This window comes from Epinephelus lanceolatus, chromosome 13, assembly GCF_041903045.1.
Source record: "Epinephelus lanceolatus isolate andai-2023 chromosome 13, ASM4190304v1, whole genome shotgun sequence".
NCBI classification, from domain to species: domain Eukaryota; kingdom Metazoa; phylum Chordata; class Actinopteri; order Perciformes; family Serranidae; genus Epinephelus; species Epinephelus lanceolatus.
In genome coordinates, this window is record NC_135746.1 from 31,007,199 (window position 1) to 31,151,377 (window position 144,179).

General features: G+C 40.1%; 7 protein-coding genes, 1 long non-coding RNA gene and 1 other non-coding gene across 16 annotated transcripts; 1 reads left to right on the plus strand and 8 right to left on the minus strand.

The window, feature by feature from the left end:
* Window positions 1-3,780: 3,780 nt before the first annotated feature.
* Window positions 3,781-39,342, minus strand: vash2 (vasohibin 2). The gene is made up of 9 exons (XM_033648554.2): window positions 38,583-39,342; window positions 37,245-37,720; window positions 27,854-27,942; window positions 27,549-27,605; window positions 26,683-26,757; window positions 22,060-22,297; window positions 21,827-21,970; window positions 17,415-17,533; window positions 3,781-10,586 (listed from the first exon to the last, which is right to left on the minus strand). The coding sequence occupies exons 2-9, from the start codon at window positions 37,563-37,565 to the stop codon at window positions 10,517-10,519; spliced, it is 1,113 nt and encodes a 370-aa protein (XP_033504445.1). The 5' UTR covers window positions 37,566-37,720; window positions 38,583-39,342; the 3' UTR covers window positions 3,781-10,516.
* trnat-ugu (transfer RNA threonine (anticodon UGU)) lies at window positions 25,485-25,557 on the plus strand. Its single transcript has one exon. It is a non-coding gene; the product is annotated as a tRNA-Thr (tRNA).
* Window positions 39,343-41,859: 2,517 nt separating the features above from the next.
* LOC144466552 (uncharacterized) lies at window positions 41,860-44,061 on the minus strand. Of its 2 annotated transcripts, XR_013493166.1 has the most exons (3): window positions 43,034-44,061; window positions 42,610-42,938; window positions 41,860-42,520 (listed from the first exon to the last, which is right to left on the minus strand). It is a non-coding gene; the product is annotated as an uncharacterized LOC144466552 (long non-coding RNA). The 2 variants fall into 2 exon arrangements; XR_013493165.1 differs by having other exon boundaries at window positions 41,860-42,938.
* Window positions 44,062-44,448: 387 nt separating this feature from the next.
* Window positions 44,449-80,221, minus strand: LOC144466547 (uncharacterized). 5 transcript variants are annotated; one of them, XM_078174003.1, is made up of 9 exons: window positions 79,931-80,217; window positions 51,802-52,143; window positions 51,390-51,659; window positions 51,205-51,249; window positions 50,274-50,369; window positions 50,153-50,181; window positions 49,784-49,840; window positions 49,531-49,599; window positions 44,449-47,416 (listed from the first exon to the last, which is right to left on the minus strand). In XM_078174003.1, exons 1-9 carry the CDS (start codon window positions 79,989-79,991, stop codon window positions 47,270-47,272), a joined length of 1,116 nt encoding a protein of 371 aa, XP_078030129.1. In that variant the 5' UTR covers window positions 79,992-80,217; the 3' UTR covers window positions 44,449-47,269. The 5 variants fall into 5 exon arrangements, with proteins under 5 accessions (XP_078030129.1, XP_078030130.1, XP_078030127.1 ...); XM_078174004.1 differs by lacking the exon at window positions 79,931-80,217 and adding an exon at window positions 52,396-52,998 and having other exon boundaries at window positions 51,802-52,140; XM_078174001.1 differs by lacking the exons at window positions 51,205-51,249; window positions 51,390-51,659; window positions 51,802-52,143 and adding exons at window positions 77,129-77,176; window positions 77,316-77,585; window positions 77,728-78,069 and having other exon boundaries at window positions 44,450-47,416; window positions 79,931-80,212.
* Window positions 80,222-83,519: 3,298 nt separating this feature from the next.
* LOC144466554 (uncharacterized) lies at window positions 83,520-88,578 on the minus strand. The gene is made up of 6 exons (XM_078174021.1): window positions 88,396-88,578; window positions 87,820-88,155; window positions 87,240-87,287; window positions 85,944-86,030; window positions 85,813-85,841; window positions 83,520-85,663 (listed from the first exon to the last, which is right to left on the minus strand). The coding sequence occupies exons 2-6, from the start codon at window positions 87,899-87,901 to the stop codon at window positions 85,586-85,588; spliced, it is 324 nt and encodes a 107-aa protein (XP_078030147.1). The 5' UTR covers window positions 87,902-88,155; window positions 88,396-88,578; the 3' UTR covers window positions 83,520-85,585.
* Window positions 88,579-93,774: 5,196 nt separating this feature from the next.
* Window positions 93,775-99,496, minus strand: LOC117271273 (uncharacterized). 2 transcript variants are annotated; one of them, XM_078174022.1, is made up of 9 exons: window positions 99,390-99,496; window positions 98,835-99,152; window positions 97,677-97,952; window positions 97,417-97,515; window positions 97,144-97,230; window positions 97,022-97,050; window positions 96,583-96,639; window positions 96,281-96,346; window positions 93,775-95,507 (listed from the first exon to the last, which is right to left on the minus strand). In XM_078174022.1, the coding sequence occupies exons 1-9, from the start codon at window positions 99,448-99,450 to the stop codon at window positions 95,379-95,381; spliced, it is 1,122 nt and encodes a 373-aa protein (XP_078030148.1). In that variant the 5' UTR covers window positions 99,451-99,496; the 3' UTR covers window positions 93,775-95,378. The 2 variants fall into 2 exon arrangements, with proteins under 2 accessions (XP_078030148.1, XP_078030149.1); XM_078174023.1 differs by having other exon boundaries at window positions 98,835-99,149; window positions 99,390-99,495.
* A 1,161-nt stretch (window positions 99,497-100,657) lies between these two features.
* On the minus strand, window positions 100,658-105,425 carry LOC117271171 (uncharacterized). Of its 2 annotated transcripts, none has more exons than XM_078174025.1 (6): window positions 105,291-105,425; window positions 103,180-103,491; window positions 102,784-103,053; window positions 101,185-101,280; window positions 101,064-101,089; window positions 100,658-100,901 (listed from the first exon to the last, which is right to left on the minus strand). In XM_078174025.1, the coding sequence occupies exons 1-6, from the start codon at window positions 105,349-105,351 to the stop codon at window positions 100,812-100,814; spliced, it is 855 nt and encodes a 284-aa protein (XP_078030151.1). In that variant the 5' UTR covers window positions 105,352-105,425; the 3' UTR covers window positions 100,658-100,811. The 2 variants fall into 2 exon arrangements, with proteins under 2 accessions (XP_078030151.1, XP_078030150.1); XM_078174024.1 differs by having other exon boundaries at window positions 102,772-103,053.
* An 11,378-nt stretch (window positions 105,426-116,803) lies between these two features.
* LOC144466596 (uncharacterized) lies at window positions 116,804-129,579 on the minus strand. The gene is made up of 13 exons (XM_078174144.1): window positions 129,478-129,579; window positions 129,023-129,334; window positions 128,602-128,880; window positions 128,310-128,453; window positions 128,043-128,129; window positions 127,899-127,927; window positions 125,534-125,602; window positions 125,039-125,174; window positions 118,682-118,957; window positions 118,360-118,518; window positions 118,124-118,204; window positions 117,995-118,023; window positions 116,804-117,301 (listed from the first exon to the last, which is right to left on the minus strand). Exons 1-13 carry the CDS (start codon window positions 129,539-129,541, stop codon window positions 117,227-117,229), a joined length of 1,740 nt encoding a protein of 579 aa, XP_078030270.1. The 5' UTR covers window positions 129,542-129,579; the 3' UTR covers window positions 116,804-117,226.
* LOC144466555 (uncharacterized) lies at window positions 118,967-119,631 on the minus strand. The gene is made up of 2 exons (XM_078174026.1): window positions 119,555-119,631; window positions 118,967-119,411 (listed from the first exon to the last, which is right to left on the minus strand). The coding sequence occupies exons 1-2, from the start codon at window positions 119,616-119,618 to the stop codon at window positions 119,041-119,043; spliced, it is 435 nt and encodes a 144-aa protein (XP_078030152.1). The 5' UTR covers window positions 119,619-119,631; the 3' UTR covers window positions 118,967-119,040.
* Window positions 129,580-144,179: the final 14,600 nt, after the last annotated feature.

Below are 144,179 nucleotides of genomic sequence, written 5' to 3' on the forward strand. Positions count from 1 at the left end.
TTTGGTGAAATAGGTACTGATAAGTACTGAGCACATGAGTGAACAGTGGAGCAGTTTCTGTGGATGCTTGGCTGTTTTTTGTGCTGTGAAATCTTGTCACCATTAGAACCCACTCCAACCCCTCCTCACATGTTTTACAAATATCAAATTGCAATAAGATAAGCCCAAATTATTTTTCTTTGTCAGTATTACCCTGTACATGCCTCAGGTGTAGGAACTGAGTTGCAGCTCAGTGTGGGATTTTACCTGTCAACTGACACAACAAAGCTATGGAAACACATTTAAGACTGTGGAAAAAATATCCTGTAAGTATTTAAAAATAATGAAAAACTTTCTCTAAATAAAAAATGAAAAAATTAGATAAATAATGAAAAACTTTCTCAACAATGACAAAACTTTCAACATAGCAATTTTGTATCTCAAAATAGTGACTTGCTTACCTAAAAATAATGAAAAACTTTCTCTAAATAACAATTTTATCTCAAAAAATATTGACTTTATCTAAAAGTAATGGAAAACTTTTCTCAACATAACAATTTTAACTCAAAATAATGACTTCCTTATCCAAATAAAATGAAAAAACTTTTCAAAATAATGATTCTATCTCAAAATAATGACTTAGTATCTCATCTAAAATGAAAAACAGATATATTTCTAACTAAATGAGCACCTGTTATTTCATACCTTTTTAAATTATGTGATCTACCAGACTATTTAACCTCCAATTTAGACACCATTAATATGTTAGTTTATAGTTAATAGTTAAATAATACTTTCTGACTGTTTTGTTTGTTTGTTTGTTTGTTTGTTTGTTTGTTTCTGTGTGCTCTTTCTTACCCATTGTGTGTGGGTAACGGACATTAAAAAGATATTTACACATGGGCTGAATCTGTGAACATAATGACTGCACTGTGAGACTGCACTGAATTTCTTTAAAATAAAAATAAGTAAAATAAAATAAACAAAAAGACTTAGTATCTTAAAATAACACTTTCCTTGCCTAGAAATAATGGAAAACTTTCTCAACATAATGATTTTATCTCGAAATAATAATAACTCGGTATCTCAAAGTAATGATACACAATAGCCTACTGAGTACTTCAGGCAGATTTCTCATTAGCCATCACACTGGCAGAAATGTGCTTCCATACAAATCCACAATGTTAGATGTAAAGCAGTGTAATGCATCATTATATACACCACGTAACTGTGTTTTTGTTTTCTCTGTAACTTTGTTGTTTGAGAAGAGAGGAGGATTGTGGTGAGGTGAAAGCTTGTTTCTGCTGCCATCTAGTGGTTTAACTTCATTACTGGCCGCAGTGGTGTACAGGTGTCTCCAGGACACTGTGACATCACTGTTGGGTGTGGTGACAGGTGCAACAGACCACTCCCCTGACCAGTGGAATGATGTCATCCTGTAATTCTTCTGTGGTTTTGAAACCGAGGTGTTTTTAGCTTTTACTGCTGAAGGAAGGAGGACTGAGAGCAGGTTAAAACTGCAGTGGTCAGGGTCTGCAGCACAGCATGAGGTGGAAAATTAGTTTTTGTGTTTATCAACCCCCGCAGACAAGATTTGTAATGAATTATAATTTTGACAGTTTAAAGAACGAATCACATCAAATGAGAGACTGAATTATTGTTCTGTTTTTAAATGTGTTTTGAAAAGCTCCGGTGGCCTCTTGCGCTGTCTCACCTTGACAGCTCGGTCAACAGCTTGATCCTCACACACAGCAGAGAGGGAGGCGGAAATCATCTGTACACACACACACACACACACAGCGAGGTGAGCCTCCCCTGCCTTTCAATCCCTAAACTGCTGCATAGATGAGAAATGAAGGATTATTTCCGTAAATCTGCTGCCTCCATGTGCTTGTCTCAAACACACACACACACACACACACACACACATCTGCAGTGGGGCGTAAGCAGATTACTTTATCAGAAGCCAGGCTGTTGTGTGATGTGAGTGTACACAGGACTGTCATCTGAAAAGGAATAACATCATTCACATCGTAGTGTCACTGCAGCTTCCACGTGTTTCTCTAACACACTGCCTATGCATCGTTTCTTTAACTGTTTCTAGTGGTGGAAAGTAACTAAGTACATTTACTCCAGTACTGTACTTATGCACAGTTTTGAGACACTTGTACTTGAGTATTTCCATTTTATGCCACTCTGCTGCATTTTTGAGGCAGATATTGTACTTCTTACTCCACTACATTTATTTTAAAGCTTCAGTTACTTTGCAGATTAGATTAATTATACAAAATATAAATCAGTTATTATTACATAGACATATTATCTTAATGATATATATTATTAATAAGCTACTCAGCAGTATATAAAGTAACAGCTCCATCTAAAACAGCTGCAACATTAATACATAGTACATATTAATGCATCAGTAATTCTACATTATTCTGACATGGGCCATTCTGCATGAGAACTTTAACTTAATGTGCTTTATGAGTAAATTTTGATGCTGATATTTTTGTACTTTTAATTGAGTAAGATTTTGAATGCAGGACTTTTACTTCTAACATTATATTTTGTTTATTTAACTGTTATTTAACCAGGAAGTGCCAATGAGATTGGAAATCCCTTTTACAAGAGAGACCAGGCCAAGGTAGCAGCCAGTCAAAACACATTAAAATGCATCAAACACAACATATGATACAAAAATCATACGTCTTCCACCACTGACTGTTTCTCAGCTGGCAGTCAGACGTGAGTGATTTACATTTTCAGTGTTCACCTGAGTTTTCCCCTCTCATCTTCCTGATCTGCAGTCTGAGCACTGCGTCATGTTGATCCTGAGCTGTTTGCCGCTGACAGTAGAGCCAGGCTTTATGTTGTGTTTGATGTGATGAATTCCCCCCAAATCAGCCCATCAGCTCATGACTCAGTCAGCAGCCAACAAGCTAACCAACCAGACCGCTGAGCTTCATAATACTTAAATCCTTTCAGAAAAAACGTGATGTTTGCATCAGTTATGATGTAATATTACATTAATGTCACACTGTAAAAAGTAAACAAACTCTAGGAGTATTACCACAATATAAAAAGTCTGACTTTGTGTTATTTAGGTTTTTTTTTTTTTTAAAGAAGTCTGACATAATGTCGGCATTTTTTTGTGTTTTTAGATTAAAGTAAACATTAACAGATTTGTGAACTAATTATTTAGTGTACTAAGCACACGATTTTACAGTGTTAAAATAATTTTGGCTGTGCTCTCTGGTGAACCGCTGTCAGGCAAATAGTTAAACAACTTTGTGACCTCTTAGTGACCTTTTTTGTTTAATTTTTTTCTTTATTAGACAAGACAGATCCATGGCCATGGGTTGGAGTCGAGCCTGTGGCCGTTGCAGCAAGGACAGGGCCTTTGCACATGGGACATCTGTTCTACTGGGTGAGCTAGTGGGTGCCCCATCTTTAGTGTTTCTGCACCCAAGTTTCTTGTTGCTTACCAGCTGATATGTACGCCATCACCAATATATTTGTGATAAGCTAAAATCAGCCAGTAATATTGGTCCTGTCCATTTAATGATCAGGCTCTAATGTGCAACTGGCTCATTCAAATTAAGAGCTTGTAATAAGCTATATTATACTAAATAAACTCGCTGAGTAACAAGTAGCTGAATCATCAGATAAATTAAGTCCCAAAATAAAACTGCTCCCACACCAGCAGTTAAAAAAATATCTAATATATTTATACTTCCAACTTTTAACCATTAGTAAATCAATCTTATAAGTCGATGTGAAAAGTAAAAGGACACAGAGTTAAAAACATAGATCATTTATTAAAAGAAGACATGCTGCTACAGTTGTTGATAGAAACAGCTGCTGTCAGACCACTGATACTGTAACAGTAGGAAAGGTACATAATAATATTTACTGAGGGTCACATCTCCTACTATAGAGCTCCACAGGAATACAAAACCACACCACGTCCTCACACAGGGAACCTCAACAGCTCTCTTTAGAAACAATAATAATCATAATAATTATAGTGTGTATGTGTGTGTGGGCTCCTCAGGGCTCTGTGGTGTTTCCACATATTAAAGTCACTCACAGTTGAAGACGCTTAAATACTGTTACAGTGGTTTGATTTACACACACACACACACACACACATCACACTGATTTTTTGCTCGTCTTCTGCCGCCTCAGATTTGAGAGTTCTTCGCAGCACAGAGCAGATCAGTCTGCTTTTAAATGTTGAATGAAATTGTTTCCAGAAACAGGCAAAAAACTGCAACAAAACATTTTCTTTTTTGTCAAGAACTTCAGAGCATGTGTGATCAGGAAAATAAAGAACAGAAGCGGATAGCTGACAGACTCAATAAGTTTTTTTTTTGCACAATGCACATGGGCAACTCCTCCGAAGAACACACCAAAGACACAAAGTCAAAACTTAAGGATAGTCTTATCTGATTAAACCCACACTGCTGAGGCACTGGAAGCTTCACACGGACATTTTTAATGTCTAATAAATATTTATATGTCAAACATCGTCGAGATATGTTGCTCTGAATTTGGTTCGGCTTTTTTTTTGTCAATTCAGCAGACACAGTGCACAAATAGAATTTCTTTATCATATGTAGTGGGGAACTTTGAGATTTAACTGATGAGCAACCTCAGTGTGTAAAGTTTCTATAGAACTCACTCATGTTAAACTCATGAAGTTACACAGGTGGGCTTGCCGCAAGCCACAGCAGAGCCTCAAGAAGTTTCCTCATTAATCGCTGATTTCCAAACACACAGTACATTTTACAGTACAGAAAGATCAGGACCAGGATGGAGTTGAGAAATGTGGTATCAGCACTTTGGAAACAAATCAAAGGCCATAAAAAAAGAACATCGGCTACACTACTGTTCTTTTTTTGTTTTTTAAACAAATGGTCTCATTCAAAATGATAGTGTACAATCAATGAATCAAACCCAAATGTCTTCAAGAAGTCAAACCACAAACAGAATCTTATTAAAAAAAACAAAAACAAAACATTCAATAAAACCGTCAAGCACAAACGTCTCTATTGCAAACGGACATACAAACAGATTTCAGTTGCTACATTGAGTATCACTGTTTGGGGTTGTTGTATTTTGTCGTGACTTGTCGCAGTTCCCGTGTCCCTGCTGAGCAGTCAGGGAGCTTGTCACTGCAGTTGGGTCAAATCCTTACAACTGCAGTGTTGATGTTTGTCTTTAAATCCAAAGTTTCCATTATAATTTGTGCATTGAGATATTTGTGAACTTTAGGTCCTTGGTAACTGTTGAATCTCCGTTTTGTATAGTTCCAGAAACACATGTCAGAAAATCGTCTTTCCTGAAAGATGTACTCCAAGATATGTTGCTTCTTCAGTGTGAAAATGCACCAATTCCCCGTCTTGTTTCGTCCACAACCCCGGTGTGAAACAGGATTTTGAATACTCAAAAAGCAAAAGCAGCGTTGTGCTTCGTCTGTATGCTAACAAACATCGCGCCTTTAGAAAGTTATCAACACTGAAGCTTCAATACAAATATTAACATGGTGAGCTGGTTGCTTTGTGCCAGAGTGTCAGATCTCTGTCTCTGGGCTGTGCTATGGTCCACTGCTGGCCAAACATCAGAAATATGTAAAAATATTCTGCTTTTTTTCTCACAGCACCTTGATTTAGTGGTAATGGCTCAGGCTGGAGCTGCACAGAGGGAAAGCTGTGGGTTCTTGGCGAGTTAGTCTTAATAACCAAGATTTGTTTTTCTGTGCAGATGTTTTAGATTTTTTTTTGTAGATTGAGCCACAAACACCTTCCTCCTCCATTGTTTGAATTGGAAGACTAGGATTTTTGTCATCACCTGCTCTCCATGTGGCGTGTGCATAGCTCGTTGTTGGAACAAAAAGCTAGGATAAAACGTTCAGTTGGCAACAAAACATACTTGTTCTGTGAGCGAGAAGACACTGTGAAACATTCAAAGGAAAGTGATAAAACAATCAAATGACAATATTCACAAACAATCTGTACACAGACTCCTGAAACCCTCCTGCTGATGACTGATGCGACCAAAACACCAAAAGTAAAATGAGGAGTGTTTTCCCCTAAACTTTACAGATATGTAAGATTATCTTTGTTCCATTAGGTGTGAAGTTAAAAGTGCACCCTTTGACATCACTTTAAATCACAAAGTTAACATCCTGTTGGCTTGCTAGCAGCCTTCCTGCCTTTGTTGGCATTCCTTGGCACATAATAGTTAGCATACATGAGATACTAACAAAACAAGCACCCACTTTTAAAAACATTGCTCCACATCACTACCAGTGGCCAAAAACTTTACAGAGTGCCTTTAAAATAAGTTGCTGTTTTTGTTTGTAGCAGCTGGAAGTTAAAGTAAGGAGTTGAGTTACTTTGTTGTAGAAGTTTACAGGTGTTCGATCATTGCTAGCTTTGGTCGTCAAGAAACCTAATGTTGTTGCGTGCAGCCTAATTGAAAAAAGATAATCTCTGAGCTTGATTTTAGGAAACACCATTTTTCTGAGAGTTAATCCTTCAGATGAAAACTATAGAAATCAGCTGGGTTTTTTCAGTCATGCTAAAGGCAGATAGTTGTATTGTCTGTTCGGTTCTATGTAGCAGAAAGAGTTAGCCTTTAATGATTTTTTTTTTTTTTAAATCATGGATTTAATCTTTTGTCTTCACTCAATAGCTGCCCTCAAAATGTCATTGAGCAACGAACTTAACCCCTTAATTCTGTGAACAGAGCTGGTTGTACTCGTCAACACTTTCTCAATAAAAACGGACTTCTATAGTTCTCAGTCTGAAGGCTTAAAACCATACGGTACATTCTGTGGATGTAACAAACATGACTTAATGTAGATGCATTTTGACGTACAAACATATATACTGTATCTGAGTACAGCATGTGTTGAATATGTTTCGATATAAGGTTTCTGTTAACAACTGAATACTGTTTTGTCTCTGGTATGATACGTGATATTCAAACATCATTTCACTGGTTAAAACCAACTATGACATGTGTGACGTGTGATTTCAAGCTTCTTTGATTTCAAGCTTCTCAGCTGTGATCATCGAAGGCCTCAACAGGAAGATCCAAACAATAAAACCCCAATCAAATTCAGACTTGATTGGATTTTTTTTTGGACAATCCTTTTGATACATCACGCATACGAGCGTGAAGCAGTGCATACAGTACTGAACGCTCTCATCAAGGCTCTCATCGGTACAGAAGCTTCTCTGAGCAATAAGACAATTCAGCAAGCTGCTCTGAGAACTTTCATGGTTGCCTGACTCTTATTTGTCCCCTGTGAAGAACTAAAAATATGAGTTTCTGATTGGAAAACTGCTTTAACAAAACATTTTGACTTTCTTTGACATTCTAGGTTGACAAACACAGAGTGGAGCTGCCCTCATGTTGCGGAGCTGGAGCAGTGTCCTTTGACTCAATATCTCAGTTTCTCAGTATTACACCAAAAGTCAAAATGCATTCATCCATGAGATTAAAACATGACAATTTTCATTAATAGGAGCATTTGGTGACCAAAACAATCATCTTAGAGCCCTGTAAAGGTCCTGCCCCCACTGTCCCAACTGCCTGTATTATCTGCTGACAGCGTGCAGAGTATTGTATCCCTCTGTCAGATAAATCTGTCTTGAATGAGGCCTTTGTTAGAGTGTTCACTCGGCCAACATCTGCCTTCACTTCTCTTTTGTCTGAGTGGACAAACTGGCTTCAGCTGAACTTGGACCAGCTAAATTGTTTTATTTTCCAGCTGTTGGTGGAACAGCTGTGAAGGCAGCACCCAGCTGGCCAACAGTACGTTAGTTTACTGTGTGAACACATGGGTTGGCTACAGCAGAGTTTGGTTGACACATCCGAAGCCCCACAGCCTTCTGCTAACCTGTTTTGGAAAAACTAGTGATTTAATTTTTCAGGATATACTTTTTAAGGTACCCTTTTCAAGATCACAGTATTTTAAGAATAATCCACAATGCTCTCATTCATCAATTGTGTTGACCTCTCAATGTGTGGTATGTTTAATGTTAAACTGAACTGTGGTTGATTCTGTATCATTCACATTTCACTCTCAACAACAAGTTGAGTTAAGGCATGAGAAAGAAAAAAGAATAATGAATGTTGTCATAATTAATGTGTTAATTCTTAAGTTGTGGCCAAAAACATGTTTTGCGAGATCACAGTGGCCTTGACCTTTAACCACCAAAATTGAATCAGTTTGGTCTTGTGTCCAAGTGGATGTTTGTGCCAAATTCAAGGAAATTCCTTTTAAGGCTGTCAAGGTCACTGTGAACACAAGGTCACAGTGACCTTGTGTTCACAGTGGCCTTGACCTTTAACCACCAAAACTGAATCAGTTTGGTCTTGTGTCCAAGTGGATGTTTGTGCCAAATTCAAGGAAATTCCTTTTAAGGCTGTCAAGGTCACTGTAAACACAAGGTCACAGTGAACTTGACTTCTGACCACCAAGATCTAATCAGTTTATTTTTTAGTCCAAGTGGACAGTTGTGCCAAATTTGAGGAAATTCCCTCAAGGCCTTCTTGAAATATCACATTTATGAGAATGAAACAGATGCAAGGTTACACTGACTTTGATCTCTGACCATTGAAATCTAATGAGTTCATCTTTGAGTCAACGTGGAAGTTTGTACCAAATCGTAAGTAATTCCCTCAAGGCTTTTCCTGAAATACTGCGATCACGAGAATGGAAACGGACACAAGGTCACACTGACCTTGACCTTTGACTGCCAAAACCTTATCAGCCTTGAGTCCACGTGGACACTTGTGCCAAATTTGAAGAAATTCCCTCCAGGTATTCTTGAGATGCTGCGTTCATAAGAATGGGATGGATGGATGGACAAGCTAGCTTAGCCTACAGCTAAATTTCCATGCAAACAGGTGTTTTTTCCAAACAATTAAGCTATAATAAATAATAGAAATCACCTTGTTGAATAAATAACAATGTGAACGTTGAACGATCGACTCAATCAATAGTTATGTGGACAAAAATGCTGAACCTTCTCTTTTACTATAATATCAGTAAGTGCCTTTCTGTCTACATATTTAGTTTTAGATACTGTGACCATAAACTTCTCGTCCAACACGAGTCTGTATTTGAGTCTTTACATTTTTGTGTTTGAGGAGTTTTACTTGGCTGGAAACAGAGCTGTGGTTATGTATTCAGTTATGTGTCAACAGAGGGCAGAGGAGGAGGGGAATAAGAGAGGGGGTAGGGTGGGGGGCAGGAGGTTTGCCGCAGTGCTCTAATGATCGTTCACTGATGTTCTGCAGTGAATCCTCTCTCTATATAACTCCCTCTCTTCTCACCCCTTTCCATCTCTTCTCTTCTTCTTTCTTTTCCTCTCTATGAACTCCGTGTCTTTGATTTCCCTGCATACCTTATTGAACGTCCTCTCCTTATTCTACACTCGTCCTCTCTGATCAATAGAATCTGCATGTGGAAGTCTACTTAGTCATCTTATTTAAGTTGCTGTTGGTTCAGGGGGTTTTGGAAAGGTCGGATTGAAACTGAAATATTACTTCTGAACATCCCTTCAGTGGTCTTTTTATTAAAGCCAAAGTGCTGCAGTAGTTGAGCAGATGTGAGAATAAAGTGGGATAACAACACCCACACCTGTGAATCTCCTCCTCTAGGCCTGCCATGTTGGAAAACTGACAACAAAATGAAACCCTGTGAAGTCATTGCTGCTCCCATCCTTGACTTAAATTCTCAGTAAGAAATAGTGCCATAGAAGTAGCATCATGATAACTGATAATTTAACACGATAACGTGCCAAAACCCCCAATAAATTTAAATATTTTTAGTCTGTTCTGTGCGAAGAGAAACAGAATATGTTCTTGTGGTGACTCTTCCACCATGGATACCGGTCTCTCTCAACCACTGAAAAATATGTTCACCCATTTGTGCTGATAAATATCTACTCTTTCTTCTCTCTCACTTCCTGTTGTAGCCCTTCTCTAAGACACAAGGTCACTGAGGGGTCACACAACACTTGGCTTTATCTGTTGTCAGGACATGACAGCTCTCAGCCTTTAATTTCTACCTACCAGTTCAATGAAATCTTGTTAATCTAGAAATGCATTGATAGCACTTCTTCTGGGCTTATCCTACATCAGATGGATAGTGCTTCAACTACATGACTGACGTGTATGTGTAAGAGAAAGAGCAGCCACTCTCAGGTGTTAAATGATGAGGCTGTTGTCAAGAATTCATTGCTACTGAACAGTCCACTGTTAGGCATTAAAACCAGAACAACCAGTCACTTTTTGTCCGAGTCTTGGCTTCTGAAATATTCTTCCGCTTCCAGCTCAGAAAAGCTCTTTTAACATGTTTTAGTGTGTTCGTCAACCACCTTGACTGTGTGAAATCGCTCTAGCTGCAGTGACTCCTCTCTTGAAAGCGGTGGCAGGTAGAGGCTCTTCAGGAGGATCAGGGTGGCTGAGAAGGCTGGACGGATTTTGGATGATTGGGAGGTAATGATGGGGATCAGATGCGGATCTGGTAGCCATCATTAAGAGTGCTAAGCTCCGGAGGTTTCCTCTCCACCGAGGCCGGCCTGAAAGATGGATAGAAAGCAAAAAAAAAAGTGGTTAGATCACCGAGTGCATATTAAAAACACAGTGGTGGTATTGTTATTGTAGCAGTCCTCTTTCCTGCTGACATGTCCTCCTCAACGTTACACAGTAAAACTAAATTAGTACAAACCTCAGAACATTTACTTTGAAAAAAATGTCATAGAAGAGTATGTAAAAAAAAAAATGTCACAGTATAGTATGTCAAAAAAAAAAGTCACCGTATAGTATGTCATTTAACGCCATAAAAATGTCATAGGTTAGCATGCCATAAAATATTATAAAAATAATATAACATAGTATGTCATAAAAAATGTCAAAAAATATCATAGTATAGTATGTTAAATAAAGGCCTAAAAATGTCGTGTAGTATGTCAAAAAATGTTATGAAAATGTAACAGTATAGCATGTCATATTAATGTCAAAAATGTCATTGTATAGTGTGATGAAAATGTTATAAAAATGTCAATCATAGTATAGTATGTCCAACATTTTTAGAAAAATGACATAGTATAGTACGTCATAAAATGTCATAGTATAGTATGTCATAAAATGTCATAGTATGGTATGTCATAAAATGACATTAGTATGTCATAAAAATGTCACAGTATAGTATGTCCAACATTTTTATAAAAATGACATAGTATAGTATATCATAAAAATATCATAGTATACTATGTCATAAAAACGTCATAGTAAAATATGTCATAAAAATATCATCATATAGTATGTTATAAAATGTCATTGTAAAATATGTCATAAAAATGTCATAGTATAGTATGCCATACTATACTATGTCACAAAATGTCATAGTATAGTATGTCATAAAAATGTCATACTATACTATGTCATAAAATGTCATAGTATAGTATGTCATAAAAATATCACAGTATAGTATGTCCAACATTTTTATAAAAATGACATAGTATAGTACATCATAAAAAAAACGTAATAGTAAAATATGTCATAAAGATGTCATAGTATAGTATGTCAAAAATTTGTATAAAAATGTCATAGTATAGTATGTTATAAAAATGTCATAGTATAGTATGTCATAAAATGACATAGTATAGTATGTCATAAAATGACATATTATACAACAGTTAGTTCCGGCCCTGCAATCTGATTGGTCGAGAGACAGTAAAACTGTGATGATATTGGAGTACAACATCACGGTTATTTCACTGTGTATGTATCACTCCGCCTCACAGCCGATTGCAATCAACAATCAAATCAAAACTGACGGTTAGTGTCAGTTAGGTCAGCAGTTGCGTTGTAGGCTAATTAATTCATCCACTGTCAAACAGCCAAAAATATGGATTTATTTCCTAAAATAAGTTTTGAATTGAACTATGAATGGTCATCAGAGGAAGATGAGGGAGAGGAGAAGCTGAATCCATCTGAGCACACATCCAGGTTTGTCAGTGTTTCATCAGCGGAGCTCAATGACTTGGAGAAAAGCAACATACTGTCAGATCAGAAGGCAGAGTCGGCTGTGCCTGTGAAGCGACAGTCCACCATGCAGTCACCAGAGACTTATTTCACCAGCTGCACAATTAATGGAAACGTGCAGATAAATGTGTATAAAGAGAAAGTGCCTGGCGCACCATGTCTGCGTTACATAGCAACGGTGACAGCGGAGTCCTGAGGGTACTATTTTTGTTGGCGGAAGACAAATAAAATGCTTAAATTATCTATTTTGTCCTCATTTTTCAACATTTCTTAATCAGCCTTGCTTATTTAACTGTTGAACTGTTGTATAAAAGCTGTGCCTGCGGCCTCATGCCTATGACCGAATCACAGCCATGACAATATCACAGCACAACATCACTCCCTCTCGTGTGATATTGCTTAAGTATAGTATGTCATAAAAATGTCATAGTATAGTATGTCATAAAATGACATAGTATAGTATGTCAAAAATTTGTATAAAAATGTCATAGTATAGTATGTCATAAAAACGTCATAGTAAAATATGTCATAAAAAATATCATATAGTATGTTATAAAATGTCACTGTAAAATATGTCATAAAAATGTCATCGTATAGTATGTCATAAAACGACATAATATAGTATGTCAAAAATTTTATAAAAATTTCATAGTATAGTATGTCATAAAAATGTCATAGTATAGTATGTCATAAAATGACATAGTATAGTATGTCATAAAAAATTGTATAAAAATGTCATAGTATAGTATGTCATAAAATGACAGTATAGTATGTCATAAAAATTTGTATAAAAATGTCATAGTATAGTATGTCATAAAATGACAGTATGGTATGTCATAAAAATTTGTATAAAAATGTCATTGTATAGTATGTCATAAAATTACATAGTATAGTATGTCATAAAAAATTGTATAAAAATGTCATAGTATAGTATGTCATAAAATTACATAGTATAGTATGTCATAAAAATGTCACAGTATAGTATGTCATAAAATGACAGTATAGTATGTCATAAAAATTTATATAAAAATGTCATAGTATAGTATGTCATAAAAATGTCACAGTATAGTATGTCATAAAATGACAGTATAGTATGTCATAAAAATTTGTATAAAAATGTCATAGTATAGTATGTCATAAAATTACATAGTATAGTATGTCAAAAATTTGTATAAAAATGTCATAGTATAGTATGTCATAAAATTACATAGTATAGTATGTCAAAAATTTGTATAAAAATGTCATAGTATAGTATATCATAAAAATGTCACAGTATAGTATGTCATAAAATGACAGTATAGTATGTCATAAAAAATTGTATAAAAATGTCATAGTATAGTATGTCATAAAATTACATAGTATAGTATGTCAAAAATTTGTATAAAAATGTCATGGTATAGTATGTCATAAAAATGTCACAGTATAGTATGTCATAAAATGACAGTATAGTATGTCATAAAAATTTGTATAAAAATGTCATAGTATAGTATGTCATAAAATTACATAGTATAGTATGTCATAAAAAATTGTATAAAAATGTCATAGTATAGTATGTCATAAAAATGTCACAGTATAGTATGTCATAAAATGACAGTATAGTATGTCATAAAAATTTGTATAAAAATGTCATAGTATAGTATGTCATAAAAATTTGTATAAAAATGTCATAGTATAGTATGTCATAAAATTACATAGTATAGTATGTCAAAAATTTGTATAAAAATGTCATAGTATAGTACGTCATAAAATTACATAGTATAGTATGTCAAAAATTTGTATAAAAATGTCATAGTATAGTATGTCATAAAATGTCATAGTATAGTATGTCATAAAATTACATAGTATAGTATGTCAAAAATTTGTATAAAAATGTCATAGTATAGTATGTCATAAAAATGTCACAGTATAGTATGTCATAAAATGACAGTATCGTATGTCATAAAAATTTGTATAAAAATGTCATAGTATAGTATGTCATAAAAATTTGTATAAAAATGTCATAGTATAGTATGTCATAAAATTACATAGTATAGTATGTCCAAAAATTTGTATAAAAATGTCATAGTATAGTATGTCCAAATGTCATAGTATAGTATGTCATAAAATTACACAGTATAGTATGTCAAAAATTTGTATAAAAATGTCATAGTATAGTTTGTCATAAAAATGTCATAGTATGTCAAAAAAAAGTTTAAAAATGTCATAGTATAATATGTCATTAAAATGTCATAGTATAGTATGTCATAAAAAATATTATCATATAGTATGTTATAAAATGTCATTGTAAAATATGCCATAAAAATGTCATTGTATAGTTTGTCATAAAAATGTCATAGTATAGTATGTCATAAAAATGTTTTTCATAGGATAGTGTGTAATAAACACCTATGGGCAATTTAGAATTACCAATTAACCTGTATATCTTTGGATGGAGGGAGAAAGCAGGAGAAGGAGGAGGGTCCCACCCGCCACGATGACACAGGAAGAACATGCAAACTCCACACAGAGGGGGCCTAGCCAGCCGGCAGGTTTGTACCCAGAAGATGACAGTGCTAACCACTGTTCCACCGTGCCACCCCATCATAGTATAGTATATCATAAAAATGTTATAAAAATGTCCTAGTACAGTATGTCATAAACTATGATATGTGCAATTCAACCTGTTGAGAAGTGCTGAATAACACTGTTCACAGTGCAGTGCACATGTAAAGTGGAGAAAGAAAGTGCAGGAAGACATGACGAATGTGGAAAATGAGAAGGAGATTTAGCTCTCTCTCATTCCTCAGTAAGAAATTCTAAAAGCCAGAAAGTCATCAGATTTAACCCTCAGTTCTGTCTTCTTATTGCCCTCTCTTTTCACACCATCTCTTCCTCTCTCTCTTCCCATCCCCTCTTCTCCCTCACTCTTTTCTTTATCCGCTTTCATTTTCTTTAGTGATTTCTGCTTAGAAGGTCGCTTTCAAGTGCTCTCTCTCTCTCTGACACATCAAGAAGTGCTACTTGCTGAAGCCAATCTGTTGAACTGACAGCCTTTTTATTCCTCCTCCGCCTCTCTAAATGGTATTTTGATTTCCTCTTTTCTTCCTGTCCTCCGTCAGGCTTTGTCTCTTATTTTTCGAACCCCTCCACCTTTTCTTCTTTCCAACCTTTCTTCCCCCCTCTTCTCTCCTCCCATCTGTCATATTTTCTTCTCTCCTTTCCTCGTCTTTTCCTTCTCTCCTTCTTGCTGCCTTCTTCTTTTGATCCTGTTCTTGTTCTCTTTGAGTCCACTGTTCCTATTTCTTTCCTTATATGTTTTATTGTCTTTAACCATCTGTGCTCAGAGAGTTCACAGAACTGTACTTTTAAAATCTTTTTAAATGCTGTTTTTAATATATTCCAGGGCATGTTTTGTGTTTTTATCCTTTTTATCAAATGTTATTTCACTTAATTTTAGTTTTGTGTTGTATTTGTTGGTGTACAGCAGGCAGTGCTGGAAACAGCCTGCTGAAATGTCTTACTCATGCTGCTAAATAACCCTGTGCATTTCAAGAGTCCATGCTCTCTGCTGTTTAAAACCAGCAGCAGATTATTGCGCTGTCTCTGCTGGAGTTGTCTGTCTGAAGTGGCAACATGTTGTTAAGTGCTCTGTTGATAACAGTAATAGCCTTTTAAGTACCACATTCAAGTGGTTTAAAGTGGTAATGTGCTATTCTGATGTGTCCTGTTCATTTAAACTGTTTCTCTGCACTCATGAGAAAATTAACTTTTATGAAGATTAAAATAACAATGTATTTGACTGAACCCTGAAGGGAAAAGAAACTAAATGTACGCTAATAAAGAAACTTCTCATTTGACTAAAAAAAAAAAGTTATTTCTCTAGCTTGCATTCCTCTCTTTATCTGCAGCTCCTTGTGATGGGTGATAAGAGAAGTTGGTGCAAAATAATAGCTTTCAGGTGGTTTTACCTCACTGAGCATCATTAAAATATCACGTGTCCCTAGCCACTGACAGAGGATCAAGTTTTAGACATGACAACAGCTACTGTATTGTGCAGACCAGCACGATCAGTTATCGTGTTTTTGAGATTTTCATTACTTTAAAACTGAGGAGGATGGTGGTTAAATGCAGCAAGGAAAAGCCTCCTTTTTGCGTTGGAGTTTTATTAAACACACACATGCACACAAGCAGGCACACACACATACACATCTGAATAATTAGATGGTTAATCCCACTTGAGCTTCTCATAAGAAAGGTCATCGCGGTGCCATGTCAAATGGCGACACACAGCACTGTCACTAATTCTGGTGCAGCGTGCGTGTGTGTGTGTGTGTTGTGTTTGTGGTGACTCTGCAGTAGGCCTGGGCTGCAGCTGTCGTCCAAGTCAGATTGTGTTACATCCTACCACACAGCTGACAGCACACACAAACACAGTCGGCATCCTGCATGTGTGTCACAGTTTCCCTGCCATTGAATTGGAGTGGTGAGTCACCTTGTTTTTAAGAGCTACTAACCCTGAAAGAATTTAATACATATTCGTTTCAATTGAGAGTTTTACAACTGATATGAAAGTAATTATTACATGAGATCACTTCTTTGAAAAAGCTTCAAACCAAGAAAACAATTTGGAAGAATTAGATAAAGAGTAAAACCTACTTAAAGGGATTCACACACTAAAAATCGATGTAGAAAATGCAGTTATCCTTCATAACTGAATAACTGTATTCACGCCGAGTCAAAGACTAGCTCCCAATGATTCAAACAAGATCTTTAGTCATGTTCTCTTGTGTGTATTAAAGCCACAGAGCAAGGTGTCTTTAAATTTTCAGATTTCTCCACGGAGTTTGGTTTTATGTTTTTTTCTGATTCAATACATGGATTTATGTTTTACACGCATCTACATCTACATTTACATCCTGTATCTCAGGAACAAAGAGAGAGGCACTCTGCTGCTGAGGCACACACACACACTAACACACCATGATGACAACGCCAAGTGTCAGCTGAACAGAACAAGGACTTGTCTGCCGGCTAATAATGCTGAGCTGTCAGCAACACTCACACACACTCTCTCACACTCAAGCCACTTCAGATCTAACCTCTCCTTGACCTGAGCAGCAAAGCCATGGGGAGAAAGAAAGGAGGGGAAAGGTAGGAACACACAATGGTTGATAAATACCAGCTGCTACCATTAAAACACTGGTGAACTCACTGGTAAGTTTAGAGACCAGCATTAATTCTTCTCTGTATAAAAATCTAGTGAGCTGCTACTGTAAAAAGTGGTCTGGAAAAGAGCATACACGACCACAGATACACACACATACCCATGTCATCTGCTCAAAGTTTCCTGTCCCAAGGCACAAACATTGGAAAACACTCACGATTTGTCTCTGCGGTGTGTGAAGCGTCGCTGGGGACTGCTCTGCCGTCGCCTTGGTGATAAGGATTTCCCCCGGCTCCGCTCCTTGATTGGTGACTGCGCACTGGATGATTTAAGGATCTAAGAAAATCACACAAAGAACAGTCAATATCACTATGTTGTGACAATTTACACTTCAGTTTGTATTCTAAGTATTTATCTGACTGACACTGATACAGAGCAAAGCCAGCTTTGTATCATAACGATGTGAGTAGCATGTGTAAATGAACTGTTTAACTTCCCTCAATCTTGCCAGTGCCCAGATCTCCCTGCTCATTTGCCAAAATCTGGATTTCCACTGGCTCGTATTGCCTATATCTTGCCTAAAATGTCTTCAGAGACATTTTGGTGCACCACTTAGCTGTAATACAATAGTTTGTGAACAGAAAGAGAACTACATACTGTTTCCTGTATTGTGAAAAACAGAGGCTGAAAACAAAAAAAGAAATCAAACAGTAAAACTAGACAGTGCTGACCAAATATGACCCAGGATTCTGTTAGTATGTTTACTTAGGGAACATATTTTAGCTTCCTGTTTAACTGTAATTTCAGATAATTTGTTGCCAGCTGGCCATCATATTGTTTTTCAGGGGAGCAACTCAGATTACATCACCCACTAACAGGAGCCTCTATTGGTCCGGGGTGGCACAGCGCATTCTGGTAGTTATAGGTTTTCTACTTCTTGACCAAAGCAAATACCACAGCCCTTTCCTTCTGTTTTCTCTGGTCATGTAGCACCAATTTCAAAAGTATTTGCATCTTTCTACTGCATAGACAGCCCAGGTTTGTGAGAAGACCATCTTTCCAGCGTTGAAATACTACTTTAAGTATATACAGTAGGGCTGCCCCCTTCATTGGTCGACTACAAACATGACGTATCATCTGAAACATGGAAGTAGCTACATGCCCATTAGCCACTTAGCACAATCATTACTGCTTTGTCGACAGTGTCATTAACAGACGGCTCGCTCAGTGTGTGACGTGCACTTGTAGATAAAATATAGGCCTATTTAATGAAGGTTCATTAGTACGGTTTTGTATTTCTCTGTAATGTAGCACAGTGTTAACAATGTTACTGATACTATTCTTTCTCACACCTTGAACTCAAACCATTGTGTTCCCCCACCCGAAATATATGACTAAATTATTGAATTAATATCGTAAACATGCCAGCAACTACTCGACTAATGGCCCTAAATGACGACTATTGGTTGACTAGGAAAATTCTTAGTCGGGGGCAGCCCTAATATATAGTCAACAAAATGTCTTATTGTGATAAAATGCCAATCACAAGTCTCATAGCCCAAGGTGTCATCTTCAAATTACTTGTTTTGTCTGCTCAACAGTGCAAAACCCAAATGGATTCAGTTTTAATGATATACAACAGAAAAAGGCAGCAAATCCTCACACTTGTCAGTCAACTCATTGATTAATGGACCAATCATTTCAGTTCGACATGGCTGATTTGAGAGTCTGTGTTAACAAACAGATGGACCAATCTGCCAAAAAAAACACTCATGGGATCATTCACCCAGTGAAAACGCAGGAAACATGCTGCTTTTCTATTTACACCCTGCTACACCCTCACATTTCAACGTACAGAAACTATGCTAGCATGACTCCAACAACCACTGCTGTTACTCAGCTGCAGGGCAGAAAATGCAACCATGACGAATGGGACCCCAGAACAACAATCCCACTATGGACATACATGCTTGTGTGGGTGATTTGTTTTTCTTTTTTAATCTCACTCAATCTTGACAAACTGCTGTGGCAAATGAATCATGGAGAAAACACAATTTAAAGCTACACATAAGGCATTTCATATGTGTGCGTGTGTGTAATAAACAGTAACTTGAAGCTATCATTAAGAACTCAGCAGGTGAGGAAAACTGCAGGATGAACACGGATGGCAAGTTTTCCCGGACAAAGCAAAAGCCAGGAAATGGCTCATATTCCACAGCTGGTCATGTTAGTCATGTGGCTCTGATAGATGAGTCTCAGTGTCTGTGTGTGTGTGTGTGTGTGTGTGTGTGTTTGTTTCCTACCTCACATATCCTACAGCCTTTTTGAGAATCATGCTTTAACATGACTTAAATGTTTCTATTTTTTGAACCATGAAACTTTATATCAAGTCCTTGATGCAGAAGGGTGTGTGTGTTACTGTGAGTTTACACATTTTACATCTTGTGAGGACCATCAGTGACCTACTGTAGTGCATTCCATAGCCTGTAACATAAACCTAATTTTGACCTTAACCCTAAAACAGCCCTTGGAAGAAGAAAGAGGAACAAACTAGATAATCTCACTGTCAAAGTCCAAAACTCAGCTGGGTCCTTATAAAAATAGATGCACATGGGCACACACACACACACACACACACACACCCACACACACACACACACACACACACAAAAAAAAGTCTATACTAAATTCACATTCTCTGGAGTACAACAGAGATTATACTAAAGCCATACGAACCACAACACAGCTGACCAGAGTCTGACTGTGTGTCTGTGTTTTCATGTGCATGTGTGTGTGTGTGACAGCTGCAAACTCGCTGACCTACATATCTCGCTGACATGCAATGCAGTCCATACACCACTATCCAACATCATCATCTCGCATGCAACCACACACATACACCCAGAACCTCAACCATCACCTTTGTGGAATTGCATGTGGTGTGGGAAATATGGAAAAATGTGAAAAGAAAACAAAAAGCCAACCCGTAGAAACTGAAAATAAAAACCCCGGGGTTCGCAAAGCATTTAACCTCAAACAAACCCACTTCTCGGCGTCTCCTCCTCTTCCTCACACACACACACATACTCGCACATTCCTTCCTTCCCCATCATGCCCTAAATAATTCCTGACAGTTTATATTCCATGTTCAGCAAGAGGGAAACTACATCCATCTCTGGTCTCATGGAAAAAAGTAATAAAGGTGTTTCCCCTGTTCAGTTTCAAAAGGAAAAAAAAAAGTCCAGGAGGGTTTTTTTTCTGAGTTTAGCTGCCTGGATCATCAGAACACAAGACAATGTGCTGTTTCAACTTAAAGTCTATGTAAACAGAGGCACTGAGATTAGAAATGACTGCTGACTACATCAGGGTTATAATGTTGGAGATGATATTAAAAAAAAGTAAAAAGTAAACTATAAATGTAACTTTGTGAGAGAAGTGTTGTGGCTGAGCAGCGGCACTGGTTACGGTATCAACTTGTCTCAGCTGAATAAATCAAATCAGATATTTTAATTCAGTTTGGATCTGACTATCAATCAAATACATTACATGTGACCATTAATAGTAACTGTGTACATCAAGATTGTGTGTTTTTATTCACACTGACATTTCACTACTTTTAAAAGGTCATGTTTGCCCCTCCTTGATCTGATTTTGAGAGGCATTTTGCTTTCTTGTATTCCACTATGAAATTACACGTCTGTATTGGATTTTGGCAAATAAACTCCCCATTGGTTGAACCACTAAGAACTGTTTTACTTCTGTCCCACTGCTGGGAGCTGGCCAATGAATCCCAAAAGGTCCATTTTCACCCTGCTGTCTTCAGTTGTTACCATATTTGTTGATTTGTTTTGTGGTTTGAGTGCAGTCTGTATTTTCTTCTGCCTCTGGCTACAGTGAGCCAAGTTTCTTCTCCTGCCTCAGGCTGCACACTTACTCTCAAACAACACTGAGGCTCAAATAGGATACTGTTATTTATCAGGGGAATTTAACTTTTATTTCACTGATATTTTTTGTATCTACCTGGACACTTTTGTCTTGAGTACACATTCATTTCTGAGCCTGGTATATCCATTTCTCTTGTGAGAAATATTATGTAAATGATATAGTTTGATTAACACAGCTGGTTTGTAGGAAACCCATAACCTTAAACTTACTGATAAAACCTTTTTATGAGGTTCTGAACATTAAGCATCATCAAGTGTTTGGTGTTCTTATCTTTATGATGACTTCAGTGAAAAAAATAAAGAGGAAAACACTTAATTGTTGATTGATTTTTTTTCAATTGTAATTGTCAAATTTTAAGTTTTTGGAATAAACTAGAATGAGATATTGAGTTCACAAGAAAGAGACACACATGGTCACAGTGACCTTGGCCTTTAACCTATGACCACCAGAGTATAATCAGTTCATTCATGAGTCCAAGTGGACGTTTGTGCCAAATTTGAATACATTGCCTCAAAGCGTTCTTGGTATATCGCAATCACAAGAATGAGACGGATGGAGGGATGGACAACCCGAAAACATAATGCCTCTGGCCACGCTTTTTGCTGGTGCACAGGCATAAAATCTGTATTAAAATCAAATCAAACCCTAAAGTGTACAGCATGTCTGTGTGCATACAGTATGTACCTTCATCCTCATATCTCGGCCGTGTTTCTCCAGTTCCTTCCTCATCTCCTGGGCTCCCAGTCGTGCAGCGTTCAGCACCAAATGCTTCCACTCAATCGGCTGAAAGACGTGGGGGTCGTGAGGCACATACAGGCCGATCTTCACCTGGGAGAAGCAGGGTTTAAAATCAATTAATGATTCTACCACCCTTCCACCTACATAACACATCTTCATCCCTCCGTCTCTATTCTTACCTTCTTCAGAGTGTGCTGGTATCTTTTGTAGGAGCTCTCAAACTCAGCTACAAGTTCTCCCAGTGTGCGGTGTGTCAGCGGTTTGTCCATCAGGTCCTGCCGGCGGCTCATGCCAAGTGACCCATAGCGGCCGTTGCAGTAGATGCCCAGTACAACATGGTGGAAGCAGTGGCCAGAAAACTGGGTCTTAAAGCTGATGGGGAAACGCTCGAGAGACGTCAGCCCGTTGGTCAGGTAGCTGGTTAACACAGTTAAGAAAGGATCTCAAGGGCATTATTTTGCTTCATGTCGTCTGGAGTTCTATTTTTCGATTTATTAGATGAACTAATCTAGATGCACTCTGACCGCACTGCTGGAGCTGCACATTTGACTACAGACCTGAAATAAAAAACAACATCTGAGTGCAAAACCCAAGAGTTAAAGTGAAAGTGTATTTGTTTTGATTTCTCACAGCAGAGGCAGCACAGCAGCTTGACTCATGTGAAATTAGATTCAGTCTGACTCTCAGAAGGCCAATACTATGAAAATGCCACGGGGTAAACAATAGCTCTGTGACTGCCAAAGTTTGTGCAGCTCCCCTTGTCTGACTAAATGTGACTAGAAAAACAAACTGAGAGACAGATGAGCTATCTGGTACCATCAGAAACCTGAGGAGATGATGACACATGTTCAGGGTATGTGTGTGTGGCTGACCTTGTGACTCACTCACAGGAGATATAGTGCAATATGTGCACCTCTTGACCTTTGACCTTCTCATTCCGAATTCTTACCCATCCATATAGTTTCTACTTCTCTTTCTAATCTTCTTTCCTCTCTGTCCTTTCCTCCTTTTCTACTCTGCTGCTCCTGATGCCTTCAAATCCAACAATCCAGGTTCACACCGATTTCAAAATGTGGAAGACTCAATTATTAGTAAAATATTTAACTGAGCCCAATCTCTGTCTGACATAGCGCAGAACTGATAGGGTAACATTCAACTCAACAGAAAGTTAATAATTCTTCAGTGGTGGAAAAACATGTTTGTAACAACAACATATGAAAACTGAATGAGGTCTATATTTAGTCAGCTCTCATGCTGTGGACTGCACAGCTTCGTAGAGAGCTCAACACTGACAGGGATCCAACTGTAGCAATCTGTGCAAACACAAACACACACACACAAACACACACACACACACACACACACACACACACACACACACACAGATCTGGACAGTATCTTTGTCGGCCAGTGGCCAACCATCTGCTCTGTTCTGTCCACGGAGGCCTGTCATTGGCCAGTGTGCCTGCCCGTCACCTCAGCAGCCTGGATGCCACAGCACTGCTGTGTTTTCATTAAATATTCACTAAGGGCCATCAACACAACTAGACCACTGATCACACACACACATACCAGTGTGTATCAGCATGACTGTGTGCTGTAGGGAAGCTCACAGCATTAAAGCAGAACAGGCCTGGCCTACTGTATGAAGAAACCAGATCTTCACAGTTGGGTGTTCTTAAGCAAGACATTGAATCCCTTCCTGCTGAGCTAATAACAGTTTCTATATTCTGTATGTTGTCTTAAAGACTAAATCTATATATAAAATGCTCGGACAAGAACTTTCTTAAAATATGATTGTCTAAGACAGCAAAAGAGATTAATTATACTTTGAAAGGCTAAAAAAGACATGCATACAAACAAACAAACACACACACGGTTTCATTAACTGCAATGGCGATAAGTCAACTGCAGCTATCATTATACTCTTCTTCATCTTAATAACAGAAGCAAAAAGGCTGTGCATTAACTGTGTAGACACAAAACACACCCTGTTCCTTTCTAATGAATAGTTCATTAAACAAACACACTTCCTGTGATGGAGGACATGTGATGCTGCTAAAAGTACATCTCTCTCTCTCTCTCTCTCTCTCCCTTTTGGTTGTCATAGAGACCACTACGAGAGCTGTCAGTTTTAACACGGCCGATGAGTACAGCATCCTTCTCTCTTTCTAACACTCACCTTATTGCTTTGAAATTAAAGTTATAATAATCCTAGAGTCAGCTCTATCTATGCATCCATCCATCCAATCTCAACCTGACAGCAGACTGGCTTTAATACTCTCTTAGGCTTCAAATACTGTATTTCACTGTGTTATGTCTGGGAGGCAGAGGTAAGTGAGACGCCTTATCTATGGATATAATGCAGAGCTAATCCAGTGGGTTTTTAAATTCACTTTCTCTGTCTCTTTCTCCCTCATGCGTCCTTCCCCCTCTCCTCCTCGAGTTTCTCTCCACATTCCCTTCCTCGCTACATTTCAAAGCAGCGAGATTTAAGATAAGAAAATACAGGAAAAGGCATAAAATCCTCTTTATGTATGGTGCCATTTTACGTAGAACCATGTGCTTGCCTCATCTTCATCACAAGCAAACTCTAGTTCTTTGAGTTTCAGTAGGAGCTCGGGAATTGGTCTTGAAATATGGTATGGTTTGTGGACACTGGAGTCTGGAGCTGTTCTCATGCATTGTATTAGGCCTCAGTTTCAGTTAGGGGAGGTATTAATGCTACAGTGCACAATGATATTTTAAGCGGTACCATAAAGTTCAGTTTGGTACGCTTTTTTTCCGTTTCCACTATGAAAAGTTATGGATGGTTCCAATGGAACTGCTCCATACTGTCCCCATTTTTGGTCACCCCTCTGTTGGGGTACCTAGCACACAGATCTAGGAGTTTTATTTTCAGCAATTACATATGGGTTTAATGTCCAGGTGTCCACATACTTTTGGCCATGTAGTTTGTCTAAAAGTTTTTTGGAAAAGTTCCTGCTCTGATTATTATTCAACTCGAGGCTGCTTTGTGCTCTAGCCTTGTTCTGCAAAACACTGCTCGGTGATGGCTGATCCGATGAGACACAGAGTCAAACACACACACATAGTGAACACACAAACCCACACAAAGAGCTGGTGTGACCCAAGATACACCCTGAATATCCTGGAGAGAATTCAGATCACTGTTAACCAGGAAGGGAAAAAACAGCGGCGGAGGACAAACTGGACCCAGACACAAAGACAAGGAGACAGACAGCTCCAACTGCCACAAGCAACAACAGTTGCTGCTCATCCCTCTTGCTTTTCTATCCTAACTGTCTGTCCCTATCTACTCCTATCCTCTCCTAACACTGTCTCACTTTTTATTATCAGTGACACAGTGTTCTGATATATAATTTATTTAGAACAATCATATCTGACTGCAATTTTTGGACATTTTAAACTTACTCTGGAGCCCAGTGAGGAATGAGCAAACATTAAAGTCACTGATAGAGTCAACAGGTTAGGTCACGTTGATGTCACATTGCCTTAACAATACCTGGTATGTAAACAGGGTGTGTCCCCACCTGTCATTAACATTTCAAATACTGGTCATCTGCCAGCAATGTACAAGTAAGGCCTCATAGCTCAGTGGTTAGAGCACTGGTCTTGTAAACCAGGGGTCGCGAGTTCAATTCTCGCTGGGGCCTGGGTCCTTTTACAGAGGATGACCTCAGCGCCCCCTGAAAGGTGACACTGCACAAACACGCTGTCCCTTGCTGATATAAATGCAACAGTATGACTTTATATAAAGGGCACAAAGCAGCAGAAGAAGATCTCACACCATTAGATTGCCTTGTCTGTTCCTCACCCCGTCCTTTTTCTCACTCCCTCTGGCTCACATGTCCCCTCTTTCCTTCTCCTTTATGTGATTTTTCTGTCGACTTCGTGCTGCTTTCTCTATTTCCCTCCCTCTCTCCTCCTTTCATCTAGAGGCTAAAGCCAGTCTCGATTAAAGTCACTGTCAGCTGCCACCCTGTCAGCCACAGGAGGAAAGCTACCGTGAAACTAGCACATGTGAAACTGGACTATGCATTCGCAGAGACACTGAGAAATCTCTCATGTGTTGACATGCCAAAGTCCTCAGAAATCTGTTACACCAAGCTGTGTACACTACATACCGCATATTAGCTCCTCTACTTCAATGTGGGTGATTATGTCTGGACAGAGTCTTGTATCCTGTTGAAAAGGTGTTGATAATGCACTACAGATCTTTGCCTCTGTCTCCAAAGCTGTTTAGAGCAGTCTTTGGTTGCAGTTGTATTATATGGTTGTATTTTATTCTTCAAACTAAACTACAACCTTTGAATCTGCCCACTCCACTGAGTTGCTATAAGCCATATCAAGACATTATCGCTAATAGCATCCACTGATTTGTTAAATGGGCCTTTGTAGTCAAACCAGAGCTTCAGTACTTGTTCACAAGTGAATAATCAGGCACAGTTTCTAATTTTAAACTGCAGCTGACCACATCATTTAAATGCTGAAGCAGTTGCAGAAATTACAGACTGCTGCTTTAATATTTAAGCCCTGCCGGATGATACTAAGCTTTGTGAATTGTGTGTGTATGTGTATGGTGGTAGGGGGGTTAAACTTTGAAGAGGGCTTGTTGCCAGGCAACACTGTTCAGTAAGAGCTGGAGAGGGTGGCAGTGGTGGGGAGGCATTAGGACATTAGAGCAACGCGTCTCATTGATTTCACCCAGAGATAACAAAATAACCTCCTGGTCCACTGCTTGGTATGTGTGTGTGTGTGTGTCAGGTAGTAAAGGATACATTCCCAGGATGACGGCTTCCAGACATTTGATTGGCAAAGACTCTCTGATCATCTCTCTTGCTGTCTCCATTAACCTGGAGGAGGAGAAGGATGAGGAAGAGGAAGGGGAAGGAAGAGGATGAGTGGTAGGAGGAGGGGGAGCAGAGCACAGGCAAAGGAAAAGGAAAAGAGGAGGAGGAGGAGAGGCAAAAGGGCAGTGAGAAGATGAATAGAAAGAGAAAAAGAAAAACAAGGGATCAGTGGACAACAAAAGGGGGATAAGAGCAAGAGGAGGAAGAGGGTGAAGGCATAGACAAAAGAGAGAAAGGGGGGGGGGGGGATGCAGAGATAGAACTGTTATTTTCACAGTCATTTATATTTTAAAAGTAATGGGAAAACTATAGATACTTTTGTTCGCTTGTACCATTCAGCCAGATTTCTTTCAGTTTTACAAATGTGTGTATGAAAAAGTCAAAGTAAATTGTGCAACAGGTTTTAATGTTAAAACAGAGAGTTTGTTCCCTAGATTCATTCTGCTCCAGCACCTTTAATCAAACTAACTTATCGGCTATCATTAGTTACATCGACTAGACTATTGTGTGCATGCAGAACTGTTCATATCACTGTTCAGATAGTTAGACAATGTCATCAGTGTGTCCACATTATAACCTGATTACTGGAAGTAATCAGGTTAAGCTGAGGACTTGATGAAAGAATTCAAATAGTGACCTCACCTCTTCAATAAGCCAGCCTTACATGAGTGGTTGTTGTTTGTGAGCTGAGCCCATTAATGCAAGTCAAAGAATATAGGCAGTACTAAATTCTTCAAACTCGAGGCACATTTAACTCATAAACTGTAATAAAACTAAGGCTGCAGTTCACTTACCCACACAGTGGACGGCTCTTCTTGATTTCAAAGAATTGGGTTCCTGTGTGGTTGTATCTGATGGAAATGTTAGGGACAGCACAAGCTTTCATTGTTGTTTATCCATTTCTCTACTATTGACTGATATGCACCTGAAGCTGGTGTCACTCTGGTGTCTCAATGAGTTATGTGTGGAAAGATCTAATGCCATGAGACACAGACAGCCTAACTTCACCTGACAGGTGTAGCTCTCATCATGACATCTGTTTTCACGCCGCAAAGTGTGTTGCAATGCAATGTACTGTTGTATTTGTGGTAAAGGATACTGCAGAGCCTTCATGTAGTTCTGGATGGCCACAAGCCAATCTGGAACCGACATGGACGGTTTGAAGGTCGGGACTGAGGGAACGGAATGCTGCAGAGAGAAGGGAGAGAGATTATTGTCTCAAAGCAAAAATCAACATGTGGTAACATTCAGAATCCCAAAACCACCTCCCAGCATCTTTATAAATCTGTCTTCTCAATGTCCCATGACTAATAACAGCACGTACAGCTCAGTCAAGTGGCAACCACTGAGGCTGAAAAAAGCAAATGCCCAAGTGCCAAAAATTGCAGTTCTTTGAATGGCCACTTGAGGCTGGCTCCAAAAGCCAGTCACCCCCATCGACCCCCATGTGAAAATGCTCAATTTTACAACAGAAATTAACATGTTTACAGCCTGGAACAACAAAACATTTTGATCTCTTTTATAACTTTGTCCTTCATGACAACTGTACCAGGGTTGAATTTTCATATAACTCACTATTTACATTTTATTACGGCTTTAAGTTACACATAATTAAGGACATGGCCGCTTTGAGTAACAGGTGGGTGTCGACCATTGAAAAGTAGCTAACATGGCAATAGTGTGTTGGAAACGTAATCATGACGTGACCCCAGATTCAGAGTATAGGTCTAGCCATAGCAGTAGCTGTCAGTGCATCAAAGTTAATTTTATCATTTTGGTTGCCCGAAAAAGTCTTGTTCAGCATTTAATTTTACTTATAGACCCTCTATACCAGATATGCAGCTTTTCTAGGAATTGCATTTTCTTTTGATAGTCAGAATTCTATTTTTTGGCTAGAAAAAATTAGCATTGGCATTATCACAGTTAACAATAGCTGTAAATGCACCGTGCTAACCAAGCTAGCAGCTTGTGTTCAGGTTAGCCCCAACCTCTCGTCCAAATATGCTCACTTCTGGTTCCACAAATCTGTGATGGTGACAGCCAAAATTCTACACTCAAGGCTTTAAAATAGGAGTCAACAAACCATGGGTGGTGTCAAGGTGGATACCTCTATTCTTTTATACAGTCTATGAGCTTGACACTTGTTCCAACACTGCTGGGAAAAAACGTATACTGGCACAACCATTTATACTACTCACACATTAAAGTACATTCAAATTAAATCTGCATTGCTAAATCTATTTAAACAAGAGTGACAGGAGTACAACTCATTACTTTTTACAATCCACTAACAATCATCATGTCTGCTTAGAGTAATTTATTAGCTACTATTGCTAAACAAATGAAAGCCTTAGTCTTGGTTGTTGGTGGATCTATTTAATTAAACACTTAAAGTTTAGTATTCAGTGTTTCTGAGAGCTGACACAGATGCCATCAGGCTTATGTTTACATTTTTACAGAAAGTAGAAAAATTTCTTCCTCCATCAAAATGTTGTTTTTGTCAGGATCAAAAATTCCACAATAATGAAGTTATTTCTACAGCGACTATAACCGCTGTTACCACGAGTGGTAGTTGCGGCAGTAGCAGTGCTTCTAGCATTCTGTACAAAGAGATGTATTTGCATAAGACAGCTGACTGTGAGCCGCCACAGGAAATAATATGATAAAGGGACAGATGACACGTGACATTGCCTCTACCCCAGAACGTTGGGGTTATGCGGTGCACACCACCTTAGACCGCTGGGCCAACAGACACCCATATTGTGATAAGAGAGGCCTGTGGTGAGAATGAAACCATGCTGCTCTTTCTAAAGTCGTTTCACCTCAACAAGACCCATCTCAGACAGAAAACTGAGGTCACAGATGTGGCTTCGTGAAAGGACCATGACCGCACCATTAGAGAGTGAGTCAAACTTAAACACAAAAGGAGACTTCCTCTGACACACAGGCAGCCTGTGTGTGTGTGTGTGTGTGTGTGTGTGTAACTGTGTGTGTGTATGCAGGAAGGGTGAACTATAGCTGCAGCCCTATCATTTCCTGTGGGTTTTTGCTTCACTGTTTATTTACAGCATGAGAACGGAGCTGAGAAGGAAGACATCACAACAAAATGGAGGGTGAGCCCTGATGAATTGTTGTTGTTTTTCTTTTTCAAAAATCACTGGGATCCTGGTATAAAACTGGGGCACATGAGATCCATGAAACCAGTTGTAAAATGACTCTTTTTACACATCTCCAAAAACATATTCATGGACAAAGATGTTTTATATGGATGTAAACAAGAGACATATGAATTTGAATTTTAATAGCCACTGAAAACTTAATCTTGAAATGTAAACACCATTGCATTCATATCATTGAACTGTTACTTTGAAAACCATGTGTCTAAATGTAATGTTCTGAATTCACCTCTTTGAAATTAAAATATAAAATTTCGTGATTTGACAAATACAGATTTCACAAATACAGATCCAAAAACTCAAGATTCAGAATTTAAAAAAAAAAAGAAAAAAGAAAAAAGAAGAACCAAAAACAGATTTAGGTTGCTCACATTTGATTGGTCAAATTCAAATCTTAAAATACAAGTTGAAAAAAATTAAATTGCAACACCTGGGCTACACAGAACAGGATAAGTTTGACAGAGTCAAGCCTAAATGTTTTGACCAATCAAATCTGACAGATGTTCTTTTCTTTTTTTTAACCTTTTCAACTTGAACTTTTAGATCTGAATTTGACAAATCAAATTTGAGCAACCCTGAATCTAATTTTTTAAATTCTGAAATTAGAATTCTTAGATCTGAATTTGCGAACACTAGAATTAAAAAACAAATCAAATTTACCTTTGGAAATTTCAAATCAATAAATTTTATATCACAATTTTGAAGAGATAAATTTAGAAAAAATAAATTCAGATACAAAACTCACAATGAGAACCATATAAGGGATTTCATCAGCAGTCAGCCATTCAGACATTCACCACATTAGACTATCAAGTTACTTAGCCAATAAAGCAGTTGTTAGCCACGCAACCACTTATTTAATACAAACAGTAGATTAGCCTTCAAACCTGATTCAAGACTGACCAGTCAACCTGCCAGTCAGTCAGTAAAACAATCACCAACTTGTCAGTCTACTAGCTGTCAGGCCAGTAGGCAGTCATTCAGTCCAAAAACCAGTCTGCCAGCCATCAAAGACCAGTAAATAGCAGGTTATACAGCCACATAATCTCTCATGTATTAAAATCCTCACTAAGGTGTAACTCACTGGCTGCATCAGCTGACACACAGACACTTTAAAGCTGCTTTCTGCTGGGTCAGGGAGTGAGATGACTGGTGATCCCTCACTTTTATCATCCTCTCCGCTCTTCCCTCGGCTGGAGAGGAATGTCAGTTAGAAAGAGGTGCCGTCTTTCGGCTGTCACCATCACAGTCTGTGTAGAACTTCCATACAGAAAGGCTACATTTTAAATGCAGTAAGATGAAGTTACAGATGAAGTTACAACTGGATTCACATTTTGCTAAATATTTACAACACAACCACTGCGCCAGAGAGAAATATAGCATGACAAACTGCAGTATTTTAGCTGTCCAAAACCCCCAAAAACTGTTGAGAGCAGCTCTGGTGAAAAGCCAGCACTATGCCTTAAAAAAACTGATGTTCCCTGAAAATTTGGTTACAGCTGTCGTCGTCTTTCATATCCAAACTGTGTGTAACTTCCACACAAGTTGGCGTTCATATGAGGAGTCACATATTTAGGTGCAGTGTAAGCGTAGCCTACATCACCCTAGGAAACAGAGGCTGCTAAAGCGTCAGTGATGTGTGTAATTCCTCCTCTCCTTAAGAGTTCAGCTGGAAGAGCATCACTTCATAGTCCCAGTTTAGACTGGTGTTTATCTGGCTCTACCTCCCTTCCTGTTTTCTCCCCATTCGCCTTCCCCTTCAGAGTTATCTCAAATTCTCATTTTTGTTTTCTCCTTCCTTTTCCCTTTTTGCTCTCATCTCTCCTCTGTCTCTCTGTCACACCCCTTCCTTCTCCATCTTCTTGTATGTCACGCTGTCTTTGCAATCCTCCCTCCTAATCACATCCATACCATTTTTTCCCTAGCTCTATTTTTTTTCTTTCAGCAGTCCCCTACTCCAGAACCTGGAGGTAGGCTGGCAACCTGACTCTCCCAGAGACAAAACAGTAACCAGAGACAGAGATATGAAGACAGAGCAGAGAGACAGAAAAGACGGATGTTGTATAGTATCGGCTATGACCTTCCTGGTGTTTGAATTTTGAACTGTTTGAAGGAAGTGGGGGATGGGGTTTAGAAAGTAGTCAAAGAAACGTAAGCAGAGCATAACAACATCACTAAAAGAAGTCCATTCCCTTTAATACTGCCAATCCATGTACAAATTAAGGTAAAACTTACCATAAACTTTACGTACTAGTCAATCGTAAAATATCTGCAGGAGCGAGTCAAACAAAAGTGGATTTACTGTGTCATTTCCTATTCATTTAAGCCATTTTACAGCTCACCAGAAATTTTTCTCATTGCTTTAAGTGTTGTCAAGGTATCAAACTACCAGGTATGAGTACCACTGACATGAGAACATACTACAGATAGCAGCGAACTCTATAACCTTTAAAGTACTTTGTTCTGTGTGTATCAAAAATGGAAACAACCGAGCAAGAGGGAGAGAGACAGGTCGTATTTCCTTCTGTCAAGATATCTTTAGAGTGGAACACCAAGAGGAATGTCTTTCTCTCTCTTTGAGTGTGTGTGTGTGTGTGTGTGGTATGAGACAGTTGAGAAACAAATGATAAAGCAGTCCTGACATGAGACTCCCTTCTTTCTTGCAATCATCCTTTTTATTTGATTGTACAAAAACTCACGACTGCCTTTGAATGAGGACTTATACTACTTCAGTGCTAATAGCAGTATTTAGCTGTTGCTTGTATCTACTGCAGGACTACAGTAATCACACCAAAGAACACCTCCTTGAAGATTATCGCTGCCGTCTGTAATTCTTTGCCTCACAGAACATCTGTCTAAACCAAGCCATTTTGGCAGGCATCCATACATATTACAGGTCAAATCCAAAACATGCTATTTGTCTCTTGAGTTACACAACATGACACAAGCTTCTTCTGCAGATATATACAAGATATCAATTTCAGTATCCCTGACTTACAGTGGACCCTGATATGTGTAACATCATCAGTCATATTCACTAAAATATCCCAGCTGTTTTCTTGTTGTTGCATGTCTACTGTCTGATTCTACTGGTGCAAATGCTAAAAATGTCCAGTTTAAATGTAATCCTTTAACCCCATCCAAAATAAAATCCTATTGTCACAGCTTGAACAAAAACATTTTAATCCAGAACAATGGAGCTACAATGGATTATGGAAATGAAAAGCTTTGGTGACAACATCTACTGTACAACATCTACTTTACTGGTGGTTTTAATTTTTGCTCCAGTCCAGTGACCATACATCCAGTTAACATGCAGCACAGCACACACAGCTGCTGCTACATCACCCTCATGGTTATCCAATTTCAAAGCTGTCATGTTTTGTTTATGGACAATACCAGTAAATAACGCCAAATTTTAGAGATGTTTAAAAGTTGTTGTTTTTTTCTAGTTTTGTCTCAGAGCTTTGGCAGAGACCTTTGCTCAGACAAGTTGTAGCCAGTTTGGTCTCCCATTAAAAGTCCTTTAGGTAGTCCAGTTGGTATCCAGAGATTATCCACTACCCAGATTGTATTAGAGGGATTATTTGGTCCCTGTGCCAAGACTTCTATTCCGTTAATGAGGACAAGGAGAGTGGGAGCATGATGTACACAGATGTATACTGTGGTAAATCTACCTGAGGGCAGCACCTGCTTGCATTTTGAAAGCAACCTAGAATCTAGGTGAGAGTATTTCATAACATCTCCCCCCAAAACTGACCTGGCTGACAATGTAAAATACAAAATTCTCATCTATCTCATTTATTTGTGGTAACTCTATAAATATCTGTCATTTATTTTTATTAGTTATTAGTATTATTGTTAGATGTTACGCACAGCAGGTGTAATCAATTTCACAATAACAAAAAACAACACCAGAAACAGACCTCCACCTACAGTGTCTGATAAATCTAAATTAAATGATGTTTCTCATACTCCACGGCTTGTACCTATAATTAAGTTATTCCTCTTCTCTTTCTACTCCACCTCCCCTCGCTAAAAGGCACAGCTAACCCTTGTAGATCAGTGTGTCAGCGTCTGTATCTGTGGTAACCATCTGCTTTCACACCGTTTACTTACACACACGCACCAGAGTCAGGTTGCATATCAACAATACTGCAATGTAAACCAATGGACACCTTAGGTGCACGCATACAGCACCCATACTGTTTACAGCAGTGTCTTAGCAAACAAACCAGGACCCTGGCAAAATGATTCTAAACAAAACACAGTATGTTTAATTTAATGAGAAATAAGTTTTGTCCAATCCGAGAGATAAACTTGAAAGTAAACCCATTAAAATAGAGTTTAGTCATCATGTAAAAAATGAAAAGCATAAAGCTTACACATATTTTCCCACTTGGAAGGCTTCTGAGAAGCTTTGCAGTCACAACTGGCTCATACTTTAAAGTAATATTCTTCAACAACTGATACGTTAAATATGAAACTATTACAAGCAGCGGCTGATGGCTTCTGTAAACAAAACAGACGAGCGGTTTATGTGTGTGCATTCTGTACAGTTTTTCTATGGTGGCGTATTTGTTTGTGTACACATGTCCTCCTGTCCTTCTGTCCAAAACAACAGTATGGGATTTTGGCGCTGCCAGCCAACCAGGTCACTAATGACCACATGGCCAATTAGTAGAGCTAAGCAACAACCAGATTCCCTCCTCCACAGCCTGAAACACAACAAGCATTCATCCAAATCATTGACGGGAAAAGTATGAGGAGAATCTGGGCTAAGGGGCCTCTGTAGCAGCGGACAAAGATGTGCATGATGTACATGGGGGATGGCTTTTTTTTTAGCCTGAAGAACCAGTTGTGCATATTTTTGTCTTTCACTGACTTCTGTCTTTCCCACCACTATACAAAAGAATGCTGCTCAATAAAGAAGAAAATGATCAAAGGAAAGACATAAGTACTATGACTTCTAAAACTACTGCTGCTGCTGCTGCTCGTACTACAACCACTGAATAGGGACGCAACGTATAATAATTTTCTTTGTCGATTAATCTGTTGATTACTACTCTATTAATTGTTTTGTCTCAGAAAAAGTCATAAAAATGGTGAGGTATGTTCATCATGATTTGCAAGAGCTTCAAGTATTGTCTTTATATGTCTTGTTTTGTCCAATCAACAGTCCATGAGCTAAAACAAATTCAGTACACATGTACTTGTACTTTTATGGTGCCTTTCTAGTCTTCCGACCACTCAAAGCGCTTTAACACTACACTGTCACATCCACCCATTCACACACTGGTGGCTGAAGCTACCATAAAAGGTGCCACCTGCTACTCAGTTTAAACATTCTCACACACTCATGGCACAGCCTTCAAGGGCAATCCTGGGTTCACTGTTTCGCCCAAGGACTTCAACGTGCAATCTGGAGGAGCTGGGAATCAAACTGCCCATCTTCCAACTAGTGGACAACCTGCTCTACCCCCTAAGCCACAGCCACCCCCGTATACAGTATACATATACATATAAAGCTGGGGAAAGCAGCAAATTGTCACATTCAAGGAGCTAAAACAGCAAATATTTGGTGTTTTTCGCTTGATATGTTACTTAAACAATCCAAATAAACACAATAATGTTGTTAATCATTGTGGTTAACAAGTCTTGAATATCAATGAAAATCCTCCTTTGATTAAAGCTGGTTGTTGGTTGTTTTTAGTTTGTTTAAGTTCCTATAAATGGTACACAGAACAATCTTTGTTGCACTGAAATTCTCTACCTATCATAAATTTATGATAGCACAAATGTGAGTGTACTTGACGTGTGTGAGCCAGAAGTCACGCGGACTGTGACAAACCCAAAAAGCAGCCATAACATCACTTGACAGGTCGGGCACCCCAATCTAGGACACTTGTTGTCATGGTAATGTGATGCAATCCTCTGTGTGATGATGAGTGTACACCTGAGAGTGTTTGTATTCGTCAAACAGAGTATGAAAATAGGTTGACATTAACACCTAAGTGTGAAGATAAAATCAACGTTGTGCTGCAAATATCACACATATTTGATAAGGACAAAGCTTGCATTTGGAAAGAACAGAGCACCGACCTTCTCATAGCAAGGCAGTGCTGAGACCTGCCAACATGTATACTGAACACTCATCTCAAACACAGTGAAAGCCAGTCCCATCATTTAGTCAGAGCCTACTCTTTAGACAGCCTAAAAACATGGGCAGCTCTCACACTCATCCGTCCTGTCTTGTCCCAGCAAAGCACGACAGAGCTGGTTACACCAAAAAGAGACCTTTGATTCCTTTATAGTACAGCAGCCACAGGGAACCCAGAGGGTCCCTAAGGAAACCCTTCATAGAGCCCATTAGCACAGAATGCAGCACAATGGATCTCTGGCATATTGCTGCTGCTGGGTGAACACCTCCCATCTCCACCTGTGTTGACTTGTCATGTCTTAACTTCCATCAAAATGATCCTAAGACAGAATTTAATCGGTTAACACTGATAAAAGCAATCAAAATCCTACCATGAATCTATTTTTTACTAACTGTATGGTGATTGTCTTGGTTACTTTTGTCAACTACTCAAAGAAGATGTATTTAAAGGCTAGAAAATATGATGAAATATGACGATCAGAAAGGAGGCAGGCAGGGAAATGAGGCAAGAGTTAAGCCGTCTATGAATACTAATGGAAATAATTTTTCAACAGAGGCTGGGCAGTATAGAGAAAAACAAAAAATATCATGATGCTTTAGACCAAATACTTCAATGCTGATATGGCAACAATATTGGAGGATTGACTATTGATGCTTTCACAAAACATTATGCAATGAGAACAGCTACAACAGTGTGGTAAATTCAGAAAATTGCATCACTTGCAGCCTTCAAAACCAGGAAACCTCAACACACAATATGATATCTAGTCTTGATACCAATCCATAGCCCAGCCCTGCATTCAGCTGTATTTTTTACAGAACTACAAATTGCTGATGCATAGGGCAACAACTGCAACAAACTTTATGACAAAGGAAGTGCTTGCAAATTATAACAACATATGCCAACCACAGGCAAACTTCGTTAACAAAGATGAACAGAGGTCAGTTAAAATTTCAAATTAACCAAAAACAATATAATGAAATTATCCAATATATTTACAAGGGGTTGACAAATGGTACTAAATTTGAATCCACTGCACATCTTTGCAGCATTGTTTGTGATAGTAATTTAGTTGCATCAAAGTTAAAATATTTTCTAATGAAGTGTTATTTTGTCTACTTCTTAAACTCAGGGATGGATCAGTCGCAGTTACCTTGGGAAGGTATGCAGCATTTCGTATCCTGTCCACCATCTCCTGACCCTCAGGGTGCACAGCAGCCACATGGGACCACATTCTTTCCCAGGTTACACTCTCGATGGGAAAACCTGTCCTGTTCACATAAAAAAGAACCCCTCCATCCTTCTCCTCTTCGTCTCCAGGGGACCGGGGGCTGTTGTTAGGGGGGGAGGCGGAGGATTCCTCCTTGGTGCTGCAGCGGAGGAGACAGTGCGAGCTGGTGCTCTTGGACCGGCCATGTCTGCTCAGCTTAGCCGAGGTGGTGCCGGTCCGGCTTGGGGAGTTGGGTCCGGTCATTGATCCCAAGAGGGTGAGGAGGAGGAGGAGGAGGAGGAGGAGGAGGAGGAGGAGGAGGAGGAGGAAAAGTTAGGGCAGGTAATCCTCCTCCAGCTACAAGAGCCTCTTCTTGTTTTTCAGTGGTTGACAGTACATGTTGATCTTTCACTGCAAACCTGGCAGGGTAAAAATAGAAAACATATAAATTTTACCAGAAGAAATTTTGCATTCTTAACTCAGGTTTGCAATGCAGTAAGAAATAAACCTTTTGGAATAGGTCTACAGTATGGGTGAATTTCTGTACTGCAAGGTTCAGTTCAAAAAAAAAAAAAAATGTGTGAGATACAGTTGTGTTTTTATGAGGTGTTTCCCGTGAGGGTACACCCAAAGGATATCTGTGCCTCTCCTATTTTGGAAGAGGAATGATGATGCTACAGTGGAGTATGAATCCACAAATCCCTATAGGGAAGAAAACCCTACCTAAAGTACAAATAGTCGACCATGAGTGATTTCTTCCATAAATATCCTACAATATATGTAAAAATCCATGAATGTGGCAGCAAAATCTAAATAAAAAATGTGCAGAGAGATAAGAGGCACAAAATGACCCATGGTACATCCTGTGTAAACTTAACACATTAGATGGACAAAATCTTACTTAACATTTTAAATTCAACATTAAGAATCATACAAGTGACTTAGAGTACAAAAGATGTCAGATACACGACAAAGTACAACAATGTTTTCATAAAATCGACAAGGAAATGCGAACACTGTATGAGTAACGTTATTATACAGAACCAAGAGCTCTATAAACTGAATTCATGAGTATTAAAGACATGCTAGTTTCTTTTAAAAGCAGCCTAGCTTACATTACGTTAACAACATATACAAAATTTAAGAAACAACTTATTTTTAACGACAATGTCTACAAACCTCACAAGTGAGCACCACAGACAGAAGTTGACATCGAAATCAGGGATTTTTCGTTAGAGTGCATCCGCTGAAATATCCCAACCGTTACTAATTCAAACGTACCGTATTTTCCACCACTGGAGCTCCAATTGCAGATAACCGACAGGCCCTCCAATTTAAAAGGCATTTGACTCGGAAAAAACACAGTGAGACGAGGTAGGTCCCATTCATAGCAAGGCGGCGTTGTCCACCACAAGATGAGAAGTCTTGTTTTGGTCTGAGGCTTTGTAACTTCACCCCTTCTTGTATGTGTCAAGCTACCAAGAGCTAACGACAATTGGACTGGGGATGCGGTAAGTTCCACTTCAAAGTAAAAGCAGCATGTGTGTCGATGTTGCGTGTTTGTATAATAAATAGCACGAGTCGTTGCAGCATACTCATAAACCCACTGCGGATTCGTTTTTGATAAGTTCACGCATGTAAGTAAAATTTTCTCCCGAGAACTTTAATCAATCGAATCCCGCTCTTGTCGGAGCTTTTTTATTTTGAAAATATCAACCGGAAGTCCTTCTGTTTCGCTAGCTAGCTAACAATATCCCTCACAACACTGCGGGGGCCGTTGCCTCCCACCTCCCCAGTCCGGGAAAATGACCTCCAGTGTGCATTCCTCTCCGTCAGCAGCCTGCACGGCGCCTCGGTAGCAACTATCTCCCCATAAAATCCGACTTCATGTTGATAAAAAGGTTCCTTCAATCCCTTACATGATTAAATCATTGGGGATAAAACGGACCCACTAGCTACCTGCTGTTTTCCCTGTATCCCTCCGTCGCTCGTATCCCCGGCAGCCACCAACGTTTGGCGGCCTCTCATTGGTCGAGCCAACAAAGAGGGGTGGGTCGGAGAACACGGTCTACCATATATGGAACTGACGGCTCTCTGTGATTGGTTGATTTTGACAGACGAAGGCGTCAACAAGTGATATATCTGCAACAAATGGGATTTTCTGCCTCTTGTTGCAACTGTTGATTTTGCACATTTTGTACATTTTCAGGTGCTTCACCTTTCTCAGAGAAGAAAAGAATAGAGTACCATAAAATTACCATCACAACAAAAGTCATAAAATACAGACAGCATATCAGTTTTAATAATAGCTCCAAATATAGTTGTAAACACATGATACTACAGGGGGGGGGGGGGGGGTGATAATGTTCATCTCATTGCATATAAAGCAACAACAGGTGAAACATGCTTAAAAAAAGTTGCTAATAAATTGAAATAACAATAAATCCTTGAACTACAACTCAATGGTATCTACATTACAGTACAATAATGTGCCTGACAGCAAGGCCATTGAGCGATATGTATCATACTTACATGGCAATCAGCTATATGAATGTTGGAGCTAATACCTGGAAACTGTGGTTGGAACTATAACTTAACCCACAACTCCCCCCTCTGGCCTTCTGGATAAAAAGCTTTTTACAGCAAATCAAAAAAGCACTTGGCTATGTTAAAAGTAACACTGCAACGTTAAAATAACAGTGGGATGCAGTTGTGCAGCTGTATTAAAACAATTAACACTGCAGTTAGAGCATGAAGATTAAATATAAAGTAGACATGGACAATTTCCCCACAAGGAAAGTACCACTAAAACAAAGTGAAATACTTCATTTTCATACATGATAAAAAAAAAAATTTTTAAAAAAAATTTAAAAAATGTAGTGACAGAGGAGGAATGAGGTTTCACAGTACTGTAGGTCACTGCATCCTCATCACCTCAAACCTACACAAAGGGACACAATACAACACACAGAAAAGGATGCATTTATATTTGCAGCTCACTGGTTGATACTTTTGAATCTCTGTTTCATTCTGTTGTGGTGCAGCTGCATGAACATTCTTCCATTTTCTTCTTATTGCGGAAGAAAATTAGGCTCAGTTATATTTTAAAGATCACATACAAACACCACTGAGTGTAACTTTGTACTGTATGTAGTATGTAATCTCAACATCTCCTGACTGGTTTCTGTAGAAGACTGAGTCACTGCAGGGTTTAAGCTCAGCCCATGGACAAATACAATCTGATTACATTTGGTTTAAGGTTTTCTCCACCCAAAGCATCTAACAAGTCAGCGAATGCAGATATTGCTAGGGCACTATAAAAGTACCTTTACTTCTCTTCCATCTGACAAATGCCACAGCAGTTATAAACTGGCAGCCACAATGATGTACCAACAAACAGTCTAAATTGAAGGAAAAAAATTTTGGCTGCAGTTTTTTTGGATGTTCTATTCAACATCCTGTAGCTAAATGAGTATTGCATGTGCTCTACACAAATGTTTTGTGCATCACTTCCTTATAGTGACAGTTTTCCTCTTTTGTGTATATCAGGTTTGACTTTCCTCCTGTCAACCAGTCATCACTCTGACATGAGCTTGCTCTTTTATAACAGGATATAACTGAACAGAGACGGATGGTAAATGTCAAAAATGAAGAGATGGACAAAAAAAAAAATACTTTTTTAAAATTTATGTATTTATTTTGTTTTTTTACAAATTACAAATACTTGTATCCATTTATCAAAAAAAAACTGATTCCCCAAAGTTGAAATCATTAAAAAAAAAGAAAAAAGTACAGACAAATAGAATGCAATGATTTAACTTAATGAAACTACACATATAAGAGATTATAACATGTCAGTCCATAAAAAATTCTGTACAGTTGCAGTGGAATGACATATGAAAAAGTACTGAAGATGCTAACTGAAATCTATTACTTGAAGAAGCCCTTAAATGCCCGCTTCAGGACGTTTCCTGTATGAACAAACTAATATCTCACAGTGTTCAGATGGGATTTTGGCCCATTCTTCCACACAGAAAGTCTTTAACTTCTGAAGATTTTGGGGGCGAATTTGTGAATCTTGAGAGCAAAAAATCCACTTTAAAAGCTTCAACAATTAGTGTCATCAGTTTACAAATGCTCACTGAGTGTTGTTACAGCAAAAGGTGGTGTAAGGTGGTGCAGTCTGAACAATAAATACATTTTCTTTGTATGTATTCAATGGAATAAAGGTCAAAAAAGATTTGCAAATCACTGTATTGTGTTTTTATTTACATTTTTACACAGCTCCCCAAGTTTTTTAGAATCAGGGTTGTACAAAATACTGGTAGAAGAAAATACATTTATTAAAATACAAGTAATTTGTATTTTAAAAATACAGAAAATGCATTATTATATAGCCTACAAACTGTTATGATCATATTTAGGCATTTATGAACTTCAGTATGGGTGTGGTCTGACCTTACTCACATCACTTAAAGTATTTTGTTACAAATTACAATTTAAATTTCTCTGTTTTGCAAAATACACATGACAAAACACTCAAAAGTTGTACAACAGGTATTTTAAATACATTTAATTGAAATACTGTCCATCTCTGCATATGAAATAATTACATGCAACAAATGGCAGGACTGCATGCTTAAAAGGGATAAAACAGATTTAACACATAAAAAAAGCAGTAAACACTCTAAATCTGCATCAATCACTGAGCACAATCAAGTGCCAGACAGCCAGCTCATATATTATGGTTCATCACTACAGTGTTAGTTAACCTCTTACACCACCTGCTGGACAAAAAGCATTTTGCAGCACTAAATGTGAAAATGAAATGTGTACTAAAATACAAACACTACAACGTTAAAATACTGGAATAAAACAACTGGATGCAAATGTGGAAAAACAGTCTACATTGCATACTGTAAATAAACAAGCAAGAGCATCAGGATCACATATTTTAGACAATATTTTCTTGACGATTTGATTACATAGCAAATTCTGTGCAGAGTATGTTTTACACACTGAAACATAATGGGTGAATTCTGGTAAGCTTTGAGCAGTCATGTAAGGAATGTAAAATATGTAATATGATGATTTTTCATTCAGCTGATATTAGCTTAGAGGTTGTTGAGATCTGCAGATGAAACATTCACACTGCTGTAGGTCACCACATCACCTCCATCATCATCATCATCATCATCATCATCACCCTTACCCCGAACCTGGGAAATGAGAGGGAAACAACACAAAAACTGACACAACAGAACATGATAGAGCGCAACATGGCGACGCTACAGATTACAAATCTTACCTGGGCTTTCCTGTTGGTGTTCCTGGTGTAGCTGATGGAGGCATAGAAAACATCATCTGCAGGATCAGCCTACACAGAGGAGATATAATGAGCAAGCAGTAAGGTGGAGCTATACTGACTGTATCCCAGCCTATTTTAACATTTTTAACTCTATCACGTCTGCCAAAGAGTCATGTGTCTTTCAAATAATGTCTCAAAATGTTTATTTTTTTGGTGGAGATTTAACTAGAGTTACAATCACAGTGAATTATGTATTTATAATTGTGTAAATATTGTATAAACCTATGATTTTTCAGTTTTTAAACTCACAACGTTGTCGTCCATGTTTGCTGAAAAGACAAAAGAGAGGTTTGAATTTAGTTTCCACATGAAAAATAACGGGTTATCAAAAAATCTTGAGGATAAAATCTGTGTATATTCTCACCTTTAGTTCTCCTCCATCTCATGACTGCAACAACAGTTACCAGGAGTGCTGCTACACCCACAGGCACAAGGACGTACCACCACCAGTCTGGAATGAAAATGAAAACATAACATATTTGGCTGCAGCTTCCTGTTCTGCTCAAGAGCTGTTTTTTTTTTTAGCAAAGCTCCTTCTTCTTTTGTTTTTAAAGAAAGCTATTTGCAAAAACTGCACACATGAGTTATATGTCACATATCCAGTGTCTAACATTGTGTGTCTGACATTCGTTCTTTTGACGGCTGATTATTGTAATTTAAATCCTAAAATATTATGCAACTGTAGAACTGAAGGAAATGCAATAGCCAACTATTTGCACAAACATGGCAGCATTCAGATGAATGTGCTCTTAAGTTTGTATAGACCTTGTTTCTGTTCTTACCTGAGAAAAAATCCCAAATAAGAAAATATTGGTGAGTGTTAGAATCCTCTTGAAAACTGGGCAGGTGGGTTTTAAGAAGAAATTTCCTCTCAAAAACAGCTGGTCAGTGAGGCCAACCCCCCAACCCCATTGTTCCTGTCATTGTTGATTCAGTCGTTGCTATTTTTGCATCTAATTTACTAGTCAGTAATAAAAACCGGCATGTTTTCCATCTGCAGTAACTAAACAAGTAAGAATGGTGTCATCTTAAAACTTAAAATCCATCCAATAAACAATGTAATGTATAAACAGCTCATTATGTTCTCACCTGGTTTCTCACCTGAGGACTGAGGAGGGCTGAAGGTGAACTGATGAACTTCTTCAGTGTGACCATCTGTCACTTCACACTTCAATTCGTAGTCATTGAATGTAATAAAATGAGAATCTGTAAAGGTCACACTGGCCGAGCAGTAAGACTGTGATGTCTTCGAGTCTTTACCCACACCCTTAAACTGCCACATCACTGTGTGTGCACAGTGTTCAGACGTGAACACAGAGCAGTTGAATGTGATCTTATTGTGGTCCTTCTGTTCAGTCACTGGCACGTGTGCATTTAACTGCATCACTGTAACTGTAATGTTTCAGTATATTGATAAAAGAAAACAGAAAACATTATGATGTAAATACTCACTGGTAACAACAGAGAGAAAAACCACAGAGTCCTCACTTTGTTTTTTTCCTGATATATTGAACTGCTGACAGTTAAACTGACCAGCATCCTCATCTGTGACCGTCTTTATAACCAAAGAACAGTTCTTCGTAACTCTCAGTCTGTCTGATTCATCTTCGGCAGTTTCACCAATCTGCCCATGTTTGATCAGCTCCTCTGCTCGTGTGCTTCTTGAACCAGTGAAAAGCCATGTGGTGTTTTCACAGTGATGCTTATTCTTTATCATATTTTCACAAAGCAAAGTGACTTCATCTCCAACTCTGACAATGTAGGAGAGGAAATGTCCAGTTACAGCTGCTGAGAAGACAAGAGAAATATAACTGACAGAAGAATTAGGTAATTATGTTCATGTGTTATTGAGAAGTCGATTTTAGATACAACAGATGATTACAAATACGTCTCATCTTTACAAGAGTCCTCAGTATGTTAAAAATAAACATCAGACTTGGCTGTCTGAGGTAAAATGGAGGTTCGATAATAAATTAAAATAAAGTTTTGCAATATTTCTGCTACTTATTTAAATACGTTACAGATCCTTACCTGTAATCTGAAGCACCAGGATCAGTAAAAAAGACATTTTAACCCATTTGAATTCAGCCATCATGCCTTACTGTCTCTTCCTCTCAATCTCTCAACTGTCAGCTTCCTCTTAAAGAGAAATATAGCACTTCCTATAACTTCCTGTGATCAGTAAGGTGTCAGTCACCGCCTAATGACCTTCTTTCTTCCACTGATGTCAAGCAACATCAGACGTCACAGCCCTTCAGTATTTTGTAAGTTCCAGGGAAACTAGATGTTCAAATTATTCCATATGAAACAAGAACAGAGGATGAGAGAAAAGTATGAACACAGCTACGTTATTATTTATTGCAATGGGGACAAAATTTGACAAGAAAATAGATACAAAGCAACACAAAACACAAACTATGATACAATAAACACTTGATAACAAACACCAGTTCCTCTGTGTTACTGAGCCAGAAACCCTGAGAGCTCCCACCAGGTCTCTAAGCACCATAGTTCTACAGGCAAACATCCAACACTGTGCTCTCAGTAAAATGAATGAGAACAAGCTTACAAAAGAAAATATAACACATATTACACACATTTTCTCATCTATTTAAAGGTCCAGTGTGTAGGATTCAGGGGGACATATCGGCAGGAATGGAATATAAATGGAAATGGGACATAAAAGAATAAGTATGTCTGTATGTATTTGTACATGTATATTTTTGCAACATGGCGGGGCGCAGTAGTGCAGCAAGCTTCTCAAGCTCCCAGTGAATCTTCTTCATGCGTTACTAACTCGAGGCTATGTGTGTTTATCTACAGTTCATCTGAACTTCGAGTGCTAAATAGCTTTACTGTCCTACTACCATCAAAAGTGAAGGCAGTTTTGGGTAGATTGCGACTGCTACGGACAGTGTGCTGGGGAAAACGGAGACGGTGCTCACGCAGGCAGAAGAGGGGCAAGCGGGGTGGACTACTAGCCGCTGTACAGGTGGTCCCCAGCTTCAAGTATCCGGGACTACACATTACAGACAACTTCACCTGGTCTGCCAACACAGCCAGCATGGTCAAGAAGGCCCACCAACGTCTTTAATAGCTAAGGAAATTAAAGCATGCTGGCCTTGGTTCCTCCACCCTTGTTGCCTTCTACAGATGTGCAGTGGAGAGTGTCCTGACCCAGGCCATTACCGTATGGTATGGCAACTGCACTGCAGCGGACAAAAAAGCCAGACATTTATATAAGCCGCTGCAGGAGCAGGGCCTCTAACATCATCGAGGACCCAACACACCCTACACATGACCTGTTCACCCCACTGCCCTCACGCAGAAGACTGAGCAGTGTTAAAGCAAGGACCTCACGCCTCAGATCCAGTTTCTTTCCTGAGGCAGTCAGACTTATGAACAATACATAGCCTAGTCTCACGTGACCAGCCTCCCTTACTTCGGAATGGGAGTCTGGGGACATTCGTCTTTCGTTTTGTAATAGAAATGGGCGGGGATATCCAGACCACGTGACGGTGTTGCAGCTCTCTGCAATATAGCTGAATCAAATGAAATCATATCCATTTTAATCTCTTCTTGCGATGCACTGAACACTTCCTTTTCTGTTGTACTATGGACAACAATTCGGGGAACAGCAATTCCAGTGTAGGCGGGTGTAAGGCAAAGCTAATCAGCCATTGGTCGAGGAAGTACAGAAGTACACGGATTTGGATCCAATCACATCACTACCGCTGGGAGCCAGCGCTAGTTCTATTACAACTTTCCTATGGGAATGTCCACAGACGACGTTTCGTTCTTTCATGTACCCCATGCAGGAATGCCAATAAATGGACCTTGACCTTGATAATCACCTGAAAATAAGTTGTTAATGTTTCTATAGCCTAGAACGGACAACCTAAACACTGTCTCTAGATAGGGCAAATTGTGTTTTTGCATCGGCCACCATCATCCCCTCCCTGACGACAGTTTAAATCACCTGGTCCATTTGCTTTGAAGAGGACAAGACCTCTGCTGATAATGCGGCTTCTGGTAAAAACCTCCTGAACAATGAACACTAGAGGAATTCTAACGTGGAGAAGTTTCAGCTAGATCGCTAAATCCCCCTAAATCTTACACACTGAACCTTTAAGAGACCAGCCATATGAATGTCAGGTTCTTACTTCTCTTTTTCACACTGTGCTTCTGGTTAATCTACAGCACCCCCTTCAGGCCAGAAAGGCTTTTTACAGCAATAAATCCTCAAAATAATGACAAAAACAACTATAATAGAAACAAAAAATGGCGACATGTTCATGTAACTGTGATAAATAACTACAATATTATAATCCTAGAAATAACAACCAGATGTAGCTGCACTCAAGTTTCTTTTCTTCCCTTTTATGTTTCAATAACAATGTCAGTAATCTGATAAGAGCATAAGGGTTATATACAAAAATAAAATTAAATATGAAATGCTCCACAAGACTGCAAAGAAAATGTCGCTGAAGGTATTGGTGTATCAGTATTGTAGGGAAAGACAAATGCGAAATAAAAACAGACTTGGTTTTCTCATCAGTTATCAATATATAATCAATGTAATCATGTAACCTGTGGCATCTTATTGATTTGCTTTGTTGACGGTGGCATAGAGGTTGCTGGGATCAGCAGAGTCCCCGACAGCAGCAGCAGCAGCAGCAGAGGGAGAAGCTTTCACAGTGCTGTAGGTCACTGCATCACCTTCATCATCATCACCTTTACACAGAGCCTGGGGAGAAAAAAGATAAACAGCACGACATGATGAAAGATAACAGTGCAAAGAAGCATCCTGACACTGAACCACAAATAAACACAATGAATTACGCAGTGAAGTACAATGAACATCATAAATGAATGAGTGAATATTAAAGACTTTGGTGATCCCCTTATTTGTCCTATAGCACCACTGTGAGCTTTACATTTATATTTCAAGTGAATGTCTCAATTATAGGATTGATTGCCATTAAATCTGGTAGTGACAGTTATTTACACCTTGCTTGGTGTTACAGTGGTTGTGTGCTGCTGCTTTGCAGTAAGACACTGTTGCCTCATAGCAAGAGGGTTTCTGGTCTGGCCATGTGAAACGTCTGGCTTGGGCCCCTCGGTGTGAACAATGCATGATTACATGTTAGTACCCCTTGTCTTGACCTGCGTCAGCTGGGATTGGACCTGGACCCACCCCGACCCTTAAAGGAATACATCACCCACCAAATGACCATCTGTAAGTGAGACTTATCTCTGCTCTCTTTAGAGTCAGACTCCAATATTAAGGTCTTTTTAAAATTTTCTTTACGAATACAGACCCTTTTACTGGTAGTAAACAGCATGACTTTTTTTGGTGGGCGGGGCTTAGCTGGAGGCAAAACAATTCTCCACAGACATTAGCTAGCGCTAGCTAGCATGTTTTGTTGGCTTGTGTTAGACAATGGAGGAAGATGATGAGAGCGGAGCATTCAGAAATACTCATTCTGAGAGCTGGAGCGCACTCTGACACAAACTGGACCGTTCGTAAATTCGGAGCGCTGTGGGAATGGGAAAGCGCACTCTGGGCACTCTGTCTGGGGATATGGCACAGCAGAGTGCTGAGCAGAGTGAATGTGTGATTAACTTAACTGTTCATTAATTCATATAGAAATATAACACTCCTTTTCTTCGACCAGCAGGGCTGTCATTTTAGTGTAGAGCATCAGACTGAATTTACGAACGCACCATGTCAGGTCACTCACTTTCTGGGACCACGAGTGTTACTTGAAACAGTAAAAACTGACCAACGGGACCAGACTGGTATGGTATGGACTGGTCAACCCGAATGCTCTCACTCAGTGGATGGATGATTGAAAGGACTGCTGAAGGTGGGACGGCCAGCTTTGTGTTTGATTACTATGCCAATCTCACAAAGGAGGACGACATTTGAATGGTTTCCTTGTTTGTAATAGCTATTGCTATTTACAAACATTAGCTAATGCTCTAAACAGTTAGCTTTACAGAGAAATCCAACATTCCTCTTAATACCTCCCCAATTCCTGATTAGATGGACATGATAACCATTAATACACATAACGTTATTCATCCCTACGACAGTCAATACTTTTCCCCTAACCTGATGTGAAGTGTGCCCTGCACATGTGAGCATTTTTGATGATCGCCTCCATCCAGTCCTTTCGTCTTGTCACATTTAACCGTAGCTGTCTTTGTTTTGTTGACGGCCAGTGGCGGCTGGTATGTGTTCAAATTTAGGTTTTGAGCCATGACTCCTTCTATTCTGGCTCCCAAGAACACAACAAAAAGAAATTTTAAGACTCCTATGTAGCCAACAGCCCTGTGGTGGCAAGTCGTGTTTTGCCTCCAGCTAACAAACTGACGTCATTGTGACTTCGGCCCTAAAAGGGTCTATACAAATGGCCATGTGGTGAAGTATTCCTTTAAGAGTCTTAGTGGGGCTGGGGCCATTCTCAGCTGACACTGGGTAGGACGCAGGGTACACCCTGGACAGGTCACCAGACTATCACAGGACTGTCACATAGAGACATCTACTTACATTTATTTACCCCACGGGGCCAACTGTAAGAATGGTCCTTTAACTTTTCATCTGGTGCCATCTCCTGGTCAAAATGTTAATTTCAATATACTCTCTTTTTCCTGTTTATTTAGATATTAGTGCCACAGATAGTGATCATAGCAATGTCATTGTGAGCATGTTGTCATCATGGGTGTGGTTAGTCTGCTACATGATGCATTTAGCCCAAAACACCACTATGCAGCATCACAGAGCTGCAAACATGGCTGCATACTTTTGTTTCTTCATTAACCACCAACACAAGTATAACCAGTCAGACAGCTCACCTGCACTTTACTGTTGGTCTTCTTGGTGTAGCTGACGGAGGCATAGGAAACACCATCTTCAGGATCAGCCTGCATAGAGAAGACAACATAATAATGGCTGGTGAGTAATATGTGGGCATTCAAGTGTAGTTGCTGTATTTCACTTCTCTTATTTTTTTGAGTTGCAGACGGAAGTTAAACTGTATCTCTGTCACATTTTGGAGAACAAATAGAGTGTGTGTAACTCTGTGCTGGGTGTACTGGGTGATCTCACCATGTCCTGACTGGTCTCTGGATCAGGCTGAGTCACTGCAGGGTTTAAGCTCTGTCCCTGCACAAATACAGGCTGGTTACAGTTTTCCATTCACATCAGTAGATACAGATTATAGAATATACGGTGTGTCATACTGAATTTTTGTAGATCTAGTTCTGCTTTTCCATCGAGCATCCCTCTCAAACTAAATTCTAAATTTAATATAGATTTTGCAGGGTCATTTTGCTGATCTGAGTTTTTGTAACTGAGTATAATACAGTAAGTACGGTTTATTCTACAACCACTATCACTTTAGTAATTGTGACAGTTAAGAGAGGGTTATAAAGTCATAACTGTATAGAAACCTGATTAGTAAGGTTTAACACTCACATAGTTTTCATCCATTGGTTTTTTGTTCCCTAAAAGACAAAAAAGAGTCGACTTTACAGCGTTAAAATCCAGGTTTATCCAAAATGATATATTTAATAGTTTATTCTGTGAATGTTCTCACCTTTATTTCTCTTCCGTCTGATGACAACGGCAGCAATTATTGCTGCTAAGAGTACTGCCGAACCCACAGCCAAAGTGATATACAACCACAGCCAATCTTGGATGGAGAATAAAAACATTAAAAAACATTTTGACTGGAGTTTTCTGTTCAGTTTAAAATCAAAATATGAGAAATTACATGTGCTTTTTGGTATTCTGGAACATTTTTTGGACAGTAATCTCATTTCTGTTGGTACAAATCTGCATCGATTATACACATTGGAACAGGAAAACTCTCTTTATGCTTTATTCATTCCTAATTCTCTTGCTCTGTCTCGCTGCTTCTTCCAATCAGCTGATTATGGGCGTTCACTCTTCCAGTAAACCAATGAAATTTAGCCACTATCAGCCATTCGTGTTGCTGCTGTCAAACTTAAAATCTGTTCTCCTCTCTACTGCTGTAAGCTGGCATTTTAGGCAGTATTATAACACCCTCATCCTCCCCATCTACCTCCAGTCATTGTATCCAGAGCACGGAGCTCATCAAAAGTCCCCTCCTCATCACATCAGTATCCTCAGCACCCTCTTCATCACTACCACCACCAGCATCTAGACTCCATAGGTGTTCCCCATTCTACTTCACCACCCCCCTTAAAGTATATGACATCAAGATGGGGTCTAATTACTAAAGACTATTCACATTTCTCATATTTTTTGCACATCTGAATAATCATTCTTTTACTCAACCTCTCATGATACTCTTTGAAAAATGCTTGTTTTCTACATTCTTTCTTCACCAAATCCAATCCACTCTGAGAGGTTAAGAAATACCAAGGTTTCAGAATCAGACGTGTGGATAAGATAATATCTCCACCCACAGCCAGGTGTCAGTCTCACTTTCATATCTCAGACTGGCTGCAAATTTCATAATGAGACAGGTGGTAAGTCATTACCTTTTGGTGCAGATGTTGTATTTTTTCTTCCTGCTGATGTGCCTCCTTTTGTTAGTACCATATGAAATAACAAAACACAACTGATGTTGATAAGATACTTCATTTTTACCACCTGAAGAGACTTGAGAAGAAAAAATATTGCAATTTGAAAGCATCATATTCATCAAAAAAAAAATCAAATGTACCTTTTTTCTCACATGAGGACTGAGGGCCAACATCACACAGCAGTGTTTCTCCATTCTTTTTATCTGTCACGTTACACTTCAGTGACTCATAATACTTTGACTTCTGATTAAGATGAGGAGTAAATAACACAGAGGCTGAACAGGTATGCAGTGATATCTCCACATCACTCTTATTACCCTCATACAACCACTTCACTGTGTGTTCACACCCTTCATATGCCAACACAGAGCAGTACAAGATGACCATATCACTGTTCTTATGTTCAGTCACTGGAGAAGATGGAGATATTGTGAGAGAAAGACAACAAGAGTAAAATTAACTTCATCACTGTAATCATAATTATTGTAATGTTTCAGTATATTGTTCTAACAAGACAGTTTGAGCTGAAAACATTATGATGGAAATACTCACTGTTGATAACAGACAGAAAAACATGAGCATCTAGACCTTGTTGTTGTCCTGATTCATCAAACTGTCTGCAGGTGTAACGTCCAACATCCTCACGTGTGACCTTCTTTATAACCAGAGAACAGTCTGCTGTAACACTCAGTCTGCTGGATTTAGCTTTTGCAATCACATTGTTACTAATCTGCCCATGACTGATGAGCTCTTCTGCTGTGTACCCAGAAGAATGACTGGAAAGCCAAGAAGTACTGCTGCATTTGTCCTGATTGTTTATCACATTTCCACAAGGCAAAGTGACTTCATCTCCAAATCTGACAGAGAAGGAGAGGGGGGTTTGTCCAGTTACTGCTGTTGAAGATGACAGAAAATATAAATAAATAACTGTAATAACAATATGGCTTTTACATGACTTCACAGTTACATGTGAGGGTGATATTAAATACAACAAACAGCAGTAAATGTCCCTTAACCAGAATCCACTTAACATGCCATGGTCATAACAAACAGCAAACTGTCTCACTTAAATCACTGTTAGTTAACTTACTGAAATAGTATCAGCAGTGTTTCTTTCAGTCGTGTATGTGTTATGTATGTCCTTACCTGTAAACCGAAGCAGCAGTATCACAGATAAAGTCTTGTTAATCCATCTGAATTCACCCATAGTGCCTCTGTGTCTCTATCTCCGGTCCTCACACCCTCAACTGTCAACGATTCTGACCTAATGCTTCTTTATGAGAGATAGAGCGTTTACTTCCTGTTATTAGTGAAGTAACACTTCCTTTTTGTGGCTTGAATCTTTTTTTTTTATCATTCTTTCAGTTGCTGAATTAACGTAGACAGATCAGGTTTTCATCACTCTGAATTTCTTGTAGATATCTAAACCGCTAAAAAGCCAGATGTGGTTCAGTGTGGAGATAATAGACATGTGACATGTTCAACAAGAGACACTTCAGGTCAAAATGTAAATGTCTCTCACAGAAAGAATCGTAACACTGTCAGCTGCGAACTGAGTCTGGTTTGTTGGAGTCGACAGTGAACGTCTCTGCTCATACACGACCACCAACCAAAAGTTAGTCAAACTCGTCACCCACAAGAATTTGACGCCTGAAGCCATTGGTGCAATACGGTCATAGAAGAGTGGAAGAATGACGATATCTAGTGGTGTGAAATTTTGTTGGTTCCTCATAGCAGCTCAGTGTTATTTTCTGAGAACTGAAGGGGAAGTGTTTGGTGAGAATGTGGGTAACAACAGCAGCAGAGCTCTGACGAGGACCAGATAAGGCTCTCAGGATCAAACAGTCAACACTTTGTAAACACATTGTGCTCTCTGGGCTCATGTAGAAACTAATTTAATCTTTGGAAGTTTTGGGGTCTCTCTCTCTGAGGCCTTGTCATTGTATATTGATAATGATGAATTGGTTGTTTAGGGCTATATCTTTACTTTCACACCTCTTCTCTTCTCTGCAGTCACACTTCCACTGCCTCCCACTCCTTCATTCATGTAGATTCAGCATGTTTGGTCCCACAATATGTGTTCATATTAACTTAATTGTCATTTAGGGGTGTAATGGTGTGTCTGTATATGTTGCAATACAAAATGCATCAAGCACAATGGATCACAATATTGATTACATCAGTTTGCTTTGTGAGCAGTGCAGAATGGGAACAAAGCAACAGAAGCACCTTCTTTCAACTCTACCTAAACATTAGGGCATGGAAAGATTTATTTTGGTCGCTCTGACAGAAATGCTTCAACTGCAACTGTATTTGTAAAACTGTGAGTAGGCTAATTTTGTAAACCCGCTGATGAGGCTGTTTGAATTTGGGTCACAGTTCATGACCTTACCAATGCTGCTAAATATAGCTACAGTAATGTGAGCACATAGAGATTGAATTAGTAGGAAGGACATTGAACTGGTTGCCAAGGTCATTTGACTAGTACAAAAGAAAATGGTGATTGTTGTAAGTTGTCATGGTAACAGCACATCAGTGGGGCAGATACAGGGTGTCACAATAGTTGATTTGACAACTCCATTTTGGCCTTTCTTACCCTTATTTTTGTTATTAAACACAAAAATACTACTGTACAAAGTTTCTCGCTTTCACCAAACTAAGACTAACGTTAACTTTAATGCTTTCTTAACTTATCATAAAACATACTTCATTAAAACTAAACAGAAACAAAATAAAATTCACCAAAAATGTTGAATATTGGTTGAAATAAATTCTTAATTCACAGAGTTACATGTAAAAAATATGCTGATCTGCGCGCTGTTTATCCCCACCATGTCTCTCCTCTCAGCTGTCCACTGAGTAGCAGGTCTGACTCGTTCTTCAGAGGCAGCTATGCTAAAGTTACATTATGTCTGAACATGAAATTAATGGCAACAAAACAAACAGGGAAATAGCAGTAACAGTGATATTTTCAAAGTAACAGATTGCTTATTTGAAAATGTAAAGTTACTACTCTACTGCTGGTTTGGTCATTACTGAAGAACCTCACCTTAAAGAGCTGCGACTTGAGGCAAGTTTGTTTTTACAGAAGTTAGCCCACTACAATGACTGCAATGGCACCAGTGCACATAAAAATGGCCACTGCCCTGATCATCCTGATATTTTAATTTGAATGGGAATGTCTGTTCTACGGTCATTTTATTTTTATGTGTGAGCATGTACAGTTTGAAACAAGAGGCACAAGAATGGAGCCTTGGGGAACTCCACATCATTTTCCTGCACTTTCGTTACCAACAGACACAAAGTATTCTCTATGTGGCAAAAAATGTGCCAGAACAACCACGAACAATCTGGCATGCAGCAGGACTACAGAAATAAAAGCACACTTAGTCATTGCTGGACAGTAAAACAAGTGAGAACAGGTTTACACCCTGTATCCTGAATAATTCAGTCTTACAGTTATTAAGAAATAATGTCCAGGGCCGGACTGGGACAAAAATTCAGGCCAGGAGTCATACATCCACCCAGGCCACCCAATCCACACATTACGTGCTCACACACGTGCACCTGCACATGGACACACATATGGGCTAAGTAATCACCAAAGCTCATTATTCCAGACTAACAGTCACACAACAACTCTATTAAACACAACTTTAACAGCAACCCTACTCATAGTCCTCCAGTCCAGTGCTTTTCTCTTCCCTACCCTCACCAAATGTGCCCCTCAATAACCCAGGACTCCTATATGAATGGATATTATACTGAACAAAACAACATGATTGTATTATGTTGTCAGCAAATCATTTTGATATCAGCTTATCATAATCAATATGGCAACACCCATATTCAATGCAACAGTAAAACGTAAAAATTTAAGTCAGCAGCAACTTCAACTTATCTGATCTTACTTCAGTAACATTAGATAGATATTGAAAACTTTTGAACTTAGACAGATAAGAGCCTATCCTTAAGAGGGGTCCCCAAACTGTTTCAGCCTGCGCTGCAACCCACCAGTGGAGGTATTTTTGACCCAGGAAGATCTACCAAATATGTTGTGCAGTAAAATAAGCAATGTAGCAATGTTCTCACTACCATGTAAAAACAAAGGTGAAATAATTAAAATGTTTCTATGTATTGGTCAGTAGTCATCAATATAGTATTCCCTGTTTCAGTCTTCAAAGATACTGCAATGATCAAATGAAAGACAAAGGCAGGTCAAAATCACACAGATTTTTAGTGAGATTTTAATTTAAACAATAAAACAATCACATGATTCTGTTTCAATTTGTGTTTCAAAGTTATAGCTGTAACCTACATGCACATTATAATATTAGAAAATAAAATGCTGTGACTTTTATTTAAAATAAAATAAACATAGCTTTAGCTAAACATAGCCCAAATAGTATCAAGTATCAAGTATGCATGCGTTTATCTTTTTCTCCATAAAAAGTGTTAAGTGTGACGCCTGGACCTCTGCTGTTATCCACTCATGGGTTGGGACCCAAAAAATCACTGCCTTAGAAGGTCAGCAGGTCAAATAGTGTTGTGACTGTTCTCACTTTGTGAAACAAAATAAACTTAACTTAAAGGCCCAGTGTGTGGCACATAGCAGAACAAACCTAGAGAAAAATTTAACCTAATATTTATGAATGTGTTAAGATGAGAATATAATCGTTTAACTATTAAAATCGTTTTGCTTTTAACTACTTAGAATAAGCCTTGGCTTTTATTCGTACATTCATACACCTGACCGCTTGCTCCCCAATTTTACACCATGAACCTTTAACCAAACATAGCCTTAAAGATAGCCAGCCAGCCAGCCAGCCACACACACACACACACACACACACACACATGATGGAGTTGTGAACAAACACTTAAGACATCACCACACATATTTAACCAAAACAAGCATATAAACACAACAGCTAACCAAACCAGCATACAGCACAACCAGATGGTCAAAAAGTTCATTTGACCAGTGTTTACTGTAATGGAAGCAACTAATTTGTCTTCAATCATACTTAAAGTGCATAGAAAACAAGTCACTCCTCTCTGCTGGCACAGTGATAATAAAAAAAAAAAAAACGTTTTCATTTCAAGGGGCCCCCAGACCCAGTTTGACATCATGCAGCATTCAATTATAGGGCTGACTCTGTACAAAATGGAACCAAATGGACCCTTACGGGTTAATTTGGCTCTTATAGCTTATCATCAATCAATTATCTGGCCTCGGGTTGGTCCCCATCCTCCCCGGACCTCATGTTGAGAATAACCAGTTTTCTTACTTTTCTATGTTACAGTTTTTCTCAATTATTTACACACAAATACTGGTACTTGAGACACAATGACCACAACATGTAGCTCATGCACCAACCCCCTGAACCAATTCTGCTAAACTACAAGCACAATTCCTGCTTTACACTCAAATTGCAGTTCTAAAACACACTTTTTTCAAAACACTACTTACAATTCTCTGCATTTGGCACAATTTTTATGAAGAAAACCTCATTTTCACAAGGAACACACTGTCATTCAAAATTCTAAAGTTAATTGCCCTACTATGCACACTGACTCATCACATGGGCAAACACCTGTCACACAGTTTTACAATTAGCAATCAGATCTTTAGCATAAAAGGGCAACAGGTGAGCTTTTCTGTTTTGGAGCAATGGATGCCAACATTGGAAACAGAGGCAGAGCCAGAGCCAGAGGAGTGAGAGTAAGAGGAGGAGGAGGACAGGGAGGACGAGGACGAGGAAGGCCAAGGACCGTAATCTCTGCTACCCTTGGCCCCTACAACACTGCCAATCTGATCACATTCCTGGACACCCTACACAACACACTCATTCCACCAGATCAGATAGACAGCCCAGAGCAGCTCAGGTTGTCATTTGGGACAACGTAAGTTTCCACCGGGCTGCTCTGGTTTGTAACTGGTTCACTGCCCACCCACGCTTTTTAGTTGTTTATCTCCCTCCATATTCTCCATTCCTCAATCCTATTGAGGAATTTTTTTCTGCCTGGAGGTGGAAAGTGCATGACCGAAATCCACAAACACGTATACCCCTTCTCCAAGCTATGGAAGACGCATGTGGAGATATAGCAGTTGATGCTTTTCATGGCTGGATTCGCCATGCTAGGCGATATTTCCCCCGCTGCTTGGCCAGGGAAAACATTGCTTGTGATGTGGATGAGGTGCTGTGGCCAGACCGAAACAGAAGAGAGGATGCAGCATAGTTTTGTTTTGTTTTTTTACTACAACTGTATACAGTAAATTCTTCTGTTGTTTTGTATGTAGATCACTGTATGTGCAACTTTGTGTTGGTTGGGATGTACACTGTGTACATTGTTTTTGTGGGAAAAATAAAATATATTTGTTACTGTGTATTTGTGTGTTCTGAGTATAAAAACAATATTCTAAAATATTTTACAACACACTTATGTATGTACTGTCTGTAGTAAGTGTAACAATGAACAAAAAAAGGCCTAAGTCATTATGATGAATGGAGAAGAAGTGTTTTCCATTCATCATAGTGTTTTACATTGAGCACATCAGTGTTCAACTGGTTCTTATAAATGTCTATTCATATGATGGTTTGTGTGTGTCATTTGAAAACAAAATACCATTTTGAGAAGAAATAACATTGTTTTGAATGTAAAGTTTCATTTTACAGGAGAATTGAGGGGTTTTGCCCATTGTGTGTGTGTTTTTTGATTTGTGTAGAGTTCTGAGAGTATGAGGCATGCTTTCAGAAAATGTGTGTAAACAATAGAGAAAAACTGTAACTTACTTGTTGCAGCATCGTCATTTGACGACGTCACGCTGCTGCTGGGGGCTGGGGGGCTCTGAACATATCTGTAAGTTTATGACATTTGGCCGCCTCCTCCTCAATGGCCTTTTTTTTTATCTCTCTCTCGGTCAGCTCCACCTTTCCTCTTTTTGCGGTCCATTGTAACGGCGCTGCTGAGCTGCAGAGCTCCTACTGCACAGTCTGCACACACAGGCACACGTACACACCCTCTGCTCTCTGCTCCACCTGACTCTCCACAACCAAGCTGCTTTCACTTTACTGGCGCGCTGATTTGGGGGCGAGCGGAAAGTGAAACAAACTAATCACGTCTTGAATCTACAAAAAAAAAAAAAACCTTTTGACCAATCGTTGTGACAAATGCTGACAAGCACCTATCATTTCTGACAGCGGGGGGGCTCTCTGCCAGCCATCACGGCCACCGGGGAACTCCCCGGTTCTCCCGTGGGCCAGTCCGGGCCTGAACACAACAACAAGTGAACAAAACATACTGGACTCTCAACTAACCTGTGCACAGAAGTGCTATAAATGAAAATGAATTAATTTGTTCTGCACACAAAGAGATTAAAATACTAAAGCAAAGCTTTATCTTAACAAGCAACAAGTAAAATCTTAAAATCAAGTCCAAACAGGACACACATTTTTCAACATCTAGGAAAATAGTCACATTTATGCTACACATTGTTTTTTCTTCTTTTGTTGTGAGCTGATGTTGAAGTTGATCAGTGGAGTCTGAGAGAGGCAGAAGATTGTACCTTCATCTTCATCATGATGCACCTGTGAAAAACAACACTGAGATAAAATGGAACAAATAAATAACTATAGTTGTGGCAGCAACTTAGATTAAAACAATACAGTCAGTACTGTTTACTTAATGAAATACTAGAAACACAAGCATTTGATTACTCAGAAAACTTGAAAACTCACAGCATCGTCCTCCACCTGTGTTTTGCTCCCTGAAGACAAAAGAGTCGATTTCAGATTCCACACTGTAAATCCAGGTTTATCAAACCTTTTTGTTTCTAAGAATGACAGTGTTCACTGTCTGTTAAAGGGATAGTGCATCCAAAAATGAAAATTCAGCCATTATCTACTCACCCATTTGAGCTCTGTTTTTAGCCTCATTGTAGCCTGTAGCTCTAACTGCCTCTCTGTGCACTGCGCTCACGTGTGCATGCTTGTGCGAGACCGTGAGACAGGGGCACCGCATTCATGTGTGCTCATGTGCTTTTGCTGGTCTCGCGCAAGCGCTCACACGTGTGCAGAGAGAGGCAGTTAGAGCTACAGGCTACAGTGAGGCTAAAAACAGAGTTCAAATGACATTTTTCCAAACAACTTTTTATGTCAGGGCTTCAGGACACTTGGATCACTACGGACAAGCAGTATGGAGATATTTTGTGGTTTCAATTATGTGTTTTTGGACGTTTGAATCTGGGGCACTGTAAGCCTCCATTAGGTGGAGTTGTGTTGCTACCCCCTCTGTGTGAGGACTCTAAAACTTCACCTGAGCCTCCATCGGCATATGGGTGAGTAGATAGTGGCTGAATTTTTATTTTTGGGTGCACTATCCCTTTAAGGTTCTCACCTTTAGTTCTCATCCATATGTTGACTGTGACAACACTTATTATGAGTGTTGCTAAACCCACAGACAATAATGAACCTCCACCAACCTGGAAATTAGAATAGAAACATTTAAAACATTTGGCTGCAGTGTCTGATCTATTTAATGTCCAAGATTAAAAGAGAATCAACAGGTGAAAAGGGCTTACTTAAGGCACATATATAGTTACAATGCCTTTATTAGTTTGGGGAATATGCAGTTAAAAATCACAAAAGGAGATGCCAACCAGTGTTGACCCACACTGGGTCTTCCTCAGGGCATAACTAGAAAAAGTAGTCAACCCAAGTGGAAAGTTGTGATACATTATGTAGACACCTAGTGGCCAGGAGGCTATATTACATATGCATTTCACAAAGTAAATATACCACAAGTAGACTGCTGCTTCAAAGTCAGCAAACTTAACTGACATGTACTGTAGGCATCAGCTGTAACACACAAACCTAAATGTCCACAAACGTTCAGACCTACCTGTTCTCTGTCACTTAATTTATTATTTAGAACTATTCACAACTTTTCTTGCATCCAGGTAGAACATCGTCAGTCCCACAGTTTAGTGGGATGGAGAGCAACACTGAAATAATCTAGGAGTCCAGGTCAAGTTAAAATTCAGTTCAATTCAATAGAACTTCGTTGATCCCAAAGGAAATTCTTGTGCCAGAGAATGATTCAAATTACAGTAACACTAAGTACACAGTTTTTACTTTTTACAATCAGTACCAGACGACCAGTGAGTTACCAAGGTCAGGGTCACTCACTGGGCCCAGTTTCAGAACAATAGAGTATTAAATATCGAAAAATATGCAAATATACAGGACAGAAGTGTTTTCAAGCAGCAGAGGCAAAAACCAGTGCCTAATAGAATGATAATAGGAGAAGGATAAGTCCAAGAGTTACTAAAAATGAACCAAAATTGTGGGGAAAAAAATACAGGCTGCTCCTGATAATCAATGTTATATTGAAATAGAATTAATTAATCAAAAATAACTTATTGCAAAAATTAATAGTTACAGTAAAAACCCACTAGTGGTGTTAATAAGACCCTAATAAACAATGAGTTAAAATATTAAAATACTATTTACTACACAACAACAACAACAATGAACACCAGGACAACGATGGAAATCATGACAATGATAATAACATTGTCAACGATAACAATGAAAATGCTAATGACACTGACAACCCTGACCACGCTGATGACGGTAACAACGCTGACGACGTTAACAACGCTGCTAGCGCTGTGGCTCAGGCAGGAGTCAACTATGGCGTAGAAGAAGTCGACTCTCTGCCTGTAGAATCCAGGAAAAGGCAAGAGAGGAGGATGAGCATGAGGATGACATCGAAGAGAGAAGCAGCAAAGTATTCAGATGGTGGGATGAGTTTGATGACAGCAGCAACAACAGCAACACCTACAGCATGGACAGTGAGGATTTCACAGAGGAAAGAGAAAGTGCTGAGGTTGCTGAAGAAGAGAACATCAGCAAGAAACAAAGATGGTGTGACGACAGCAGCTCAGACACTTTCACCGTTATACCTGGCCACCATCTTGCTCACAGTAGTGGCCTTACTGATGTGGCTGAAGATGCAGGTGCTGCAGGGCACATTAACAGTGAGGAGGAGGAGAAGAAGGCAGAGGAGGAGGAGGACCCACAGCCAGGAGGAAGTAGAAAGAGATCACGGCATGACAGTGAGGAACAAGAGAGCTGCAGATGACGCAGATGTTAAGATGAGAGATGACACAGACAATGAGATAGTGGCACCCATCAGCTGATCGTCCTGGAGGGGGATCTCTCTTTGAGTGGGCCCTCCTGAGGTTTCTTCCTTCATTGGCCTCATAATGGGAGTTTTCCTCGCTCTCATTGAGGGTCTAAGGTCTGGGTGGGTGTCACTTTAATTTAGCATCGACAGGCCTATGTTTCACTAGCCATTAGCATGACTGGTTAGCTGTGATTGGACAGTGAATAAGCAGCCGTGACTGTGATGGTGGAGCTGTTAATCAGATTTGCAGTGTTTTTTCATTGCAGCAGTGGCTGTTAGCAGCTAGCTCTGCTTGTTGGCAGGTAACCACAACAAAGCTAGCGGCTGTCAGCCACCAGCATTTACGTCTGTTGATCCCTGCAGGACTTGAAATGAAAAAAACTAGGTTCAAATAAAATAACTAACTTCAGCTTAAGTTGTGTTGTTAATATTTCCTGTATCTGTGGTACATTGTGTATGATTACAATAACTGAGACGATCACAGAGGTCTACAGCTCTTCTGACTACCCAGCAATAAGCATCAGAGTTACTGCTGATATCAGTCATAATGAGCACAGTGCAGAATGGTGGCAGTTAACTAGTCAGTGGGATATACACATGCACTAACACACACCTGCAGACCAGCCTGTTCTCATTCCGATGTCGTCAAATACATATGGTTTGTGATATCAAGACCAAGGGCACCATTGAGTTTCAAGATGAATTCATTTATATAAAACTTTAAAAAGCAAAACAATTTTTGAACCAAAGTGCTTAACAAAGACAGACATATATGTATACACATATAGACATCACAGTGTATAGATGAGTTAAACAAGATATTGGGTGTCTGACTCCATAAGTGGTCCTTCTCAGAGTCAGAAGATCATCCCTCGTGTACACAACTTTACTCATCACATTGGAAAGGTTATCAATCATTAAAAAGGAAAAAAACACACTCAAACGTGACTCAAAAACAGCCGCTACTCAGACTTGCTGCCACTCTAACCAGCGCATCTTCCAAAAACAAACAAACAAAAAAAAAAACCTGCTAGTAATGCTGGGTTATGTTTTTAATGTTGCTATATTCATATTTGTTTTCATTGTTAAGAGTGTCACATATATGTTTTTTTTTTCCAGTTATCTTTGTCCCGTTAAGTGCTCAAAGCAGCCCTTGTCACCCCTGAGATTCAACAGTTGACTGAGTGGCAACTGTCCTCATACTTGCATGCATCTTGTATGTTGGTATAGATACAGCCAATAGATGGCACTAGAGGGCAGAGTCAAAAGTTTCTGACTAAAACCAATGCGGTGGCAGTGGTGGAGATTGTAACATTGTACTTTTAAATGTGGGCAGTGTGTAGACAGCAGTGGTCTGCGTGGCCATTATTCACATCCCAACACATGGACAGAGAATTCTTTGTCACTATATCACCAGTTTCAGTATATTCTCCAGTTGTATCACACTTGTACTATGCTTCACTGCCTCCACTATCTGCTGTGGTGCTCCGTTTCATTCCAGTCCTTAAGCTTTCAGAAAATATGCACAAATACAGACAAAATGAACACAGAGTATGGACAGAGGGCTCCACCCGTCTCTGTCTCTGTGTCTAATGTTGAGCATAAATGAGCTGTTTATATCTACATATAAAGTGTGTCCACTTCTGCAGAGTCTGCCATGTTTTAGAGTAGCCCAGAAGGGACATATCAAACATTGCGGACAGGGTCATTTGCATTTTCACGTTTACACATTGGTCACTTTACTTCTCCTACTCACACATGGGAGAAATTCTGCATCCTCACCACTAGATGCCACTAAATCATTCACACTAGAACTTTCAAATGTGACTGAAGGAGTTTGGTCATCAGTGCGGTCAGAGAAGCAGATTCTCTCCACTGCATCTGTGAGATCTGTCACAGCCTGGCTCAAGGGAAGGACAAAGAGGAGAGGACAACACATGACTTTTATCATCACATTTATTTAACAAAATATAAGTTTAATCAGTGCAATATGAAGTGTGTAAATCAGTAACATCAGCAGTGCTTTGTGTGTTTGAGTGTACAGTGAAGTGTAATGAACAAAGAAAGTAAACACAACAGGAAAAAAACCTGAAGCAGACAACAAACCATACACTCAGGGTGAGAGAGAGACCGACCGACTCCAGCAGCTTATATAGCAGAGGAGCAGCAGCACGCAAGGTAGGAGTTAATCAGTGATGCCCTTCCTGCTCCCCTTCAAGGGACAGATAGCCAAAGCAGGAAGGCAAGAGGGCTGTCACACATCTCATCAGCGGTTCATGTCCGTCATCTCTACACTTACTCACAGCTTCCTCCTCCTCTGCTGCTGTATTTTCAGACAGTCTCAGTAACACTGTATTTTAAGTGTCCTAAAGTTACTTAATATTTCCATAAAAGGGCTGTAGCTGTAATTTATATTAAAAAAAAAAACAAACAATCCCTGGTAGAGATGATGTCATGTGGTACTAAGCATAGAGGAAATTAAGGAACATTAGATTTGTCGCATAACCTTTTATCAGAGTATCTGTGTTTTAGCCAGTATGCCATAAACTGAAGGTGATCCTACTATTCAAGAGCTATGGAGAATACATTTTCAAACAAATGAATATGGTGTCAGTTTTTCAGTCATTTTAGCTGTTCTGGGGGAAAAAAACAACCCCTTATAAACTCGATGAGTACCTAATCTCCTCTCTCTGCAGACTGATTTCTGAGCTTTTCCTCAGTCGTACATCCTGAGTTGTTTCACAACCACTGACTTTCTTCTATTGCTCATTTAATAATTATAAACAAGACTAAGGATCTACACTTAGCAGCTCTGTGAGGCTGCATTGATAAGATGTCTGCCATGGTAACCATCCTCATTTAGCATGCTAGCATGCTTACATTTGCTCATTAGCTCAAATCACAAAGTACAGCTGAGGCTCAAATCATTGATCATATTTTTTTATTTACTTTCTTTCTTCCTTTATTCCTGATTTCTTTTCTTCTTCCAAAATGAACCATGACTATTATAATTTGACTATTTTGTATTACAATATATTCTCAGAGAAATGGCTGATTATGATATAAAATATAAATATAAATATCATATTATATTATATTATTGTTGTTATTATTACCAATATTGTTATTATCATCATCATTACAATTATTATCATTCCTTCTATTATTATTATATTGTAATTATTATTGCTGTTATTGCGATTATCACTGTCATTGTTATTCCTTTTCACTGTGGTTATTAGTATTATGGGCATTATTATTACAATCTAGATTACTATTACTACTATACAATTATCAAATATATTATTATTATTATTATTATCATTATTATTTCATTGTTGGGATGTTATGGCAGTGATGGTGAAAAAAAGTGTTTTGTCTGGGTACACATTCATGACTTTGACCCACCCGGGTCTGGCAGTTAGTTCAGCCTGTGCTCCACCTCTTGTTTGTTTTATATTGTTTTGTTTGGATGTGTTTTTTTGGTCTTTATTTTTATTGTATGTCTCTGTCTTACTTTATGTAATCTTCTTTTGTAACTGTCTATATGTCTCTGCACCTGTTTCCCTTGCTCTTTTATCACAGAATTACACATAAAGTGTAAAAATAAAAATAAAAAATTAAAATAAAAAGAATGTTTCTGCTGGTAATTTCTGGCAAATTCCCATTTTGGTTCAGGTCTAATTTACAAGCTAGAGAATATTTAGATAACAATAAAGTGCAGAAAAACTATGTGGAGTTCCCCAAAGATCCAATGTTGGGCCTCTTCTTTTCAAACTCCACATGCTCACATGAGCTATATTCTGCAAAAGAAGAAAGGAAACCACTAAATGTCATCATTTTCCCCAGTACGACCACATTGCACCAGTGGCTTCAGGTGTCAGATTCTGGTGGGTGAGGAGTTTGACTCATTTTTATGTTACAGCTGACACCATAAAGATTCCCTCTGTGAGAGATGTTTACATTTTGACCTGAAGCTTCTCTTATTGAGCTCTGACTAAAAAACGAGGTGTGGTCATCAGACAGAGCAACACATCTCCTTCACATCATCTGTAGGGTGGAGAACTCCCCCAAAAGCACATCAGTGGCTCATGTCCTTTATCTCCACACTGACCTGTGGCTCTTTAGCTGTTTAGATATTTATATATATTTATTCATGTCAGAGAAAGGAAGTGACACTATTAACGGGAAGTAAACTCTGTATCTTTTAAAGAAGCATTAGGTCAGAATCATTGACAGTTGAGGGTGTGAGAACCAGAGATAGAGACACAGAGGCACTATGGGTGTATTCAGATTTTTGATACTCGTGCTTCAGTTTATAGTTAAGGACATACATAACACATACATGACTTAAAAAATGACTGATAGTATTTCAGTAACTAACATTGATTTAAGTGAGACAGTTTACTGTTTGTTTTGGACATGGTGTGTTGAGTGGATTCTTGTAAAGGGACATTTGCGATTATTTGTTTTGTTTATTATCATTCTCACACATAACTGTGAACAAAAAGTCATATTCTTATCACAGTTTGTTTATACATATTTTCTCTCATCTTCAACAGCAATAACTGCAGCCCCCCTCTCCTTCACTGTCAGAGCTGGAGATGACGTCACTTTGCCTTGTGGAAATGTGATAAACAGTCAGGATAAATGCAGCGGTATTTCTTGGCTTTCCAGTCGTTCTTTGGGGGAAACAAAAAGAGAGCTGATTACTCTTGGGCAGATCAGTAAAAGTGAGATTGGAAAAGCTAAATCAGATAGACTGAGTGTTACAGCAGACTGTTCTCTGGTTATAAAGAAGGTCACACGTGAGGATGTTGGACGTTACAACTGCAGACAGATTGATGAATCAGGAGAACAAGTTTCAGACTCTAAAGTTCATCTGTCTGTTGTTAACAGTGAGTATTTCCATCATAATGTTTTCAGCTCAAACTGTCTTGTTAGAACAATATACTGAAACATTACAATAATTATGATTACAGTGATGAAGTTAACTTTACTCTTGTTGTCTTTCTCTCACAATATCTCCATCTTCACCAGTGACTGAACATGAGTATGACGATACGGTCATCTTGGACTGCTCTGTGTGGACATATGATGGGTGTAAACACACAGTGGAGTGGTTGTATGAGGGTGATAAGCGTGACGTTGGGATAACATTTCGTACCTGTGAAGTCTCTGTGTTATTTACTCCTCATCTTAATCAGAAGTCAAAGTATTATGAGTTACTGAAGTGCAACGTGACAGATAAAAAGAATGGAGAAACACTGCTGTGTGATGTTGGCCCTCAGTCATCATATGATGAAAGAGGTACGTTTGGTTTTATTTGATAAATTTCAAGTTTTGATATTACATTATTCTTTCTTTTTTAGTTCCTCAGATGGTAAATATGAGGTATTTTATCACCCTTTGTTGTTTTTGTTACTTCTTATCACTTTCAAACAAAGAAATGAAGCCAGCAGGGAGAGACAATACGTCATCTGTAACGAAACAAGGTAATGACTTAACATCTCTGTCTCTGTCTCTCTCTCTCTCTCTCTGTTTCCTCATGAAGCCTAAAGTCTGAATGTCAGAAAACAACTGTTGATTGTACTATGAATAACTTCAGTGAAAACATTAAAATGTGTTGTAGATTTATTGATATTTCTCCTCTACAGTGATATTGTGGTGCTAATGATTTGATGGACTTCTATAATTATCTTAATAAGTTTTTATAAGCTGCTGAACCAAAAAACTGAGCTTTTAAGAGGAGAAAAGTGGATACAGACATGAGGCATCAGCAGGGAACTGTGATCTGATCCTGATACTTAGTATTCCATGGGCAGCAAGCATTTTGCTAATATGGTCAGACAAACTGTAGAGACTGAAGCTAACAAGGCTTTGTAAGGCCAGGTTTTGATCTTTGTCAGCTTAAATCATGATCCAATCAAATAGCTGTAAATATCAGAGTATGTCACTGCTGACCATTTAGTGGGATAATTTTTCCAAGATAAGTTATGTAAGGAGAAGGGACACTGACATAGACCGACAATATTAAGTTTTTTCAATAAAACTTTTCCTCTTGTAGACATAAACTGTTAAAACAACCCATTGACATGCTGATATCTACTGTTTTTAACTAAAAAATACAGGCATTTTGTTGGCATTTCAGCCCTCAGTCTCTTATTATGGTGCCGCTGGTTTTAACAGTATGACACTGTCAACTTCAAAGGTTGAGGAGGATTTTCCAGTATCCTCCTAATCTTCCACCACAAATGTGCCCCCTCCATGAAGGACAGACTCACACACAGTAATCTCAGTTATCCCTCAGTTAGGAGACCACTGGCTCAAGAGACCAACTGGGACTTTCAAATGCACACAAACCATTTGTTAGAGCCATTTATCTGTTTGTTTGCATTTGTTTAATTATAGTGTAGTACACTTTCTGTAAACTGGGTGGCAGTAACCTACAATGGGGTTGCTTTTATATAGGAAGAGGAGTTGCAGTGAGGTGTGGTGCAAGTCAGGGGAAAGCATACAGTTTTCTGACTGTGGCAATGACATCTGCAGGTAGTGTGGCAGCACCTTCAAGTGTGGTTAGGACACTGAAGTGTGGGACTGACGATGTTCTACCTGGATGTAAGAAAAGTTGTAAATAGTTATTAGAAAAAATGAAGGTAGGCCTGAACGTTTGTGGACATTTAGGTTTGTGTGTTACAGCTGATGCTTGCGGTGTCAGTTAGGTTTGCCAACATTGCACCAGTAACCTAATATAAAGTCACTATACCATTGTAATCACTTTGTTGATGTTATATTAACTGTAGCTCCACATATGTTGTGCACTACCTCACCTGTCCCTGTAAATGTTTTTACATTTAGCACCCTAACAGACGTTTAAAAGACACAGTGGCTGACCAGAAATATGACATAAGAACCAATAATGTAGATCACCCTGTGACATGACATTTACATCGTTGTCATAACAACAACAGCCTTTTGAAAGTGGAGGGTATTGAGTTTGTGGAACAGTTTGTCAGAGGTAGCGAATGTTTTAACGAATTAGGAGATAGATTTTGTATTTTTTAAATTTGGCACTGTGTGGTGTATCCAGACCTTGATGAGGAAATAGATTTCAGACTCTTTTTGAAAACTGGCTTAGTCCTTTTATTGCTGTTGGTGTTTCTGAAGTCATATTATCGTTATGGTTAGAATTAATACTGTAAATATTCACTGGTTTTCCCACAGTCTACTTGTGGTATATTTACTTTGTGATATGCTGATGTAATATAGCCTCCTGGCCACTAGGTGTCTATATAATGTAACACAACTTTCCACTCTGGTTGACTCAGTTTTCCAGCCATGCCATCGACTCTGTGTTCTGCTTTCGTGATTTTTAACCATGATGTCCCTTAAATTAATAAAGGCATTTTAACCATATATCCTTAGCTCAATGTTAGGGTGCCTTAAGTAAGCTCAGTGGTTTCCCTTTGTCATCTGTTGATTCTCTTTTAACTACAGGACATTAAATAGATCAGACACTGCAGCCAAAATATTTTAAATGTTTTTATTCTAATTTCCAGATTGGTGGAGGTACATTGTTGTGTCTGTGGGTTTAGCAACACTCATAATAAGTGCTGTCACAGTCAACATACGGAAGAGAACTAAAGGTGAGATCATTTTTTATAAACAAAATGGCTTAATAAACCAGGATTTACAGTGTGGAAACTAAAATCGACTCTTTTTTGTTGTTTTTTAAGGGAGCCAAACACAGGTGGAGGACGATGCTGTGAGTTTTAAAACTGAGTAATCAAATGCTTGTGTTTCTGGTATTTAACTAAGTAAACAGTACTGACTGTATTGTTTTGAATCTAAGTTGCTGCCACAACTATAGTTATTTATTTGTTCCATTTTATCTCAGTGTGTTGTGTTGTTTTTCACAGGTGCATCATGATGAAGATGAAGGTACAGTCACCTATGAAAACGTCCGAGAACCTTCTGCTTCCATCAGACTCCACTGATCAACTTCAACATCAGCTCACAACAAAAGAAGAAAAAACAATGTGTAACATAAATTTCAGTCGTTTCTTAGATGTTAAAAAACTTAAGTCTAAATTGTCTTCCAGTATTTTAATCTCTTTGTGTGCAGAACAAATTAATTCATTTTCATTTATAGCACTGCTGTGAACAGGTTAGTTGAATCTTTTTATTGTAACTGAGAATTATATAATCTGCAAATTAAAAAGTGCTCTACAACCACTCATGCATTGTGTTTGGTTTAACTTTACCATACATTTTACAGTGGACGGTTAATTTTCTTTGCTACAGATATTATTTTTTAACCACTGAATTATTCAGGATACAGAGTGTAAACATGTTCTTACTTGTTTTTCTGTCCAGCAATGACTGAGTGCCATCTTGTTTCTGTAGTCCTGCTGCATGCCAGATTGTTCCTGGCTGAAATTTTTGGCAACATTTTTGTCACATAGAGAATAATTTGTGTCTGTTGGTAACGAAAGTACAGAAAAATGATGTGGAGTTCCCCAAGGCTCCATTCTTGGGCCTCTTGTTTCAAACTCTGCTCACACATAAAACGAAAATGACAGTAGAACAGATGTTCACATTTAAATTAAAATATCAGGATGGTCAGAGCAGCGGCCATTCTTAAATGTACTGTTGTTAACAGAGATGTTTATTCATGTATTTATTATTGTATATTACACATACCACCATTAATTTTCCAGTGTGGGGTAGGGTTAGGTTAGACTTCTGAGGAAGTTGCAAATCTGCAATCATGGCCCTAAAATAAAGCTGAGTAACAGCTCGTGGTGATGTTTGTGACATCACAAAGCAACTGGTGAAACATGGTCATATTGTGGAAAAATGATGATATCTGGTGGTGTAAGATTTTGTTGGTTCCTCATTGCAGCGTAGTGTTATTGTCTGAGAACTGAAGGGGAAGTGTTTGGTTTTCATTTCATTTATTTCCTTTTGACCCCTCCCCGGGGTATAAGGGACAGACAAAAACAAACAAATCAGAGCAGGCGGCAACCAATGTACAACAAAATAAATAGAACAGAATTAGTGTACATACGTACAAGTCAAAGCAAATCAAGAGAAACTATTCAGGATTTTCCTTAAAAGTTTCAACAAATTTGACAAGATCTTTACTTTTTGAGATGACATTAACTTTTGAAACTTATAAATATTTGGATTTACTCTATAGAACTGTCCGACCAGCTCTCTTCTCTCTTTGTTAAAAAAAGAACACACAAGTACATAATGATATTCATCTCCTCGATTTCCAGTCAAACAAAGAGTATATTGCCGAGGGACATTTTCACGGTCATACCTGCGCTCAGAGATAGGTAACTTATGATTTCCACACCGAAACTTGGACAAACAAATCCTTTCGGCAGGTCTTAACATAATCAAATAAGGTTCAAAAGTGAAATCCGTTTTAAACAATTTATAACTATCACATAAAGGGTTGCTTTGTAATTTCTCATGCCATGTAATTCCATGTCAGATAATCTACGTTCAATCATTAATTTTAAATACTTAGGGTTCATCCGTCCAGCGTCATGCCATAAGTACGATAAACCACAATCATCAAGAATATTTTTAACTTTGGAAATCCATTTACACTTAAAAATATTGTCTCGTCTCGTCTCGTCTCGTCTCGTCTCGTCTCGTCGTCCTCCGCTTATCCGGGTCCGGGTCGTGGGGGCAGCAGCCTCAGCAAAGAAGCCCAGACAGTCCTCTCCCCAGCCACCTCCGTCAGCTCTTCTGAGGGAACCCCGAGGCGTTCCCAGCCCAGCCGGGCGATCACCACAACGGACCAGTTAAGCATCCGCATCACTGCTGACGCCGCCCCAATCCGCCTGTCAATCTCCACTCCATCCTACCCTCACTTGTGAACAAGATCCTGAGGTACTTAAACTCCTCCACCTGAGGCAGGACCCCCCCCCCCCCCGACCTGGAGTGGGCAATCCACCCTTTTCCGGCTGAGGACCATGGCCTCAGACTTGGAGGTGCTGATTCTCATCCCAGCCGCTTCACACTCGGCTGCGAACCGTCCCAGCGAGAGCTGGAGGTCACTGTTCGATGGAGCTAGGAGGACCACGTCATCCGCAAATAGCAGGGACGAGATCCTCCTGTCACCAAACCTCACACCCTCCACCCCTCGGCTGTGCCTAGAAATTCTGTCCATGAAAGTTATGAACAGAACCGGTGACAAAGGGCAGCCCTGGCGGAGTCCAACCCTCACTGGGAACAGGTCCGACTTACTGCCAGTCACACGAACCACACTCGTGCTCCTTCGGTACAGGGACTGGATGGCCCTTAGCAAAGGGCCACCAACCCCATACTCCTGGAGCACCCCCCACAGGATGCCCCTGGGGACACGGTCGTAAGCCTTCTCCAAATCCACAAAACACATGTAGACTGGTTGGGCGAACTCCCATGCCCCCTCCAGCACCCCGGCGAGGGTAAAGAGCTGGTCCACGGTTCCGCGTCCGGGACGAAAACCACATTGCTCCTCCTCAATCCGAGGTTCAACTATCGACCGGACCCTCTTCTCCGGCACCCTGGCGTAGACCTTACCGGGTAGGCTAAGGAGTGTGATCCCCCTGTAGTTGGAACACACCCTCTGGTCCCCTTTCTTGAAGATGGGGACCACCACCCCGGTCTGCCACTCCAGAGGCACTGACCCCGATGTCCACGCAATGTTGCAGAGGCGTGTCAGCCAGGACAGCCCTACAACATCCAGAGCCTTGAGATATCCAGGGCGAATCTCGTCCACCCCTGGGGCCCTGCCGCCGCGCAGTTCCTTCACTACCTTGGCGACTTCTGCTCCCAAAATTGGACGACCCACCCCTGAGACCCCCGGCTCTGTTTCCTCCCTGGAATACGTGTTGGTGGGATTGAGGAGCTCCTCAAAGTATTCCTTCCACCGCCCGACAATGTCCCCAGTTGACGTCAGCAGCTCCCCGCCCCCACTGTAAACAGTGTGAGCAAGTTGCCGCCTCCCCCCCCCAAGGTGCCGGACGGTTTGCCAGAACCTCTTTGGAGCCGATCGATAGTCTTTCTCCATGGCCTCACCGAACTCCTCCCATGCCCGAGTTTTGCCTCGGCGACTGCCGCTGCTGCGCTCCGCTTGGCCCGCCGGTACCCGTCAGCTGCTTCTGGAGACCCACAGACTAACCATGCCCTGTAGGCCTCCTTCTTCAGCCTGACGGTTACCGCCGCGACTGGCCCCCACGGCCTTGCGGCTACAGCTCGCAACAGCCGCCTCGACAATGGCAGAGCGGAACAAGGCCCATTCGGACTCAGTGTCCCCCTCTGCCCTCGGGACGTGGTCGAAGCTCTCCCGGAGGTGGGAGTTGAAGATCATCTTGAAGATCATCTTGACCTATCTACCAAATCAAACGCTTTTTTATAATCAACAAAAGCACAATATAGTCTTTTTTTCTTATGCAGGTACCATTCAACCAGTGAGTGAAGAACAAAAATATGGTCAAGGGTTGAAAAGCCTTTCCTAAACCCTGCCTACTCGTCTCCAAGAATTCTTTCAGACTCTATATAAGCAGTTAGTCTGTAATTTATTACAGCCATAAAAAGCTTACCAATACAACTAAGTAAAGTAATATCTCTGTAATTTTCAGGATCATCTACTGGTCCCTTGTTTTTGTATAGTGGTTTTATCACTCCGAAGCACCAGTCAGTGGGGACTATACCTGTTATCAGTACCAAATTAAAAAAATTAACTATAATGTTCAACACTTCCAAAAGGGAGTTCTTTATATATTCATTATAACATCATCAATACCGTTTGCTTTTTTATTTTTTTATTTTTTTATCATTCGCTGTATTTCTTCCAAAGTAAACAAATCATTTATGTATTCATTTATAGGAGAGGTGACTTGTCTGAGGTCAGATTGCTGGTCTTCTGGTGTACAATTATCACTTGATTTTTGGCTGAGTTTTTTTTGAGAATGTGGGTAACAACAGCAGCAGAGCTCTGTAAAGCACTTCATTTAAACTTGACATAACAAAAGAGCTACATGTAAAAAATATGCTGATCTGTGTGCTTTCTCTTACCTCAATGAGCTGGCGACTTGCTGCAAGTTAGTTTGTTTATAGCCTACAGAAGTTAGCTCACTACAACGGGTGCAATGGCAACAGTACACATAAAATGGCCGCTGCTCTGACCATCCTGATATTTTAATTTAAATGTGAATGTCTGTTCTACTGTTATTTTATTTTTATGTGTGAGCATGTACAGTTTGAAACAAGAGGCACAAGAATGGAGCCTTGGGGAACTCCACATCATTTTCCTGTGCTTTTGTTGCAAACTGACACAAAGTATTCTTTATGTGACAAAAAATGTGCCAGAAAGTTCAACCATTACTGTAACAATCTGGCATGCAGCAGGACTACAGAAACAAGATGGCACTCAGTCATTGCTGGACAGTAAAACAAGTAAGAACAGGTTTACACTCTGTATCCTGAATAATTCAGTCTTACAGTGTTTAAGAAATAATATGTGTAGCAAAGAAAATTAACTGTCCACTGTAAAATGTATGGTACAGTTGCACAAAACACAATGCAGGAGTGGTTATGAGGCACTTTCTAATTTGCAGATTATATAATTCTCAGTTACAAGAAAAAGATTCACTGAAGGCTGAAAGCTCGTTCATACCAACACAACAACAAGTGAACAAAACATACTGGACTCTCAACTAACCTGTTCACAACAGTGCTATAAATGAAAATGAAATAATTTGTTCTGCACACAAAGAGTTTAAAATACTCAAGCAAAGCTTTATCTTAACAAGCAACAAGTAAAATCTTAAAATCAAGTCTAAGTAGTTTAACTGGAAAACAATTTAGACTTAAGTTTTTTAACATCTAAGAAACAACTTGAATTTATGCTACACATTGTCTTTTTTCTGTAAGATATTTTTTGGGGCATTTTTGTCTTTATAGTTAGGACAGTTAAGCGTGAACCACCGATGCCCCTGTTTTTTCTTGTGAGCTGACGTTGAAGTTGGATCAGTGGAGTCTGATGGAAGCAGAAGGTTCTCCGACGTTTTCATAGGTGACTGTACCTTCATCTTCATCATGATGCACCTGTGAAAAACAACACAACATACTGAGATAAAATGGAACAAATAAATAACTATAGTTGTGGCAGCAACTTAGATTCAAAACAATACTGTCAGTACTGTTCGTGAAATACCAGAAACACAAGCATTTGATTACTCAGTTTTAAAACTCACAGCATCATCCTCCATCTGTGTTTGGCTCCCTTAAAAAAAAAAAAAAACAAGAAAAAAGAGTCGATTTACATTTCCATACTGTAAATCCTGGTTTATTAAACCGTCTTGTTTATAAAAAATTATCTCACCTTTAGTTCTCTTCCATATGTTGACTGTGACAACACTTATTATGAGTGTTGCTAAACCCACAGACACAATAATGTACCTCCACCAACCTGGAAATTAGAATAAAAACATTTAAAACATTTTGGCTGCCGTGTTTGATCTATTTAATGTCCTGTAGTTAAAAGAGAATCAACAAATGACAAAGGGAAACCACTGAGCTAAGGCACACTAGCATTGAGCCAAGGATGTATGGTTAAAATGCCTTTATTACAGGTAAAGGCCAGGTGGCCCCCTGACAGTTTGGCCCTGCCTTCAGGCCTGTTAAGTTATCCATCCATGTCATCAGGGTATAGCTGGAAAAAGGAGTCAACCAGAGAGGAAAGTTGTGATCCATTATATAGACACCTAGTGGCCAGGAGGCTATATTACATCAGCATATCACAAAGTAAATATGCCACAAGTAGACTGTGGGAAAACAGGTGAATATTTACCTATATACCTGCACATGATTTAAGTTTTGGGACAGTGTTTTCAATGTTTCTCAATTTTCCTATTTTTTTTTCTTCTTAAAGATTGTACTTTGGGCTTTTTTGCCTTTAAAGATAGGACAGCATAGTGGTGAAGTGGTAGACAGAGAGGGAATGACATGCAGCAAGGGGCCGCAGGATGGAGTTGAGCTTGCAGCTGTTGCAGCAAGGACTACGTTTTAATGCATAGGGCGCCTGTTCAAACCACCAATCCTCCAACACTCCCTAGATTTTGCTATTTAAGATTACACAGTATCATATACATCCTACATCACTGACATTTTACTGTCTTGTAATCAAAGTACCGTTTCATCTCATATGATATGAAGCAGCCTACTTCATTCATGGTTCTGATGATGTCACTTGCAATTAACAGCCCTGCCTCTTTCACATGAATGGTTATGGCTTGATAAGAAAACCCAGGGTTGACTGAACTAGTTGATAACCAGCTTCGCAGTACTGGTTATCCAGACGGCAAATGTTAGGTTTAGTCAAACCAGATAATGAGGAGATATCCTGGGTAAGTTGAACTGACGTCGTAGTACAGGCCTCAAGAGAGGTTGTAAAAAAAGATATACGTTTCTTCCCTGTTCCAAAACCAAAATCAGACCCTGAAAAGTGTAGGGCTAGCTAGCTAGCTACTGAAGATATAGCCTACTGAATGTATACACATGCTGCTTTTGCTTTTAATGACCATAACAGTGAATAAAGACCGATTCTGCTGTACAGGAACCAGTGAAGGGAAGCAGGGAAACTTCGCTGATATTAAACCAGCTCTGTGTCATCACAGAAGTCCGGGTGCTGGCAGCGGCAAGGTGGTGAAGCCAAACAGTGTTCATCTGCACACACTGTGATGCCACATAGCTGGTTCAATATTGGTGAAGTTTCTCTTTATATTCATTGTCTTGTGTGGCGATCAGCAGTGATGTGGTGGTTCGCTTTTACACTGTGATCTGTAGCCTATAGTTCGGCTTTAGCTTCTAACTATCTTTGTCTTTTTAACCTGTTGTTGCTGCTGAGTCAGTTTGACATCCTGGATATATCCTTCAAACACAGACTGTAGACCCCTCTGTCTGCTTCTTTCTGGAATCACTGTTTCATTTTCCCAAAAATTACGATAATATTTCTTCAGGGAGTGCAGTTAGTTACAGTGTTGGCTCCATGCTTACTCCGACAGCTTGTCGGACCCCATCACAAATGGGCAGGGCTTAGTAAAAGGTCAATTCTAGCCGGGAGAAGCTTAAGCTGGTTGCAATATGCAATTCACCACTAGATGACACCAAATTCCCTAAATCTTAGACACTTCACCTTTAAGGCAGAATGGGCGCACCCTCCTCCTCCACATCCACCTCCAGTCATTGTATCCAGAGCACGGAGCTCATCAAAAGTCCACTCCTCATCACATCAGTATCCTCAGCACCCTCTTCATCACTACCACCACCAGCATCTAGACTCCATAGGAGGTGTTCCCCATTCTACTTCACCACCCCCCTTAAAGTATATGACATCAAGATGGGGTCTAATCACTAAAGACTATTCACATTTTTCATACTTTTTGTACATCTGAACAACCATTCTTTTACTCAACCTCTCATGATACTCTTTGAAAAATGCTTGTTTTCTACATTATTTCTTCACCAAATCCAATCCACTCTGAGAGGTTAAGAAATACCAAGGTTTCAGAATCAGATGTGTGTGGATAAGATAATATCTCCACCCACAGCCAGGTGTCTCACTTTCATACCTCAGGCTGGCTGCAAAATTCATAATGAGAGAGAGGTGGTCAGTCATTACCTTGTTTTGGAGCAGATGTTGTATTGTTTCTTCCTGCTGATGTGCTTCCTGTTGTTGAAAATGTCATGAAATATCAAAACACAACAGATGATGATAAGATACTTCATTTTTAGCATCTGAAGAGACTTAGCAAGAAAAAATAATCGAATATTAAAACTTCGAATTCATCAAATAAAACCAAACGTACCTGTTTTCTCACATGAGGACTGAGGGCCAACATCACACAGCAGTGTTTCTCCATTCTTTTTATCTGTCACGTTACACTTCAGTGACTCATAATACTTTGACTTCTGATTAAGATGAGGAGTAAATAACACAGAGGCTGAACAGGTATGCAGTGATATCTCCACATCACTCTTATTACCCTCATACAACCACTTCACTGTGTGTTCACACCCTTCATATGCCAACACAGAGCAGTACAAGATGAGCATATCACTGTTCTTATGTTCAGTCACTGGAGAAGATGGAGATATTGTGAGAGAAAGACAACAAGAGTAAAATTAACTTCATCACTGTAATCATAATTATTGTAATGTTTCAGTATATTGTTCTAACAAGACAGTTTGAGCTGAAAACATTATGATGGAAATACTCACTGCTGATAACAGACAGAAAAACATGAGCATCTAGACCTTGTTGTTGTCCTGATTCATCAAACTGTCTGCAGCTGTAACGTCCAACATCCTCACGTGTGACCTTCTTTATAACCAGAGAACAGTCTGCTGTAACACTCAGTCTGCTGGATTTAGCTTTTGCAATCACATTGTTACTAATCTGCCCATGACTGATGAGCTCTTCTGCTGTGTACCCAGAAGAATGACTGGAAAACCAAGAAGTACTGCTACATTTATCCTGACTGTTTATCACATTTCCACAAGGCAAAGTGACGTCATCTCCAGCTCTGACAGTGAAGGAGAAGGGGGTTTGTCCAGTTACTGCTGTTGAAGACGAGAGAAGATTTATATATATAAACAAACTGTGATAAGAATATGAATTTTATGTTCACAGTTATGTGTGAGAAAAATATGAAATATAACAAACAGCAGTAAATGTCCTTTTCACATGTTCATAACAAACAGCAAACTGTCTCACTTAAATCAATGTTAGTTACTGAAATACTACCAGTCATTTTTTTTTAAAGTCATGTACAGTACAGGCCAAAAGTTTGGACACACCTTCTCATTCAATGCGTTTTCTTTATTTTCATGACTATTTACATTGTAGATTCTCACTGAAGGCATCAAAACTATGAATGAACACATGTGGAGTTATGTACTTAACAAAAAAAGGTGAAATAACTGAAAATATGTTTTATATTCTAGTTTCTTCAAAATAGCCACCCTTTGCTCTGATTACTGCTTTGCACACTCTTGGCATTCTCTCCATGAGCTTCAAGAGGTAGTCACCTGAAATGGTTTCCACTTCACAGGTGTGCCTTATCAGGGTTAATTAGTGGAATTTCTTGCTTTATCAATGGGGTTGGGACCATCAGTTGTGTTGTGCAGAAGTCAGGTTAATACACAGCCGACAGCCCTATTGGACAACTGTTAAAATTCATATTATGGCAAGAACCAATCAGCTAACTAAAGAAAAACGAGTGGCCATCATTACTTTAAGAAATGAAGGTCAGTCAGTCCGGAAAATTGCAAAAACTTTAAATGTGTCCCCAAGTGGAGTCGCAAAAACCATCAAGCGCTACAACAAAACTGGCACACATGAGGACCGACCCAGGAAAGGAAGACCAAGAGTCACCTCTGCTTCTGAGGATAAGTTCATCCGAGTCACCAGCCTCAGAAATCGCAAGTTAACAGCAGCTCAGATCAGAGACCAGATGAATGCCACACAGAGTTCTAGCAGCAGACCCATCTCTAGAACAACTGTTAAGAGGAGACTGCGCCAATCAGGCCTTCATGGTCAAATAGCTGCTAGGAAACCACTACTAAGGAGAGGCAACAAGCAGAAGAGATTTGTTTGGGCCAAGAAACACAAGGAATGGACATTAGACCAGTGGAAATCTGTGCTTTGGTCTGATGAGTCCAAATTTGAGATCTTTGGTTCCAACTGCTGTGTCTTTGTGAGACGCAGAAAAGGTGAACGGATGGATTCCACATGCCTGGTTCCCACTGTGAAGCATGGAGGAGGAGGTGTGATGGTGTGGGGGTGTTTTGCTGGTGACACTGTTGGGGATTTATTCAAAATTGAAGGCACACTGAACCAGCATGGCTACCACAGCATCCTGCAGCGACATGCCATCCCATCCGGTTTGCGTTTAGTTGGACGATCATTTATTTTTCAACAGGACAATGACCCCAAACACACCTCCAGGCTGTGTAAGGGCTATTTGACCAAGAAGGAGAGTGATGGAGTGCTGCGGCAGATGACCTGGCCTCCACAGTCACCGGACCTGAACCCAATCGAGATGGTTTGGGGTGAGCTGGACCGCAGAGTGAAGGCAAAGGGGCCAACAAGTGCTAAACACCTCTGGGAACTCCTTCAAGACTGTTGGAAAACCATTTCAGGTGACTACCTCTTGAAGCTCATCGAGAGAATGCCAAGAGTGTGCAAAGCAGTAATCAGAGCAAAGGGTGGCTATTTTGAAGAAACTAGAATATAAAACATGTTTTCAGTGATTTCACCTTTTTTTGTTAAGTACATAACTCCACATGTGTTCATTCATAGTTTTGATGCCTTCAGTGAGAATCTACAATGTAAATAGTCATGAAAATAAAGAAAACGCATTGAATGAGAAGGTGTGTCCAAACTTTTGGTCTGTACTGTATGTGTTATGTATGTCCTTACCTGTAAACTGAAGCACGAGTATCAAAAATAAAGTCTTGTTAATCCATCTGAATTCACCCATAGTGCCTCTGTGTCTCTATCTCTCGTTCTCACATCCTCAACTGTCAGCGATTCTGACCTAATGCTTCTTTAAGAGAGGTACAGCGTTTACTTCCTGTTAATACTGTCACTTCCCTTCTGTGACATGAATCTTTTTTTAAAGTCTTTCTTTAAGTTGTTGAATTGATGTAGACAGATAAGCTTTTCATCTCTCTGAGTTTCATTTAAATATCTAAACAGCTAAAGAGCCACAGGTCAGTGTGGAGATAAAGGACATGAGCCACTGATGTGCTTTTGGGGGAGTTCTCCACCCTACAGATGATGTGAAGGAGATGTTGCTCTGTCTGATGACCACACCTCGTTTTTTAGTCAGAGCTCAATAAGAGAAGCTTCAGGTCAAAATGTAAACATCTCTCACAGAGGGAATCTTTATGGTGTCAGCTGTAACATAAAAATGAGTCAAACTCCTCACCCACCAGAATCTGACACCTGAAGCCACTGGTGCAATGTGGTCGTACTGGGGAAAATGATGATGATATTTTAGTGGTGAGAATTTGTTGGTTCCTAATTGCAGCTCAGGGTTATTTTCTCAGAACTGAAGGGGAAGTGTTTCGGTGAGGATGTGGCTAACAACAGCAGCAGAGGTCTGGAGGTTTTACCCTCCAATGGTGAGAAATGTTGAGCTGTAGCACTGGCTACTGACCTTCTTCTTTTGCTAAATATAACTTGTGTGAGCATGTAGAGTTTAAAAAGAAGAGGCCCAACAGTGGATCTTTGTAAATTAGACCTGAACCAAAGTGGAAATTTGCCAGAAATTGCCACCATAAACAAACTGCTGATCACAGAAATAAACAATGACTGGTTACGTCTCTGCTGGACAATAACAGTAAAACATGTATGAACAGTTTTACATTCTGTACCCTGAATAATTCAGTTTTACAGAAATTAAGATATAACATCAACAGCAAAGAAACGTACTTGTCATACAAAACACAATCCTGCAGACACCCACCATCTTTCCACTGCCACCTTTCACCAGGTGAATCAAGAAGCCTCACTGGTGATCAGACACCTTCCTGCAACCTGGCAACAGTCAGAGCTTCGAGAAATCCTTCAGGACTGTCATTTAAGAAATATGTACATGGAATAAAACATTTAGTTACTTACGTTGTTTGTTTAGTTGTTGTGAGATGCAGTCAGTGGGAAACAAATAAAGCATCACAGGTTGTACAGACATTCATGGTGCCAAGATGATGATTGCTAATGAATTTGTTGATCTCAAGGTTTCTCCACCACCTTGAGTTTGAAAATTTTAACAAGTTAAAATTTGAATTTTTCCAAGACTTTGATTTATAACTAAATACCTGCATACTAATGACATTTCAATCAACCAGTGTACTTTGTAATTTGAACTAGTTAGCAAATGTTACCATGCTAACATGCTATCTTTATCCTTTTTTATTTCTTTTTTCTTTTAAAAGATGCGCTGGTCAGAGTGGCAGCAAGTCTGAGAAGTTCCTGTTTTTGAGTCACATTTGAGTCTGTTTTTTTTTTTTAATGATTAATAACCTTTCCAATGTGATGAGTAAAGTTGTGTACACGAGGGATGATCTTCTGGCTCTGAGAAGAACCACTTATGGAGTCAGACACCCGATACTGGCTGAGCTGAGGAAGCCGTTCAGAGGCTGCAGAGCAGGAGCTAAGCTAAAGGCTAGGAGGTGGAGATACAAGCCTTAACTATCTATCCATCTTATTGCTTATGCTTATTGCTGGGTAGTCAGAAGAGCTGTAGACCTCTGTGAACGTCTCAGTTATTGTAATCATACACAATGTACCACAGATACAGGAAATATTAACAACACAACTTAAGCTGAAGTTAGTTATTTCATTTGAACCTAGTTTTTGTCATTTCAAGTCCTGCAGGGATCAACGGACGTAAATGCCGGTGGCTGACGGCCACTAGCTTTGCTGTGGTTACCTGCCAACAAGCAGAGCTAGCTGCTAACAGCCACTGCTGCAATGAAAAAACGCTGCAAATCCAATTTACAGCTCCACCATCACAGTCACGGCTGCTTATTCACTGTCAAATCACAGCTAACGACTCATGCTAACGGCTAGTGAAACATCCTTTAGGCCTGTCGATGTCTCGTCTTTATGGTGGAATAAAAAGTTCTTTGAGGAACATTTTTCATCAGAGTTTTCATGACAGAGTTTTGAAAGTTAATACACAAAACTGACTAAATTAAAGTGACACCCACCCAGACCTTCGACCCTCAATGAGAGCAAGGAAAACTCCCATTATGAGGCCAGTGAAGGAAGAAACCTCGGCAGGGCCCACTCAAAGAGAGATCCCCCTCCAGGACGATCAGCTGATGGGTGCCACTGTCTCATTGTCTGTGTCATCTCTCATCTTAACATCTGCGTCGTCTGCAGCTCTCCTGTTCCTTACTGTCTTGCTGTGATCTCTTTCTACTTCCTCCTGGTTGTGGGTCCTCCTCCTCCTCTGCCTTCTTCTCCTCCTCGCTGTTAATGTGTCCTGCAGCACCTGCATCTTCAGCCACATCAGTAAGGCCACTACTGTGAGCAAGATGGTGGCCAGGTGTAACGGTGAAAGTGTCTGAGCTGCTGTCGTCACACCATCTTTGTTTCTTGCTGATGTTCTCTTCTTCAGCAACCTCAGTACTTTCTCTTTCCTCTGTGAAATCCTCACTGTCCGCACTGTTCCTCCATTTTGACTGACTTGTAAAGAAGTGGCTGGTGAAACTCAAATCACAGACCAGTTATGAATTAATGGTTTTTGTCTTCCACTCTATGTTTGTGCTAAATTTCTGCTCTTAAGAGACAATAAAGTATTAAATATCAGTGCACAAGTTGAAGGAGCTGACGGCATCACATTTCACTGACTTGTACCTTATATGACCTCATGTGATAAATAAATGATGGATTGATCGATTGATTGATCGATTGACTGATAAAACCTACTCTTACATTTACAGGACAATAATCTGTCTGACGTATTACTTATAGTACAGTACAGCTGACCCAGTGATACATTGGATGAGCCTTAACAACTGTACTTCTACAAATCTGAGGCACCTCTACTTTACTTCAATATTTCTTCTACTCCATTACATTTCAGAGGGAAATAATGTACTTTTTACTCCACTATATTTATCTGACAGCTTTAGTTACTACTTACTTTGTAGATTCAGATTAACAATACAAAATATAAGCAATAAAAAAAATCATAGTAACAACAATGCTTTACTGGTCCACAGGGAAAATCACCAACTACCCAGCAGGAGCATGTAAAGTAATATATATACATTAAAATTGGTTTATTTAGGCCTGCCAGGTGCAACATCAAAGCAATGAACTTGTGAATCAACAATCACAATTAGTCATTCATACACACACACACATACATATCTAACATATGTATATATATATATATATATATATATATATATATATATATGTATATATAGATATGGTACACATTACAAACTGAACATTACATTAAATAATTGGATATACATCATAATCAGTGTTTAATATAATGTTCTCAGTGCCACTGAGCTCAACAAGGCAATCCACACAACAAAACAGGCGACATTCTGTCTGTCCCTCCCACCATCAAACCAAAACATTTCTACTGGAGTCAGACATGCTCGGAACCACACTACGCTAAGCTAGCTGGTTCCGATATGGTTAGTAACACCATGACCAGACCAGAAATAAAAGATCCTCCGATAATCTACAGGTCTGGCATTGGAGCCACTTTGGTTTTGTTGTGAATTATGAGGGTGATGACAAGATTGAGTGGTGTATACAAACACACTGAGCCAAAGAATGAGCTGCCCATTGGTTCGACATCCCATTGTTCCGACCATATTAAACCCTTTGTTCCGAAGTCCATTCCGAAATCATCATGATGCCCTGTGGTTAAGGTCTGGTTAGGTTTAGGCACAAAAACCACTTGGTTAGGGTTAGGAAAAGATCATGGTGTGGGTTAAAATGAAAAACAAAGTGGCAAACACATAAGCCGTGAGCCTGCTCCGCCTCAAGCCTTTCCCAGCTGACCCAGAGCTGGTCGCGGCGCACCATCAAGGTAGAAATACGCCCACCAGGAGCCAATCAGCACCGCAGACAGTCGGACTAATGGGATGTCGAACCAATGGGCTGTCGGACCAATGACATGGACCCTTACAGATTCCCCTTAGCAGCTAACCCAGTAGCACAGTAATATACATGACCACCCAGCTGAACCATGAGCTGCTGCTAAGCCACAGACTCTCTTTAGCTGCAAGGCCACACACACAAAGTTGTACAGCACACACACCCCAAATCAGGGACAGGAGCCACTTTGGGCTACAGCCTCTCGTTTAGCAGCTAACATTATCACAAATCACACATACACAGCAGTTAGCAGTAACAGCTAACAGGCCGGGTAGCTGATTCAGCAAGAAAGACTAAACAGTACGTTAGTGACGACTGTTTAGCTTGTGTTTATATGATTGTGGCATTTAACAGAGATGTTTATTCATGTATTTATTATTGTATATTACACATACCTCCATTAATTTTCCAATGTGGGGTAGGGTTAGGTTAGACTTCAGAGGAAGTTGCAATGCAATTCTGCAATCATGGCCCTAAAATAAAGCTGAGTAACAGCTCATGGTGATGTTTGTGACACTGCACAAAATCCCCAAAATTAGTCAAACTCCTCACCCACAAGAATTTGACACCTGAAGCCACTGGTGCAATATGGTCATACTGTGGAAAAATGATGATATCTGGTGGTGTAAGATTTTGTTGGTTCCTCATTGCAGCGTAGTGTTATTGTCTGAGAACTGAAGGGGAAGTGTTTGGTGAGAATGTGGGTAACAACAGCAGCAGAGCTCTGTAAAACACTTCATTTAAACTTGACATAACAAAAGAGTTACATGTAAAAAATATGCTGATCTGTGTGTTGTCTCTTACCTCAATGAGCTGGCGACTTTCTGCAAGTTAGTTTGTTTATACAGAAGTTAGCTCACTACAACGGGTGCAATGGCAACAGTACACATAAAAATGGCCACTGCTCTGACCATCCTGATATTTTAATTTAAATGTGAATGTCTGTTCTACTGTTATTTTATTTTTATGTGTGAGCATGTACAGTTTGAAACAAGAGACACAAGAATGGAGCCTTGGGGAACTCCACATCATTTTCCTGTGCTTTTGTTGCCAACTGACACAAAGTATTCTTTATGTGACAAAAAAATGTGCCAGACGATTATATAATTCTCAGTTACAATAAAAAGATTCACTGAAGGCTGAAAGCTCGTTCATACCAACACAACAACAAGTGAACAAAACATACTGGACTCTCAACTAACCTGTTCACAACAGTGCTATAAATGAAAATGAAATAATTTGTTCTGCACACAAAGAGATTAAAATACTCAAGCAAAGGTTTACCTTAACAAGCAACAAGTAAAATCTTAAAATCAAGTCTAAGTAGTTTAACTGGAAAACAATTTAGACTTAAGTTTTTTAACATCTAAGAAACGATTGAAATGTATGCTACACATTGTTTTTTCTTCTTTTGTTGTGAGCTGATGTTGAAGTTGATCAGTGGAGTCTGATGGAAGCAGAAGGTTCTCTGACGTTTTCATAGGTGACTGTACCTTCATCTTCATCATGATGCACCTGTAAAAAACAACACAACACACTGAGATAAAATGGAACAAATAAATAACTATAGTTGTGGCAGCAAATAAGTTTCAAAACAATACAGTCAGTAATGTTCGTGAAATACCAGAAACACAAGCATTTGATTACTTAGCTTTAAAACTCACAGCATCGTCCTCCATCTTTTTGTGGCTCCCTTAAAAAACAAGAAAAAAGAGTCGATTTTAGTTTCCACACTGTAAGTCCTGGTTTATTAATCCACCTTGTTTATAAAAATGACATCTGTGAATGTTCTCACCTTTAGTTCTTTTCCGTATGTTGACTGTGACAGCACTTATTACGAGTGTTGCTAAACCCACAGACACAATAATGAACCTCCACCAACCTGGAAATTAGAATAAAAACATTTAAAATATTTTGGCTGTAGTGTCTGATCTATTTAATGTCCTGTATTTAAAAGAGAATCAACATATGAAAAGGGAAACCACTGAGCTTACTTAAGGCACACTAGCATTGAGCCAAGGGTATATGGTAAAAATGCCTTTATTAATTTAGGCACATCACAGTTAAAAATCACAAAAGCAGAACACAGACAAGTGTTGACTCACACTGGGTCTTCCTCAGGCATGAGCAGATTATGAGACAGTGGGCCCCTGGGCAGAAATATACACAGGGCCCCACCATCTCTCTGACATAAGAGCACCACACAGACTTTGTGGTGGTTCTGTATCTCTTTACGCATCTTTTTGTGGGTTTTGAGTCTCTTCCTGGTCAGTATGTGTTAATGTCAGTGACATTTTGCAGGTGAAGGCCAGGTGGCCCCCTGACAGTTTGGGCCTGTGCCCAGTAGGCCTGTTAAGTAATCCATCCATGTCCTCAGGGCATGGCTGGAAAAAGTTGTATTTCATTATATAGACACCTAGTGGCCACGAGGCTGTATCACATATGCATGTCACAAAGTAAATCTATAAGCAACCCCATTGTAGGTTACTGCCACCCAGTGTACAGAAAGTGTACTACACTAAAATTACACAAAGGCAAACAGATAAATGGCTCAAACAAATGGTTAGTGTGCATTTGAAAGCAGCTTTTAGACATGTTTCTGTTGTTTGCCAGTAGATGGAAAAAAACAAGGAGGCACCTCAACACAATGTCAGTCGAGTGCAATGAATTGTTTCCCCTCCGGTGGGGCCGATACTCGCGCTGTCTCTGTATGGAATATTACTTTTGAGGTGGTGGGGATAAAAAGACCCACAATGCAACAGAGAAATATGATCAGTAGTTTTTGTAAATAGTGTAGTATGTAATTTAGAGTCATCTCCTTTATAAATGGTTGAGGAGGTGGATCCTCTCATCAGAGTGTCCAACAGATCATTTAATGTTCTTATTAGGGTTATTAAGAAAATTATAGATGTCCATTAAATCATTAGCACCACAATACCACTGTAAAGGAGAAATCAATAAATCTACAACACATTTTAATGTTTTCACTGAAGTTATTCATAGTACAATCAACAGTTATTTTTGACATTCATACTTTAGGCTTCATGAAGAAGCATAGAGAGAGAGAGAGACAGAGATGTTAAGTCATTACCTTGTTTTGTTACAGATGACGTATTGTCTCTCTCTGCTGGATTCATTCCTTTGTTTGAAAGTGATAAGAAGTAACAAAAACAACAAATTGTGATAAAATACCTCATATTTACCATCTGAGGGACTAAAAAAGAAAGAATAACCTAATATTAAAAAACTGAAATCCATCAAATAAAACCAAATGTACTTGTTTTCTGACATGAGGACTGAGGGCCAACATCACACAGCAGTGTTTCTCCATTCTTTTTATCTGTCACGTTGCACTTCAGTAACTCATAATACTTTGACTTCGGATAAAGATGAGTAGTAAATAACACAGAGACTTCACAGGTACGAAATGTTATCCCAACGTCACGCTTATCACCCTCATACAACCACTCCACTGTGTGTTCACACCCATCATATGTCCACACAGAGCAGTCCAAGATGACCGTATTGTCAAACATATGTTCAGTCACTGGTGAAGATGGAGATATTGTGAGAGAAAGACAACAAGAGTAAAATTAACTTCATCACTGTAATGTTTCAGTATATTGTTCTAACAAGACAGTTTGAGCTGAAAACATGATGGAAATACTCACTGTTGATAACAGACAGGAAAACCTGAGTCTGAAACTTGTTCTCCTGATTCATCAAACTGTCTGCAGTTGTAACGTCCAACATCCTCACGTGTGACCTTCTTTATAACCAGAGAACAGTTTGCTGTAACACTCAGTCTGTTGGATTTAGCTGTTCCAATCACACTGTTACTAATCTGCCCAAAACTAATCAGCTCTTCTGCTGTTTCCCCCAAAGAACGACTGGAAAGCCAAGAAGTACTCTTACATTTATCCTGATTGTTTCACATTTTCACAAGGCAAAGTGACTTCATCTCCAGCTCTGACAGTGAAGGAGAGGGGGGGTTTGTCCAGTTACTGCTGTTGAAGATGAGAGAAAATATGTATAAACAAACTGTGATAAGAATGACTTACGTTCACAGTTGTCAGTGAAAATAATATTAAACAAAACAAATAATAGCAAATGTCCCTTTAAAAGAATCCACTCGACATGCCATGGTCATAACAAACAGCAAACTGTGTCATTTAAATCAATGTTAGTTAATTAAATACTATCAGCAGTGTTTCTTTCAGTCATGTATGTGTTATGTATGTCCTTACCTGTACACTGAAGCACGAGTATCAATAATAAAATCTTGTTAATCCATCTGAATTCACCCATAGTGCCTCTGTGTCTCTATCTCTCGTTCTCACATCCTCAACTGTCAACGATTCTGATCTTATGCTTCTTTAAGAGATACAGATAGGGGCGGACTGGGATTAAAAAACAGCCCTGGACTTTGACTCGGCCCAGCCCACAACAACCGGTGCGCATACGGTATGTGCTTCCTTCTTCTTCAGTTTGATTGGCGGCCAGTCGGCTCATAGATATCTATGGGCCGGCTGGCATCCAATTTAAAGGCTCCCACCTAGCGGACTGGACGTGGAACAGTAGATTATCAGGGAGAAAAAAAAAAACGGTGATGACTGCGTGGTGGCCGCCGGCCGTCCTGTGATTCTCCAGAACCTCCAGATGGCCCGTCCGCCCCTGGTACAGAGTTTACTTCCTGTAACTTCTTGTTATCAGTGTTATTTCCTTTCCGTGACTTTAATCTTTTTTTTTTTTTTTTTTAAATCTTTCTTCAAGTTGCTGAATTGATGTAGACAGATCAGCTTTTCATCTCTCCTTCATTTAAATATCTAAACAGCTAAAGAGCCACAGGTCAGTGTGGAGATAAAGGACATGAGCCACTGATGTGCTTTTGGGGGAGTTCTCCACCCTACAGATGATGTGAAGGCGATGTGTTGCTCTGTCTGATGACCACACCTCGTTTTTTAGTCAGAGCTCAATAAGAGAAGCTTCAGGTCAAAATGTAAACATCTCTCACAGAGGGAATCTTTATGGTGTCAGCTGTAACATAAAAATGAGTCAAACTCCTCACCCACCAGAATCTGACACCTGAAGCCACTGGTGCAATGTGGTCGTACTGGGGAAAATGATGATGATATCTATTGGTTTGAGAATATTTGGTTGCTAATCGCAGCTCAGTGTTATTTTCTGAGAACTGAAGAGGAAGTGTTTTTGTGAGGATGTGGCTAACAACAGCAGCAGAGCTCTGGAGGTTTTACAATATTGTAATAAATATGGGTTTTCCTAATTTAGCAGAAAGTACTGCTATGTCAGCCCTTCAAATAACCACAGTTGCGGGTAGGTAATATACAAAAAAATAATCTTTATTAATTCATCACAAAAGGGAAACACATTTCCTAAAAAGCGAGGAGAGCTCAGGTAAGTAGGGGGCAACCAGTCACCCCAGGACAACAACGGGTCCAATTAATTATGCGACTCCTGCACACAGACCATTAAGGCATGCTTTACACCCTTTAAGAGGCACTGCAACTCAACACAGCACACAGATTGAAAACCCACTCCACACAGGGCTAATTAAACTTTAGCTTATGGCAAAACCACTCGACAACCAGGTTAAACTTAGACCCTATAACAGGAGGCACTACAATACAAATACACACTATAAATACACACTGTAAACGGGAGGCATTATAATGCCGCCAGCAGAGTTGTTCCTCCCCAATAGCCCTCCCTCTCCACACTATTAAAACAATGAAATAGGTCGACCTATACACAATCTAAAAATACAGTCATACAACTAATAACAGTTATAAACAGTTATAGCTAGTTAACTCGCCCGCCCGGCGAGACCCTCCCCCGGGGTCTGAGCTTGTGTCGCCGTCCAACTCCCCGGGGAAACGGCTTCGTTGGACGGCGTGAACAGGATCCGGCCACGGCCAGTCAGTGTCACAGCAGGCAGCAACACACGGAGCGATAGCGGCTCCAGCACTCTCTAAACCCTGCCCTAATCTAACTACAGGAGGCAACAGACCTCCCCTCCTAACGCAGGAACAGCTAACCCCCCTGGCTACCTGTCTTCACCGCCGGCAGTTCTAACTTGCTGCGAACGGCACCCACCCTCCTGACAGAGTGCCGAGCCGCAATATGGGTGCTCCAACACGAATAGCAGCGTGTCAGTGTCTTTTGTTCTCTCCTCTTCCCGGCAAAATCAGTCACACCTGAATCAAATCGAGTCATTAGGGAGTCCCGGCTGCTGACGTCACCAGCCAGGGCTTCCCCTCAGCTCATTCTCACCACAATATTTTTATTTTTAAACTTTATTGTGTGATGTGGTGATAACAGCAAGTGAAAACAGGTGCAGAGGCATATAAACAGTTAATAAAGAAGATTACATAAAGTAAGACAGAGACATACAATAAAATTAAAGACCAACATCAACAGCAAAGAAGCTTAACTTTCCACTGTGAAATGCATAGTACAGTCATACAAAACACAACTCTGCAGACACCCACCATCTTTCCAACGCCACCTTCCGGTCAGCCTCAGCTGTACTTTGTAATTTGAGCTAATTAGCAAATGTTAGCATGCTAGCATGCTAAATGAGGAAACATCTTATCCAGTGAGCCTCACAGAGCTGCTAGCATGGCTGTAGATTCTTGGTCTTGTTCATAATTAGCAAATGAAAAATATCAGAAAGTTATGGTAAAATTTTGCAGCAAACTGACAAAAAATCCTGTGCAACAACTGAAGATGTATGATTGAGAAACACTCAGAAATCAGTCTGCAGAGAGAGGGGGGATTTGGTCATGCTTTATTCTATAGTTTTTCAGAAAGAACCAGGAAATTCTGCAGTAGTTACAGATTTAGGTGTAGAGTTTAGAGTTTATGTAGTTTATAAGGGGTTGCTTTTTTCCCCCAGAACAGCTAAAATGACTGTAAAACTGGCACACAATATTCATTTGTTTGCAAATGTATTCTCCATAGTTCTTGAATAGTAGGATCACCTTCAGTTTATGGCATACTGGCTAAAACGCAGATATTTTGATAAAAGGTTATGCGACAAATCTAATGTTTGAAACTGTCTTAATTTCTTCTATGCTTAGTACCACATGACATCATCTCTACCAGGGACTGTTTTTTTGATAAATTACAGCTACAGCCCTTTTATGGAAATATTAAGTAACTTTAGGACACTTAAAATAAAGTGTTACTGAGACTGTCTGAAAATACAGCAGCAGAGGAGGAGGAAGCTGTGAGTAAGTGTAGAGATGTCGGACATTCTGCTTTGGCTATCTGTCCCTTGAAGGGGAGCAGGAAGGGCATCACTGATTAACTCCTACCTTGCGTGCTGCTGCTCCTCTGCTATATAAGCTGCTGGAGTCGGTCGGTCTCTCTCTCACCCTGAGTGTATGGTTTGTTGTCTGCTTCAGGTTTTTTTCCTGTTGTGTTTACTTTCTTTGTTCATTACACTTCACTGTACACTCAAACACACAAAGCACTGCTGATATTACTGATTTACACACTTCATATTGCACTGATTAAACTTATATGTTGTTAAATAAATGTGATGATAAAAGTCATGTGTTGTCCTCTCCTCTTTGTCCTTCCCTTGAGCCAGGCTGTGACAGATCTCACAGATGCAGTGGAGAGAATCTGCTTCTCTGACCGCACTGATGACCAAACTCCTTCAGTCACATTTGAAAGTTCTAGTGTGAATGATTTAGTGGCATCTAGTGGTGAGGATGCAGAATTTCTCCCATGTGCCAAGTGAGTAGGAGAAGTAAAGTGACCAATGTGTAAACGTGAAAATGCAAATGACCCTGTCCGCAATGTTTGATATGTCCCTTCTGGGCTACTCTAAAACATGGCAGACTCTGCAGAAGTGGACACACTTCATATGTAGATATAAACAGCTCATTTATGCTCAACATTAGACACAGAGACAGAGACGGGTGGAGCCCTCTGTCCATACTCTGTGTTCATTTTGTCTGTATTTGTGCATATTTTCTGAAAGCTTAAGGACTGGAATGAAACGGAGCACCACAGCAGATAGTGGAGGCAGTGAAGCGTAGTACAAGTGTGATACAACTGGAGAATATACTGAAACTGGTGATATAGTGACAAAGAATTCTCTGTCCATGTGTTGGGATGTGAATAATGGCCACACAGACCACTGCTGTCTACACACTGCCCACATTTAAAGGTACAATATTACAACCTCCACCACTGCCACCGCATTGGTTTTAGTCAGAAACTTCTGACTCTGCCCTCCAGTGCCATCTATTGGCTGTATCTATGCCAACATAAAGGATGCATGCAAATACATAGAAAGTGATGTTTCCAACCAGTGGAAGGGACATATCTATTTTCATATGTAAAGGGAGTATAAATGAGCCTCAAGGTAACAAGAACACAAACATTCTTATTTTTAGGTGATTATAAACTAATGTGTGGCACCCCCAGAAATGTTTCATATGGGTGGCCAGATGGGGCCACTGAAAGCTTGGGGTGGCACACCAAAACCAAAAGTCATAACTGAATTTCACATATTCCATTCTGCTGTTGATGAATATAGGCTAGGCTATCATGGGGGCCATGGCTCCCCCCATATATATATATAATCATAGATGACTCATTCCTGTGGCTACTGTGCGTCAAGATCGCCGCCATCTTGGGGAGGTCACAGCCGGCTGGCTAGTACTGTCGTGTACGAAGATAAGTCTTCAGCAAACTTGACGCGCTCACTCCAGAGTCTCAAAGTGTAATTGGGTGCCGGTCCAAAAAGTTACAGCAAAGCAGAAAAACCCGACAGCACTCACTAATAAGTATAATACTTTTTAATATAGTGGATTGCACAGCAGCAGTCGAACAGACACGTTTCAGCTCATAGCCGTCCTCAGCGTTAAATGGTTTGTGGCCGTGTGTCCCTTTTAACAGAAACCAGCTGGTTCAGATTAACATTAAAAACAACACAAATATGGATCATTCATAAATGCAACCTCAGTGATACATCGAACAGTCTAAATATAATTAAAAAAATAGAATAATAGAAAATCTTGAAGCACAAAATACAATACCATATCAAAAGATATATTTACAAAGTTTCTCATATATATATATATATATATATATATATATATATATATATGAGCTATGAGCTAAAATGTGTCATGACAGTGTCACCTCACCACGCTGACAGTGACAACAGCTGTCAAAAAATCCCACTGACCTGGTGCAGCTGCAGAAGAACCTTTCCAACAGAAGAAGGAATGTGAATTTTATCCCCTCTAGATGCTGAGTTTCCTCTCAGACAACTGTTTAATATGAATCTCAAGGATGACAATTTATTCAGTCTCCTCCTCTAGGTTTGCTTTTAAGCACTTAACAGGACAAAGAAAGCTGAAAACATACATATATGTGACACACTTAGCATACTTAATATTAGTATTTAACATTCATCACTGAGCACAGTTATCAAATGTCTTATAGCCTGTTCATTAAGCAAAATGTATCTCTAGTCTACCACCCCCCTTTCTGGACAAAAATATGTTTACTACAGTGCACCCTGGAAATGATCATAAACCACTTATTTAGTTATATAATCAATTTATTTTTAAATGAAATCCAGGTCTGTCTTTACATAATGTCCCAGTAGGAATAAACAGCATCATTAACACAGTAGAGTGTTAGCAGGTGAAATTCACTGGGTGTAAAAGATGACTTGTTCCCATCAGAAAGCTTTAAATATTAGTTATAAATGTAAAACGTGTTATGATACAAGCTGGTCTGAAATATCCACATATACATTACATTGGTATCTGATTTCAAATTCAAAACCTTGGCAAAGAGGAGTCAGTCACCTGCTGGTTATTATCATGATTGTTTCTGGTGTGTCTGTGTGCACACACACGGCAGCAGACTAAGCCATATGTCTGCTGTGATGCTGAATTGGATGCATTTTTAGGAAGATGGTTCTCCCAAATATGACAACATCTGTCATGTCAGCAAGTTTCCCAGAACGTCATCTGATTTTATGTTGGAGTGAAACAGCAAAGGAGGAGTCAGGTGATGTAACTGCAGAGTAATGATGTCCACAAAGCAGGGAGGTCAGGGTGGGTTGAAACCCGTCAGACTGTTTGTTTCCTGTTTCCTTACACGACTACATATTTTTTTTGAAGCATGACCATGATCATTCCTGAATTGTAACCATGTTTGTAAGTGTAACCATGGCGACAAAGCTCCCCTAACTTGAACAGACCATGATGCTTCCCTCAATCTAACCAAGTTGTCATTGTGCATAAACCTAACCAAACCTTTACCATTGCTGTAAAGTGTGATTTCTATTACAGGCATAGACAAAATGATGTCATCCTGCCGAGTCACATCAGGAAATATTACTATGTGTCATTCAATAGGGCATGGACAAACTGTGTCCATTATATCTCCGCAGCATGGAGAAGGTCTGTGATAAATACATGCACACTTGTAAGCCTCAGTGTTTACCCCATCCCTCATGCAGTCATGCTCAGTGAAGCAGAGAGGCCTCAAACCAGCAGGCTGCATCTGTGGTATACATGGAGAACGTCAGACAATTAAGTACATCATTTTTTCATATTATTTTACCCCATTTCCATGACTTTATTTAGTTTAACATAAATAAGCCTATTCAGCAATACAGGCATACATTATTAACCATGCACTCCCCAGGCATTTATTGATAAGCAAACTGTTTGCAGTCGCTAGCTTTACCCGCTTGTTTGACATTCTTGCCTCCAACTAGCTGCACATGCCAATATACCAGTGTCTCTTGCAATGTAAGCAACGTTTCAGTGGTCACGCAGTGCAACACTAGATTTTAAATTAGTAATACAGGAATCATTTCGCCTAATGTTTGGCATGTTTTGGGATTTTTATGAATATATTTTGAACAATAATCAAAACAATGCAAATTCAAAACTTTTCCAAAACATTTACTTAATTCCAAACCACTTCCAGGCCTGGAAAACTCTTCTTCTAATTTCATTTCCCAGGAATTTTGCGACCACAGGAACCCTAAAGGTACATACTTTTAAAGGTCACCATTCTACCGTTTTGTTTTTTTTTCAGATCGCTGTTCTTTGATTTGATCTGTCCATTATGGATTAGGGCCTGATGAGTCAAGATTCCAATATTCATTCAAAAATGCCGGTGAATATCCAGAGCCTGTCAAATGTTTCTCAGGTGCTGTGCTCTCTTATTTGTTTGGTTTGTTGATGGTGGCATAGAGGTCACTGGCATCGGCAGAGGCTCCAGCAGCAGAAGAGGAAACTTTGACAGTGCTGTAGGTCACTGCATCACCTTCATCATCATCATCATATTTAACCTGAGAATCAAGAGGGAAACAGCACCACACATACAGTAAATAACATACACAACATGGACAGGAGTTCTGAAAGTCCTAATTTTGTCGCCATGTAACAACTGAAATATTCACTTTGCTGCAGCTTTTATATGCGTACAGGTGAAGATGATGTGCTACTCTTATAGTGATGATAAAGGAAATCACCAGGACTATAAAAACTTATGACAAATGATGGTGAACTTTATTTACACATCCTGCAGACACAGAGAAACATTCACATTAGGAGTGGTGTTTGTATCTAACTGATGAATGCATGGCCAATATCCACTCTATTTTAGCTCTCAAAGAGAAATTTAGCTGCTTAATGCTCCACTATGTTCACCATCTGGTTTCTAACTGTGTCTGTCTGCTGTTTACTGCTGAGCAGGTAGTGTACAGTGGCTGTTCACAGCTTTTTCACTGAAGACTACCCTACAGTGTGACAGCGGTAAGAGTGAAGCAGAACAGTACAGCTGAGGACTGTAAAGATAAACAATGAGCTGAAACCATTATACTCCATAAAGCCGAGCAAAAGTGAGATCCAGGTGGTTGAGTGATAATTCTCTGTAGGTTCATCACCATGAGCAATGCCTTTCATTGTCACAATATCATTTCACATAATAATATATGGATTATAGCCATCTTAAAAGGCAAAAATAAGTGGGTTTTAGTTGTAGAATTGTGTCTCTACTCTTCACTTAACTTGTGTTTTGTTTCTTCAGTATGTCACCAGTGTAACCAGTCAGACATCTTACCTGGGCTTTGCTTTTGGTCTTCTTGTAGCTGATAGAAGTGTAGGAAACACCATCTTCAGGATCAGCCTGCAGAGAAAAGACACCTTCCGTTTTTTTTTTGTTTTGTTTTTGTTTGTTTTCTCCACGTTACCCCACACTTCACACTCACAACTTCCTGCTTCACACTTTTATGTTCTATTCTGGTGTAATTCAGCTGCCTCTACTTCCTTCCCTTTTCTTGCTGATGGCAGAAGGAAATGAATCTTCTAATTCACCTTACATACACATAACACTGAGTGTAACTTTGTACTGAGTGATCTCACCATCTCCTGACTGGTTTCTGGGCCAGACTGAGTCACCGCAGGGTTTAAGCTCCGTGCCTGCACAAACACACTCTAGTTACAGTTCACATTTTTATAAATAAAAACCACAATTTGTACTTAATTTGTAACTATTTCTTGGTGAACAACAGCTGGGTGCAGCAATTCCCCAGATTCGTGTCATATTTTAAGCTCCTCCTCCTTGTACACAAAGCCCTGAATGAGCTGGGACCGAGCTACATACACACTGCATCAGACTCATGCTAGACAGATGGATAAACTGTTGTTCATCAAGACGTAGTTCGGAACTGATTAAACACACAGATAACACGTGTTAATTAGTCAGCTTTTTTCTTTAACTTTGGACAGAGCCAGGCAAGCTGGTTCCCCTTGCTTCCAGTCAAAATTGTGTAAACAACTGATTATTCAGTTTTAAACTCACAGTGTCGTCATCCATCTGTGTTTTGCCGCCTGAAAAGATAAAGTTTAGTTTAGTTTCCACGGTAAAAATCCAGCTTTTTTAAACCTTCTTTTGCAAAAAGTTTCATCCGTGAATGTTCTCACCTTTAGGTCTCTTCCATATGATGACAGCCACAATGATTATTAGTACTGTAACTAAACCCACAGCCCCAATGATGTACAACCACCAACCTGGAAAATAAATAAAAACATTAGGAACATTTGGGTTGCAGCTTTTTGTTTTGTTTTTCCAAATTCCTGTAGCTAAAATAGAGGGGTATTAACTCTTAGAGGCACAGCCAAGTGTTTGACGTTCATACTTTTGGCTTCAAAGGCTGGGACAAAGACTGAAAGGTACACAACACTTTGAGTCAGTACCTTGTGGTGTTGTTGAAGGAACACTGACAGCAGGCACCGTTGAATAGGTCCTTGAGTTTGTGCTGCTTTCAGTTGTTCTTACCGCTGTTGCATCCTCACCTGGATAAATGAAATAACAAAACCCAACAAACTGTATGGTTAAAGAAAACCTCACAAGTCTGCTGTGACTAAATGGAAATGAATTATATGATGGTAAATGTTTAAATTTAACAAATACACATTAGTTCATGGTAAATATAAACCACTCATCATGATCTCACCTGATTTCTCACTTGAGAACTGACGGCTGAAGGGAAACAGCTGCACTTTTTTAGTATAACCATCAGTCACTTCACACTGATACTTTGACTTCTGCTTGAGATCGATGGTAGGAAATGTTACACTAGCTGAACAGTCAGGATATGATGTTGGCATGTCTTGGTTATCTTGATCCCCATTTGTACCCACATACAGCCACTTCACTTTGTGTATACACCACGTGTTACTTGATGTAGAGCAGGACAGTGTCACCTCGTCATCATATTCATGTGCCTTCACTGATAAAGACAAATTTACTCAACCGATTATTGTGATGTTTCAGTATATTGTTTAAAAAGGTGAAGTGTGTAAGATTTAGGGGGATTTGGTGGTGTCTAGCGCTGAATTGCAGATTGCAACCAGCTAAAACTCGCCCTGGTTAGAATTCCGTCAGTGTTTATTGTTCAGGAAGTTTTTACAAGGAGCCAAATTATCCGCAGAAGTCTTCTATGGAGCTACATTAGGGTCAAAAGTTTTGTACTTGAAAAAATAAAATTTGAAACTGAAAATTCATGTGTTGATCTTGAATTTTGAAAAATACATCAATGTATTCAAAATAAAAATAAGTGTATAAAACGTCTTCTCCTTTCCAAAACAAACGAAAAGTGGTTAAAAACACGGAAAAAAAGCAGTTTTATGTTACAAATCTGTCCTTCTCTGATGCTGTTAGGGTCATCACAGACAGGCTGCTAGCCCAGCACCTGCAAATGTTTGCTCACCTTTTTCCTCTGGTAACTCCAGATCCAAATGTTGAGGAGGTTTTTACTGGGAGCTGAATTATCCGCAGAGGTCTCAACCTCTCTAAAACAACTAATCTAACTATGGCGGCTAATGCAGGAATGCAAATGGCCTGATCTGCAGCCAGTGTTTGCTTTGTCCATTCTGGGCTACTGTAGAAACATAGCAGTGCAGCATGGCAATTTGCATGGACAAGGACGGATTTCCTATGTGGATATAAACGTCTCATTCGAAGGTGACAAAAATACGACAATTCTTATTTTAAGGTTATACACTAATGAAAACATACTTATTTTATTATATTCAATTTCTGCCAATAGATCCCCCTAAATCCTAAACACTTTAACAAAATAGTTTGATCTGAAAATGATGTAAATACTCACTGTTAATAACAGACAGATAAACCAGCGTGTCAGGTTTTCCTGATGTAGACTGTTGACAGTCGTAACGACCAACATCCTCAGCTGTGACCTTCTTCATTACCAGAGAACAGTTCTCTGTTACACTCAGTCTGTCTGATTTAGCTTTGGCATTTTCAACAATCTGCCCAAGTTTAACCAGATCTTCTACTCTGTTTCCTGATAAAGTGACGACCCATGCAGTGCCATCACAGTTATTCTGATTATCTGTCACACTGTCACAAGGCAAGATGACATCATCTCCAACTCTGACAATCAAGGAGAGGAGCTGTTCTGCAACTGCTGTGAAAAAGATGAGGAAAACAGGAAAACTATTTGAAATATTAATGTGCTTTTATGCTGATAGTGTGAGGATAACTTTTGTTTCCAACTTTTATAAAACTCAGTATATTTAACACACAAACAGCAGACTTGGCTGTCTAAGTTAAATAAAAGTTGCTGTATCTATACCATTATCATTACCCTAATGAAAGTTACGTTTTGTAATATTTCTGGTATTTCTGTTATATTTGTCCTTACCTGTAAACTGCAGCACCAGAATCATTAATAAAGACACTTTAATCCATCGGAATTCAGTCATTGTACTTCTCTTCTGTCTGTCCTCTCTCAACTGTCTGTCAGAGTCTTTCAACTGATGCATGTTACAAAATAAATTAAAATACTTCCTGTGATGAGTAATGTGTCACTTCCTCAAAGTCTCTCTTATGCAAGCTGCCAAATTTATGCAGGAGGGGCTGATCAGCTTCCCATCTCTCTTTCAGCTTTTGATTTTCTTGAATTTCTGAATGTGAACAGCCAATAATTACAGTAAAATGTGTTGTTTTACATGCACCTACAGGCTGAATTTAAGGCGCTAAAAAAATCGAGCCTTGAGGGGTCATTTTTTTCTGTTCATGTCACAGCCTCTGCTGCAGCCTCTTCTCCCTCCTTGCCAAGAGCTTCCCTCCTCCTCTCTCTCTCTCCCTCTCTTTCTCTGATTTTCAATCTACTCTGCTTCAATAATAATACCTGTTTCCCTGTGCCTACAGTATTATCCCGGTTGACTTCTGTGCGGAGTTTGCATCCTCCCACAGTCCAAAGACATGCAGGTTAATTGATGACACTAAATTGTTCGTAGGTGTGAATGTGAGTGTGAATGGTTGTCTGTCTCTGTGTGTCAGCCCTGTGATAGTCTGGCGACCTGTCCAGGGTGTACCCTGCCTCTTGCCCAATGTCAGCTGGGATAGGCTCCAGCGCCCCGCAACCCTCAAGAGGATGAAGCGGTTAGAAAATGGATGGATGGATGGATGGAGTCCTGTCTCCTGCTCCACTCCTTCTCCTCCTGGTAACCATACGCCATCACATCAGCTCTCCCCTTCACTGAAACTCCTGCTCAACTGAGAAACCACTTGGATCTCATCTGCTTCGTTCACACAACCGCTCTGGAACCTCTGGCTGGCTTCCTCGGCCCAGCTCCCCTGCTTCACTCCCCAGCTTCAGACTTTTGCCTCCCAACACTCCTCCACTCATTTATTCACTAAAAAATCACCTATTTGATCCTGCTCCCAGTCTGTGTCTTTATCTACATTTGGGTTCATTAGACTAGTTTTGTAACATTTCAGAAATTTAGTTTATAGCTCACAGAATGTATTCTTATCTTACACATAGGATTTAAATTAATGTATGTACCAAAAAGTCTATGTTGAAATAGATTTTTGGTACCAGAAACATAATATTAATTTGACAACATGTACAGTTTAAAAAAAAAGTTTATTTGGAGATCATATTATATTACCAGTTACAACAAAGATACTGACTCGATTAGAATTCACAGCTCATTCAAGTTTATTCTACTAAAGTCTGACAACATATTTGTCTCCAAGCAAAACCCACCAAAAATGCAAAATGATCTTGAGATGGTGATTAACTGCAGGGGACTCTTTTTTTCTAGTGAGATGATGTTTAAGCTGATGATGAGTGGAGTCTGACAGAAGCTGAAGGTTCTCCAACATTTTCATAGATCACTGTACCATCATCTTCATCATCATGCACCTGTGAAAAACACCGCAACACAGTAAGATAAAATGGAAAAAATCAATCGGCTCAGTTGCCGCAGCCACTTATATTCTAAACGATACAGTCGGTACTGTTTATTCTCATTGTAAGTATGAAATACTGCACACAGGCATTTGATTATCCAGTTTTGAAACTCACAGCATTGTCATCCATCTGTGTTTTGCCTTGAAAGGAAACAAAAATAGTTTAGTCTCACAATGTAAACCCACGCTTTGCAAAGTTCCTGGTTTATAGAAATTTAATATGTGAATATTCTCACCTTTTCTTGTCCATATGTTGACTGCCACAGCAATTATTATGAGCGTTGTTAAGCCTCCACACACAACTATATACCTCAGCCAACCTGAAAATTGGACTTAAAACATGAAAACTATTTTTATAATAATTATAATAATAATAATAAATTTTATTTATATAGCACTGTTCAAAGCACAAAGTGCTGTACAATAAAACTAAATACAAATAAAAACCTCATACAAGAAGAACAAAACAAATAACAAGTCATAAAATGTCATTTAGTCAAGTTAAAATCAAGATAATAAAAGGGCATTAAAATCGGGAAGATAGCAATGAAATAGACAGACAGCTAAGATAAAGTCAGGATATGCTTTCTGATAGAGGTATGTTTTTTAGGAGAGACTTATACGAAGCCAGTGACTCGGACTTATATCCTTCGGCAGGTCATTCCAGAGCCTCGGGGCCCTGGTGGCAAAAGCTCTGTCCCTTTTGGTCCTCAGTCTGGACTCTGGGACAAGCAGAAGACCTCTGCCCGAGGATCTCGAATACGTAAAGGTTCATAAGGGACTAACAGGTCTGAAATGTAATCTGGAGCCAGTCCATGAAGAGTCTTAAAAGCAGTGACGGCAAAATGAAGCCTCATGAACCATTGTCTTTGTTTTCTGAACCCTCATGTGGGGTCTAGTGGGGTCAGAAAGTAAAGACAGTGGTTCATGAAGCTTCATTTGGCCATCACTGCTTAAAAGTAATCATTAAGATTTTACAGTCAATCCTCAAACAAACAGGGAGCCAATGAAAAGAGGCTAAAACTGGTGTGAGTTCTGAGCAGTCTGAAGTCGTGAGGTTTTTTGATTGAGATGGGAATAAAGGCTGTTGCAATAATCAAGACGTGAAGAGATAAGAGCATGTATAACAGTTTCTGTATCTCTAAAAGTTAAAATAAATCTTACTTTAGCAATATTTCTGAGGTGATAAAAGCATGATTGGACAAGCTTAGTGACATGTTGTTCAAAACATAAATTACTATTGAACATGACACCAAGATTTCTTGCAACAGGCTTTACGTCTTGTGACAGGTGGATGTGGTAGATGGCAGTATTTGTTTTGTGATATGCTGTGACCTCCAATGCTGACATCCAATTTTTGATATCACACAGACAGTTCTGTAGAGCGCTCAGCATGCTGAGGTCAGTTGTTGTAAGATGAAGGTACAGCTGAGTGTCATCCGCATAAGAGTGGAGAGAGACACCATCTCGACTGATGACATCACCCAAGGGGAGCATGTATAATGAGAATGAGACACCGATTGATCCTTGAGGCACACCGTACTTTATAGGGGAAACGGATGACTTGACATTATTAACGGACACACAAAACTTCCTGTCTGACAAGTATGAAGCGAACCAGTTGTGTTGGCTCTTGATTTTGTGCTTTGTGCACCTGGACACATGAAATGACAAAAGCAAACAAACTGTACAGTGAGAAAATAATATCTGAGGTTTCCCATCTACAATGAGTTAGGATAATAAAAATAAGGATATTAATAAATCTTGAAAGATTAAAAAGAAAGTAGTTTATGAGTTAGTTTATACTGTGATAATAATCTCACCTGGTTTCTCACCTGAGGCCTGAGGTCGGCTGAAGGTGAACAGCTGCACGTCTCCACTGAAATCATCAGTCACTTTACACTTAAACAACTCGTGAGACTTTGGCTTCTGCTTGGGATGAGTAGTAGGAAATGTCATAGTAACCGAGCACTCAGACTGTGATGTCTCCATGTCTTCATCCACAGTTTTACCCTCATACAGCCACTCCAGTGTGTGTCTACACCATTTATGTGTCAACACAGAGCAGTTTAAGGTCACTCCATCAGCGTTGTTATCTTCAGTCACTGGTGGAGACGGAGACGTTGTGAGAGAAAGATGGAAAGAGTAAAACTCATTTCTGTTATCATAATTATTATGTTTATATCGTTCAGACAGTCAGTTTAAGCTTAAAACATACTGTAAATACTCACTGTTGATAATAGACAGATGAACATGGGCATCTCCACGTCCTGATTCAAACTGTCTGCAGCTGTAACGACCAACATCCTCAAGTGTGACCTTCTTCATCACCAGCGAGCAGTTCTCTGTAACACTCAGTCTGTCTGATTTAGCCTCAATCTGCCCCTGGTCCACCAGCATTAACGAGAATGTGCTTAGTGAACTACTGAAGATCCAGTAAGCACCCTCACATTCACTCCGATTATCTATCAAATTTCCACAAGGCAAAGTGACATCATCTCCATCGCTGACAACAAAGCTGGGGGAATATTGTCCGGTCACTGCTGTTGAATAAAATGAGAGAAGAAAATTGAATGAATGTGCTTTCATGCTGACAGCTAGTGTGAGGATAGTTTTAGATACAGCTCAAAGGTCTGTACACACCAGCGACGTGACGAATATGCAACATGAGAATGCAAAATACTCCCCTGTGAATATTTTGCATTAAAACTGTTCATACCAGAAGTGATGCAAATTTGCACCAGCTGCAAAAGTGATTCAGTAAAAGGTTTTGATGCGAACAGATCTACCGGGATTCTACTGATCAAGAGCAGTGTCTGTCAGTCTGTCTGAGTGATAAAGGCTGCTGTCTTTGTTTGGACTATGGAACTTCCATGTTGTCATTTTATGATCCTCTTAGGATAGTTGCAATGTGACTGACTGATGCCTTTATTCACAGTGCAAAAGCTCAGATAAATTAACCTTGTTACCCCCCAAAATTAGGTAACATTCCGCCATGTTACATTAGCATTCTGTGTGAAAGTAAAAAACATAAACAGTTCGGAGAAATGTACTGATGTGCTAACCAACTGCATGGAAATGGTCATCGGTGTGTAAGGGTCTTACGTCTGCAGATGTGTCTTATTCCTTGTATTCAATAAATTATTATTTGCATTCATTGTTTAAAACAAACAACAGACTTGGCTATCTTAAGCCAATTTCTCATATGAACTTAAAATAATATCCAGAGAATCAGATCCCGATGTTGTCTAGAGTTTTCATTTCACACATGCAGCATGGACTATCCACATTGATGTATGACGTGCAAGTTACCCTGGGTGCTTTGCTTGTTGACATACCATGTCAACTTCAGCCTGTTACATGCATTGTGTTTTTTCAAATTACACTTCACTTGTCCTAGGAAATGCACAGTATGCACACAGTCTCTTTCAAAATAAAGCACTGCCTCGGAATGACCAACAAATTGACATTTTTTTCATCCAACAACAAACGCACGTGGTTACGTTAGTGAACAAATGCACGTTGTTATGTCTAGCCAACAACCGCACATGGTTAGGTTTTTGCAATAAAGGCACGTGGTTGAGTGGTTAGAAAAAAAAAATAACAGGGTTTGGCTTTACAGTCATATAGGAAGTGAACACCGGCCTCTCGGATGAAAGTTGGTGATTGTAAGACCGGTCCACCACCACCCCCATCTACACTACTCGGATTTTATGGACCCTTACTTACGTTGTTGATTGGGTGCATTTCCCTGTGATGCCGTCCGACGCCATCACACAATAACAGAGACTGACCATGTATCATCACGACATGAAAGGACGGCTTTTTCGTCAGTGTCTGACCCTGAAAGTCACTGCCCAAGCGCTTGTATTCATCGACTTTGGAATGAGACCGGGTTGCAAATACTTATTTAATACTTATCCTCTCTTAGACTCTTTTGGTTTTATTATTTCTTATGTCATTCCAAGCACGTGCAAACGTAGAGCAGGGCCATCAATTACAAATTCTAAAACTAGAAAATGTCGATGGGCCAGACATCTTCAGCAGCAGGCAACCTATTGAACTTTTTCTAGCTGTTGGTAATGACAAATTTCTTAACAGCTGCAAATTATTGTATTAAAAGTAGCAATGTTTACGGTTTCACATTTGAAACTTTAGTCATATATCTGACCAAAAACAAAGCAATCTCTACTAAACTGAAGGGAATTTACTTTCAAAACGAACCGTGGTTGGCGTTTGACCACCAATATTAACCACAAAGCTAAAAAGCTGCTATCTGGCCAGAAGTTATGCCCATAATCACTTCTCAGGAATAAGGTGGATATGTGGTATGTGTTCTTACCTGTGAACTGAAGCAGCAGTTTCATAAATAAAGACATTTCAATCCACCTAATTTTAACCATCTTGTGTTTTTTTCCTGTCCCCTCTCAGCTGTGAACTGTCAGAGTCTCTGAGCTGATGTGTGTTTAAGAGAAATGGAGACTCTACTTTCTGTGTTGAGGTTTGTGTAACTTCCTCTTTCTGACCTTTTTTGAAACAACTTTTGTATGTTGCTAAATGTATGTTCCTAAGTGCTCAGTCTACATCATTCTTTTCCTAATCTTCCTGAATTTGACAAGTCAAAGACTGTTTATATTTCAGCCAGTTTACTATATTCACATTGATTTACACTACAATAAACTGTATCCATCAGCAACAACAATCATCAGCAGCCTTAGAAGGAACCAACAGTAAAGAGGTCAGGAGATGGGATATTCCTTATGACTAATTCACTGATGTTTAAACGGAAGTTTAAACTCAGACTAGTGACTAGTCTAAAAATAACAAAATATCTGGCAAACTGTCAGAATTTGGCACACTTTCATCTCTATGGTTCAACATTATCTGAGAAAATAGTGTGTATAAAGACCATTTGACATTGTTAATTGTATGTTTCAGTAACTTAATCGTACTTTGCTGACATATGTGGCACTCATTGGATCATTGCCCCTCTCTCCCCCTCCTCAGTGCCTGCAGCCAGGTGTGGCTCATTAATGGCCTGCGCCCTGATTGCTGGGCGGGGCTGGCAGAACTATGATCTGGGCAGGTGTCTGTTGCTCAGCACTCTCATCTCTTCCTGGAGCCTGGTGGTGCACTGTGGCTCTTCTGATCCTCTGAAGCTGTAAGTGGTGCCGTTTTGCTGTGTGTCTTTGGGGGGATTTCTGTGTGTGTGTGTGTGTGTGGCCATTACATCTGCTCTGCCCCTCTGCCTTGCAGCGTGGCTGTCTGCTGGTCGTGGCGTGTGTACCGGAGCTCTCCCGCCTCATGCAGCTTCACTTATGAAGGTAAGCCGGTTTATATTCAACTTGTCCGTGCTTTAATTTGGTACACCGCTTGATGTAACTCATTACGGTCTCTTAACAGTGATTAAACCGTGGCTCGGCCTCTGTCATCCTCCTCACTGTTGGGGAAGCTGTGCCTTTGCGCTCCGGTATGTATATGCTCGTTTGAGTTTTGTTTTTTTTAAATTCACGTTTCATTACGGGCATATTTGTAATAGCTTATTTTGGGGTCTGTGTCTGCGCTCTGCAGGCGCGTCGCAGCTGTACTGCGCACCGCGGTGTGGCGCGTCCTGACACTACTGCTGATTTGTCTCTGAGGATTTTGATTCTGCGAGTGTTGTCTCTTGGCTTCTGCCCATAACTGGTTCTCTGCTCTCAGAAGCTTTGCTGGTTTGCCTCCAGACCCGTCTCCACAGGTTTTCACTGTGCCTTCAATGAATATTGCCTGTGACTGAGTTTCGCCTGTGTTTGTCCACACTGTGTGTCCAGCCCCGCAGCCCAGTGTGCAAGACTAACTGGTGATAGAGACAGATGGTGCATGGCAGTGCAGTGGTTAGCATTGTTGCCTCACAGCAAGAGGGTTCCTGGTGGGAACCCAGGTTGGTGGGTTCTCCCTGTGTCAGCGTGGGTTTTCTCAAGGTACTCCAGCTTCCTCCCACAGGTCAAAGACATGCAATAGTCTGGCAACCTGTCCAGGGTGTATCTGGGTGTATCATTACCATAGGAATGGTTTGCTGGACATCAATTATGCTCCCCGACAAAACCACGTGGAAATACCAATGCCAAAGTGAAACCGCTGATAGCAGTGTCCCTGCCATCCTTTCCACTGATGCCATTCAGAGTAACAGAGACCACGGTCACCAGCCAGTAACATTAGTAAACCTTGAACAATAATAAAATCTGAATGCAAACGTGAGCGAATTGAGGCATATTGTAGCCAAAATGCTAAACAACATAACACAGCTTCACAACATACTGGGATACTTTTCAATCTTGCATCATCACTATTCAGACCCGCCGAAATATACTATTAAAAAGCACAGGCAACGTGCCACCTGTGGTGTAAACAAAGTGGGCAAATTTCATTGATGCCAACACAGTGCCCAAAGTCAAGTTCAGATATGCAATGCAAGCTCTCACGTTACATAGCAGCCGAACTCATCCATCACTATAAAGGAAGTGAAGACAACAGTGATCATTTGGAATCAGCTTTATTAGCCAAGTACCTGTATTTAGCCATGTTCACTTGCAACATGGCCCCACTCTCCTGGTCCATGGGGCACTGTACCTGTTGTGCAAGCAGAATCTGCTCTGCAAGCTAGAAGTCTGATTCTGGTGACTTTCTTTAATGACTGGCACAGAGATAATTGAGTCATTGCCTTGCACACAAACACGCCACATGACGTTATGTCCTGCCGTCTTGGATGAGCTACTGTAGAACATGCCCATCTCCCAATAGCAGGACACTTTTGGCGAACCAGTGCCCTACACAGAACACACTGATTTTCAATTCCAGATCACTTGAATCATGTTAAAGGCCCTCAAAAGGACAAGCTTATGTCAGGCTAGTGAAACAGCCACAAGGCAAATGATGTAATTGGCTTGTTGCTCCCTTAAGATTATCCAAAATGCATGAATACATGTGTCTAATGCACACATTACGGCTGATTCACCTTGTTACATGTTTGCACTTCTCAATGTGCTGTTGAGTGGCCCCAAAGGGGTCCACATACAAGGCCCTCATCTCCTTAAGGTACAAGATCTATGGAAATGCAAAAACAAATTGTAGCAACCCCCTAGCAGCATAACATAATGTAATTGTTGTGTTCACATCTGTTAACATTTAGGATGACACTGCTCCTGCTGCCACATCATGATCAAGGGCCAACTAAAACAACAGACATCAAATCATACATCATATCTAATTGACAAAGTCACTGTATTGAAAAGGGTAAAAAAAATTGAATCCTAGTCACCCGTTTCAGACCTCTTTGTGTGCCCTGCCATACTGACGTCATTTGTAACTGTCAGTAATGGCAGCTCCACATTTCCTCCCAACCGTTCTTAGGTATGCATTCACAATTTGAGAACAATAATGTGATCAGTCTGGAAAGACGCATATCAGTCAAATAATATTTCTTAAAATACCTGACTCTCAAGCTCCTTTCCTGGGGCCAGGTACAAAATATCCTCGGAATATATTTTGTATGGCCCCAGTCTTGACCATAGCATGGCCTTCCGCCTCCCTGCCCATAAAAAAACATGGTAATGGCATTTATTCATGAAATGCATAATTTGGGGTGTTCTATGTCAGTGTACTTACAAATATCTGCATCATGTGATGGTCTTTGGGTGCTGCAACTCATGAGTTGGTGTAACAGATGTGGTGGGGGGTATGAGTGTCTGAGTCTGTTGTGGACCAGCCAAAGAATTAGGATTTGGCAGTGATCTTCTCCACTGGCTAGAAATATTGTATTAAATGATATATGTTCACTCTGATGGTTTGTTCCCCGTCTCCGAGACCAGAGCCCTATTGTTCAAAACCTAGATAAGGGATTAAGCCGGGATATGTTGGTTATCCTGGCTTAATTTAGCTTTGCTTCGGTTGTTCGAAAGCAAAGGCACATATGCTACCATGGAGATTTAGTTTATCCTGGTGCCTTATCTGTCCAGTCAGCTGTCGCAGCGATCGGAAATCAATGTGTTTTACAGTTATTCCACGTTCTTATGTACGTATTTGCCCCATTTTGCTTTTATAGCAGGGTTTTTTGTTAAAATAGCTGCTTTGTTTGCAGTTTTTATTAAATAGTCGCTTGCTCACTGACCCATTCTAAGACACACACTAATGTCGTCAGTCCACCACACAGGTTGCATAAAATATTGGGAGCAATCTGGGGTTCAGCATCTTGCCCAAGGATACTTTGACAGGCAGATATCCTCACCAATAAAAGGATTAATTGTTGGAATACACATACAAGTAGGTGTATTTGGCATTGGTAACACATTAGCGGTTATTAGGTTTCATAACTGTAGCCTATGACCTGCCCAAATTGCATTCCCAGTTAACTGGATCAATAACTCCAGTGTACTTTACATTAATGAATGAAAACAGGAAGAGGAAACTACAATATTCTGTGACCTCATTTTATTTAAATGAAAAATACTGTAATCAGTCACTGTCTGCTTGGAGCTTGGGAGAGGGAGAAATAACATTGATTAATACATTGCATCACAGTCATGCTTACAGTGTGCATTAAAATCACTTACTTCTTTCTCTAGTTTCTTAATTTCCAAGTCCAGTTTCCTTAAGGTTTTTTTTTTTAATATTTGTCTGTCAAGCTCCATGTCCTGCAGCTTTCTCTTTTCACACTGGAGCTTCACATCTGCCAATGCTATCTGCTTCTGATGACTTGCATATAGCTGTCTGACAGTTTGTGAATTCTGTAAAACACATATCTATTAGCTCAGCAATTGTGGACACCATGGATGTCCTTCAGACAGTACTCATTTAAGAAAGCCGCAGACGCGCACTTACCTGAATAAGTTACACCTGGCTTGACTTAGCCGCTCCTCCTCAGCCTGGCTTGGCGTTCGAGCAACCAATTAAGCCAGAATGGACTGAGACTTTGTCCAGCCTCGCTTTTCCACTTAACCTGGATTGCCTGATTCTGCTTTCAAACAACGGGCCCCAGGTCTGCATTCTTTCCCTCTATTTTGATTATTCTAAGAGGTCCCACCAAGTCGGCCTCCAACTTGCCCCCTTTCCTCATCTCCTGTCGCACATTTTTTTCAGAGTAAGGTCCCCCACTTTAAAATCATCCACCTGGCCTCTTCCTCCGTCCTCTTGCAGACCTTTACCTGGCTTTTCTTCACGTTGGCCTTGACCTCCTTATATATTCTGCCCTGATCCCTCAGTCCATGGCAGATCTCCTCTCTCCTCACGAGGTTGCAGACCTTCTCTTCGGTCACCTGCTAGGAATCACAGAAATTGTAGAGGACACAAATGAACCAAATTCAGACTCCTAAAGGATGAGAACAATTGACAGTCTTACTTTGTAGTCCTTTGGGATCGCTAAACGATGCTTTGCCTCCCAAACATCAGATAGTAGGGTCTGTATTGTGTTGTCAGCTGTTTTTTGGTCCTCAGGGCAAACATGGTTGACTGGAGGTTCTGATCCCACTGGTTGGGGTGCTCAGCCACCAGTTTGTTCAGGGACCTTTTTAAATGCAGAATTCAGGTCCAGGCATGAGGAGGCAGAAGATCATTTGGGTTGTCATGTATGATAACACAACCTATTTCCAGGAAATGCTATTATAATTATTCGTTCAGACTAGAACAAGAAACAAGTTCATGCTCTTAAGGGCTTGCATTCATTCAAATATTGACAACAAAATGTACATCTGTATTGTGCCAGTTTTTCAACAAAGCCATTGGTCTGTGGATGGTAAGGGGAGCACAGGCTCCTCTTGATGCCCAGCCTCTCACATAGACCGCAGTTGACCTTGAAGTGATCATTTGAATAAACTTGAGCTGAGCCAGAACAGCAACAGTTGCATATTAATGATCTATAATGCATCATCACTATACCTTACTGCAAAATTCTGAGCCTTGGTCTGTTAGCAGTCTTTTGGGTGCACCAAAGACAACAGATGGACAACAGATTCAAGACTGTTGTCCACAACTTAAACATTTAATTGTTACTGTCAGACGTGAAAATACTGTGACAAAGAATGCATAACACTATACACAACTAAATGTGTGTTGTACTGCGAGATGTCTGACTATAACAGAATATGTTACAACTTTAAACGCTGCAGTCTGTGAGGTATCAATATAACAAAATTACATTATAACTGAAAACCCTGCAGGCTCACAAAAAACAGATGAAGATATAACAAACTTAAAGAGTCCTGTGAGGATGAAAACAAACTTAAAACTTCCTGACTGCCTCCTCTAGCAGGTCAAGAGCCCTTTTCCTGTCCTGTCTGGCCTCGGCCTCCTTGGCAGCCTCCTCCAGGGAGGCCAGGATTTGCTGCCTTGGAGTTCCGCTTCTTCTTGGGCCACAGGCTCATCTACCGGGTTGCACGAGTCCATCAGGACAGGATGCTCGATGGAGGGCCGTGCCCCGATGGCCTCGTGCATCTGGGCATAGAATGGCCATGTGGCTGCTGTCTCCTCCCCTCCGTCTGTCCCCGTGCCTGTGGGAGGGTTCCTCAGCTTCTGGAAGATATCAAAAGGGATGTGTCAGTGTGATGTAGAAATATGACAATGTATAACCCAGTTACACATGCTTTGAGTGTCAACTGAGCTCATAATGAGTACAAAATCTCACCTTGTACTGGATTTTTAGATTGTCCCACTTTTTGGACACTTGAATGGGGGTCACCCTGTCCCCCATGTCCAGCAGCCGTGTGATTTCTCTGAAGAATGAAACATGTACTGAGTGTACTCACAATAGGCAAGATGCATGACAATTACAGCAAACACTATGTATTTATTTAAAATAGGGACAATATATATTGATGAGCATTTAACATGTGAATATGCCAGCAGCTAATTTCCATCTCTAGTCCCTTTTGCAGGTTGATGTTAACTATATGAAATCAATAAGACAACAACAGTAACAAGTACAAAGAACAAAATCTACGCAATCCCACCAAGATCTGACCTGTTAACCAATATTATAAAGACAATCCAATGCCTGACAATTGTAATTACCTACACCTGAGTGTGGTTATCCCAATTGCCTTTTTTTTTTATTATTATTATTATTATTATTATTATTATATAGTTGCAAAATGGGTTCAGTCATGTCTGATCTCGATGACTTGGCACTAAATAGTGTAGACTTGCGATGACTGAGTGAATTGTCTGGCCTTTATTATACAGCATGATTATAGGTAGGTAGCCTACAGATGTTATATCACCAGTTAATCTGAGTGAATCACAATTTGCCACAGCTCATAGCTATCACCACACTGAGCTTGACTTGGATGTGAATAAGTCAGACTGTAGTTCTCATTTACAGGCTGCACATCGACTTGACATCAGATGATACAAACTTAGACTGACAGGTAAACATTTTTTTACAGGATTCATTGACGTGTGCAGTGATATCTTTGTATTGTGGTGAACGTGGATTGGGACTGACAACGTAGGTCCCTGTTCACAATACAACAGCAGTTAGAGTTGTCCTGCTTAGGGATGCACCGAAATGAAAATTTGTGGCCGAAGCCGAATAATATACGCTTGGCCGAATACCGAATATCGTTGTTTAGTTTTTCATTAGTTTTTGCAGATGAACCCCCTCCAGATTAGTGTTGTCACGTTACCAAAATTGGATCCCACTGTACGATACCAATGAAAATATCATGGTTCTGAGTAGTATCACGATACCATAGCGAAAATGAGGCAGATGTGCCTTTTTGTCATTTATAAAAAGATAAATCACTTTTCTATAATACATCAATGATATTTCAATGGAATAAATTACTTATTGACTTATTCATACTTCAAAAACAGCATCAGTCAGTGATGAACATAGTGGGGATCAAAATAAAATAAATAAATAAAATAAATCAACCAGCCACCCTCCTCCCCTAACAGTCCCTTCATAAGTAAAGAACAGTCCCTAAAGTGCGGTGAGGTTTGTGGGCCGTGAACGGCTCGTTTCTCCTGACACGTCACATACCTGTGTTCGGCTGGCTCGGCTGTTCAGGTACTTCTGGGCAGTCCACACGCCAAGAAGAGGATATTATTGGAGCCGACTTCTCCACGCCCGGTAAGCCGATGGCCGCTGTATTTGACAGGAATACATTACTGTCTGTGTCTGTGACCCCCGTTCAACCCACAATCGGTGGGATTCGCCTTTCGTTTCTGCTGCTGGTTGAAATCTGTAGGCTGCTCGCACAGCATGCTGAATGATTTAAGCCTATTTTGCTCACTCAAAACTATTTTTAGTCGCAAATGCGAGTGCGGTGACAGATGGATCGCCACACTGCCGACATTTTAATCTGCCTGTCACGGCACGCTGTTTGTTTGCCGCTATTATTCGGCCTTGCTTTTCACTTATTCCACCGAATGTGGTTTTTTTTTTTTTTTTTTTTTACAATATTCGGCCGAATATATTCGGTTACCGAATATTCAGTGCATCCCTAGTCCTGCTAATAGTACTATCTGTGTACCATATATCATTATTTATCTAATCTCTCAAGACAGATTCTGCAATTTACATTGTAGAATCTGTCGGCAGCCCTGTGTGAAAGACGACTACAGAGGGGGGCAGGGCGGGGCTTTGAGTTTGAACGATGCTGTGCTTTAGCCAATCACAATGGAGGGGGCGTGGCCGAGACCTGCGAGTGTCCCCAGGAAATGTGTACCTACAGAAACAGCAAGCTCCGCGTCCATACCGACTGCTCCACCCAAAACGCCGTCTCATCAACGTGGAAAAAAAATATTTTTTCCAGCGGATGTCTTAGTTACAACATGATTGAGCTAACTGGAGTAGTTTCATGTCATATCCAACAATGGGAGGCTTTTAACAGATGACGTCCTGATGTTAGCTTTGCTAACTGTCCCTGTCAGCTGCAGCCACTGCTGCTTTCTAGACATCGTGATTTCCCATAACTGAATAAATACCACACATAGCAACACAAAACTGCTTTGCTAGCTCACTCACTTATTACAGACACAGCTAACGGCTAACGTTAACAGCTAACGGTTAGCCCAGCTAATCTACGATAACCATGTTAATTACAAAACACACAGAAATAGTAATGTTTGTTTCCAGATTGTTATTTATCTGATAAGTGTTTCTGAGGACTGTTGATGCATTTATACAGCCTGTGAGTGACAGAGTCTGGAGTGTTCGCACGTATATGTGGAGCAGACTGGTAACGTGTGACGCACTCAGATTAATTTGTGATACTCTGTATCATCGATCGTGCTTTTCATTGGAGGCTACTGACATTATTGTTGTGATGGGAAAGATTATTCTCCACTGTTCATCACTACTCATTCATACAATTTAGACATGACCGCAGCTCATTTTAAAGCGATTTAGATGATGGACATGATTAGGGACATGAAATCACGTTGGTATTGTATGGCAGTATATTGTATGGCTACAATATGTGATGCCTCCATTTGCTAGTATTTATTAGGACCTATCCTGCTTCACACCTGTTTGTCCTGCTGCCCTCAGGCAGGCGTGACAGGTTCATCAGAACCAAGACAAACAGGCTCAGAGACCACTTCTTTCCACAAGCCATCACTACCCTGAACAGACACACACATTCACACCCATTCAGCCCCCCCTCCCCCCTACACACATACCACCATCACACAAGGACATTGTGCAAAACTGCAATTGTGGCCTCTGTAAAATCCACACAACTATGCATATGGATAAAATGCTCACCTATTACTTATAGTCTGTGCTACTTATTTTATATTGTGTGTTATCTATTGTCTTGTTACGCAACAATCCCATCGCATAAATGTTGTTTGCTGTGCAAATGATCTGTATTTCTTGTCTGCACCTTTTTTAGAAGTAGCCCCTGCAATTTCCTTGTATATGTAGCATCCTTTGTTAATGTGCAATGACAATAAAGGCTTTCTGTTCTATTCTTTCAAACATCAGCGTGATGCAATACGGTCAACTGCACAGTGTACTGCAGAGTGATGTACTGTTCTAGCACAAATAAGACTTGGAAAGGTATGAGCATTACATTTTTAAGCTTCCTTGTTTTCTTTGTGACAGATCTGTATGCTCACTACAAGTCACAGATGAACAATGGCAATTCTGAGTGTGGGACAAAGGTTTTTTTTTTTTTCTTCTGATCTGGGAGTTTAAATGAATGAAATTTGTTATTGCTCCACCACGCTTCAATGGTGATGGCAAGAAAAGCATGTATGTTGGAATTTTTATTTAAGTGATGAATCACCCTCATGCATGAATCAATAATAGCCACATTTTACACATGAACCATGATGATGAAGATACAGAAATTTAAATGCAAATCAGCAACAGAATGTTGTCAATATTTTAGAGACCCCCAAAGTTTCAACAGTCATGTTTTCAGGGGAGCTCATGTCTAAGAGGCAGGCTCCACCTGGCTCCCCTGTGGTGCATGCTGGTCGTTCACGCTGTGACTTCAGACTGTCTTCTCTCTTCTGTTTGCTGTTTATGTGTGGTATTGGCTTTTATTAATCCTGAATTTTTCGTGGACACAGTAATTTACATTAATGGTAACAGCAGACAGGTTTTTGACCAACAATCAACCAGAGGAAGTTCAACATATGAAGATTGTTAGTCAGATAAAGGAGAAGTGATTTGGTGAGAATGTGGTCTGGAGGTTTTAGCCTCTAATTATGTCCACATAGACATCACAAACACACAAGTTACACAGTCCACTACAAAAAAGGGGCACCTATGGAATTGTTAAACTACTTTAACCCCTGGAAGTTTTGGGGTCACTGAGACTTGCTGCAACAAAAAGTTAAACACTGAGCATCAGGACTGAGGTGTATTTTGAAGCAGCAAGTCTGTTCATGTTAAAGCATTGCTACACATTTTCAGTGTGTCACTTTGAACTGGTTTGAGGAAGTGGGAATGTGCCTGCAGCCAGGGACACAAACACAATGCAGAGACAACAACCTGAGCATTTAAGATGTGTAAAAATGTATTTAAATTCATATTAAGTCACAGTAGGTGGTCATGTGCATCCAAACCTTCTGAAAGGAGCATTCTCAGGTCACTTTGGGTTCACTTATATCTGTATTTAAGCACACGAGAGTGCTAGTGATAGTTCATGAAATAAATAATCTGACAGCACCTGAACACACCATCAGTTACTGTCTGATCTGAGTTTGACCTGACTGGCTGCTGGACCTGAACGCTTCACTGTTTGGCTTCTTACTGAGTTTAAAACAGTGAGACATTCACAGTCCTGCATCACAGTAACATGAACAGTCTCCACCAGCATCTTAACATCATTTACACTGACTGATAGTCCCCGATCATTCATAGACATATTTCATTTCACACATCACTTCAGTTTATATTTCCAGCTCAGTGTTGTCATCAGGTGGTCTCTGGTTCCCTGGAAAATAAACCTGTTATAACTGCTGAGCTTCTCACGTGAAAATATCAGTCAGTTCACACGAGATTGACTCAAGATGCTTTGACTTAAAAAGAGAAGTCTCAAGAAGCCACAGTGACCCCAGCAGTCAGGGGCTGATGTCTTCATGTCTCTGTCTTTACCCACATACAGCCACTTCACTGTGTGTCTACACACTCCATATGTCCACACAGAGCTTAAAACCCCCCAGAAAGTCTTAAAGTCACAGATGTTGCAACAAGAAGCCAATTCAGAATAGATTCAGCTTTATTGTTCCTGCACAATACAAATACTGAGACACCATAATGCATCTAACCAGACGTCTAAACAGCAATATAGTTCAGAGTAATGTACACACTGTATTGTATAATATATAGTACAAATATAGGAGTTTTATATGAATACACTAAGTTATATACAGTATGAACATGTGCAGCAGTTACAGTAGGCAGAGCAGGTATAAGTATAATAAACACAGTGCAGGTGTTCAGTTCATGAAATGCTGATAGAAAGACATTATATACAGAATAAAAAACAGCTGTGGGTGTGTGAGAGCATTAATAATTAAGGACATTAAACAAGAAACAAATCTTTCGTGTGTGTGTGTGTGTGTGTGTGTGTGTGTGTGTGAGAGTGATGTGAGATCAGATCAAGACTTGAGTATCTTTGTCCAAGTCAAACTAAAATATAAACAGCTTGGCACAGAAAACACATTCAGTCATCAGAAATCTTAAACTGATCTTATGATTCTATTGTTATCTACTTATGTAAAATATGATGATGATATTTAACAGCAGTGGACTCTGTGGTGAGTTGATGTTGTTGATCAGTGGAGTCAGACAGAGGCAGAGGTGTCTCTGACGTTTTCATAGTTCACTGTACCTTCATCTTCATCGTCCTCAATGTGCTCCTGTGAAAATGGAGCAAATCAGTGTTGAAACACAGAGCAGCTCCAGAGGAACAGCTGGGGTTTAGTCACAATCCCACTTCTCTGATTTTTAGACTTCCACTGCTTCACATTTAGCACGAGGAAATCCAGAATAATCCTAAATTTAAAGAGTTACTCCCTGATGTGCTTATAGTGTCTAAAAGCAAACTCCCCACATTTTCCTGATGTTGTGACGCCCCTCCCACTGTCTTGAAGTCTCTCCTGGCCGACCTCAGTAGTAAGTGGGTTGACAGTGGAGGGACGTCAGCTGACTGACCTCACCTGGGCCTCACTTGTCTCTCCTGTCTCTCTCTTCCTACAGCTGACATCCACCCTGCATTATGTCCTCTTGGTTTACACCTCCACCACCTCCACATTAACCACACATGCACTGCTTTCATTGTTCATCTACACTCAACTGTTCATTTGTGACAGCCGCCATTTATCACAAACTGACTCAGGGAATGTGACCAGGAGGGAGTCAGCTCAAGATTTACTTTAAACTGTAATTTACTGAATTAAGATGAACACACATTGATCATAGTTTAATCAGCTGACGACCCTCCACTGTCAACCAACTGACTGCTGAGGTTGGGACATTTCAAACTGAACACAGTTCACAGTTGATTCAGCAGAACCTGAACACACATTTGATTATTCAGTTTTAAAACTCACCATGTTTTCATCCATCTGTGTTTTGTTCCCTGAAAAGACAAAAAAAGAGTCGACTTTAGCTTCAACAGTGAAAATTCAGGTTCATCAAAACTTGTTGTTGATAAAAGTTTCATGTGTGAATGTTCTCACCTTTAGTTCTTGTCCATATGTTGACTGTGACAACACTTATTATGAGCGCTGCTAAACCCACAGACACAAACCACCATGGGCCTGGAAAGAGAAGATAGGAGTGTTACATCAGTTAAGGTTTTCAATGATGACCCATTTGTCAGTGTGTTTTTACACTGTCTTTACATCTCTATTATCTGAATGAAAGAAGTTTCTATTAAAACTCTTTCTTTCTGTGTGTAGTTTTGTTCAGTCACCTTGTGTTGTTTGATTATTGTTGTTTTCACATGCTCTGTTGTTTGTTGCTTCTGATGTGCTCCTTTTCATTGATGTCCAGTTACTTCCTGTTGTTGATGGTGAATCTGTTGTTGTTGTGGTTCTTCTTGTTGTTGAAGCAGCTGTTGCTGCATCATGACCTTAATGAATACAATAACAAAAAGCAACAAACTGTACAGTTAGAAATACTGTAACCATCTGACATCATGACAATGATGCAACATTAAAACCTCAGATTGAAACATTTTGTGTGATTATTCACATCAGTTTGAAATGATTTTAAACAGCTCATCATGTTCTCACCTGGTTTCTCACCTGAGGACTGAGGAGGGCTGAAGGTGAACTGATGAACTTCTTTAGTGTAACCATCTGTCACTTCACATTTTAATAACTCATAATACTTCAACTTCTGATTATAGTCAGATGTTGTAAATGTCACAGAGGCTGAACATGTACTCTGTGATGTCTCCAAGTCATTCTGATTACTCTCATACAGCCACTTCACTGTGTGTGGACACTGTCCATATGTCCACACAGAGCAGTCCAAGACGACCCAATTATTGTTCTTATCTTCAGTCACTGGTGAAGATGGAGACATTGTGAGAGAAAGACAACAAGAGTAAAATGAACTTCATCACTGTAATCATAATTATTGTAATGTTTCAGTATATTGTTCTAACAAGACAGTTTGAGCTGAAAACATTATGATGGAAATACTCACTGGTAACAACAGACAGATAAACCTGAGACTCTGAAACTAGTTGTCCTGATCTGAACTGTCTGCAGCTGTAACGTCCAACATCCTCACGTGTGACCTTCTTTATAACCAGAGAACATTTTGCTGTAACACTCAGTCTGTCTGATTTAGCTTCAGATTCTCTGTGAATCTTCCCGTGTTCAAACAGCGGCACTGTGTTTCTTTGAGCACTAAATAACCATGTAGCACTGTCACAGTTATCCTGATCATGTGTCACATTTTCACAAGACAAAGTGACTTCATCTCCAACTAAGGAATATTTCTCAGTTGCTGCTGCTGAAAAAGAGAGAAATGAAGAAAGAGTTCACTAAACTCACCACGTTACAAACAAAACTTGGAAGAATACTTAATAAAGTACTATTAATAATATCAATACAGTTTTGTAATGTCTCTTCAGTTAATGTGTGTTATATCCTTACCTGTAAACTTAAACAGCAGCATCAGAAATAAAGACATTATAATCCATCTGAATTCAGCCATCATGTTTCTCTCTTGGTCTCACACTCTCAACTGTCAAAGTCTCTAACCTGCTGCTTCTTAAAAATGAACACAGCATGGGGTTTTTAATGCTATATGCTCATTGTGTCACTGTGAATGGGTCTGAGGAAGTGGAAATGTGGCTGCAGGGACAGAGAGGCAGAATGTGACACTGCAGAGACGACTAGTTGGACTTTTAAGATGTGTGAAATGTACCTGTGGTTTGGAGGTTTTTCATATTCTCACTGTGTCTCTGTAAACAGGTTTGAGGAAGTGGGAATGTGGAGAATACTTGAAAAAGAGAAGTCTCAAGAAGAAACAGTGACCCCAGCAGTCAGGGGCTGATGTCTTCATGTCTCTAGCCGTTTCTCAATATGCGCTCTTGTGCGGACTTGTGTTCTTGTGGATTTGTGACACGTCATCAGTCACATCCTAAGTACTGTTCCAATTCAAAGTTCACATCTAGCCAAGTTCAGTCCAAATTCCCGGATGTGTTCTCGCAACACCCCTTTTACTGGGGATGCATCAGAGCAGACTTGTGTGGACTTCAGACAGCAGGTATCCCAGCATGCATTTTGCAACAATCATCGGAAAATGACAACAGAGGGAAAGGCGCACAATTGTAAGCCATAATTACCGATATGTTACTGTTGTTTTGTCACAGAACGTAGTGTTTTCATGCGTAGTTTAAACGTCAGATCCGTGGTCGATGTTTTAATATAGAGCCCAGTTGAATGTGACTGAGGTCCGCTAGATGACAGCAGTGTCATAGATAATAAACGTGTGTATGGGCGCTCAGGCTGCCCCAGAGAGCAGCCTCGTGGCTGATATCTCTGTAGTGGTTAAACATGAAATGTAATTCGTTTGGGGTATGTCTAATGGGCAATATTCAGTCTCAGTATAAGATATATTCTTATATTATTAAATGTTGTAACATGTTATTGTTCTTTGCATTCTTTTGCTTATTTAGGCCTATGTGTTTTTACCATTACCAGTCTTTATTGTAGTATTTATTCAACAGCATTTTAAATATTGATTATCTGACATGAATTGTCTACCTGATGTCTGAAGTGTGGCCGAATAAACTTTTCCTCTTCACATCTGACCTGTTTGATCCCATTATATTGGTGAGGACAGACTAAATGAGAAACTGCTGTCAGTATAATCCAGTACAGTTAAACAGCACCACAAACTCAATGCTTCAATAAAATGTTAGACTTAATACAATATTAAACTACTTTTGTTTTTTCTAGGTGTACCAAGTAAACTGCCAAGTCTCCATAAAAATGTAGACAGAAAGCATAGTGATGAGACAAATGCAGTGACGGACAGTAAGTAAGTATATTTAGTCAAGTAGGTACTGTACTAGCTACTGTACTTAAGTACAAATCTGATGTACTTGTACTTTGGGTATTTCCACTTACTTAGAGGGAAATACTGTACATTCTACTTAAGCTACATTTATTTGATAGCTATAGTTTGTTTTATATGTTGTGAGTTTCATATTTACAAGTTGCTGTGTGTTGTTATAAATTAGACTCCTCCTCAGCCTGCATAGCAGTCCTGCTGCAATAACTGCGCCAAGACGCCTTCTCCGATCTGTTATTGATTTTTGATTTCCATCTCGCCAATGCTCACGATCACAATAACCACCAACTCTCCACAAACTCTTCCCCCCGCACTTGACTTTTGATTATAATCAGAAGCCAGCTGCGAGGAAAAGGTTTTAAAAGACATTTTATGAAAATATTTTGGCTATTTATATGTTTTTGTGTGTCAGAAATGACTGTACTCCCATCCTCCCGTTCTTGGGAAGTCCAGACTCTCGCATGGACTTGCCAAGTCCAAACTTGCCAAGTCCACAAGTCCGAACTGCTGAACTTGAGTATTGAGAAACGGCTTCTGTCTTTATCCACATACAGCCACTTCACTGTGTGTCTACACACTCCATATGTCCACACAGAGCAGTTTAGCAGTGTGATAGTGTGATAGTTAGATACTTTATTGTCATTGTCATTTTCATAACAACAAAAATGAAAACACTATAAAAATTCACATTCACTTGACATTCCCCCATTGCACACTCCCTTAGTTTGTCATTCAGTGTGATTACTGTCCTGGGATAAAAACTGTTCTTGAACCGGTTTGTTCTGGTCTTACTTGTCCTGTATCTCCTGCCTGAGGGCAACAGTTCAAACAGTGAGTGTTCTGGGTGTGTTGGGTCCCTGAGAATAGTTTGGGCTCTGCTGAGACAGCAGGAACTATAAAGTTCTTCCAGAATGGGGAGAGGGCAACCAGTGGTTTTCTGGGCTGTGGTGATGACCCTCTGAATCGCCTTCCTCTCTGCTGTTGTGCAGCTGGCGTACCACACACACACACACACACACACACACACACACACACACACACACACACACACACCACACACACACACCATATGTGAGCATGCTTTCAGTGGAGCTGCGAGAGAAAGCCACAAGCAGCTTCTGAGATAGATGGTTCTTCCTGAGCTCTCTGCTGTGCCTTCTTTATCGGCTCCGTGATGTTGGTGCCCCAGGTCAGATCCTCCTCCATGTGGATGTCAAGGAACCGAAAAGTGAGACCCTCTGAACATGGTCCCAGTTGAATGTAAACCCCCCCCCCCAGCAATAAAAGTATTGCTGGGGTGGGTGGGGGTGCAGTTGTAGATGTAGAGGGTGTAGAGTAGGGGGCTCAGCACGCAGCCCTGTGGTGAGCCGGTGTGTGAGAGAGTTACAATAGTTGGCAACAAAGACAAAAACAGACTACAATACAAATCAGAAGTTAAATAAGTAATATCCAGGTCTTTTAAAGAGAAAAGCCTTCGTAATCCCATATATCTCCAAAAGCATCCCAATCCTTCATATTGACATCACATTTATATTCTAATAGTACTCGTGCTCTAACTAGACTCTTGAAAGCCAGTAAAGAATCACACCTCTCCCCTCTTTTCATTTTTCCCTTCCTACTTAAATAAATTTTGCTTGACCTAAAAGAGAGTTCATCAGTCCACCCTTTTTCTCCTTTGTTTTCCATAGTAAAAACCAAACATAAACATCTGTTCAGTGAACTTCTCAACAAAGCACTAAGCAGTCCAAATAATGACATTAAAGGAGAACATTAAAACAATGAAAAATGGTCTCTCTTGCTGAGCAAAATGGACAACCATCTGAAACTGATGGATTTAACACTGACACAAATGTGTTCACTGCCACAATTCCATGTAAAATACACCATTGTAAATGCTTTATACAGGTTTTACATCACGCTGGACCTTTAAATGACCTCTCCATGGTGTGTCTACTCTGTTTTTAAGTTTTTCTTTATTTAGGGCTTTGACACACCCTCGATAGCGTGTTTTCCCACTCACAGAGTGGCATCCATACTTGACTGCCCCCTTCCAGCAGAGGCTCCAGTCTTTCACAGTCTGTAAGTTGTGGCCTAATGCACAACCTGGGAAAGGGGTCAGAAACATCAGGAGTTAGTTGTCCAGAAAAGCGCTCTGCTATCAACGCTCTGTCCTCATCTGATAAAGCCTTCCTGAATCTCTCTGGCATCAGCCCAACTGCTCGAACAGATGGAAACCCCAGTCTTCTTGCCAGGGTGATGGCATTATCCATGTGAGTTCCAGACAGTTCTAGCAAGTGTTGGACTGTTGTTATCCCCTTATTTATTAAAGTCCCAGATATTGTTGCTACCTCTTCCCAGGAATTGCCTAAACAAGCCCCCTTGAGAACTGGCACCATTAGCAGCCAGTACAAGCATGTGTTAGGACCCAGTCTGCCTGTTTCCATCAAAGTCCACATTTTTACCACATTGACATAAAATGAAGACAAACAATTCAGACTGAAATTTGAACAATCAAGAGTAAACAGTGTCAACAAAACCAGGAGAGAAACCAAATGCCTCAAAGGTGTTCCATAGATATTTGTGCTCCACCCAGCCAAATGCTTTTTCTTGCTTGAAGGAAATCAGACCAAACTTAAGCCCTAATGAACTAGAGACTTCCAAATAGTCTCAAATCAGGGATATATTATCCCTAATTGATCTGCCAGGGATGCAATATGACTGATCAATATCTATACACTGCTCCATCACTTTCAACTGCAATGTTCATCCTGGGCACTGCCTTCAAGCTTTCACAACCAACGACCTCACCTACCGCCAAACTACACACCTCCACCGAGCATGCCATGCCGACCGGTTCTTTGATACCATGCTACCGGTAGAGGTTTCTAAAATCCCCAGCCCTGTTGTTACCCCTGCCAGCCATGATATCCAGCCACACACCGGCTGCTGCTGCAAAGAGCACCGATCACCCCCCCTGCCCTGTGAACCCTCAACTGTGCTTGAGCAAACGAGCCACCAGTGAATAAAACAGAATGCAAACCTTTGGGGAAGACGCACACCCACACTGAGTAAATGTACTTAGTTACATTTCAGCACTGTTTTCCCATATCAGAGAGGAATATTGTGCACTTTACTCACTTCATGTATCAGGTAGTTTCAGTTCTGAGATACACCCAGTGGTGCACTGGGACTTGATTTCCAGATAAATGTAGACACTAATATCATTTTTTCATCACTCCACCTTCTCTGTCTTTTTCTTCTGTATCCTCACAGTATATCTATTTTAACTATGTTCTTTATGCTACTTCTTTCAAACATTCAGTTTCAGCAGCATACAGTATGTCATTCATGGTTTTGGAGTAAGATGGTCAACAATCACATATGTGTGTATGTTTGGGTGTTTACATAGTTTTGGCTATGCAGTACAGTGTGAGTGGACAGCAGAGAGCGCCACATGCTGTGAAGGATCTTTGGCGCCACTCTGTGGTGACAAATGGAAAAAGTGTTGTGTTTGAAATGTAAAAAAGCTGAGGAGGAGAATTTCCTGCAGTATTTAATTTGGCCAAACAGTTTTTCTGCCTGTAGACTGATAAAGACTAAAAACACCAAACACATAAAGATCCATCCCACTCACAAGGTGATAACCATACACTAATCATTTATTCATTAAAGCATAACATGGCTAATCAAATTCACTCAGCAAAAAGCAATATTCAATGAAATGGTATAACAAAACAAACAAGATTCAATGTTACAAAACCTGCATTGTGCCCATGCAGGGACACAGCACTAAGAATACAGTATATATATCCAATATGTCTGCTTCCTTTTTATACACTCTCCACCTCTAGAGGGAGCCTCAACTCCCTCAATGTGTCATAGAGCTGCTGCTGCTGCTGCTGTGTTCTCACTTTGCTACAGTTAAGCCAAGCAAATGCATGACATGACCAACTGAGATCATGCTTATTATAATTCTGCTCACTTAAAATTCTGAATCTATGATCCAAACAATCCTGCAGTTGTTATAAAAACATGTTGCATTTAATAAGTAACATCTTATTTGGTTGGTTTGTTGATGGTAGCGTAGAGGTTTCTGGGATCAGCAGAGGCTCCAGCAGAAGAAGAGGAGGGAGTTTTCACAGTGCTGTAGGTCACTGCATCACCTTCATCACCATCATCATCATCAACACGGACCTGGAGGGAAAAAGTACAACTCATAAATGACTCACACATAAACTTAACACAGCTTCCTGATGTTGCTGCCATCAAACAACTGTAGTTGCAGCAGCTTTTATCTGCTGATTAGATGATGAAATATGTTGTGTGTGAAGTTGACATGTTGGTCTGATGGTGGCGCTACTGCACAGGAAAGGTAACAGAGTCACCAACAAACACCAGCATTTATCATCTGGTGACCATGAACACTCACAGCAAATGTCATGTCATCCTGGCCTTTAGTTTTGGACTGACATCAGAATAATTCATCATAAATCTATATGGACTTTAATGTTAAAATCAGTAACATCACCAGTATAAGCAGTCATACAGCTGACCTTGGCTTTACGGCCTGTGTTCTTGGTGTAGCTGATGGAGGCGTAGGAAACATCAGCTTCAGGATCAGCCTGCACAGAGGAGACAACATAATATAATGGCTGTTCAGTAACATGTAACATACTGACTCACTCTTACTATTATGTCCCAGTTGCGACAGGGCCCACTAGGGCGTGCCACTACTGCACACAACATAAAGAAAACAAAACAAAACCCTATAACACACAGAGCCGGCTAGTGAACCAAGCAACAACAAACAGAGGCAGCTATGCTTACTGTTATGCAGTGTCATCGGTAGCGTCTGTTCCGAGAGCCCAAGCGTCGCTCTCCTGAGCCGCCAGCCCCATCGTCGTCTGGATAGTTCAGGTTTTAGTTTTCTTCTTTTTTTGATTAAGAGAGAGATATATAAAAGGTATCGCCATTTGTCCGTCGGGTCGTGGAGATACTGCTTCCACTCTCGCCGTGTCCTCACCAGAGGGGTATTCCAGAAAGGGGGTTTAGTGAAAACTCTGAGTATGTTAGGGAAACACTGGGTTTTCAGTTCCAGAAAGAGAGGTAAATCAAACTCTGAGTCAATCACCATGGCAACTGAGTCTGTGAACCTAACCTGCTCGCTGGCAGGTTTTCTTCAATAAACCCTGAGTTTTTCTCTGTCTCCTCCCTCTTACACCCTGTTTCATTTCCTCATTCATTCAGTCCATGTCAAAGCTTGTATCGAAACGCGTTAATTAGCGGAGATTTACTGTCTGTCACAGCATAAATCCTGCTGGATATTAGTTTGTTACTCAGGACTGTCTTAAGTTACTGAATTTATGCACATCAATCATTTCTTTGGACATCAGTTTTTGTCTTTACATTCAAATATTACACAGCGAGAATTCATCCTCAGCTCAGAATCAAACCTCTGTCCTTTTTATATGTAGGCCTATTATTTTTTATAACACTGTGCACAAGGATCAGACTGTCAGTCTGCTAGAGCAGCTCCCAAATGTTTATTGCACATAATGTGTAGGTCTAATTATTTAAATTTTAAAAATCGGTATGAAGCTTTAGACAAGTAGTATCAATGACTAATGATCTCTATCACTGATGTAATTTGCCGTACTGATGGAACATAATTCCTATAGCCTAATATTGGGGATTATATGTTAATATTTCTGAATGAGCATTGGTGCAGCGTTTCAGTGTCTTTAAATTTACTACATTTGTAGCTGAAATAAAGTCACTGAATGCTGTTGAGTCAAGATACAAATAGATGTCCAGCATTTTCAAATCTACTGTATTTTAACCTCAACGTCTTTTCAAGTGCAAATCACCAAACATATTATTACTGGGTCAGACTGTGAGATTACAGTCATGTCTTTATGTCTTTGATCTATAGCCTAGCCTATATGTTTTAAATCTTCCTATTTTTCAGTTGCTACCTCCTGTGTTTTTCCCCATCAGATTAAATCTGAACAAATATATTATTGTATATAATTAATATAATGTAGCCTAATATATCTACAGCCTGATACAGTCAGATTCCACCACTTTATCTTCATTAAGGAAATGTAAGTCTGATAAATGATGAATAAATGGACAACACTGAATAAAACTTTTTTTATTAACTTTATGGTTAACTTATTTACACTTTCCTCGCTCTGACTCAGGCTCTTCTTTTAAAGATAAACGTGCACCGTCTGCTACACATGCATTAATATTTCTACATCCACTGAATTAAAATGGAGGCACTGTCTTTTATTTACCTGTTGCCATGGTGAATCGTGGAGTCGGAGCTCCATTGATGATGGCTTTTTATTGTCGGCTTAACTCAGAGTGAACATACTCAGAGTTGACTGAACTAACTCAGATCAGCTGTTCTGGAACCGGTAACTCAGAGTTTCCCATCTCAGAGTAAGTCAACTCAGAGTTCAGGGATAGACTCAGAGTTTGTTGAACCTCCTACCTGGAATACCCCTCAGCTGTATGCCATTTGTAATCAAAGGTCCCCGCCACACGCCTGCGCACACAGCACCGTAACACCTGGGACCTGCCGCTCTGGGATTTGTAGTTCATTGTCCCAAGGCATTGCACAACATACATAACAATAATAACATAGCTGCAACCTCAGGTTCACAACCAGCTCTGCATAGACCATAAAGGAAAGCAAAAAGAAAGACCCAGACCGTGACCGTAACACTTACACTTAATTAATGTGTCCTGACTGGTTTATAGACCATATTGAGTCACTGCAGTGTTTAACCTCAGTCTCTTCAAATACACTTTAGTAACACACAGTTCAGGTCCTGAACAAACCATAAACCCTGCTTCCATTTATGTATCAAAGCACTATATTAAAGTTTGAGCATTTACTTTTAAACTCACCATGTTTTCCTCCATCTGTGTTTTGTTCCCTGACAACAACAACAACAACAACAACAACAACAAAGAGTTGACTTTAGCTTCAACAGTGAAAATCCAGGTTTATCAAACTTCATTTATTAAAGTTTTTCCTGTGAATGTTCTCACCTTTAGTTCTCTTGCATCTGATGACAGCCACAGTGATTATTATAAGTGCTGCTAAACCCACAACCGCAACGATAAACTTCCACCAATCTGCAAAGAGAAGTTAGAAGTGTCTGAAGTCTGAGGGTTTTTGATGATAAGCTGATTGTTAGTGTCCTTGGGCTGTCTCTGTATGTCTAATATCTACATTAACAAAGAGTCTGTCAGCATCTGTAAAACATATTTTTAATGTCTCTTTTAACTGTAGATGTGGCTCTGTTGTTCAGTCACCTTGTTTTGTCTGATTGTTTTCAGATGCTGTGTTGTTTGTCATTTCTGATGTGCTCATTGTCATTGATGTCCATTTATTTCCTGTTGTCGATGGTGATTCAGTTGTTGTTGATGATATTGTGGCTGCTGTTGTTGCATCATGACCTTAATGAATACAATAGCAAATAGACAAAAATTTCTGCATAAAACAAATGACAAAGAATGATGAAATATTAAAACCTCAGATTGAAACATTTTGTGTGATTAATCACATCAGTTTGAAATGATTTTAAACAGCTCATCATGTTCTCACCTGGTTTCTCACCTGAGGACTGAGGAGGGCTGAAGGTGAACTGATGAACTTCTTTAGTGTGACCATCTGTCACTTCACATTTCAATAACTCAGAATACTTCAACTTCTGATTATAGTCAGATGTTGTAAATGTCACAGAGGCTGAACATGTACTCTGTGATGTCTTCAAGTCATTCTGATTACCCTCATACAACCACTTCACTGTGTGGGTACATATGTGTCCATATATCCACACAGAGCAGAAGAAGATGACCCGATCAGTGTCCTGACGTTCAGTCACTGGTGAAGATGGAGATATTGTGAGAGAAAGACAACAAGAGTAAAATGAACTTCATCACTGTAATCATAATTATTGTAATGTTTCAGTATATTGTTCTAACAAGACAGTTTGAGCTGAAAACATTATGATGGAAATACTCACTGGTAACAACAGACAGATGAACCTGAGAGTCTGAAACTTGTCGTCCTGATCTGAACTGTCTGCAGGTGTAATGTCCAACATCCTCACGTGTGACCTTCTTTATAACCAGAGAACAGTTTGCTGTAACACTCAGTCTGTCTGATTTAGCTTCAGCTTCTCTGTGAATCTTCCCGTGTTCAAACAGAGTCACCGTGTTTCCTCCATCGCTAAATAACCATGTAGCACTGTCACAGTTATCCTGATCATGTGTCACATTTTCACAAGACAAAGTGACTTCATCTCCAACTAAGGAATATTTCTCAATTGCTGCTGCTGAAAAAGAGAGAAATGAAGAAAGAGTTCACTAAACTCACCACGTTACAAACAAAACTTGGAAAAATACTTAATAAAGTACTATTAATAATATCAATACAGTTTTGTAATGTCTCTTCAGTTAATGTGTGTTATATCCTTACCTGTAAACTTAAACAGCAGCATCAGAAATAAAGACATTATAATCCATCTGAATTCAGCCATCATGTTTCTCTCTTGGTCTCACGCTCTCAACTGTCAAAGTCTCTAACCTGCTGCTTCTTAAAATGAACACAGCATCTACTTCCTGTGATGATTAGAGTCACTTCCTCATACTGCCTTCAGTCTGTGTGTGAACTATACCATGGCTTTTGGGGGAGCTCACTGTTTTTACAGGGGGTTGGGTGATTGCATGTGCCTCAGTGAGAGGACTGACTGTGACTCTGTTGTTGCAAAGAAACATTTATAGCCTTAAGTAGGTCTACTTGCTTTATGTCAGCAGCACATCTGATATATAATAATCAGCTAATGACCACATCAAACCACAGGTATCAAAACCAAACATCACAGTGTGACACAATACGGCCAACTGCACAGTATACTGCAGAGTGATGTATCGGCACAAATAAGACATGGATAGGTATGAGCAATAAATGTTAAAGCTTCCTTGTTTTATTTTTGACAGATGTGTATGCTGACTACAAATCAGAGAAATTAATAATTGCAATTCTATGTGCAGACTGAGTTTTAATTTTTTAGTTCTGTTAGTATAAATGAGTGAAGTTTATGATATTGTGCTGCCATGCATCAATGGTGACGGCAAGAAAAGCATGTATGTCAGTGTCTTTATTGAAGTAAATTAGTGATTAATCACCCTCATACATGAATCATACATGAACAATAGCCTCATTTTAGGCATGAGCCATGATGATGGAGATACAGAAATTAAAATGCATATCAAAAATAGCATATTGTCAATATTTTAGAGACCCCCCCAAAATTTCAACAGTCGTGATTTCAGGGGAGCTCATGTCTTATTAAAAATAGGCAGTCCCCACCTGGCTTCCCTGGAGTTCCAGGCTTCTTGTTCACACTGGGACTTCAGACTATCTTCTCTCCTCTGTTACCTAGCTTTCATTCTCCCTGAATTTTTTATGGACAAAGACTGAAAAACTTTTGTTGCATTTTGCTGACTTTCTTATCTACAGAAACTGACAGCGTTGGTAACAGCAGACAAGTTTTTGACCAGCAATCAACCAGAGGACGTTAAACATGTGAAGATTGTTAGTCAGATAAAGGAGAAGTGATGTGGTGAGAATGTGGTTAACAACAGCAGCAGAGGTCTGGAGGTTTTAGCCTCTAATGATGATCAGATCAGAAACACACAGAGTACACAGGAACAGACAGTCCACACTTTATTCAGACAAAAAGGCACTTATCAAATTATGTTGAAAACTATTTTAACCCCTGGAAGGTTTGGGGTCAATGAGACTCGCTGCAACAAACAGTTAAAACACTGACGAGAGTCCTGACCAAAGTGTATTCAACTGTCGAGCATCAGGCCTCCACAATATGAAGCAATAGGTCTGTTCAGGTTAAAGCACTGATACTCACTTTGTGCTCCACTGTTCAGTGTAACAATGTGGACAGATGTGACTGACTGTGTTTGACATCAATATTTCACCTGTGGTTTGTAAGTTTTTTCATGCTATATGCTCACTGTGTCTCTGTGAACAGGTTTGACGAAGTGGGAATGTGGCTGCAGGGACAGAGAGGCAGAATGTGACACTGCAGAGACGACTAGTTGGACGTTTAAGATGTGTGAAATGTACCTGTGGTTTGGAGGTTTTTCATTTGCTCGCTGCGTCTCTGTGAACATGTTTGAGGAAGTGTTAATGTGGCTGCAGGGACAGAGAAACACAATGCAGAGACGACTAGTTGGACGTTTAAGATGTGTGAAATGTATTTACATTCATATTAAGTCACAGTAGGTGGTCATGTGCATCCAAATGCCTGAAGGTAGCATTCTCAGGTCACTTTGGGTTCATTTATGTCTGTATTTAGACACACGAGAGTGCTAGTGTTACTACATGAAATAAATACTCTGACAGCACCTGAACACACCATCAGTTACTGTCTGATCTGAGTTTGACCTGACTGGCTGCTGGACCTGAACGCTTCACTGTTTGGCTTCTTACTGAGTTTAAAACAGTGAGACATTCACAGTCCTGCATCACAGTAACATGAACAGTGTCCACCAGCATCTTAACATCATTTACACTGACTGATAGTCCCTGATCATTCATAGACATTTTTCATTTCACACATCACTTCACTTCAGTTTATATTTCCAGCTCACAGTGTTGTCATCAGGTGGTCTCTGGTTCCCTGGAACATAAACCTGTTATAACTGCTGAGCTTCTCATGTGAAAATATCAGTCAGTTCACACGAGATTGACTCAAGATGCTTTGACGTAAAAAGAGAAGTCTCAAGAAGCCACAGTGACCCCAGCAGTCAGGGGCTGATGTCTTCATGTCTCTGTCTTTACCCACATACAGCCACTTCACTGTGTGTCTACACACTCCATATGTCCACACAGAGCAGTTTAAGGTCACCTCATCGGCTATGGAGTCATATTACAGCTACAGTAAGAGGTCATGTACATCCAGCATGAACACTTCTGTACACAACCTGAGTTTCTACACTTCTCTGTGTTTTCTTGTCATTTTGGATGTTTGTATATGTTATGTAGACAAATGTTAGAGCCCAGTGCAAACAAACAGAGGTGTTCAGCCTGACTGAGAGAAAGTTTACTCTGAGAGCAGAGAGAACAACAAGTGGACAGCTGAGCAGAGGTGGTTTGTAGCATGGAGAGACAGAGCTACAAAACACCTAAAACTGAATGTTAACACTTTTTCAAAATGTAATTTACATTATCATCAGTCATAACAAAGACAAGATTGTTACAAATTCCATTAAGACTCAAAACTCACCAAACACACACTGTAGTCTGATATGTTTAAATGAAAGACAATCAAAATCAGTTCCTGAGTGATAAAAGTGATGCAAATCTGCTGCAGCTTAAAAACAACCAGATTTAGATTCAAGAACACATTGTTCCTGCACAGTACAAATACTGAGACAACATAATGCAAAACCAAACATCACAGTGTGATACAATACAGCCAACTGCACAGTACTGCAGAGTGATGTATTGTATCAGCACAAATAAGACATGGATAGGTATGTTCAATAAATCTTAAAGCTTCCTTGTTTTATTTTTGGCAGATTTGTATGCTGACTACAAATCAGAGAAATTAATAATTGAAGGCAGACTGAGTGGGACTATATCCCCTTTTACACTGCCAGATTTTCCACGAGTGTTGGGCCGTTTTGCCGGCAACCTGCGAGCGTTTAGACACACAGAGCTGGATTGGTGAGTTGATCTGAGGTGCCCAATTTTCTGCCTCGTAGGGTAGTCATATTGGCGGAACCCTTTTAGTTTAAACAGACCGAGGCGGCCTTTCGCAACGAGAAAGGCTGTTGATGACTTGTGGGAGGAACTGTTGGTGACACCGCACGTGCGAGCCACTTGTGGTGGATAAACAGGAAACAGCTGATAGCAGGAATTAGCTAGCAGCTAATAGCAAGAGGGAAACACAAACCTGACAGACACTGTAAAGATGAGCAACTTGGGAGACAAGGAATTGCGCGCCCTCCTTGTCCTCAACAAAGAGGCCATTAACCGTCAGATGACGGGGACCGCGAAGAATGGGCCGACTTACAAGAGAATTGCCGAAGGACTGACCAGCGTGGCTTCCCTCCCACGTCACTGTTTACATCACATGCTGAGCTACACATTTTATTACTTGCTCACGCCCCCCATTGCCCCGAAAAAGGCGCATTATGTATATACAAAATAGGTAGGTGGCATTTTGGTGCACTCCCCCATTTTGTTTTTATACTGCCAATGCTGAAAGAAGACTGATTGGGCTTTCCTGCAAATTTGCACAACTCCTATCTTAAAAGGGCTTAAGAGTGTTTCTCTCATCTGTGAGTTAAAGTAAGCAAAGTTTATGATATGCCGCCATGAGCTAATGGTGACGGCAAGAAAAGCATGCATGTTGGTGTCCTCATTGAAGTCAAAGTGGGGCATAGATTGCTTGCGGTAGAGAGGCATCCTGTTGCCCTATGAGAAACATAATGGGGGTTACAGGATGTGGATCAGCCACATCTGAGGACATGTAAGCCAGGGGCTTGGTGTTCAGGATGCCTTTCACTTCTATCAGTTGGGTCGACAGGAAGTCATCAGAGACAGTTAGACCCTTAACCACCACTCGGAGGGCCGATACTATAAGTAGAACATTTGTGTGAAGAATTACCTCTGACTGCAGCTGTCTCTCCGCTGTACACTCAATATAATCTGCCTGGAGGCACACTGAATACAGCCATGAAGGAGGAGGAAGCATCTGAGGGCCGCAATTCATGTTATCCATCTTATCCCATCCTCTTAACAAACTGACTGACTCGATGAGAGCTTGCCCATAAACCATATGTCAGTCAAATCAATAATCAGTCAACCTTACCTGTTACATCCTTGTGATCTTTGGATAACAACATCATTCATTTGCCTGTGCTGTAACCCCCTTCCCGTATTCATTATCCAATACAAATCCTGAACTGTAAAATCTGGACTCTGCCTGTGCCAGTGAGAGGGATTCAAGTTACCCAGCCAAAAGCAAATTGTTTTCAAACTGATAGTCAGATAGACGAGAAGTGTTTTAGGAACAGGACAGTCCACTCTTAATTAGGACAAAGAGGCACCTATCAAATTGTGTCATAAACTAATTCCTGGACAGTTTGGGGTCACTGAGACTTGCTGCAAACAGTTAAAACACTGATGAGCATCCTAACAGTAACGCTATGAAGACCACATCTATAATGCATTATAAGGGTATTCACAGTGAATTGTAATGCATTTATAATGCCATATGACTGCACCCATAAGCAGACATAATGCTCACTGATGGGCTATATCAACAGTCATAAAACATTATAGATGTGACTTATAATGAATGTGGTTAGCTAGCTAGCTATAGCATATAGCACACTCCCTGGAGGTTTTGAAGGTTGCAACAATTTCTGTCCACGTTTTTTGTTTTCCTTTTTGAAGCTAACAGTGTTACAAACAGTGACTGCAAGATCCTCCGTGTTTGCAAAATCTTATTCTGTGACTAATTCACAGAATAAGATTTTCATTTAAGCCACAGCCCCACGGGTGACCAGTCCAGCAGTTGCTGATGTCCTGCGGGTCAAAGCCCATGGAGGAGCAATTCCAACTTATTTACACCTTGCATATAGCAGGCAAGGACCCGCTATTTTAGCTCCTCCCTTTAGTACTGATATTAGTTGTCCATTTCCTTATAATTTCTGTGAAAATGAAATAAAAATGCAGACTCTAGATCAGCATGACTCTCATGCATGAATTATGATAAGCTCAGTCAGGATTTTTTTTACTAAGTGTTTTTATACATCCTTAGGGATGTAAAACAAGGTTTGAAAAAAAAAAATTTTCTATCTTTATTCTATAAAGATATATTTATCTGTCCACTCAAGTGTACTTCATGCATTTTGTACTGTAAAAAAACATCAATGTAATAACATGGTAGTTATGTAGGTATAGTTGTAATTTAGTTATACAGTTGTAATATGGTATTATGTTGGAACAGTGGTTCCTCCACTACCCTGTAGGCCTCTCTATTTGAGCTCTATTGATTGACTCAGTCTTTTTTTTCACTAAGCATTTTTATTTATCTTTAGGGATGTAAAACAAGGTTACAAAATAAAGACACAGGGCTCTAGTTTCGCAGATCGGGCGCGGCGGAGGCGCAGGGCACCTGCGCTTTGCCAACTGGGTGTGGCCAGGCGGATTTTGTAAGTTTGGCACACCGTGCTCCCTGGCGCAGCTACTCCTCTATCCCACCTTCGTCCCTCCTACCGGTGCAAGTTGGAAAGAGGGAGGAGAGAAGGGGTGGAGTGAGTTTTACACACATCACACCAATCAAATGAGCCCCTCTCCTCGCCCTTAAATGCGCCGCGTGAAGGCGTAATGAGAGTTTACTCAATTCGCCATGGCAGAAGAGAGCAGCAGCGTCAGACGGCCAAACTCCTCCCAGGAGGAAACTGATGTTTTGGTCCGGGAGGTCCAACCTTGCAGTGTCCGAATATACGGAACTGCGAGCAGACCTCCACGGGCTGATGATGCAAAGGTAGCCTGGGAGGAGGTCACCACAATTGTAAATCAATGTTGCGCGCTCTCTCTTCTTCTCTCACAGTCTCACTCTGTTTCTTTTCTTTTGACTTTTCTAAGATGACAGATGCTGAATATATACTCCCTATCTGATGCTGTGGCTGTTTGTGGTTGGCTGAGAGGGATGTGAACTCATTAGTTTGCAGCTGTGTTAATCAAATCAAGTTGGGTTTCCATTACGTGTGCCAAACGTGCCAAACGGTGCCAATCCCCTTTGATCTGACATCAGATGTGACGGGACAGTCAGTATAGAGATACATTTATGTGCTGATTGCAGATAGTTGCATTGAATAGTGGTTTTGTGGCTATTTATTGCATCGTTAATGTGCCTGATATTCTGGAAACGTGCCTGTGAGGTTTTGGTGACGTGCGCACTGTCCGCCGGTCAGCCAAACTTCGGCTTACACTGGCTGCACTCTGCCTGTGCTGACAGTAGACCTGGTTTCAGCTGGCGAGCTTTTAGTGCACCTTCGGCGAAGCCTTTTGGCACAAAATTGTCACTGCGCCAAGCTGGATCTGTTGACACCTCCCCCTGCTGCGCCGCCACACCCATCTCGGCGCACCTCGGTCTGCCAAACTACCAAACTGAGTAGGGTTGCGCTGCTCGAAACTAGCTCTGCGCAGGGTTCGCCACCCTGCGCTGCGCCGGGAAACTAGAGCCCAGCTACCAGAAGCACACTCTTCCTCACTTGAGTCTGGAAACTCTTCTATTACCCTGTATGCCTGTCTTTTTGAGCCCTACAAAAAATATGGATATATATTATTTTCAAGAACAACATTGGTAGTAATTGACATTGCATTGAAGTTGAAACATAGCTTGTGATGCATGATGTACAATTGAGTGGACAGATGATTAATCGGTATTTCCTCCAAATATAAAATCAAAACTTGGAAAATCTTTACATAATATGTCACCTTAGATGTTACTTGATGTAATTATATTTCTTTTTACCTGCAATGGCATCTTTTTATAGAAGGTAGAAACCGAAATAGCTGAGGTGGCTGGTCTTTCTCCCTGTCTGTCGGCCATCTTGGTTTCACTGACTACTTTTTCCCATTGCAATGACCTGCCAATGGGATGTTTTGTATGGGATGATGCAATAGCTTCCACTAGAGTGGACTATATGCAGCAATGCCCAAAACTGCTGGTATATATAGAGAAAAAAACACTTTTAAACAGCCGTACACTGTAGTGACCTCCATGCATGAAAGGGCTAAGGAGCTGGCTCCCATCAACCAGCCTCTACTCTGCATGCAGCCTGACAGGAGACAGGTTGCATCAGGAGCATGCTGGCAATGGAGTTGTTCCCCAGCGTATGATGGTTTGACTCTTGCTTATAATTTCAAAGCCTGTAAAGGCCTGGGGATTGTGCATGTAAATGCCAGAAGCCTTTTACCAAGATGGATATTCTGAGAATTTGGCTCAGTAATCAGACCTGGACATTATTGTGATTTCAGAGCCCTGGTTAAATAGCTATGTTTCTGACTCTGGTGTTACAGTGTTTTTAGAGTGGACAGCACCCTCTGCTGGTCCAGATGTTCTATAGTTTATCTGATCTTTTAATCCCCTCGTCAGTTCTGAAGCTCTCATTTCAGGAGATTCTAACCTAGATTTGACGTCTCATGCAGCTGATGACTTGAAAGATATTTGTACTGAATTAAATCTCACCCAAACAGAGCTGACTTGACCAAATATGAAAATTCAGTCATTCCTCCCGGCTAGATCTCATTCTTACCAATAGGCCACATCATTACACACATAAGGCCCGTTTCCACTGCAGGAACTTCAGGGTAATTTTACGGGGCCGGGGCCGTTGGTGCATGTCTCCACCACAGGAACCACCCCTGAAGGACAAAGTTCCGGAACTTTTACAGGGGATAAACAAGTCCCTGCCTTGGAGTAGGTACTCAGAACGGCCCCGAGAAACTCCTGGCTGGGGCTTGGGGATAACTTGGTGCTGATTGGATATACTCAAGACGGGATGTGACGTCAACAGAAAGCGACAAAATAGCCGGCATTTTTTAAAACTTGCAGACGAGGGTTAGCTCGTTCATAGCTTCAGTAACTCAATAAACGGTCCGTGAAAAAAATACCTTTTCCAGCGGATATCTTAGTTACAACATGATTGAGCTAGCAAAGCAGTTTTTTGTTGCTATGTGTGGTATTTATTCAGTTTTGGGAAATCACGATATCTAGAAAGCATCAGTGGCTGCAGCTGACAGGGACAGCTCACAACAGCAGCAAAGTTAACATCAGGACGTCATCTGTTAAAAACCTCCCATTGTCGGATACAACATGAAACTACTCCAGTTAGCTCAATCATGTTGTAACTAAGACATCTGCTGGAAAAAAATTTTTTCACGGACCGTTTATTGAGTTACTGAGTATTACAGACACTGCTAAGGGCTAACAGCTAACGCTGCGTCGCCCCGGTCAAAATGGTCGCGCAACGATTACGTCACATCCAGAGCCCAGTAACTTTACAGGAACCTTCCTCCTACTCCGCTCTCTCAGTGGAGACACGGCGGTTGACACGGCGGTTGAGAGGGCCAAGCGAGAGGACGTTCCTGTAGTAGTTCCTGCCCCCCAAATAGTACCAGGAACTTCTTCAGTGGAAACGGGCCAATCCACCTTATTTTCAAACACGGAAGTAAATAGTGATCAACTTCCGTTGTTTTTGTGTGTGACTTCCGGTCAGCCGCTTTCCCTCATGCTTTCCCTTACCAGAGCTAACGGTGCAAGCTAATTTTTTTTTCAATTTTCAGTTGTTTATGTTAGTCAATCAGTTAGTTAGTTAGTTAGTTAGTCTGTGTATTTTATATAACGTTAGATAACTGTGCCCACGTTTCCGTTATAACGGAAATTTATTCCTTCTAAACGCGAATAAATCGCACGTCAATCATAAACTATGAACCAAAAAAGCACAGTCTATCCCGAGTGAGACAAACTGCTTGATCCCTGTCTCCAGTGTACCAGCAGAAAACCTGCAGAACCGAATCAGCGAAAAAACACACCGGGCTACACAGCCTCTCTACGTGAGCAGCTGAAGCTGCGGCTCGCACCCTCGACACACAGACACACAGACACATAGACGGTGCTTCTGCATGCCAGGCACACGTGTGCGCACCTGTGAGAAATAAATATGTGAGGTGTACGCTGCTTTTCTATCTTTTTTTCCCTTTTCTTTCTTTCTTTCTTTCTTTCTGTCAGTGACATACACTCCTAACACAGGACGGGTTGTTTTAATTGACTGAGTTGATCATTAAGCCATAGTGATGCGCGGATCGGCTCTGATAGCACCTGAATCAGCATGTACGCATCAACCATCCAGCCGTTACAACATGATTGAGCTAGCAAAGCAGTTTTGTATTGCTATGTGTGGTATTTATTCAGTTTTGGGAAATCACGATGTCTAGAAAGCATCAGTGGCTGCAGCTCACAGGGACAGCTAACACTAGCAGCAAAGCTAACATCAGGATTGTCATCCGTTAAAAGCCTCCTGTTGTCGGATACGACATGAAACTACTCCAATTAGCTCAATCATGTTGTAACTAAGACATCCGCTGGAGAAAATATTTTTTTCACGGGCCACTTTGTGAGTTTAGTGAGTTATTACAGACACGGCTAACGGCTAACGGTTAGCCCAGCTAATCTACGATAACCATGTTATTAATTACACACAGAGAAAGAGAGAGAAAATACTAATGTTTGTTCAGTCATTGTGTTTTTAGACTTTACAAAGATCAGATTAGTCTAAACGGTGATATAGTGACGTGAAAAATGTGATATATACATATATATATAGCTAAACTCAGCAAGGTAAACAACAAGGCGATTCCCATTTACACAGTGGTAAGAGTGCTGGACCGGAAGTGTCGCACAAAAAAACGGAAGCTGGCTGCGTTCTGTTTTGCCTCCGTGTTTCCGTGAAAAATAAGGTGGATAGCTGTGTGATTCCAGTCGATTTAAGCCATCACTGCCTGGTGGGCTGCATTAGAAATAGTAAAACAAGAAGATCGGGAACTCTGTATATCCATAAGAGGTCCTTTAAAAACTTTGTTGAACAGGCTTTCTTACATGACCTACATGTCAGTGAGCTCCAGGGCCGTGGGAAAGCTATTGGCCCATAGGGCAGGTTAGAGGGCGCCAAGGAGTGAGGTGTTTTTTGTTTTTTTTCTTCGTTCCCCATTCTATTCGAAAAATTAGTCAAGAATACACTACAAAACAACAACAGTACATATAGCCATACATCTTAAATAATAATGAAATAACATTTCTAATTTAAATTTCTGCCTGCCTGGCATCCTTCTGCAGCATCAATTTCGCCACGGTCCCTAACCGCGCCCTTTCCCCCTTCCCCCCGCTACCTGCCGTCTTCTGTAATGTGATATTGTTGAGTGACAAACAGACAGTCGGTGCCTTCGTCATGAAGAGGCGAAAGCCCTCTGGGGCGCAGTACAAAAAAAAAGAAAAGAAGAGACCGAGGTAATGATGTGATGTGATGAACACTTCATTTAAAATGGTAGAAACACAATGTAAGTTACAGCACTTTCAAGCTAACGTCAGCTCATTAGCCGCTAATGATTAGCGGTTAGGCTACTACTACATAAGTCAATGTTACTGCGACTTCATTAGCCACTTGTTATAGGAATACTTTCAGCATTCAGCTAGAGTTAATGTCAGTTAATGTTGCTCCCATCTTAGAGAAAGTTGGAAAGAAAGACTCAAAGTGTTTGGGGGAATGAATAAGCAACATAATTTAATATATTGTTATTTCTTTTCTTTTAACGTTTAGTGTGCTGCTGCACAAACCACTCACTGTTTACAAACCAGGCATATATTCGTATACTGTATATTTATGTTTTCCAATTTTCAGATTTGTGCAATTTGTGATGTTACAGTTGCATTTTTTTAATATTTTGGCTGTTTGCTGTGTTTAAAATGTCATTAGATCAAGGCAGGCTGTAATGATAGGTGCTATTATGGTTATGCCATGATGGTTTCACAATCAGCCGCTATTTGATTAATATATTGTAAAAGCACAGTTTGTCAAATATACGTATCTCCTCTTTTTAGATGCACTTCTGAAGTATTTGTTCCCCACCTCTGCAAATCCTGGGCCTACTAATGTAACTGCAGCCACCTCATCCACCTCAGCACCAAGTGATGCAGCCTCAAGTGCATCTCCCTCCCACAATACAAACTGCCAGTGGAGAAATAATATCACATTCTCCGATCCCCTCTACCTCAGCGCAGCCTGCCAGTGGACAAACAGGTAAGATTACACATTCTCCTATCCCCTCTAATCAGCCCTGGCTCCAGAACCATATTATAAGGGGGGCATGTGATGATCACAGGGGGGCAGTGCTGCATTTCCCACAGATCTGCACATACATAACTGCCAAAATAGACAAATGGCAATTGTCTATTATTACCGGGACAAGCACAAATTTCACTTCATATGCACATGAAAACCAGTTGTACAACCAACACGTGTCGATATTGCAATATCAATTACAATATCACACCCCCTTTAGCTAAACAGCTTAGGCTACTCACTACTTAGTAGAGCTGCAGTTGGCATCTCCCAGAGTTGAACCTCTTCATTACTGCCCCCTTCCATTCAGTAGCATATCTTTTAGTTAAGTCTCTTTCAGAGGCCAGCTGCACTAAATGTGCTTTTCGTTGGTGCAGCATGCTGAGTCCATTGTCTGTGAGAACACTTTTTAAAGTGGAGAAAGAATTCTCACACATGGCTGTTGATGCTCCAAATGACAGAGCATGTTTAAAGGCCGTCATCACACTTGGCATAGCCTCCAGTGCACTGTGGAATGTCTTGACAATCCGTGATATTGTCCAGGTTTCATCGTCGGCAGTCATGTTTGTTTTGAGGAAGTGGTGAGCAACCACAAATTCTGCTTCAATGATTTCAGTACTTGATAAAGTCAGCAGGGTTCAACGCTAAGGTTTTTTTTCACTTGCCCGGTCGGGCAAGTTGGTCAGAGATCTACTTGCCCGAAGTCAGTTTTTACTTGCCCTATTAAGCGGCTATCAAATAACAAAGACTGCAGTTATTTTTATGTTATGTAATCTTCATTCACACTGTATTTATTTATTAATTAAAACAACATATGCCATGTATTGTAGCTTAATTCCTACACAAAAATGACAGTGTCAGGGCTTAAAGTGAAAAATTTGTCAGTCATTCTCCGTCTATAATTTTGCACCCTACTTGAGCCATGCCCACCTCTATTTATTTTTCACCCCTCTCTCCAGTTCTGCTGTATTAACACCGGGTTTAATATATTTTGCTTCCATCTCTCTGCCCTGCTCTATTCTACTTCAACGCTACTTAGCTCTCTCTCTACTCTACCAGTAGACTACAACATCCACCTGTTGCACAAAACGCACACAGCAGTGTTTCCCCTAGGATGGAGTTGTAGCAGCGGAGGTGAAGCACACGCATGAAAAATGATTTTCACATGTGTGAAACTTTTGTGTATGCTTGCAAAGCACAGCCTGCTGGGATGTTTCTATGTATCTACTGGCACCAGAAGGGCTCTTTAAGACTAAGTACATACAGTACATGTGTGCACAGTATGAGCAGGTGAAATGTCTGTCTAGCTTACATATGAGGTGTCTCAAGATTTAGGAACATACAATTGTATTGAATATAATAAAAAAAAAAGTCACTTGACATGCTGCTGTTTTGTGCTATGACCTATTTAAGTGTTGGAAGTTGTTATTTATGTGACAACGCCTGAACACAACACAAGCTCAGCACGAGTGCCGTGCTGAGCTGCTGTGCGAGCAGCATGTTTGTCTGTGCGTAACAGCAGTCTGTTGATGGTTATTTACACACTGTGCATTTCAATAACTTTGTCAGCTGACAAACTGCACCGGGCTCGGGGTCAGGTTTGGTCAGGAAAATGCGGCCCGAGCCAGACTCCACACTCTGCTCACCTGTGTGTGGCGGAACTCCGCCGTGCGCGATACAGAGAGCAGAGGAGAATTGTTAACGCGTGACCATGTAGAGACAGAAATGACACGATGGCATAACACCATAAATAGTATATTGTTATGTTATTATATGAAGCATCTGTCGCGCAAAATAATATCAATGGGGGCTGTGGGCAGGACATGTTACACAGCTGTGCCTGTGACTTCAGGCAGAGAGACTGCTGCATCAGAGCAGAAGAGCACATTTTAAAATACATTTATTCTATGAATTAGTTATTAATGTTTACTATTTTTAGCAACTTGCCCGATCGGGCAAGTGAGTTGTTAGTTTACATGCCCGACCTTGAGTTTTACTTGCCCCGGGCAATCGGGCAATCCTTATTGTTGAGCCCTGGTCAGAATGGGTTGTACATGTTTGACATCAAGGAATGTTTCACTGTCTGGGTCCAGAGATTGAAGTGCGGTCATTGCATTCACTGAAACGCTTGCTTATTTCTTCCCCCACCGCATCCAAGGTGCTGTAGAATAATCTCCGCACTTCAGTGTCCCCCTCGTCAGTATCATCCTGCTGCTGGCCAACGGTGTCATCAACGAGATATCCTTGGAGACTTTTGTTAACAGTCCTCTTCCTCTTCTGTGGCCTTTCTGTCTCCTTACACTGTCACATGATGTTGTTAAACTCTCTTTCTGAGCGCAGTTGTGCAGCACATTAAGATGCACTTTTCACTAATCGCATCCCAGAGAGCAAATCCATTTGTTCTGACTGAAGCATTTTGTTGGGGGCATCAAGCAGCTGCAAAATCTTCTGCACAAAGCGTCCAATGAATTCAAAGCTTGGCTCTGAAATAGCCCGAATCAGACCTGCTGCCTCAATTCGTAAGTCAGTTCCAAAGGCACGATTGCTGTCAGTCTCTGACAACAGAGAGAAAATGTCATCAGATGACTTGAGCACAACTGTGACAGTAGCTAGATGGCCAGTCCACCGCTGTTCCAGCAGACGTTTTAGCGTGTTTCCTTTATAGTGGACTGCAACAGTGGGTTTCTTAATGAATTTGTAGAGAGACCCACAAACTCCAAAAAAGTCCTCGATTGCTCCCTCACTTGACATTGCATTTATCACAACTAGGTGCAGCAAATATTTTGCCTAGGGTGCCAAATTGGTCAGGCATGGCCCTGGTGAGCTCTCTTTTATAAATTTCATCCCAGATGCTGACCTGGCACTGCAGTGCTTTTTATCTGTTTTTAACTCCTTAGCAGATAAACACACACCAGTTAAGAGACTAAAGAATTAAGAATAGACGTAACCCTTGGTTTAATTGTGATTTAGGTGAATTAATTTTACAAAAGAATAAAGCTTGGGTACAGGCTAGATCCACTTGTAGTGATGTGGACAGGCAAACTTTCAGACATCTTAAAATAAATGTACTTATATGGTTAAAGTAGGGCTGCACGGTATATGCGGTAGATGGTAGAAATGATATAAATTTGGCCCACGGTAGAGATTTGCGCTCTACCGTCCTATCGTCGATGACGTCATCGCACCTACCTCAGTGTGAAAATGGCTGCGAGCACAGAGACAGCGGAGCAAGAGGAG

Bases quoted from the DNA above. Each gene is read 5' to 3' on its own strand.
- LOC117271273 (XM_078174022.1), bottom strand. From the start codon at position 99,450: ATGACTGAATTCCGATGGATTAAAGTGTCTTTATTAATGATTCTGGTG. The intron at 96,640-97,021 runs GTGAGTTTAAAA...GTGTTTGTGCAG, and splicing joins CACAGATGGATGACGACACT to GCACGGAGCTTAAACCCTGC. The intron at 95,508-96,280 runs GTAAGATGTCTG...CTTGATTCTCAG, and splicing joins AGACCAAAAGCAAAGCCCAG to GTTAAATATGATGATGATGA.
- LOC117271171 (XM_078174024.1), bottom strand. From the start codon at position 105,351: ATGGTTAAAATTAGGTGGATTGAAATGTCTTTATTTATGAAACTGCTG. The intron at 101,090-101,184 runs GTGAGAATATTC...TTTCCTTTCAAG, and splicing joins CAACATATGGACAAGAAAAG to GCAAAACACAGATGGATGAC. The intron at 100,902-101,063 runs GTGAGTTTCAAA...TGTTTTTCACAG, and splicing joins CACAGATGGATGACAATGCT to GTGCATGATGATGAAGATGA.
- vash2 (XM_033648554.2), bottom strand. From the start codon at position 37,565: ATGACCGGACCCAACTCCCCAAGCCGGACCGGCACCACCTCGGCTAAG. The intron at 27,606-27,853 runs GTATCCTTTACC...CATTTCCATCAG, and splicing joins AACTACATGAAGGCTCTGCA to ATACAACCACACAGGAACCC. The intron at 26,758-27,548 runs GTAAGTGAACTG...CTCCTCCTCCAG, and splicing joins AAGAGCCGTCCACTGTGTGG to GTTAATGGAGACAGCAAGAG.
- LOC144466555 (XM_078174026.1), bottom strand. From the start codon at position 119,618: ATGATGGCTGAATTCAGATGGATTATAATGTCTTTATTTCTGATGCTG. The intron at 119,412-119,554 runs GTAAGGATATAA...TCTCTTTTTCAG, and splicing joins GCTGCTGTTTAAGTTTACAG to CAGCAGCAACTGAGAAATAT.
- LOC144466547 (XM_078174001.1), bottom strand. From the start codon at position 79,991: ATGGGTGAATTCAGATGGATTAACAAGACTTTATTTTTGATACTCGTG. The intron at 50,182-50,273 runs GTGAGAACATTC...TTTGTCTTTTAG, and splicing joins CAGACGGAAGAGAAATAAAG to GGAACAAAAAACCAATGGAT. The intron at 49,841-50,152 runs GTGAGTGTTAAA...GTATTTGTGCAG, and splicing joins AACCAATGGATGAAAACTAT to GGACAGAGCTTAAACCCTGC.
- LOC144466554 (XM_078174021.1), bottom strand. From the start codon at position 87,901: ATGTTGGACGTTACAACTGCAGACAGTTTGATGAATCAGGAGAACAAG. The intron at 86,031-87,239 runs GTAATGACTTAA...TCTAATTTCCAG, and splicing joins GTCATCTGTAACAAAACAAG to GTTGGTGGAGGTTCATTATT. The intron at 85,842-85,943 runs GTGAGAACATTC...TTGTTTTTTAAG, and splicing joins CATACGGAAAAGAACTAAAG to GGAGCCACAAAAAGATGGAG.
- LOC144466596 (XM_078174144.1), bottom strand. From the start codon at position 129,541: ATGATGGCTGAATTCAGATGGATTATAATGTCTTTATTTCTGATGCTG. The intron at 128,881-129,022 runs GTGAGTATTTCC...CATCTTCACCAG, and splicing joins TCATCTGTCTGTTGTTACCA to TGACTGAACGTCAGGACACT. The intron at 127,928-128,042 runs GTGAGAACATTC...TGTTGTTGTCAG, and splicing joins CAGATGCAAGAGAACTAAAG to GGAACAAAACACAGATGGAG.